We start from the raw sequence: 122,402 nt of genomic DNA on the forward strand, positions 1-122,402 counted from the left end.
TGATAGCTGTCTGTGAGCTTTTAGTGTCTTATCTATTGAATACCTTTCCTACATTTTCATAGGTTCCCCAACTTGGGAAGCCCACCTTTACAAAGTAGAATATATAGCACTTTACTTTTTAGCCTCCTGTGCAGCTGATGTAGACATACGTGTTCTGCCAGTCAGGCGTCCCTGCACCAGACTTTAGTTGGAAGGAGACAATATGGCGTAAGAGAATAAACCATAGCAAGAAAAAGTCCAAGTTTTCTGAATCTGGGTAATTTCTAGAGGGACTGACGGATGGGAGCAGCCACAATATGCTACTTACTACAGTCCAACGTAAGGTTGTCAAATGAACCAAACTACCTGAGAACTAATTATTGGATTTTTCAAGATAGTAGTATTGACGGTTTGATGAAAAACATCTCTCAGTGAAGTGAAAAATGAGCAGCTCTAGGATTAGATTTCCCTCAATTTTAAGTATCTTACCCAAGAATATAATTAATATTTATTTGTTTTCATATTTTCCTATAGAAAAGAAACATTTATCTTTTCATTTCTTTATTGTATCTTAGTGAAAAATGCCACGAAATCGTGTGTGGATAAGAGAGGAAACAAGAATGTTGGAGGTAAGAACTAAAGGCTACTTGAGTGAATAAATGACTGTAGTGTTGCAATTTCTAAATATAAAAAGGAGAAGACTTTAACCACCTCTATTATGAACTCCCCAAATTAAAGAGATGTCATTAAAGTGTCCTGAAATGGTTATGTAATAATATCTGCATTCTCTACATGCCGCCTGAAAGTATCAACTATGTATCAGGGTAAAGTTAAATAAAGCAAAAATTATCAATCTATCAGCTACATTTAAATACCCCAAAACCACTACAACCTAGTAGTACTCCCAGCAAATATACTGAGTCTGGAAATGGGTATAAAATCCCTTTTTGGCATCTATAAATGATTGTAAGCTGAGCTGGTGATGACATGGTCCCAAATGAGGCGGTCAGATTGTGGGAATTATATTCAAGAGAAGCTGCAGACCACAGAGCTTTGTGGATGATAATCATAATGGTGCCATGTTCTTGACATCATCCCCCAGACATGGCACTGTTTTCCCAGTCAACTCCCATCAAATCTAGCAGGTTATATCCTTTTGCATTAGCCACCCATATTGTTGGATGATGGAGCCAGATTAGGAATTAAACCAGCAGGAGTAAAGCTTGGTCCAGGAATATTCCCAGCATCTCAAGTCTATTATTGCCTTCCCTTATTTAAGACCTACCTGATCCTCTACAAGAATTGTACTAAGAGCCTTATATAAAGCAAGCAGTGAACCCAAAGTTTCCTCTCCTCACTCCCAATTTTATGGTGTTAGAGACTTGGATTCCTAACCCACTTCTCCACTAATCTGATCTGGGTATGGAGAAGGCATAAAGTGTTTCTGAGAATATGTCTGTTACTGGCCACATCACTGTCCTTCTAACGATATCGACCATTATCCAAGGGTTTAGGTCTCATTTCAGTCAAGAAAACATTCTACTTTGCAATTTTGGACAAGATAAGGTAGATACATTTCTCCCTATTCCTACCACTAATTACAGCTAAAACTTTGGATAAATATAAGGAAACTGAAAGGCACAGAGGAGGCAGAAGAGCTAGGGACCTTGGCATCCAAAGAATGACCTGGTGGTGAGTTTCCTGAGGTTTTTTTGTTTGTTTATTTGTTTGTTTTTCTTCAAATATCCTGAACTGGGTGCTTAAGAAGCCTATGACCCAAAAATACTATTAAGCACAGACAAAAAAATAAAAACAAAACCAAGAAAACCCTATTTTCTCAGCCATAGATCGAGGAAAACTTTCAGACAATAACTGACCCACTCTACTCAAACACCACAGGAAAATCTATGGGCCCCACCTCCATAAACAAAGGCCATGTAGGAACCTAGACTTCCACCATTAACTGGCTATAAACATGACACCCTTCCCCTTCCCCCGGTTGGTGCCAGAGACAGCCAAGTGGGAGGCTGAGACTTTCATCATCTCTCAGCAGAAATGAGCACCCTTCCCCAGCCTCCCCAGTTTCAGTATAGGCTACATGGGGGAGCAGTAATGTGGTGATCCTATCCCAAAGAGCCATGGGGGTGTCACCTAGTGGTGAACCCTAAGTAAGGTGCCCCTCTTCCTACCCCCACCCACCAGTGTCATTGGAGGCTGAGTGAGGAATCTACCCCACCCAGCCGTATCAAGGCTGCCCCCGTGCCCTTGCCAGCAGAGTATCAGAGAAGATTTGCTGAAAAAGAAGATTTAAGTAATACATATTTTTAATTGTACTAAAATACACATAACATAAAATTTACCATCAAAAATGATTTTTAAGTGTACAGTTCAGGGGCATTAAGTACATCCACATTCTTATGCTATCATCACCACCATCCATCCACAGAATTCTGTTCATCTTACAAGCTAAAACTCTATACCTATTAAACAATAACTCCCCCATCCCCCCGTCCCTGCAGCCCCTAGCAACCACCATTCTCTCTGTCTCTATAAATTTGACTTGCTCTAGTGCCTAGATAAATGGAATGGTGCAACACTTGCCCTTTTGTGATTAGCTCAGGGAACATGTCTTCCAGGTTCCACCATGTTGTAGTATATGCCAGAATGTCCTTCCTTTTCGAGGTTGAGAAATACTCCATTGTGTATATAACCACATTTTATTTATCCATTCATCCGTCAGTGGACACTTGGGTTGCTTCCACATTTGGCTATGGTAGATAATGCTGCTATGGACAGAGGTATACAAATATCTCTTCAGGTCCCTGCTTTCAATTCTTTTATACATATACCTAGGAATGGAACTGCTTGGTCGATTGGTAGTTCTATGTTTAACCTTGGAGAAGCTACCAAACTGTTTCCATAGCAGCAGTACCATTTTACAATCCCACCAACAGTGCATGAATGGTCCAATTTCTTCACGTCCTCTCTAACACTTGTTGTATTCTGCTTTTTTGATGGTAGTCATCCTAATAAAGTGTAAAGTAATATCTCATTGTGGTCTTGATAAACATTTCCCTAATGATTAGTTATGTTGAGCATCACTTCATGTACTTATTGGCCACTTGTATATCTTCATTAGACACATGTCAAGTCCTTTGCCCATTTCTTAATTGGGTTGTATGTTTTTGTTGTCGTTGAATGCTAGAAGTTCTTTATGTTTTCCGGATAGTTACTCCTTATCAGATACATGATTTGAAAATTTTTATACAGTTCTGTGGGTTGCCTTTTACTCTATGTCCTCTGATGCACAGAAGTTTTCAATTTTGATGTAGTTCAATTTATCGTCTTTTCTTTTGTTGCCTGTGTGTTTAACCTCATATGCAAAAAGGTCATTGCCAAATCTAGTATCATGAAACTTTTCTCCTATATCTTCTACGAAGAATGTTGTGTTGTCCCAGCCTATCGATAGTTATATTCTTAGCTGGGAATATCTGAGACAATTTCTGGGCCCAGATTTACTCATCGTGAGCCCCACAAACATTCCCCACCCCACCCCCACTGGGGCCCATGTTGTAGCTGGACCACCCCTTGCGGTTCTTATGATCACAGGGCACACTTCAGCAAGAAACCATCAGGGAACTTTTAAGAACAAGATTTATTACTCACAGGTCCTGGAGGTTACAGAGCAAGCCTTGGAGCCACACAGTGAAGTTGTGGGCGGAGACAGAGGAAGGGAGCCTGGACCTGGGGCTCTGCCTCATTAGAGCCCAAGGGTGGAATGTCTAGTGTTTCATGAGTTCACTACTACTGGTGAATCTAAAGCATAACACCGGGAATTAGGGCATGAGAAGGGAGAAGTGGTGTCTCTCACGCAGTCAGTTTTCTCGGTTACCCAAGGCTTTCTAAAAGGAGAATTTCATAGGTGGAGGTGGCCTGGTTCCTAATCTGGTTGTTTTGTTAGATGCTATGTCAATACAGTTGCAATATGTTTATTTGAGAGGGATGTCTTTGAAATGGATACCTGAGCAATCGAAAGCTTAATGTCAAACGTTTATATCATAATCAAAAAGCTTAATGTCAGGCATTTACACTACAGAGTTTTATAGTATTAGGTCCTACATTTAGGTCTTAGATCCATTTTGAGTTAATTTTAGCATATGATGTAAGATAAAGGTCTAACTTCATTGTTTGGTATGTGGATACTCAGTTTTCCCAGCATTATTTCTTGAAACGATTGTTTTTCCCCATTGAACGGTCTTGGCACCCTTGACAAAAACCATTTAGCCATATATGTGAGGGTTTATCTCTGACGTCTCATTCCATTCCATTGGCATATATGATCATCTTTATACCAGTACCACATTGGGCTTTTTGCTTGTTTCATTCTGTTTGTTTTTTTTTTATTAAGACTTTAATTTCTTAAAAGTAGTTTTAGGTGCACAGCAAAGTTGAAGGAAAGGTACAGATACTTCCCAAATACACCCTGCCCCCAAAATGAATAGCCTTACTCATTATCAACATTGCTCACCAGGGTGGTACATTTTTTATGATTGGTGAACCTTACATTGGCATATTATAATCACCCAAAGTCCATAGTTTATATTGCGATTTACTCTTGGTGTTGTACATTCTATAGGTTTTGACAAATGTATAAGGACATGTATCCATCTATATGATATCACACATGGTATTTTTCACTCTCCTAAAAGTCCTCTGAGCATCACCTAGTCATCCTCCACTACCACCACCGCCACCCAACCCCTGTCAATCACTGAAATTTTTATTGTCTCGATAATTTTGCCATTTCTAGAATGTTATATACTTGTAATCAAACAGTATGTAGATTTTTCACACTGGCTTCTTTCACTTAATAATATACATTTAAGTTTCCTCCATGTCTTTTCATGCCCTGATAGTTCATTTCTTTTTAGTGTTAAATAATATTCCATTGTCTGGATGTAACTTAGTTTATTTATCCATTCACCTACTGAAGGACACCTTGGTTGCTTCCAAGTTTGGGCAGTTATGAATAAAGCTGCTAAAAACATCTGTGTTTTTGTGTGGACATAAGGTTTCAACTCATTTGGATACATACGAAAGAATGCAATTGCTAGATCATATGGTAAGAGTGTGTTTCATTTTATAAGAAACCACCAAACTGTCTTCCAAAGTGCCTGTACCATTCTGCATTCCCTCCAGCGATGAATGAGAGTTCCTGTTGCTCCACATCCTCATCAGCATTTGGTATTGTCAATGTTCTGGATTTTGGCCATTCTAATAGGTGTGTAGTTGTATCTCACTGTTGTGTTAATTTTTGTTTCCTTAAGACATGTGATGTGGAGCATCTTTTCATATGCTTATATGCTTATTGACTTATCTGTTTATCTTCTTTGGTGAGATGTCTCTTCAGATCTTCTGTTCATTTTTTAATTGGGTTGTTTGTTTTCTTACTGTTGAGCTTTAAGAATTCTTTGTATACTTTGGATAACAGTCCTTTATCAGATGTGTCTTTTGCAAATGTTTACTCCTAGTCTGTGGCTTGTCTCTTCATCCTCTTGACATTGTCTTTTACAGAGCAGAAGTTTTAACTTTTAATGACGTGCCACTTATCAGTTAGTTCTTTCATGTGTCATACCTTTGGTGTTGTATCTAAAAAGTCATCACCATACCTAATTCATCTAGGTTTTTGCCTGTGTTATCTTCTAGGAGTTTTATAATTTGATGTTTTACATGTAGGTCTGTGATCCATTTTGAGTTAATTTTTATGAAGGGTGTAAGTTCTGTGACTAGATTAATTTTTTTGCATGTGCATGTCCAGTTGTTCCAGCACCATTTGCTGAAGAGACTGACTTTGCTCTATTGAGTTGTCTTTGCTCCTTTGTGAAAGATCTGTTGACCATATTTGTGTGGGTCTATTTCTGGGTTCTCTATTCTGTTCCATTGATTTATTTTCTATGCTTTGGCCAAAACCACACTGTCTTTATTACTATAGTTTTATACTAAGTCTTAAAGTCACGTGCTGCCAGTCCTCTGAATATTCTACTCCTTCAATATTGTGTTACGGACTCTGGGTTATTAGCCTCTCCGTGTAAACTTTAGAATCGGCTTGTTGATATCCACAAAATAACTTGCTGGGATTTTTATTGGAATTGCCTTGAATCTATAGATCAAGTTGTGGAGAACTGACATCTTGACAATATTGGATCTTCCTACCCATGAACATAGAATATCTCTCAGTTTATTTAGTTCTCATTTGATTTCATTTGTCCGAGTTCCGTAGTTTTCCTCATATAGATCTTGTTCATATTTTGTTAGATTTATACCTAAGTATTACATTTGTTTGAGTGCTAACGGAAGTAATATTGTGTTTTTCATTTCAAATTCCACTTGTTCATTGCCAGTGGAAAGAAATTGCCTTTCTCTTTTAACCTTGTGTCCTGCAATCTTGCTATAATCACTTATTAGCGTCCGTAGTTTTTCCGTCAATTCTTCTGGATTCTCTTATTGCATTAGCTAAAGCTTCCAGTATGATGTTGTAACGAAGTGGTGAGAAGGGACATCCTTGCCTTTTACCTGATTTCAGCGGGAAAACTTTGAGTTTCTCACAATTAAGTATGATATTAGCTGTGTTTTTTTTGGTAGGTACTCTTTATCAAGTTGAGGAAGTTCCCCTCTACTCCTAGTTTACTAAGAGTTTTTATCATGAATGGTAATTGGATTTTGTCAAATTCCTTTTCTGCATCTATTTATATGACCATGTGATTCTTCTTTTTTAGCCTATTTATGTGATGAATCTCACTGAATGACTTTAGAATATTGAACCAGCCTTCCATACCTGGGATAAATTCTACCTGGTTGTGGTGTATAATTCTTTTTACACATTTCTTATTCAATTTTATAATATTTTGTTGAGAATTTTTGCATCTGTGCTCATGGGAGATCTTGGTGCATAGTTTTCTTGTAATATCTTTCTCTGGCTTTGGTGTTAGGGTAATGCTGGTCTTGCAGAATGAGTTAGGAAGTATTCCCTCTGCTTCTGTACTCTGGAAAAGATAACAGTTGGTATAAGTTCTTCCTTAAATGTTTACTAGAATTCACCAGTGAACCCATTTGGGCCTGGTGCTTTCTGTTTTGGAAGATTATTAATTATTGATTAAAATTCTTTTATAGACATTACCTTTTCATATTTTCTGTTTCTTCCTGGGTGAGTTTGGCAAATTGTGTCTTTCAAGGAGGTGGTCTATTCAATATGAGTTATCAAATTTGTGGGCATAAATTTGTTCATAGTATTTCTTTATTATCTTTTTAATGTTAATAACGTTTTGATTGTATAGCTCTGAGGTAAGTTTTGAAATCAGGAGGTGTGGGACTGCCAACTCTGTTCTTTTTCAAGATCGTTTTGATGATTCAGAGTCACTTGAGATTTCACATGAATTTTAGGATTTATTTTACTGTTTCTGAAAGAAATTTTTTGAGATTTTGATAAGTGCTGCATTGACTTTGTAGATCACTTTGGGTAGTACTGACATCTTAACAGTGTTAAGTCTTCCAATTTATGAACATGGGCTACTTTTCCATTTACTGCTATCTTCTTTAATTTTTTTTCAGCACTGTTGTGTAGTTTTCAGTGTAAAAGTCTTTCACTTCCTTGGTTAAATTTATTCCCAAGTATTTTATCCTTTTTGATGCTGTTGTAAATGGAAATGGTTTATTAATTTCTTTTTCTGATTGGTAATTACTAGTGCAGAGAAACACAACTGATGATAGTTATATGTTGACTTTGTATCCTGCAACCTTGCTGAATTCATTTGTAAGTTCTAACATTTTTTGTGGAATCTTTAGGTTTTTCTACATACACAATCATATAATTCCTCACACAGTTACAAACTGCAAAGGTGACTTGCTGGGGGATCATAACAAATCCTTTTCCAATTATAGTGACCAGGTGTTTCCAGATGTTCTGTAGCTGTTATTCTCTCTGTAGTTTTCTTTTGCAACCAAACAGCGTTTTAGGAGACGTTTTAAAGGCTTGCAGATACGTTCTTGGTAAACAGCCCTTTGCTGTGCATTATTTGGTTTCAAAATCTGAGCTGCCTGGTATTGCCCACTCCAGGGGCTGTCAGCTGGCTGGTCTCAGGGCCAGAGAGGCCTGTAGGCACAGAATCTTGCAAGGTGCATCACAAAAAAGACCCTATGGAGGTGGGCTGGTGCTAGGGAGGAGAAATTTTTCTTCCTATTTAAGGGTATTATCTACTTAAGTACTTACCTAATTATCTACATAAGGGTATTAGGGTAAAAGGAACACTAATTTCCTTTTCCACCAGCTATGTGAGTATTTACGGATAGAAACCCAAGTTATAGGGAAGCTGATCTCTGATGACCCCTTGTGAAGTTTCAGTGTTCCTCTGAGTCAGCTGGGGAAGCTGCCCACCTGGCCAATCCCCCCTGGACCTGCCTCCTCCAGGAAGTCCTCCTAGGCATTCCCTCACCCTCAGAAGCCTCAGCAGGTAAAACCCTACAGGTTTACCACTGGGCCTAGCTTGCCTTGCTGGGCTGGTGGTCTCACAGACTTCAGTCTTACCTCTCCAGCTGGACTCAACATAACTTGAGGACAGCATCCCCACCGCACACTTATTTGTGGTTCCCCTGACACTCAGCACACACCAGGCAACAAAGATCATCTGAATCGATTCTTGTTTGATGATTGATTCTAAACCTCTTTAGAGGAGTGTCCAGGAACAAATTCCTTGAACAAACTGCTTAGCACAGACCTGAAATCCAACTGCTCATCACACATTTAATGATTCATTTTTTCCTTTATTTCAAGAAGAGGTTGGGACTCTTAACTATGAATTATTAATTCCTAACTCTTTTAACTATTCCATATTATTCTCGCCTCTTCTCTAGTCTATTCTCTACTATGATTCACAAGAAATTCCCACTACAATGTGAGCTTGCCATTATCCAAAAAATAATTTTCTATTATGATAATAACTAGAACCTGGTAATGTTAACTAAATTCTCTTTAGAAATCATTATCAAAAAGTGTGCTCACCTGATGTTTCATCTGCATTCACTCATTCATTCAAAAATTACTTACTGAGCAACTGCTAAGTACCAAGTACTAGTCTGGGCTCTAAGAATGTAGTAACATACAGGGTTCCCTGGTGGCGCAGTGGTTAAGAATCTGCCTGCCAATGCAGGGGACACGGGTTCGAGCCCTGGTCCAGGAAGATCCCACATGCCGTGAAGCAACAAAGTGCATGAGCCACAACTACTGAGCCTGTGTTCTAGAACCCATGAGCCACAACTACTGAAGCTCGCACACGTAGAGCCCGCGCTCCACAACAAGAGAAGCCACCGCAGTGTGACGCCCGCGCACTGCAACAAAGAGTAGCCCTCGCTCACCACAACTACAGAAAGCCCGCGTGCAGCAATGAAGACCCAATGCAGCCAAAAATAAATAAATAAATTTATATTTTTAAAAAAAGAGAATGTAGTAACATACAAAACAAAAAAAAAAAATCCTGTCCATGGGGAACTAACATTCTAGTCAGTGGGAGATAAACAATAGACAAGTAAACAAGTAAAATGTATTAATATACTGAGACTAAAGAACAAGGAATCTGCTTCTGCCATCAATCTGCCTCTAATAAAGTCATGGGGCTACGACTGGGTGTCGTCCTTGCCAATCACACCTGCCCCGGGAGAAGGTGCAAAAGAGGCCACCTTGAGGTAGACTCCTGATTATGAGAAAGTATCTCCTGGTTCCAGTTACTATTGCTGTGTAAGAAACACCCCAAAACTTAATGGTGTAAAAAAACCATTTCATTATGCTCACAGATTCTGTGGCACAGAACTTGGACATGGCATAGTGGAGAGAGGTTGTCTCTGCTCCATGATTTCTGGGACCTCTCCTAAGAAGACTCAAAGTTGGCAGTGACCTGACAGGTGGAAGCTAGAATCATCTGGAAGTATCTTTGCTCATGCCTGTCAGACAATGTGGGTTGTCAGCTGGGACATCAGTTGGGCTGTCAGCTGGAGCACCTTCACTGGACTCTCTGTATGGTCTCTTCACATGGGATGATTTGGGCTTCCTCACTGCATGGCAATTAAGCTCCAAGAGTGAGCACCCCATAATAGCCAGGCAGAAGCACGTGACTTATCTAGGCTTAGAAGTCCCAGAGCAACAGTTCTGCCATACTCTTTTGGCCAAGGCAATCACAAAGGTCCTACTACTCAAGGGAAACGGTGTCAAGGTCACACTGATAGAAGAACACATGTATGGGAGGCACCATTGCAGCCAACTTTTTTTTTTTTTAATATTTATTTATTTGGCTGCACCGGGTCTTAGTTGTGGCTCGAGGGATCTTTGTTGCCACGTGCAGAATCTTTAATTGCGGCATGCAGAATCTTTTAGTTGCGGCATGTGGGATCTGGTTCCCTGACAAGGGATCAAACCCGGGCCACCTGCGTTGGGAGCATGGAGTCTTAACTGCTGGACTACCAGGGAAGTCCCACAGCCAGCTTTTAAAATTGTAATCTCCTACAACTTCTGTGTCTGATTTCCAAGAACAAAAATGTGGGGTATCTAGATCTACCCACAGTCATCTCACAGGCAGAGAACTAAAACAACTCAAGCAGAGAGCGATAATATCTGAGTGTTGTGTAATATGTTATTTTGAAGAGAAAACAAAGGAGCAGCAGAATAACCAAGTAAGCAAAGTTATAATCAGTAAGTTTGATAATAAGTCCTGCTCTGTGTGGAAGGCATACAATTTCTTAACAACATGAAATTTCTGCCTCGGGACTTTTTAAAGAATCGAAAATTAGGCCTAGGCTAAAGAAAGGATTTCTTTTTTATTTAAGTCAAGTGCCTAAAACACAGAAGGCAGAGTGGTATAGGTGAAGGTATACTTGCTTTGGAGGCAGAGTCGTGGATTTGAATTCTCTCTCTGCCTGTCCCCAACTGCCCGTCCCTGAACACTTTCCTTCACCTCTAAAAACCAGGGCAGTAGGATTAATTTCCTCATAAGGTTGCCTGAGATTAAATGAGATAATACCTGCAAACGCCCTCCATGCTTGGTAGCCACTGTGGACGGAATCTCTATCATTTAAACTGCCAGTGGAATTGGTATATTTTTGTGTTTTTCTAATCCACAGCAATAAAATGTCTTCTCATCAAATTTGCTATAATTTTTATGTCCTTAAAATTTACCAGAAACACTATGCTTTTAAATCTGTAAGCATATGAAGGGGTCTTTAGGGTGAAATGATCTGTTCCTTTCTATAACGATCCTTCGGTAGAGCAAGCCTTAGGGTGTGGGGTCCAGAAGAATGAGCCTGGCTGATCCACTGGGCTCCAGGAGCATGAGGTTTTTTTGGTGTTTTTCCCTTTGCGGTACGCGGGCCTCCCACTGCCGTGGCCTCTTCCGCCGCGGAGCACAGGCTCCGGACGCGCAGGCTCAGCGGCCATGGCTCACGAGCCCGCCGCTCCGCGACATGTGGGATCCTCCCGGACCGGGGCAGGAACCCCGCGTCTCCTGCATCGGCAGGCGGGCGGACTCTCAACCACTGCGCCACCAGGGAGGCCCGGAGCATGAGGTTTTGGACGCAGTGTGAGAGGAATGGAGAAGCAAGACTACTGACTGAAGGGAAATCTCAGCTTACCAGCTCAGTCTGATACAGGGCTGGTTTTTGTTCACTGCTAGAGTTTGCAGAGGGGGAGAGAGAGCAGAGATTCCCTTGCCAAAGGGCCAGGAGATTCCCATCCTCAAATCAGGGGCCTCGTTGGTCTGTGCTTCAGAAAAGGGGCCTCATAATTTGCGCCTTGGTCACCAAGGCAAGGTCTCCAGGGGTTGCCATGGAGATGAGGCTGCCATATTGGATGGAGGAGACCACCCTCGCTGGAGCAGATATGGCACCGAGGAGGGGCCAGAGCTGCAGAGGAACCAGATGTTAGAGGAAATGAGAGGAGAGGGGTAAGTGAACAGCGAGGAAGGGTGGGGAAGCGAGTCACCGTGAAACTCTGCAGTTATCCTGTGTGTGTGGGTGTGTGGGGAGGTATGTCTGTCAAGCTCACCTTCCATCCATAAGAATGAAGCCCCCAGCTGTCACCCACGGACACGTGTCCAGGGTCTGTATCTCTGCCATCGAAATCCAGCCCCATGAAACTGAGATGTTTCACAGCCAGGGGATGGTGGCCAGATTTTGAGTTGAGAAGTCCTGAGTTCAGGCTCTACCACTTAACATTAATGTGGCTCTCAGCAAGGCACGTAACCTCTCTGTGATGCTATTTCCTCACCTGTGAGATAGGGATGATGATTCTTGCTCAGCTTCCTTCAAAGGGTCGTTCTGAGATTCAAGTGTTTAACACAAGTGCCCCAAGACAATGTAAGTGCCATCGAGGCAGGGACCACAACTGCCCTGCTCCCTGCTCTACTCCTAGTGCCTCTCAGAGTAAATATTCAATCAGTATTTGGTGAATGAGTAAACGGTAGGATGATGGGGAACTCAGCCCCAGCCCCGTCCACGAAGGTGAAACAGGAAATCTCTCACTCCCTCCAGCAGGACACAGCTCCCCTAAGTGTGGTCCACGTACCAACAGCAGCGTCACCGGGGAGCTTGTAGAAATGCAGAATCCCAGGCCCACCCCAGACCTACTGAATCATCATGTCTGGAGTTTGGGTCCAGAAATCTGGCTTTTAACATGTCTTCTGTGTGATTCCGATGCCCACCCAAGTTTGAGAAGCATTGCTATTGGGCACATTGGGGTGAGGGTGAGATGCGGCACGAGTTGCCATGCCTCCCTTCTCGGGGTATCTTCCTCCCACCTGGCACAGATGTTTATTCCCCAGCCCACCCCTGCGCTCCCTTCCTGGGCAGCGGACCAGACTGTGGAATCTGGCGAGGGCCCGGGGGTGTGGGAGGGCGGAGGGAGGTCTTGTCGCACCGGCAGTAGCACATCCACCCCTTCCTGTTTCAGCAAAACCTGCAGATGCTGCGAGGGGATCAGGAGATAAGCTTTGCGGGTTCACGAGAGCTTTGCAGAGGGGTCCCTTCCCAATCAAGTCAGCTTCTCTGCACCCTGGCAACGCCCGGGGGTCCCAGGTGCCACTCCTGCCTGTCCTTCCCCCTGGCCCCTCCGCTGAGGTCTCTGCCTCCTCCTCTTGAGGATCTGAAACTCCTCGCGAGCTGCTGGGAATGCGCAGAAAAGATGAACCTCCAAGATTAAGAAAGAACCCATGATAAGAACAGACATGATAACGTCGTCGCTTTTGTTGCAGGTTCTCAGGAAAGCCTGATCCGCGGTGCCCAGAGCAGCTGTTCACACGCCCACAGGAGGAGGGGGCAGCAAAGATCGAAGGAGGAGAACTGGGTCTCCAGAGGGGTCAAAGCAAAATGTAGCATGGCCAAATGACACATTCCGCACTTGTCTAGAAAAGCCAACACTCACGTCCAGGATCCCGGGATCAGCAGCTGGAACCAGACGGTGTTTCAATTGGCAGCTCACTGTTGAGAAAAGAGGGTGGGTGCCTGGCCATACTGAGAGGGACCATGGAGCAGGGAGGTGACAAATCCACTCGGCTCTCTGTGGGACAATCAACCCTGGGTGCCTGCAGGAGCTCTGGACACCACAGTCTGAAGGCTGTAGAGAACCAGTGTCTTCCGCAGAGACTGACCGCTGTGGGAGAGATAGCTGGAGGAGCAGATGTTCATCCAGGATAAAAGACAATTCTGGGGAAGCTACAGGAAAACTGTCTTCAAATACTTGAGAACCCTGAGTGGAACAGACAGCAGCCTGGACCCACGTGACCCAGTGAAGGGCAGGCGTGGGCAGGTCAAGTGCAGTGATGCCTCCGCCTCGTCGGGGCCTCATCGGGGCCGTGCTCTCACACCAGCCACACTCAGCGATGTCCCCGGCGCCAGATCCACCCTCCCAGACCGAGGAAGTCCTTACACATCCTCAGCCCCCGTCTCCTAGTCCTGAGCACAATGCATGTGAGAGTGAGCGCTTGGGCTTAGAGTCAGGAAGCCCCGAGTTCCAGCCCTGACCTTGCACCTTGCACCCTCTCCTTGGGTCACCCTGTGCCAGATCACAGCCTGTCCCAGCCTTGGATTTCCTCGTTGGTAAACCGCAGATGTTCCTCCCTGCCCGTTCACTTATACAGCAAACACTCATCCAGCATGTGCTGCAACCACCCTCCTGCACCGACGTCCCAGGGGATTCATGAGCACCCAGGGGAGGCCCGGCACTGAGCAAGTGCTCAAGGAGTGCGTCTGGTGTCTGCCAGGACCCATTCCCCAGCCATCTCTGATCTTGGTGCTGAGCAGAGGATACAGGGATACGGGTGCCTGACATCTCAAACCTGATATGTCAAACCCTCTCAACCACAGCACCTGTGGCTGGATGGAGGCTCAATGGCTCTGAGAAGAACACCTGATCTGTATCTCCCGTCATCTGTGGGCACACAGTTTCCTTCAGTCAGCAGATCTCAGGTTACATAAACAAGCCGGTATTGCTGATTCAGCCCACTCTGCCCCGCGCGTGCGCACACAGAGCCTCGGCAGGCCCCTGAGGCGACCTGGCACCGAGCATCTCCCAGTGCGCAGACCAAGATCAGTGTGAGGAGCGGTTGAGGGAGGCCCACGGGAGGGACAGTTGCAAGGCAACTAAGCTTGTCAGCACCGGAAATGTAGTCCTTGTTCGTCGATGTAGAGCTGTGTGACTTTAGGCAAACAGCTTAGCTTTCCTGTGCCTTGGTTTTCTTACACGGATAACAGGGAGATTTACTCTTAAGTGTTGTGGCTCTGCAGTCAGAAGCCCACATGTGGATCCCGCCTCCACCATTTCTCTGCTGTGTGACCTTTACAAGTGTCCCAGCCTCTCTGTGCCTCAGTTTTCTTTATCTGTGAAATGGGAGTAATAACAACAGCACCTGCCACACAGGGGGGTTGTGAGGATTAAGTGGGTTTGTACATATAGAGCACTTGAAAGAATTCCTGGTCCAATAATTGCTTGTCCCAGTGTTTTTGGCTGGGTTCCTCCACAGCTGACTCTGAGACAAGGATTTAAATGCAAATAGTCTATTCAGAAAATGACCCCAGCAAGGGGACTTCCCTGGCTGTCCAGTGGTTAAGACTCCTCACTCCCAATGCAGGGGGCAAGGGTTCCATTGCCTGGTCGGGGAACTAAGATCCCACACGCCACACGGCGCCGCCAAAAAAGAAAGAAAGAAAATGACCCCAGCAAGCACCTATAAGGGAGTGGGAAGCTGAGACAGGAACAGGAGAGAAGCCAAAAGGAGGTGCATGAATGACCAGGTTGCCTTCGTAGAAACTGGGGCTCAATCCTGCTGGGGCCTCTGGGAGACTGTAGAAGACCCACCCCCCTCAGCATCCTTTCCCCCGAGGGCAGGAGGCTGGGATGCCTGCAGTAGACAAAGAGCATATGAGAACAGAGTTCCAATAGCAACTGTCACACCAACCTTTTCTGAAAAATTCAGGAATGTCCCCTGGGCCCCTGCACACCATTTATAATGACAATGACAAACTGAGCCTGGGTGGAAGTGATGGTTCTGGGCCGGAGATCGCTTGATGCCTCCACTGACTAGGGGTCTCCTCACCTGATCTGAAGGATGTCTGTAAAGCATCCCCTGCTCTTACATCACCTGGCAGGGACCTGAGATCACCCTCTGAAGTATTTTAAGCGGAACCAGGATACGACCCAATTGGCATTAGAGAGTGATCCCTCCAGCTGAGGACGGGTGCTCAGGAAGCCAGGAGAGCTGAGGGGGCCCAGGGTAGGGCAGGGCAGTGAGGTGGTGTGCCGTCTCCACAGCCCTGGTAATGCATGCCAGGTGTGGATCTGAGTGGCAGGCCATTTCGGCGTCCAGGCTGGGGCAGGGGATTTAAGGAACTGAGAATTGGGGGGTTGGAAGAGCTGGCCAAGGAGGGGTCTGAGCTGCTTCTGCAGCGGGGAGCTGCACTGCTGCGCTGGGGCACTGAGACAAAGCCTCACTGCAAGGATTTCCTTGGTCCAGGAGCAAAGGGCCCAAGGCCGCTGAGCCTGCAGGTGGAGTCTCTGAGAGCGGCCAGGAAGGCAGGGACTGACACAGGATTACAGCACAAGGGTGCAACTAATTCTGACAACCTCTAAGGTTAGTGAAGAAGCCTGCCATCGCCTTACCCTTGGGGAGGTGATTTCAACAGGCTAAACTCATCGGGGTGCATTTTGGATGCTGTATGGCACCAGCCGAGGGGTGAGAGGTGTTAAGGAATCCTCAATCCACTTTTCCGTCCTCCAGGAACCTTGCCTGGGTTTTCCTCCTCCTCACCTCCTCTTGATCAGCAGTCAGGACACCCTGGGGCCCATCTGATACGCTGATACTCTCACTCCTGCTGCTGTGTCCTGTCCGCAGTGACTCAGCAGGTGGGGCTGTGCTCAGCGCTGAAGCTGAGTTAGCAGTAAAGAAGTGAGTTAGCAGCAAAGTTTCTATCCAGCCTTGTCTACAGGCTCCCTGGATCTTTTTCCAATCCTCTTCTCTCCCGAAAATGCGACCCCTTCTACCTTTTTCCGCCTGCACACTCTCTTTCCCCTCCGGAGACTGGGCTCGCAGGCAAGGTGAATACGGATCTCAAGCTGCAACTCATTCTTCAATCACAGGTAAATAAGCCAAAGCGCTTTGCGCATGCGCCTAGTAAACCCAACGCCCGCTCTCCCCGGACTCCTCCCTGAGCCTCTTCGCCCGTCACCAACATGGCCTCCGAGGCAACAGCCCCTCCTGCCCGGCGCAGACGTAGCGGGGTTATAACGTCATAGGACGGCGCCGGTAGTCCCAGAGACTGCACGTGGGCTCGCGTTTGGAAACTCTGCACGGGCCATGGATACGCCGCTGAGGCGCAGCCGGCGGCTGGAAGGACTAAAGCCTGAATCCCCCGAGAACCCCACCTCAGTTCTGCGGGCGAGACGGGCCCTTGTGGAGTTCGAGTCGAACCCAGAAGAAAGGAGAGACCCTTCGCCCGGGTCTCCTCGGAGTGTGCGGCCACCTGGCCTGGAGTCTCCCAGACGTCAGCCGGAGACAAGCCCTGAATCACCCAGTTTACGGGAGGAGGCAGGCTTGGGGTCCCCCCCGAGAGCAGCCAGAGCCGGGCCCAGGGTCGCCCCAGCGTCAGCGAGACCCAGGCCTGGAGTCGCCCCAAAGACAGCCGGAATCGAGTCCTGAATTCTCCCGACTTCAGCCACAGCCAAGTGGGGAGTCACCAAAGTTTTCCCAGGACCGAGAAGAAGCGGATTCGGAGTCGCCCAAGAGTAAGGAGGAGCCGACCCCGGGGTCCCCCCGACATCAGTTGCAGCCGAGCCCAGGGTCACTAGAGCCTTACCCCGGTCAGCAAGCGCCGGGTCCCGAGCCCTCTCAGCCACTGCAGGAGCTGACACCCCAGTCGCCCGGCTCCCCACGGGATCAGCGTGAGCCGAGCAAGCCACCGCCGGCCGGGCAGCCGGAGAGAGACGGCCTCGGGCCAAAGAAGCGAGAAGGTTCTTCAGCCCAGGCCGCAGCGTCCAAGAAACCGAAGAAGGAGGAGGTTCCTAAAATCCCGAAGGGGAAGCCCAAGTCTGGACGGGTGTGGAAGGACCGCTCAAAGAAGAGGTGAGGTGGGGGACAGCTGGGCAGGGATGGGGTTCTGTGTGGTGCTGGAGCCTGGATGCAGCCAGGAGATAGCCCGTAGGTTGGAGAGATCTCACATCACTGGGGGAGTCACACAAAGAGGTTAGTTTCAGGTGCAAAGTGATTCAGTTATACATATACATGTATCTGTTCTTTTTCAAATTCTTTTCCCATTTAGGTTGTTACATACTATTGAGCAGAGTTCCCTGTGCTCTACAGTAGGTCCTTGTTGGTTATCTGTTTTAAATATAGCAGTGTGTATGTGTCCATCCCAAACTCCCTAACTATCCCTTCTAAAGGGTAGGCGTGAGGTCTTGTCTTTCTGTGCCGCGGGCAGTAAGTGCTCAATTAAATGCTTGTTGAGTGAAGGAACAAAGAGGCGCAACTGAAGAAGGAAATGTTTAGGCTGCCAGGAAGAAGAGGTGGGGTCCAGTTAATGTTTTAGCTACTGGGAACCACTGGGCAGACAGGAATTCGTGGCTGTGAGGGCCCATAGGGGAAGGCAGTGATTTTACGGAAGAAGCGGACATTTACTAAGGGATGACTGATGCGTCAAGCTTTGTGCTAGGCCTTTTGCAGATGTCATTTTGCTGACCCCCTAAACCCCAAGGCGGTGGGCATTATTCCCCTTCCCCAAGCCCCTCCCCCCTTAAACGGAGAAGAAACTGAAACTGAGGGAGTGATTTCCTACAAGTCACCAATCAGAGACTTTGAAGATGGAGCGACTGTTGGACTTGGAGAAGTGGGTGGTGGTGCTGCCCCTCCACCTCGGTCCCAGCAGGTCCCAGAGAATGGTGGGGCCACTGATGGCCATGTGGGACCAGTTGAAGAGGTTGGTTCCGGTGGGGAGAGGATGGTGAGCAAGTTGAGTATGGGAGCCTGGAGTCCTGGTACTCGGGAGGTGGACGGCGGGGAGAGGAGCTCACTGAGCGTGAGGAGGCTGCTCCGACACACAGGCCAGGAGAAGAGAGGGTCAGCAGAGGATACCAAGAAGCAAGAGAAAGGGTATTTTGTCCCAGCTTCCTGCCCGAGCTGAAATGCTTCCCAGCTTCCTGTTGTTTGCTTGGAGCTGCGCTCCAGACGTCTTCCTCTCCCCTGCCATCTCTGCCATCACTAAGTCTCCCACACTGACCTCCCCTCTGTGTACCCCCTGTAGGTGACGCTCCCTCCCAGCTCAGGGCCTTTGCACATGCTGTTCCTTCTGTTGAAAGGCTCCTCCCGTGGCCATTCCCTGCTCCTCTTCCAGGGCTCCACTTAAACATGCACCCCCTGGGAAAAGCCCTCTTTGTGCAACCCAACCAGGGTTAAGTCCTCAAGCTATGTGTTGTCATTGTACCTTGTATCTTTTGTAACACACCCATTTGCACAAATGCTTGTTTACTTGTGTGATTCTTGTCAGCTGCCAGCTTCCCCTCTAGACCAGAGGCTCCAGGAGAGTGAGGATTTACCTACAGTGGCTAGATTCTCCCCAGCGCCCAGCACATGGTAGGCACCTCAATGCCTACCTCAAACAAGTAGATGAATGAGAACAGAAGGTAGTTCATTCGTTCAACCAGTTTATATTTCATTGAGCTAGGATCTGGGGGTAAACATGGCTATAAACAAAACATTCTAGTTGTGAGAAATGGGTAACCAACACGTAATATATACATATATCAGTAATTAGGGCAATACAGGAAAATAACAAAGCAAGAGGTGCAGGGCGTTGCCACAGTGATTACAGATGGCTTCACTGCCACAGGGATGTGAGCAGAGGCCTGAATGAACGTACTGGGAAAGAGTACCCAGGCAAGGGGAACAGAAAGTCCAGAGGCCTCGTCACTGGGCACAAGGGGAGCGGTAGGAGGTGAGTGAGGTCAGAGTGGTCACAGGGCCAGGTCACGTGGGCCCACGTGGGCCCTTGCAGGGACCTGAGTGAGCGTGAGAGCCATGGGAGGTGTTGAGCAAAAGAGTGACGCGATCTGACCTCTGCAAGGACCGGTCTGGCCTGTGGAGAACAGACCTTTAGGAGGGCAGAGGGGAGACCAGGGAGACCAGTAAGGAAGCTGCCGCAGTAGAATGAAAGCGCCTTCAGAAGCGGCGCCAGGCCTGCGGATAAGGGCTGGAGGGGCTGTTGAATGGGTGTTTGCGACCTTTGAGGAAGCAGCTTCAGCAGTTGGTGAGTGAGCCCCGAGAAGGCAGGGGCAGCACCTGCTGCACGAGGTGTCCCAGCAAAGTGGGGATGCGGGGGGGGGGGGGGGGGGGGGGGGGGGGGGGCGGAGCCGAGGCTGGGAAGCACACACCCACCCACCCACCCCCGTGCCCAGGCCTAATGCCACCTTCTGCCCAGCGCTCCCTGGGTGCACCGTCTCCCTTCTCTGAAGGGTGGATTCACTGAGCACCTACTATACGCAGAGCACTGTGCTTGCTTCTCGGCCGTGAGCCGTTAATCCTCCCACCACCCTTTGTAATGGGAATGGTTCTTGTCTCCACGTAAGGGGAGGGGGAGAAGAAGCAGTGGGGTGTGTGCTGGGGGCAGGCAGGCAGAACTGGGGAGTGGGGGCGGGGGGTAGGCAGAACCAGGCTGAGGACGGACAGGCGTGGGGTCAGGGTCCAGGCTGTATGTGCAGACTCTTGGGGAGCAAGAAAGGGGAAAGATGAACCCGAAGAGCCGTATTGACCTTCCCCAGGGGCGGGAGTGGGCTCGGCCTGGTGCCCACTGCAGCCCACTGCTGTGACCGCTTGGGGCATGGTAGAGTGGACGTGGGTAAACAGGAGCTCTTTTGGAAGTCAAGAAATTATCGAGGGAGGCGGAAAGGCCACTACGAAAGGAAGTGCTGAGGGGGAAAGAAGGCCCGTGGGACACCCGAACAGGCTTCAAATCGTTCAAGGAGAAAGCTTCCGGAAAAGGGGCGGCACGGCTGCATGAACCCCCAAGCCCTCATCACCAGTCTCGGCAGCCCTCAGCCTTTTCCTGGTCTAGTGTCCTCTTGCTCCTTGACGTTTTTCCGTCTTCCCGGAATGTTTTACAGCACGTCCTCGATTTATCGTCCACCCCTAGATCCTGGCGGTGTGCGTTCTTACAGAGGTAACCTCGCTTCTGTGACCGTGTCACTATCACTTTAGAAAATCAAGACTTCCCTGAGGTTCCCTAGCACCCACTCCATTTTCACATTTCCCCTGCTGGGACAGAGGTTCTGAATCACTGCAGGGGACCGTGACCATTTGCGCTGTTCTGAGATGACATGGGCGCCCCAGTAGGGAGTGAGCCCCCTCTCCAGAGGCGTCCACGCCCAGCCCTCTGCGCTCGGCCGGAGCAGAGGAGCTTGGCGGTGGAGGCCATGCGGCCCGGACTCTGGTCACAGACGGCTGCTCAGGAGCAAGGTGACCTTGGGCAATTCCTTAACCTCTCTGAGGCTTTGTTTGCTCCTCTATAAACTGGAGGGAACAGGAGTTCCCACCTCAGGTACGTAACCAGGGCTTAAGAAATGGCAGTGGGCGTGATCAGGGCCCTTTCCTGCTCCAAGTTTCTACAGACCCGGAGGGTCGACTGCCGGGCAAGCAGGCAGGTAGGGAAGGAGGCCCAGAGGGAGGGCACCGGGGCATCCCGCGGACTCCAAGAGCATCCAGTGTCCCCCATGCAGGTTCTCCCAGATGGTTCAGGACAAGCCCCTGCGCACATCCTGGCGGCGGAAGATGCAGGACCGGCAGGAGAGGAAGCAGGCCAAGGACTTCGCCCGGCGCCTGCAGGAGGAGAAGGAGCGGCGCCGGCAGGTGAGGGGCCGGCCACGCCGGGGTGGGAGGGGTCGGCCAGACCGGGGTGGGAGGGGCTTGGTCAAGAGCCGTTCTCCAGGACTTCCCTGGTGGTGCAGTGGTTGAGAGTCCGCCTGCCGATGCAGGGGATACGGGTTCGTGCCCCGGTCCGGGAGGATCCCACATGCTGCGGAGTGGCTGGGCCCGTGAGCCATGGCCACCGAGCCTGTGCGTCCGGAGCCTGTGCTCCGCAACGGGAGAGGCCGCAACAGTGAGAGGCCCGCGTACCGCAAAAAAAGAAAAAAAAAAAAAAAAAAAAGAGCCGTTCTCCAGCCTCGGGGCCCCGGGGAAGGGTGGGAAGGGCATACAGATTGGAGGCCTCATTGGGGTGTTGCTGGCATTCCCCAAGACACAGCTGCTACACATCAGCGGAGTGGACGGCCTGCGCGTTCCTCCAGCTCTCCCTCACGCTCATCTCAGGGCCACAGGTGCCCTGTTAGAGGTTCACGCCCAACCTCTCTTAGCCTCCAGGAAGCCCCAGCAGGCAGACAGGGAGGTGGTGGTGTAGATCCACCAGGAGCGGACTTCTCAGTGGGACGTCACTCGCCTCGTGGTCCCCAGGCCACCGGAGGAGTCAGACACCTTGCCCCCAGCCTGCAGTCCCTGCCTGGCCATGAGGGGAGGGGGTGGGTCAGCCACTTGGTCATCTGTCCCCTGCTTTGAGTTGCCCCAGCTCAGCCTACGGCCGAGACCCTGCAGACTATGTGGCCTCCACCTTGTGCTGAGGCCTTATCTAGCTTCCTGTGTGGCCGTGGCTCCCTCTTGGGCAAGAGAGAACCTTCTTGTCACCGTCCCCTCTAGAGGTGCCCCTGCCCAGCCCCGAGCCCAGACCTTCCCCTGCGCCTCCGGGAGCTCAAGTGTCACTTCTCCTTTCTCCCTCCGGGCCCAAGCCACCCCTACCCTGTGTTGCCAAAGACGAGGGAGGCCCCTGACCATGCACAGCCTTGGGGCCACCGTCCCTGCCCTGCCCCACCAGGGACAGCAGTCAGCGTAGCCATTCCCAAGGAAGACTCCGTCTACATTCATCTTCTAAGTGTTCCCAGTGGGCCAGTACTGTTCCAAGCCCTGTATGTGTGGTCATTCATTTAGTCCTCAAAACAATCTTATGTAATTATCTTCACTTTAAAGATGGGAGGTTGAGGCACAGAGCTTAAACCACTTGGCCAAGGTCACACATTTAGGAAGTAGCAGAGTCAGGATTCAAACCGGGACCAGATGCTCCGGAGCCTCTTCTCTGCAGCCTCCACCCTTCCCCGTCCTGCGCCAGGGTGAATCTAGGAGGCCAGCCCTCACCCCAGCCCTTGCATTCTAGGGGCTCGTGGGCTTCAGGGGGAGAGGGGAGACTGAGAGGACGGGAATGAGGGAAAGGGCCAGCCACCCCTTCTCCCCAGGCAGTTGATGAGGGCCGTGGTAAGAGGAACCACCGTCTACATGGGCCTGAGTTTCCAGGTGGGGTGCCACCTGTGTCTTACCCCGCCCCTCCCCCTCCAACCCCAGTGTCCTCAGCCACTTGACCAGGCGCCCCCCCTTCTCAGGTGAAGTCAGGAACTGCCCACCGGAGTGGGCCTCTGGATGCTGGTCCCAGGGGCACAGGGATGGTTCCTTGCTGCCTCTCCACCCCCCAGCACCAGGAACAACCTGGAGCCGGGATAAGTGGGCCTTTTGCACTCCTCCCTGGGAATTCTGTCAGCTCTCACTGCCTGGGAGACCAGGGCCGCCTCGGCTCCCAGACCCAATCCCCTTCCCCTGTGTGTCCAGGAGAAGAAGCAGCGCCGCGCTGAGAACCTGAAACGCCGCCTGGAGAATGAGCGGAAGGCGGAGATCGTCCAAGTGGTGAGCGTTGCCCTGCTTGCGGACGGGACGCGGCCAGGCTGAATGTCGTGTTCCAGACACCCTGGCACCCCTGCTTCACGGCCCCTGCTCGTGCCGCAGTCCCAGGCCCCCCGCGGTGGCTTCCCTTTCCCCGGGGAGCAGGGCGGGGACTCCAGCCACGCTAACGCCCTCCCTTCAACCTCCCCCAGATCCGAAACCCCGCCAAGCTCAGGCGAGCGAAGAAGCAGCAGCTGCACTCCATTGAGAAGCGCGACACGCTGGCCCAGCTGCAGGAGCAGCCGCCACGGCGGCCAGCGGCCAAGGTCTGAGCTCAGCGTGGCCGAGGCCAAGCACCGTGTCACGCATGGCGGCCACACGCCTCCGCTGACCCAGCACTCCAGCTCCATGGCTCCACCCGAGACGGGGCTCTGAGCCTTCAAAAGGGGTCACAGGCAGGTCTTTGTGGCACAGAGACCCAGAGGTAGCCTGGGACCTGGCAGAGACTGGAGGAGGGAGGAGGGTCAGCTCGCTCCTCCGCCCCTCCCCTTACCCCCCTTCCCTCTCCCCTCCCCCCCTTCCCCCTCCCCTCCCCCCCTTCCCCCTCCCCTCCCCCCTTCCCCCTCCCCTCCCCCCTCCTCTCCAAGTGCCTTCAAACCACGAAGAGTAATTTCTGGTTCCTCAGGGAGCTGGTGACTGGCAGGTGACTCCCCAAAATATGTATGTTCTGTCTCAGAGTCCTGGGTCTAACCCAGGCCAGGAGGCCGGAAGTCAGGAATCCACCTCCCCGCCTGACACAGCTCCCCAAAGGCTGCTCTGGCTCCCTCTGCATCCCACTGACCCTGCCACCCAGCAGACTGAATCCAGCTCTGCCCCACTTTTCAACACTTAAGGTTAAAATGGGGAGGTTGCAGGGGGCAGGGTCTCTCTAGCTCCCCCTTTCCTGTACCAGACTCTGCAGAAGCCCCAGAGATCTGATTAACTCATGCCACCCAGTCTACAGCAGAAATATTTATTGAAGGCCTGCTGTGTACAGGCATAATTCCAGGTGCCAGGGAATACAGACAAAAGTCCCTGCCCTCAAGGATCTTTCATTCTGGTGGAGAAAACATAATAAACAAGTAAAATGTACTGTGTGTCAGTTGGCGCCAAGTGCTCGGTGAAGCAGGGGAGCGGGTAGGAGGGAGCACGGGCGAGGTCGAGATGGGATGTCCGTCGACCGCTCCATTTGCCAAGCGCTTGCTGTGGGCCGGGCCCTGCCTGGCACTGAGAGTAAACGCTGGGAGCTCAGCTGCGAGTGGTGGCACAGGGAACACTGGACCAAGATCCCAGGAGAGTTTCTCCTCTGGCTCTTCCACTGACGTTCCATCCACCAAACGTGTACCGCACCAACTCTGCACCCGGCCCTGGGATGCTGAGCTAAACAGACATGGTAGAGTGGAGATGCTATGGTAAGTTACCCCTCGCGCCTACAAATTGGGGGTCACTGCTGCAGCCCTGTGCGGTCGGGAGGGAGGTGGGTGCTTCACAGATCTAGGGATTACCAGCATTGCTCAGAGGGCGTCCCAGGGAACTGTAGGCTGGCACATGTGTCAGATGAGCTAGGAAATATCACCGGCTGTGGTCACGGAGGTTGCGGGGCTCATCCAAACACTAAAGACCTTCAGTAAGGATGTCCATTGCACTTTGATTAGCACAGGTTTCCCAAACTTTTGACTATAGCACCCCTTGCTTTTTCCACTTCGGGCAATGCTGGGTCGGACAGGTAGAGATGGGGGCCCCCATGCAGCTGCTATCTGAAGGACCTTAGGTATGTGAGGGGTGCCCTTTCACCTACTAAATAGTAATTGAACAGGTAATGCCTAATGGTTGGTATGCAGTCCCTGCACCTTGGGCAGGTTACCTAACCTCCCTGCACCTCAGTTTGCACATGGTAAAAAGTGGGGCTAATAGAACCTGCCCCTGGAGATTGTGGGATAAAGCGTGTAGTTAAGTAAAGCGCAACTAAATGACCAAAGCGAGAAGGTTAGACTGGAAGTGCTTCCCAAACTTTTCCTCTCTTGCTTTCTACTCCAAAACTACATCACTGGTTTAATGTAAAAATCCACCCCACCCATCATCTGCTAAAAACAGCTTTAGGGAGATGCGTCCTGTGTACCTTGGGGCGTCCACTACCCTAGTTTGAGATGTCTTAGCGTTTTAACCTCGCATTACTCAGAGTGTGGTCCCATCGCCTCCTGAAAGCTTGTTAGAAATGCAGATTGTCAGCAGACCCGCCCGGCGGCCCGTTCAAGCAGACAGGATCCCTGGGTGACTACCGCATAAGAAAGTTTGAGAAGCACGGCTTTAGCTCACTTCGTTTCTGAAAAGGATACACTGAGTCACGTGGGGCGCTTTAACATGCAGATTCCTTAGCCTCCGACTAAACGTCCGGGCCCTGGGGAAGCTGCTGCAATTGCTCCCTGCTCTTGCCTCCCGGGGGCGGGGGGAGAATGGTCCGAGCCTGGCGATCCCCGGCCCGTGCCTCCTACGCCGAGGTGGTGCTCAGCGCCCGGTTCAGGGGGCCCCGCTCGTCCTGGGATCGGGCTCGGGCCCGGTCCCGCTGCGGGGGGCGCCGCGCGGCCACCCCGCAGCCAGCCGAGCAGGCTGCGGGCCTGAGCGGGGACAGGCGGCGGCCGCCCAGCGAGGAGGAGGAGGACGAGGTGTTGGTGGAGGAGGTGTGGCGGCGGCGGCGGCTGCTGCCGCCCCCCGCCGCCCAGCTCGCTGTCGTCCACCAGCACGCTCTCCAGCACGCTCCGCAGCGGAGTGCCGCAGCTTGCGCAGCACGTCGGGGCAGGTGAACACGTAGAGCAGCGGGTTGACCACGCTGTTGACGAAGGCCAGGCTGCTGACGAACGGCAGCCCGCGCCACACGAGCGGCCGCAGCGCCGGGTCCGCGTGCGCCCGCGCCTCCAGCACGCTGAACACGTGGTAGGGCCCCCAGCAGAGCGCAAAGGCCGCCACCACGGCCGCCACCAGGCGCACGAAGCGGCCGGGCCGCCGGCGGCCGCGGTGGGCGCAAATGCGCGCTCACGGCCACGTGGCTCGAGGCGATGATGGCCAGCGGTACGGCGAAGGCCAGCAGGAACTTGCTGACGGCCAGAGCCGTCTGGCGCGAGTTGCACGTGGCATCGCGGTCGGGCCCGGGATTCAGGAGCAGCACGTTGTAGTAGCACATGACGCGCCCGTCCACCCGCGGGATGGTGTCCCGGAAGATGAAGTAGGGCACGGTGTTGAGGGCGGCCAGGGCCCAGAGCGCCAGGCACACCCTGTGAGCGACGGCCACCGTGCGGTGGTTCTGTGCCCACACGGGCCGCACCACCTGCAGGCAGCGGTCCAGACTGATGGCGCTGAGCAGGAAGCCGCTGGCGAACATGTTGAGGAAGAAGATGGAGGAGTGCAGCTTGCAGAAGGTGGTGCCCAGCTCCCAGGAGTGGCCCACGGCCAGGAAGTAGGTGAAGAAAGGCAGGGAGGCAGTGGCCAGCAGGTCAGACAGTGCCAGGTGCAGCACCCAGGTGGTGACCACGGTCTGGCGCATGCAGCAGCCCACCACGAAGAGGATGAGTCCGTTCTCCACCAGGCCCAGCAGCGAGGCCAGCCCATGCAGCAGCACTGACGCGTGGTCAATGTAGCGGATGCTGGAGTTGCTGTGGCTTTGGAGGCGGCTCATCTGCTCCAGGAGGGGACAGAGGGGCTTCATCGTGACGTTGGCCGACATCGTGGGCTCTGCGGCGGAGAGAAAGAGGCACTGTGGTGAGCAGTGCCAGGAAACGGGCAACCCTGGCCAGGAGATGGGACTCTGACCCATGACAGTTATAGGTGAGGCCCCTGGGGATCAATGAAGTTGAGCAAGGGCAGTAAGGTGGGGAGGTGACATCCCAGCCCCACCACCTGCTCACTGTGCAACCTTGGGCAATACGCTTAACCTTTCTGAGCCTGTTTGCTCCTCCGTAACATGGATGGCTGTCATACAGGGCAGGGTCTAGGTCATAGGGTTGCTGGTTGTTGAATTAAATGAATTAATAATATATATAAGCATTTCAAGCAAGAGTAAGCGTGCAGGAAGCACTGCATCAATGGCGCTGCGATTATCATTAAGCAGATGGCCTAAGATCACTTGGAGAAATAGGAACCAAGGTCAGGCCACGAAGGGCTCCTTTTCCCAATCCCCAGAGCGCTGGGGTGTGAGCGAGGCCCCCCTGAAGGGCAGGAGGATTCAGCTGGGCTGGAGGATGGGAATGGAAGGCGGAGTCCGTGCATTTAAGGGATGACCCACCCACGCACCCACCCACGGCACCCCCGGACCTTGCCTCTCTGCAGATCGTCCTGTGGCCCTTCGCTCCCAGAGTGGTGGCTGGTTGGGTGTGTTGACTGCAAGCAGTGGAGCCAGCCCCTCCTTTGGTAGTTTAAGAGGAAATAAGATAAGAGCAGGGAGAGAGCTGGGCAGAAGGAACTACCAGATTTGGGCTCCGGAGGCCCAGTAGGGCCAAAAGACCTCTCCCCTGCTCAGGGGCAGCCACAGGCGCTCGGCCAGCCCCAGGAAACCCAGCCCTGTTCATACTCATTCAACAGATATTTTACTGAGGCGACTACTCAGCTAAGCGCTGGAGAAGCCAGCCCCTGGCCAGATGTGCAGACCCACAGCCTCATCAAGAACCTGAGGCTGGAACTTGCCTGGTGGCGCAGTGGTTAAGAATCTGCCTGCCAATGCAGGGGACACAGGTTCAATCCCTGAAGATCCAACATGCTGTGGAGCAACTAAGCCCATGCGCCACAGCTACTGAAGCCCGCGCACCTAGAGTCTGTGCTCCGCAACAAGAGAAGCCACCGCAATGAGAAGTCCGTGAACCGCAACGGAGAGTAGCCCCGGCTCGCCGCAATTAGAGAAAGCCCGCGTGCAGCAACGAAGACCCAAGGCAGCCCAAAATAAATAAATAATTTAGTTTTTAAAAAATAATAAATAACCTGAGACCATCTGATGTGGAGCCAGTGGAGATCAGTGAGGGCAGAGGAGGTCAGGGTGGGAGGCTGCCTGCAGGAGGTGGGGACAGACAGAGAGCAGGGGGTGGGAACTCGGATTGTCCTGGGCCCCCCATGACATGCCAGGGACTGTGGTAGATCCTTTACATAGGTACTCTCTTGCTACAGCTCTAGAAGAAAACTGTTGGTACTTCTCTCCATCCCGTTTTGCAGATGAGGAAACTGAAACTCAAGTGTTTAAAATCACCTACCCAAGACCTTCCCGAACAACACAGGCATGTGGAGGAACGACAGTTTAGCACTCAGCCTGTTCTCTTTCCTCTACCTCTGTTCTAAGCGCGAGATGATGGAGAAAGAAGAGAAGGAAAGGCGGGGGGGGGGGGGGGGGGGGGGGGGAGGTGTTCTTCAGTATTCGTCTTTCCACGGGAGGCACTGTTGGCCAGGATGAGAAAATCCACACCCTTCTCCAGGGACCACGGTCCTTCGTAGGGTGAGTGTGCCGGATATCAAACTAGAATTTCCTTGGCAGGTGAGCCGCTTGGAGCTGGGGACACGCAGGTGGGGGGAGGGGAGCTGTTGTCCCTGTGCTCCCTGAAAATGCTCGTATTTCCCAAGCTCTAGAGTCTGCAGAGTGATTACATTCACAATGACCCTGTGAGACCGCATTTTTTAGAAGAGGAAACAAAGGTTCAGAGAAGCACAGCAACTTGCCCAGTGTCCCTCAGCTGCGGTGGAAGGGAGAGAACCCCACTCCCAGCAAACACACGAGCCATCCCCACTCTGCGCTGAAACATTCCCTTTGGCCCCATCTAAGTCCCATGGGGGTGCTCAGACAGCACATCCTGCTCTCTGCTGGGGACCGAGTATGCTGCCCGCATGCCCAGCTGGGAGGTAAGCTACTTCCCCTTGCCGGCCCCCACTTGGCCGTCTGTGCCCAGAGCGACAGTGTCACCTCCCCGGCTGAGTGAGGTGTCCTCGTTCACAAAGCACCCAGTATGGGCTTCCTGGCTGACAGAGTCCGGCCTCCAGCCTCCCCGGGTTCTCAGGGAGCCCAGCAGCGAAGGTCCTGTTTTGACAGAGGGCTGGGGTCAGAGAATACCAGCTTTTGGTGTCAGAGACCTGGCTTTGAATCCCAGCTCCTCGGCTTCCTGGCTGGGTGCACTTGGGTCATTTACCTTAAGACTGCTCGTGTAACCCTCCCCCCCAGATCGCTCCTGAGTCTGGAAAGAGAAGCTTTAATGGTTGACCACTGCACCTGGCATCTAGTTATTCCCTAGGAAAATGTAGTCCTTTCCTCCTCAGAGCAGCAAGTCCCCTCCAGTCTTTGGTAAACCCAACCCTCTGCCATCCTAGCTGGTAACAGCCCTCTCCTTTGATAAAACTGTGCCTTCTCTTCTGGGTCCAGAGAGGGCACTGAGGCTGCCCAGCCCTGGGGCCACCGTCTCCTTACCTGGGCACAGAGGGAGCACAGGATTCCAGCCCCAGAGGCAGTCAGCTTCTGCAGGCAGCGGGCAGGCAGAGGCAGGGGAGGGAGGCTGAGGGAGGAAATAGATGTCAGCCCCAGAGTGTGTGTGTGTGTGTGTGTGTGTGTGTGTGTGTGTGTGTATTTACGGGTTGGGGTGGGGGGAGGCGGGGACAGCTAGAGAGTGAGTTGTCACACTGGTGTTCAAGTAACATCCATCTCCATTGATGCGGACTGGATGTAACTGCTGGCAGCCCAGCTCATCCTACCTCCCTTTACGAAGGAGATTTTGCAAAAGCCCAAGGTCAAGTACAAGTGCACGTGGGGACACAGGTGTGAGCCAGAAAGTGTGAGCCCTAGTGTGCATGGGGGGTGCTTTTGAGAGCGACAGGTGTGTAGGAGAAGTGAGGAGGAGGGCGTCCTGTCCGTCTGTCCACTGCCCTGGACTGCCCACCCCTGACCCCATCACCCTCAGGAAAGAAACTGGTGCGGCTCCTCCCATGTGCCTGGGCAGCATGGGGGGCCCGTCTGCGAGGGCCCCCAGGGGCTCTATGGCCAGGAAGGCAGGGCGGGGCCGTGGTAAGAACACAGGCCTGGCTGTCCATGCTGCCCGCATGCCCAGCTGGGAGGTAAGCCACTTCCCCTTGCCGGCCCCCACTTGTCCATCTGTGACCAGAGCGACAGTGTCACCTCCCAGGCTGGAGTGAGGTGTCCTCATTCACAAAGCATCCAGCACATAGTAGGTACTCATAAAAATCAGGTTTCTTGGGCTTCCCTGGTGGCGCAGTGGTTGAGAATCTGCCTGCCAATGCAGGGGACACGGGTTCGAGCCCTGGTCTGGGAAGATCCCACATGCCAACGGAGCAACTGCGCCCGTGAGCCACAACTACTGAGCCTGTGTGTCCTGGAGCCTGTGCTCCGCAACAAGAGGAGGCCACGACAGTGAGAGGCACCGTGCACGGCGATGAAGAGTGGCCCCCCGCTCGCCGCAACTAGAGAAAGCCCTCGCACAGAAACGAAGACCCTACAACAGCCAAAATATAAATAAATAAATGAATTAATTTTTACAAAAAAAAAAAAAAAAAAAATCAGGTTTCTTCCCTCTTGGGGAAAAATGGGTATAGGCTGCAGGGCAAAGGCAGTACAGCTTTATTTTAAATGGGGCTGCAAATTCCCTGGAAGTCCAGTGGTTAGAGCTCCACGATCTCACTGCCAAGGGCCCAGGTTTTGATCCCTGGTCAGAGAACTAAAAAACCCCACAAGCCATGTGGTGCAGGCCAATAATAATAAGTAATGGATAAAATTGGCCGGGCTCGGAGCCCATGGATGAGATGCTTGAACTGTACACGTTCGCATTGACCTGTTCCCGAAAGTCTTCACTCCTGTTCGCTGACCAAGATTCCTGGGACCTTTCCTCCAACCTCAGCATCCCAGCCACCAGGATACTCAAAACATGTTAAGAACTCAGTACCCCCAGATCAGGGCCAGGGCACCCCCATAGGATTGACTCTACAAAACTCTTCCATTTTGTACAGGCTTAATACAGGGCCTGGCACTGGATAAGTTTGCTGACACACTGCAATCCTGAGTGAAGAATGTGACGGGGAAACTATTGCTCACTGTCATCCAAGACGGAGGATCAGTAAGAGCCTTGATTAAACAAATCAGTAGCACTAGGGTAATGTCCCTTTCCTCTTAGTGACGGAGGGTCTCCGTCTTCTGAAGACAAGTGCCTACAGCCCTCCCTAGGTGGTGTTTCCGTTCCACTCGGGGGAAAGTACCTTCATCCCCATCCACCCCCCTCCACACCCAGCCTGCTGAGGCCACAGACATCCTCTAAGGCCATGCAGGCAAGTGAAGTGTGGCAGGTGACCTTGGGCAAGTAACTTCACAGCAATATGAATTTTTTAAAGGTGCTCCTTCTGCACAGTCCCTGCCCCAAAGTGGTGCACAGACTGCTCTTTGGGCTTAGAAAGAATCCCCGCTTGGGAATTCCCTGGCAGTCCAGTGGTTAAGACTCCATGTTCCCAACGCAGGGGGGCATGGGTTTGATCCCTGGTCAGGGAACAAAGATCCCGCATGCCACGTGGTGTGGCCAAAAAAGAAAAAAAAAGAATCCCTCCTTTCCTCCTATAACATATCTTAGCTCTAGGGAATCAGGCTTGGGGTGGGGTCCAGCCCTCCTCCTGGCTCTCAGCCCTCCCTCACCCCCTCCACTAGGTACCCTTGAGCACTGAACACTCTGCACAAGCCCTGATGGCGGCCCTGCTCACCTGCAAACGCTCACCAGTCCTCTGCCCTTCCCCCAACCTTGTTTCCAATCCTGTAATCACTGTGGTGACTGTCTCCCAACCATCCCCGAGGACAATTTATGAAAAGTTACTAAAACAAAGGAAGAAAGTACTCCAGATGAACAGTGCCCTAAGGCATTTTCTAAACAAGGAGGCAGGGATGTTGGGTTCCTGTAGGGCCCTTGGCTGCACTCCCACGGTGTAAACCTGCCTCCCACACAAGTCCCTCAGGCACCATATGGGAGGTGGCCTGGGCGTGAAGGAGTTGGAGTTGGGGTAGGGGGGTGGCACGGGGAGGGGTGTTCCGCACCAGAACACTTGAGAGAAGTCCCGTGAGCCTTGCGGACTCTGAGCTGGGGCTCCCTGGCTGAAAGCAGAGGACAGGCGCCTCCAGGAGAAGATGCGATCAGAGAACCCTGCGGAGCCCTTTCGCAGTGTCGGGCCAGCACTGTAGGCAGGAGGACAGCCAGGCTGCCAGATGGGCCCGTGTGGCGCTCGGGAGTCCGGAGGAGAGCGACGTGATCATGGCCTTGGCAAATAGACCAGCCAGTCCCACTTTGAATGTGCCTCAGAACCTACTGGAGGGCTTGTGACGTCCAGACTGCTGGGTGCCCCACCCTAGTGCGTGCGTCCAGCGGGTCTGGGGAGGCGGCCTGGGCATCTGCATTCCTAGCAAGTTCCCCAGAGCGTGCCGATGCTGCTGGTTTGGCTGGGATGGAGAACTCGGTTCCTTGCGTCTGGTGCACTCGGAAGCGGGGAGCGGCAGCTGGGTCCTGGTGGCACTGGTGGGGGAGGGGGGCTGTCCCAGTGACCCCCCCCCAGGACCTGGAGAAAGATGCAGCCACCCCAGAGCACAGGCCATAGGCCCTGAAGCACAGCCTTCTCCATGGCTTGGCAACTTGACGTCAAAGCCTGAAAGAGCTAAAGTCAGGTCTTTCTCCCCGTCACCACACGTACTGCCCTGGAGGAGAAGAACCAGAGCGTCACAGAGCCCTGTTGGGGGTTCTGCTGCCTGTGGGAACTGTCCAGGTTCTCAAAGCAGCCTTCAAGTCCTCTGGGGATCCAGCACACCGCCCGCCAGTCCCTGCCCCTTCCTCTCGGCTCACCTCCAAGCCTTTGCACTCCCGGCTGCTGCTGCCTGGAATGCCTCTTCCCTCCCCCACTCATCTTGCAAGACCCCTTTCTTTCTTTTTTTTTTCCTAACATCTTTAATTGGAGTAGAATTGCTTTACAATGGTGTGTTAGTTTCTGCTTTATAACAGAGTGAATCACTATACGTATACATATATCCCCCATCTTCTCCCTCTTGCATCTCCCTCCCTATCCCACCCCTCTAGGTGGTAACAGAGCACCAAGCTGACCTCCCTGTGCTATGCGGCTGCTTCCCACTAGCTAGCTATTTTAGCGTTTGCTAGTGTATATATGTCCATGCCACTCTCTCACTTCACCCCAGCTTACCCTTCCCCCGCCCAGTGTCCTCAAGTCCATTCTCTGCGGCAAGACCCCTTTCTGTGATCGTCAGTGTCTCTGGGCTCCCAAGAGCACATGATCATGGCATCAGGTGTGTTTAACGAACAGTCCAAGGGAATAGGCCAACTGCCCCCAGCCATGGGGCCAAGCCCAGAATGGCTTTCTCCCTCCGGCCCTGCCTTAGGAAGCAGGCTTTCATGTTCCTTTCTGTCCTCTTTAAAGAGTCAATAAAACAGGAACTGAGATGCACAAGAGGAAGCAGGTGAGCCATGCCCTGGACCCTCCATTCTCCCTTACTTGGGAGGCCCTGGAGGTTGGCCACACACAGCAGAGGGGCAGGACCCCACATGACACCTTGCACCGGGTGGAGCACCCTAATGCCACCGTCACCCACAGGTGGAGGCTTAGCTCCTCACATGGCCAATAAGCCCCTCAGTGATCTGGCCCTGCCTGTGCCTCCACCTTCATTTCTGCTTCTCCCTAGTCACCTCCTATCATGTCAGCATTCATCACCCTGTACATACCAGGCTGTTTCTGCCCCCTTGTGCTGTTTGCTCCCTGCTCTAGAATACCATTTCCTCCCTTGCCTCTCTGTGAACTCCTATTCATCCTTCAAAATGCTGCTCAGGGTTACCTCCTCCGGGAAGACTTTGCTGAGCCTTTCAGACCCTACCTCCACAGCCCCTGCCTCTGCACCTCTGCCCTCCATGGTAACCTTCACACAACTGTTCCCCACCCCATCCACGAGCAACTGGAGGACAGAGACAGTTCCTGTTTTATCTCCTCATCACCAAGCCAAGCAGCGGGCCTGACACGTGGGAGGGCTCTCAGTGAGCGTTTGCTGCACAGCGCGAATCTCTAGTATTGGAGATTAGGCCCGAAAGGAACCCCCAGGTCCTCACGGTGGCCAATCTGGATCCACTGTTACTCATGGCCTGATGCAATTCTCCCAGACTCTGTTTTCACCTGTGGTGGGTACAACCCTGGGGACTAGTAACTCTCTGTTATTATTAACTAATAACTTTTCTCAGACCCACATGTATGCCAGTGAATCCTCACCAAAAAATATATACAGATATAGTTTTTATATGCATTACATATATATGCTGCACCCAGATAATCCAGGATGGTAGGGACTGTTATCTTACTCACTCCCAGAGAAAAAAACAGAGAGGTTGAGTGGCCCAGCCAAGGCCACTCAGCCAGTGGGCAGAAGAGCTGGAACTCAGAAGCATGTGCTCCAGGGACTTCCCTGGCGGTCCAGTGGTTAGGACTCCATGCTTCTACTGCAGGGGGCACGGGTTTGATACCTGGTCAGGGAACTAAGATCCCGCATGCCACGTGGTACAGCCTAAACAAGTAAATAAATAAGTAAAAAATAAATAAACCAGGAAAAAAGAAAAAAAGAAGAAGGTGCTCCAGCACCAGAACCCAGCACTTCCCAGATGACTGGACTCTCTGAGGTTCATTGTCATCAGCTCTGCAGGACAAGTAGGGCTGACTTTCTGCTGTTAAACATGCTCCACAAGCTTCGGGAAGCATCTCCGCAGCCAACAGGATCCACAGGTGTTACCGAGTCCAAGTTCGTACTGTTTGCCACACTGTTTGCCAGTAAACTGAGAGACCAATTGTTGGGGCAAGGCCTAGCGACTTATTCAGAAAGCCAGGAGACCAAGAAGATGGTAGACTTGTGTCCCAAAGGATTATCTTGCCTGAGTTAGAACTCAGGCTTCTTTTATACTAAAAGGTGGGGGGGGGGGGGGGGGGGGGGGGGGGGGGGGGGGGGGGGGGGTAAAGTCAAACACTTCCCGGTTCCAGCCAGACTCCAGAGGGGATGTGTTAATTTCTTCTTTCCTACAGCCATTCACAGGTGGGCTTGGTCAGGATGTTTCCTGTGAGCTAAACAAAGGGATTTTAGCTTAACACTCATTACCTGGGTGGCAGGGTTCCCAGAGGTGCGCCATTATGTATAATTTAAGCTTATAGGCAAAATCCCTTTCGTGATTAACTTGTAGCAAAAGAAATAGAATACAGAGGTTAAAGTAAAAGAAACAGATCCAATATGGAGTCAGCTTTGTTCTTCCCCATGACACAGGGACCATGGCTAGGGCTTCCCCTGGGTCTGTCTGCAAGCCCCTGGGGTGAGGTGACCTGCTTCCTGCTGGGTCCCATACATGCTTTGGTCCCTATGATTTTGTGTGGGGTTTTTTCCCCATGACACCAGCTGGGTGGCCTGCAATTCAATTCTGACACTATCTCCACGGAGATATAACATCAGATTCCACAGGGTAAGGACTCAGTCCTATAAGACTGTCCCCTCCCCCTACTCAGACACCAATCACAAGTCCAGGTGTCACCTCTTCTTCTGATCTGAACTGGCTATCAGTCTGAGTTTCCAACGACCCTCTCCTTGGGTTTGATTAATTTGTTAGAACAGCTCACAGATCTCAGAGAAACGTTTTTCAGGAACAGCCAGATGGAAGAGATGCACAGGGTAAGGTATACGGGAGGGGCGCAGAGCCTCCGTGCTCTCTGGGTGCTACTCTCCCCATATCTCCACATGTTCACCAAAGTGGAAGCTCTTAACCTCGTCCTTTGAGGGTTTTATGGTGGCTTCGCTACATAGACATGATTGATTGAATCATTGGCTGTTGGTGAGTGACCTCAATCTCCAGCCCCTCTTCCCTCCCAAGAGGTGGGGAAGGGGGGATGTGTGCTAATCCTCTAACCATGTGGTTGGTTCCCTTGGCAGCAAGCTCCCAACGCTAGGTGCCTTCCTAAAGGAACCTCAACAACATAACAAAAGACACCTTTGTTTTGCTCTCCTCCCAGGAAATTCCCAGGGTGTTTAGGAGCTCTGCCAGGATGGGGACAAAAACCAAATATATATTTCTTATCATAAATCACAGTATCCCATTCCCCGGCAGCCTTGTCTTTCCAGCCTAGAAAGGCCCCTTCCTCCACTGGTACCCTCCCTCTGTCCCTGGCTTTTATTAGCAGAACAGATTGGGTGAGAACTTCCCTGATGGTCCAGTGGTTAAGACTCCGCACTTCCACTGCAGGGGGCACGGGCTTGATCCGTGATCCCTGGTCTGGGAATTTCCACTGCCTTGTGGTGCAACCAAAAATAAACAAAAAACAAAAAAAACAGATGGGGTGGAGAACTGACATGGAATTCTCAGCGCCTCAGTGACTTTGACCTTATTTTTTTTAATATTTATTTATTTACTTCGTTGCACTAGGTCTTAGTTGCAGCAGACGGGCTCCTTAGTTGTGGCATGTAAACACTTAGTCGCATCATGCCTGTGGGATCTATTTCCCTGACCAAGGAACAAACCTGGGCCCCCTGCATTGGGAGCGTGGAGTCTTAACCACTGTGCCACAAGGACAGACCCTTGACCTTATTTTTAATCCCACTTTACAGATTCAGAAACTCAAGTCCAATTTTCAAAAATAAAAAGGACTAAGTTTAAAAAGATGAGAAAGAGATAAACAAACTGAGGTTTAGAACGAGGCCAAGAGGGAAGCCGAGGTTCCAAGTCAAGTCACCCTGATCTGACCCTCTGTCCTCAACCATAAAAAATTACGGTGGTTTTCATCACTATCACGTTCAAATGATTACCACACGCAGATTGTTCTCAGTGCTTTACATGGGTTATTTATTTAATCCTCAGAGCAACCCTACAATTTATGTCCCCTTATTAGCCCCATTATACAGATGAGGAAATGGAGTCACCAAGCCGGTAGGTGACTTTCCCAAGGTCTCTAGTGGGTGAGCATTGGAGCTTCAGGCTTGAGGCAGGAGATAGATGGGCCCCAGGCTGAGCAGCCAGAGTCTGTTGCCTGCGGACAGATACTCCAAGATGAGGAGCAAAAGAATAGCCCTTAGCTATAGCCCTGGTGGCGCAGTGGTTGAGAGTCCGCCTGCCGATGCAGGGGACGTGGGTTCGTGCCCCGGTCCGGGAAGATCCCACGTGCCGCGGAGCGGCTGGGCCCGTGAGCCATGGCCGCTGAGCCTGCGCGTCCGGAGCCTGTGCTCCGCAACGGGAGAGGCCACAGCAGTGAGAGGCCCGCGTACCGCAAAAAAAAAAAAAAAAAAAAAAAAGAATAGCTGAGCCGTGCCCAGAAAAGACATAAAAGACCAAATATTCCTCATTCTTGAAGTCAAGGAGTCCTTCCCAACTCTACATGTGCAGAAGGGCTCCTCAGAGGTCAAAAGGGAGGGGGCATCATCTCGTAGTAAGTGATGTCAACCTACCCATAGCTCTCTTCGCTAGAATCCATCTTGGCTAAGAGATGCGTGTGCACACATGGGAGGACTCTGAGATAAACCAAATACGGCCTCAGAACCAGGCAAAGCAAGATGATTGGCCAAAGGAAACCGGGAAGGAATGCCCCATATAAGTGATTCAAACTATCACAAGGGCATGACTCTCTCTCTCTCTCTCAGCCCGCCCGTGTGTCTATCCACACGTAACCCTTTTCCTCCTAATAAACACTTTACTTGTTTCACTACTTTCCATCTCTATATGGAAATTCATCTCTACACAGCTGATGGGCCAGGGCTTTGTAACTGGCCACTTGTCCCTTGTGGTCTAGTGACTAGGATTCAGCGCTCTCACTGCCGTGACCTGACCTCAATCCCTGGCTGGGCACTGAAACCCTGCTTCAAGCCGCTGCAGGCTGAGGCCACCCAGCATCGGGCAGATGAGCTCTGGTGCCCGTGAGTCTTTGCGAGAATGTAGAGTCATGACCAAGGTCTCAGGGCCCTCTCTCTCCAGGACAGCTCAGCACCACTTTTCTCGAAGGCATCCTTCTGCCCTTGGCCATGAGGAAGCTCCCCTGCTCTTTCTCTGCCTTTCCAGGGACTTGGGAGAGATGCCTTCCTCATGAGTAAGGTCCGTGATCCGTTAGAAAACACCTCTCTGAGTATTATCTAATTCCATGCCTATTTTACAGATGGGGAAGGTCCCTTGGCTCCTGAGAGGTGAAAGCAGGATAGAATCCAGGTCTCTCAACTCCTCTGTCTGGTGTTCTCCCTGGCACCTAAAACCCCCCATCAGGGAAAGCTCTCTGTTACAACAGAATGCGAAGCAACGTATTGACAGAAGGAATGATGGATTGGAGAACCAGCACACCAGTGGGTGAATGTTTGCTGAGAGGCGGGATAATTGAGTAGTCTCAAAATATCTCCCCATAATATACTTTCTATTTCCAAAGAGAAACACGGTAGCTGTAGAGTGGAGAAACCTGGCCAACCCCATCTCACCCAGTGATCAAAGATCTATCAGCAGTAATAGGACAAGCCGTACGATGAGCCTTGGGTTTGAATGCAACTAGAAGGACACAACATCACCTCTGGGGTGTTGCTGCCTGTTATGGGTTGAACTGTGCCTCTATTCATATATTGAAGCCCTAATCCCCAGTACCTCAGAATGTGACTGTATTTGGAGATGGGGTCTTTAAGAAGTGATGAAGTTAAAATGGGGCCTTTAGGGTGGGTCCTAATCCAATCAGACTGGTGTGCTTAGAAGGAGAAGAAATTTGGACCCATAAAGAGACATCAGGAGTGTATGCGCACATGTGAGGGCTTAGCAAGAAGGCGGACACCTGCAAGTCAAGGGGAGAGAAGCCTCAGAAGAAGCCAGACTTCTGACAGCATGATCTTGGACTTCCAACTTCCAGAACTGTGAGAAAATACATTTCTATTGTTTCCGCCACCAAGCCTATGGTATTTTGTTGTGGTGGCCCTAGCAACCCATACACCACCAAAAATGCATAAACTGTGTCTAAGCAGGGGGAAACCCGAGACAAACCCAAATGAGGGCCATGCTGCAAAATAACTGGCCTGTACTCCTCAAAAATATTCACGCTATGAAAGACACAGACAGAGGGATTGTCCCAGATTGGAAGAGGCCCAAGGAACATGGTCCTGACCTTGGACTGGACCTGGCCTGGGAAAAAATCCTTCTCCTTTGCTGTAAAAGCACGAGGACAATAGGTGAATTGAATAAGGTTCATAGATTAGACAGTTGTGTCATACCAATGTTGAATCCCTGATTTTGATCTTTTAACTGTGGTTGCTTGTTTTTTAAGAAATACACACCGCAGTGTTCAGAGTCCGTCACGTCTGCAACCAGCTCTCTCACGCTATATGGAAGAAATTATGTGTGTGTGTATGTGTGTGCGCGCGTACATACAATCAGAGAGAAGGTGAGCGCTGAAACAAATGTAAAAGGAAGTTAACAGTTAACGTTTGAGCAATCTGGGTGAAGGATATATGGAACTTCTTTTCAGTAAGAATGGAAGTATTTCAAAATAAAAAGTTGAAAACCTCCCATCGTCCCGCAGGAAGGTCACCTCACCAGCCCCTGCCCCCCTCCAGCCACATCTCCTCCCCTTCCCAGCCCAGCTTAAGTCCGATGTTTCCCCACCTCTCTATGCCCTGCCCACCCCCCCCCCCAAATCCCCTCCTCTTTGGCACAATACCGCTCCCCTCGACGGCACCCCCTGTGCCCACCGGCGCCTCTGCTTCTGCTCAGGCAGCCTTCCCTCCAGAAACTGCCCTGCCTCTGGGTTCGCAGGCTCTACCTGCTCTGCTCCCAGGGCCCTTAACGCACGGAGCTTCCCCCACCTCGGCGCTAACCACAGTAAAAGCTGATCACTACCAAGTGTTCAGTCGTTGTCACAAATGACTTATCACCCCCAGTATTTGTCTCTCTCGGTCTCCCGTCACCCTGCGAGGTAAGCAATATCAACCCCAATCCACAAACGGGAAACCGAAGCTCAGAAAAATGATGTGTCCCAGGTCACAGCCAGAAAGTGACCAGGGGGCTGGACTGGAACCAGACTCTAACTACCAGGCCACATGCTCTCCCCGCTGCTATGAATTATAACGACCTGTGGGGACTAACGCTGGCTGAGCTGGGCTCCTCCAGACCCTGCGGTAAGGCTTCCGGGAGACGAGGACTGAGGACAGGGACAGCCCCTCCCTCGGAGGACGGCCCCTGATGAGCTAATACAAGCAAGGCTTGGGACCCTGCTGGGCGCGTGGGAAGCGCCCCTGTCTGTGAGCCAGGCTGGTTGTTGTTAATAGACTTTATTTCTTAGAACTGTCCCAGATTTACAGAAAACCTGAGAAGATAGCACAGAAAGTTCCCATATACCCCACACAGCTCCCCCTGTAATTAACATCTCACATTAGGATGGTACATTTATTACAATTAATGAACCAATGTTGACACATTGTTATAACTAAAGTCCATTTCCTTAGCTTTCACCTAAGGTCCTTTTCTGTTTTAGGATCCCAGCCAGGAGGCCACATTATCTAATTGTCTGTTCTCTTGTTTGTTATCGGTAACAGCCACAGTGGTATTAATGGCCTTAATCCCCCAGGAGACCTCTAGGAGGTACTTCTTCTCCTGAGTGGGGAGTCTTCTCAGCAGAGTCCAACGGCCTCTGGCTTCCCCCTTCAGCATCCGTGACTCCTTCCCTCCATCCCCATCTCCCCTCCCCCCATTCCAGATGAATTGGGAACCCGTCTGAGGTGAACAGCTGCTCCATCTGTCATCACGGGTGACCGCCGAGCCCCAGGGGCGCACGGTCTTTTTCTGCCAATTACAAAGACTGCCATGTGCTGGAGAAGGTAGGGATCTCACTGCTCTGGGGGAGACCCCATGGCTGGGAACCAGCTTGCCCTAACACAGTGTCAGGCTAGAGAGTTCCCTCAAGGACCAGGGACACATCGGAAGCCAAGGCCGCTCAACGGGCTGGTGGGCGAGGAAGGCTAAGTCCTGGGCACTGATCCTTCCTCTGCCCGGATGCTGCTCCCCTGTCGCCCTCTCTCCTGTAGGATGGGCACTCCCGCCTGAGGGTGTTCGTGGAAGCTGTGCAGCCCAGTGGTCACTCTGATCATCCGTCCCAAACCTGATCACACCTGGACTCCGGACTCCCACCTGGCACCGCCCACCACATTCTCACTTCCTGCCCCTCATCCGCACCCCCTCCGCCCTACCCCAGAGGACAGCTTAGCCCATTTAACCCCTGCCTCACTGTCCCTGGACCCACCCACCCCACCCTAGCGCGACCCCAGCGGGGCACCTTGGAACACGGTGGGGAGCCGCTGACAAGCCAGCTTACGGAGGCACGGAGGAGTCCTCCGTGCGCGCACACTCTGTCGGGAGCCTTCCTGAGGATCGGGGGGACTGACAGCCCTTTGCTGGGCTCTACGAAGCCACTGCCCTCCATTTCCCTGGAGGTCTGCAGCCCACGTGGCTCCTTTTCATGTCCTCACCACGCTTGTCCCCAGACCTAGGTACCCTCTGACTCAGGAAGAGTGCCAGGTGGCCTCCAGGCACATCCCCCGCAGAGTGAGAAGAAGTTCAAAGGAAGCCCATCAGCTGGCTGCTGTCATGACAACACCAGAGAGGGTCCCTGTTACTATGGCAACACAGGCGCCACTTTCCAGACCAAGCAAGGCCCTTGTCCCCTGAATGCTGAAGGAATAGGAGGGCTTCCTCCCCCACCCCACCCACCAGTGATGAAACTGCTCCACGCCCCGTTCCCAGGAGAGCCTGGCCCCCAGAATGGACCGCAGAAGAGATCTTTAGATGCGGTGACCACCTGCCCCAGCCTGATAACAGTTAATCTATCTTTACATGTACCCCTCCCGTAGATCTAGAACATTCCAGCGTGGATGATAAATTAAATGGTGACCCTACTTTTAGAGTGTAGTTTGCCTGTCTGTTGCCTGCATGAGAAAGTCTGGTCTGTGAAGGCTTTGCTGGAGTTACCACTGCAAGAAAGGGCAGTGAGAGAAGCCAGGTCAGCCCTCAAATGCTGACGGTCGCCCAGGCCCTCCCCACACCGTGTTTATGATGGACCCTGAACCCCAAGGCACTGACCCTCCTCTTTGATCTGCCTTCGTCCCAGTGACCGTCCAGTGCTTCAGAAACAGTCACTTCGTCCTGGTGGTGTCCCGAGAAACAGCCTTGGTGTGCAGAACACTAATCAACGTCCAACTGGTCTGCACCGCCCCCCAGCTGCTCCGAAACCAGGAGGTGGGATCCTCCGTGGTCTCCACGGCTGGCCCTCTCACCTGCTGTGACACCACAGTCCAGGTAGAGTGGGGGCCACACTGGTGCCCATGACCACCCCCTGGAAGGGCCTCGCCCAGCTGTCTCTTCCTACAGGTGGACGGCATCCAGCAGAACCAGTTGGTGTCCAACATCGGCATCTGGATGGGGCCACACGGTTCCATCATGTAGGACGGCGCCTTCCTCACACAGGCTGGGCCGCGGGCTTGGGTGTGAAGGGAGCACAGGTGAGCTTAGCACAGGCTTTGGAGCCATCTGGGGTCATGTCCAAGCTCTGCTATCACCTACTGTGTGACCTCAGATGAGCTACTTACCTCTTCCCAGCACCACCGGCCCCCCAGGCCGGCGCAACGCCTCTCAACCAGAGCTGATGTGAGCATTAGACCGGGCCTGCCCACGCCTGGCAGGCAGAAGCCACAGCAGGGCCTGAGAGGGCCGGAGTCCTCGAGAGCCCTCACCTTTATCCCTCCAGGAACTGAGCTGAGAAACGAAGCACCAAGGAGCTGAAAAGTCCCCTTCCAGGCCCCAGGAAGAAGCCAAGGCTGTGCCTGACCGTTGCCACCTCCTGATCTCAGAGGTTACAAAGCCCCAGATGAGGCAGAAGACAGCTGGGGCTGAAGCTCTGAGGGTGCGGGGTGGGGTGGGGGAGGAGCTGAGGGAGAACCCCTCACTGAAAGGGGCCACCGGCACCTGCTGACTCAGGTGGCAAAACGAGCCAGGAACCCAGGATGCCAGGGGGTAACCCCTGAGGACATCTGAGCTTGTCACACCTGTCTCAACCCCAGCCGCCAGGCGCCAACCTCAGCCTGAACTAATATGGTAACCACGGGGTGTAGGAATTCTGTGCTTGGCACTGAGTGGGTTTCCAGATGTCTTTTTTTCCCACCCTTCCTGCCATGAGGGCTGGGGCAGGCTGCTGGCATCAGGGTTCAAATGTCTTTTCCTTTAAAATGTTATGTATTCCCAGGGGGACCGGGGGACAAATCTGTCATGCTTTGGACACCAGGATTTAAAAGCTACGGGAGCTAGCCAGAACTCATCACAGAAGGGAAGCGTAAGGCGAAACAGCTGTAGGCCATCAGGAATGAGCTGGAGGGCCCCGCAGAGGAAAGGCCTTCCGGTCGGGGTGGAATCACTCGTGAGTACTGACACCTTCTTTGTGCCAGGCCCTGGTCTCCATTGGTAGGACGTCCTCCCCAAGGGCACTGGCCCAGGCCCGAACCCAGGGCTCTGCCACAAGTACAAGTGAAGGTCGAGCGCTCAGGAGCTGGGGGAGGGTGGGTCAGCTCTTCTTGCAGAACATCTCCGGGTGCCGGCGTGCCCGTACCCCCACCGGGTGTGTGCAGTGCCACGCAGGCCAGCCAGGCGCACGGGACCCAGTGGCAGACCAGCCACAACCGCAAGGACAAGGATGACCCCAGCGCGCTATCTCGTGACCTCACTTGATCCTTAAGCACAGCCTTTGGAGGGAGGGGGTCAGCGCCATTGTGCAAATGAAGAGATTGAGGGCTTAGGTTAAGCGGCCAGTGAATGCTGATAAGATTCAAACCCGGGTCCTGTGAGATGACAGAGCTTTCAGGACAGGGTTGGGCATCTGTCAGCCCCAGGGGGCTCCAGCCTCTCCATCTAGAAGATGGCCTGGCACAGCAGACTCGAACTGTCCCGAGAAGACAAGACGTGGTGGGCAGAGGACGGGGCAAAACGATGCACATTACCCAGGTGATTGCAGGTGGCATCCATCCGCCCCGCTGGACCAAGCCTCGTATGTCGCATCCACATAGTACAGTAATCTGGATGCGCTGATTCTGTGTCTTCTCTCCTCCATCCTCTCCAACTGGGACTTCAGGCTTCACATCCACTGTGTCTTCAATGCCAGTGACTTCCTGCCCCTCCAGGCGTCCCTCTTTCCTCCCCATCCAGCCACTGTGACCCAGTACAGCCCCCTGAGGCTTCAGCGGCAGATCGACAAGGGAAAAGGATACGGTGTCCCTGTGCTTTCTCTACCCACCCCCACTTCCCAGACATACAGTCGACCGAAGTTCATGAGCCCCTCTCCCTGCAGACAAGGCTTTTAGTTCCTACCACAGGGAGGGGGACCACCCCATTGTGGGGCTGCTTCAAGAGTCTGACCCCATGGAGGTCTGGCTCCTGCAGGAGGACGAGACCCCGTTCTGGTCCTGGTGCTGCACCAGCACTGGGCCGCTCCCACCGCCAACCCCTTCCAGTGGCCCATCCAGTCGGGCAAGTGGCGGTGGTGCTGGAGCTGCCCCCTCCCCCTCCCCCTCCTTGACTTCTCAACCTCCTCAGGTGTCCTTTCGGTGGACAGCTCAGGACCTGAATGATGGCCTTGGAAGGGTAGCTCTGCCCTGCCACTCTCACTACCAGTGCTTCACCGTTGCCACCTTCGGCCCCCTGGACACTGGCTCCTGGAGGGCCCGCGGGGGACCACTCAGAAGCATGTGTTCCTCCTGCCTGCTCCCCGTCTGCTAGGCAGGGATGAGCGGGTCACCAAATCCCTCCAGCCCCCTGCGAGCTAATGCGGACAAAGGTCCCCAGACGGGACTTGGTCTTCCTGAGTGCTGTGCAGGGCAGTGAGCCCCGACCTGCAAACCACTCCAGAGGGAGGAAGGAAAATGCCGGATCGCGAAGGCAATCAACCCTAACCTGAGCCGGGCATGGTGCTCCAGAGTGGCCTCACTTCTGACTCTAGAAATGATGTGTTCAGCATAATTCTGCTTTGAATTTTATTTTAATTCATTAGTTTATTTTTGGCCGCGTTGGCTCTTCATTGCTGCGTGCGGGCTTCTCACTGCGGTGGCTTCTCTTGTTGCGGAGCTCGGGCTCTAGGCACGTGGGCTTCAGTAGTTGTGGCTTGCAGGCTCTAGAGCATGGGCTCAGTAGCTGTGGCGCATGGGCTTAGTTGCTCCACGGCATGTGGGATCTACCCGGACCAGGGCTCGAACCCATGTCCCCTGCACTGGCAGGCGGATTCTCAACCACTGCGCTACCAGGGAAGTCCCTCTGCTTTGAATTTTTTTTTTTTTTAATAAATTTATTTATTTATTTATGGCTGCATTGAGTCTTCTTTGCTGTGCACAGGCTTTCTCTAGTTGTGGTGAATGGGGGCTACTCTTCGCTGCAGTGTGCGGGCTTCTCATTGTGGTGGCCTCTCTTGCTGCGGAGCACAGGCTGTAGGCACATGAGCTTCAGTAATTGTGGCACACAGGCTCAGTAGTTGTGGCACACGGGCCTAGCTGCCCCGCAGCATGTGGGATCTTCCCGGTCCAGGGCTCGAACCCATGTCCCCTGCATTGGCAGGCGGATTCCCAACCACTGCGCCACCAGGGAAGTCCCTGCTTTGAATTTTTATAACTCAACTTCTGCAGACGGTAAATATGGATACACTTAGTGTATATTTAGGATTTTCTACATAATCTATAAATGGCACCATAGGCCACACACTACTGTTTAACTTTCGTTCTACTGAACAATATAAATCTTTCACCTTAATATAGACAGATCTCTCTCTCTCTATATATATATATATTTTAAATATTTCCCAGTCTTTTTTTTTTAAATTTATTTTTATATTTATTTTTGACTGTGTTGGGTCTTCGTTTCTGTACGAGGGCTTTCTCTAGTTGCGGCAAGCAGGGGCCACTCTTCATCGCGGTGCGCGGGCCTCTCACTATCGCGGCCTCTCTTGTTGCGGAGCACAGGCTCCAGACGCGCAGGCTCAGTAGTTGTGGCTCACGGGCCCAGTTGCTCCGCAGCAAGTGGGATCTTCCCAGACCAGAGCTCGAACCTGTGTCCCCTGCATTGGCAGGCAGATTCTCAACCACTGCGCCACCAGGGAAGCCCTCTATATATTTTAAATAGATGCATGACATTCCATCAGATGTAGACAGATGTCACTGGTTAGCACCTGGGAGGGCAGCTGAATAACCAGCTCAGCTGTGTGCCTCTTCCTGAGCCAAGAGCCCCTCGCCTGCTGGATGAAGGGGTACCTGTTAGTTACGCTGCTGGGTGCCGGTTCAGGTCAGTTCCTCCTGCTTCTACTCCCTTTTTTTTTTTTTTTTAAATTTATTTATTTATTTTGGTTGCACCAGGTCTTAGTTGTGGCACGCAGGATCTTCATTGCGGCATGCATGCAGGATCTATTTCCCCGACCAGGGATCAAACCCGGCCCCCCCTGCATTGGGAGCGTGGAGTCTTACCCACTGGACCACCAGGGAAGTCCCTGCTTCTACACCTTTTGGGAGCTGCCCGTGGCTTTGTGTTTCTGGAAGCCATGGTAACCCGCCCCCCCAACCCTGCCCCCCAGTCATTGGTCATTGAGGGCCAGGAAGAGAGGGCGCTAGACATCTGCTCTCCTGCTGCCCAGTTAACACCACGTCCTCGGAATCCCCTCTCCCCATCTGTCGGGTGGCAAAGGGAGCAAGTCGGCCCTCCCAGGGGGACTCTGAAGGCCGGGGCCAGGGCTCTACACGGCAGAGCGGTTCCCTCCCGCAGGGTCCACTACTGCAGACGTGAGCCATCCAGAACGAGGGAGGCACAGATTCCAAATTGGGAAGCAGCACCTATGACTCTGTAACTCATGGGACTTGGGCTGGTCAGCATGCCCAGATCTCTTCCCTCCTGCCTGGCCGGCAGCAGTGTGGACCTGGGCTGGGTTCCAGACGCCATGTCCCTGCCTCAGTGCTTCGTGCCCAGGGCTCTAAGCCAGCCCCGTGCCTTGATCTTATCCTCATCCCGCCAGGTTTACTTCCTTTGCGGCACCTCTGCCTGCTGCCCCTCAGGGCTAAAGACTTACTCGACCACATGTAGCTCTGGGGCTGCAGGTGAGTCCAGGGTGGAGGACAAAATAGGGGGGTCCTTTGTTCTTTCATGTCTGCAGGCCTGTTCCTGGCTTCTGAGCCACGTGGGGAGCAGGACGGCAGTGAGCCTCAGGTCACCACAATGACATTGCCAGGCCCAGAGCATGGTGAGCTCTCCCGGGCCACTGGGTTTTGAGGATTCCTCCAGGTGGGAGTCTACGCTGGGGCCTGCAGGTATGAGGCTGTGGGCAGGCCCCTCAGGCCTTGGCCCTCCAGGGTGCGCTGACAAGATGGGGAAGCTCTGGCTATAGTGAGGGCAGGAGATGGTGTAACTGAATTCATTGGGGAACTAAGCTAAGCTAGCCAGGGTCCACCTCATCTGCAAAACGGCAGCTTCAGCTCTGCCCAGTGTGATTACCAAGGGCTGGGGTTTGGGGAGAGAGTTGGAGGGGCCCTTGCCCAGCCCTGCCATCCTTCAGATCCCTTTGTCTGGCAGGTTCCACCATGAGCTGCAACCAAGACCTCTCCTCTGGGTAATTCTTTTGCTGTTGGCTGTTGCCCTGGTCCGAGGGGTTGGCGTCTTTGTGGACCTGAGCCAGGCCAAGCCCAGAAGCTCCTGGAAGGCAACAGAAGGTAAACAGGCTGAATAGACCCTTGTTTCAAGCCTAGTGAAAGCAGGTGTGGAAAAGCTACTTGTGGTGACTAGACAGAATCATTCCCAGCTTAGACTTGAGCTTCAGAGTCAGCTCTGTCCTTCCAGAACTGCGGCCTCTATTATTGGGTACAGTCCAGTGCCTCCCGGGACTGAATTTAGGAGACTTTGCCTCTCCGCAAGGAAAGGCAGCATTCCAGGCAGAGAAAGCAGGATGAGAAGGTAGGGGGAGGTCAACTCACGGCAGAGTCAAAGAACAGCAGTAGCTGGGAATCGGGAGCCTGGCGGGGCTAATGGCCTGTGAGGGCTTGTCACCTTCTCACAGCCACAGGAGTTCTGACTGGGCATCCTCGAAGCATGCCACTTGGTTGCCGTCATGGATGAGGGAATCCAGAGCTCCCGGGGCCGAAAGAACTAACCTTGACTTGAACAAGCTCCTCCCAAGGCCCCCTTGAGCCTCCCAGCCTCCCATAGCGGATGCTGGCTACTCCTCCCCTTACCAGCCCCCCTTCCCACTTACTTGGCCCCTGGGACTGGTCCACACAGGGTTGGTCGGCACAGGCTGAATGGCAGCCTGTTGGCCCTGATGCTGCCTGATGCCATAGCAGGCACGGCTGCCAGACAGGTCAGTACCAGTGCTGGCTGTGCTGCCGACCGTCTGCTCATGTATGACATGGGCCTTCACCTCTGACTTGTTGGTCTGGAAAGGTCTTTGCTGCCGTGTAGAGCTTCTAGGGTGGGAAAGGTAACCCAACCTAGGTGGAATGGGTTGGGTTCAGCCGGCCGCTGGAGAATCTGGTGGGGAAGTCAAACTTGGTTTCAGATACCTCTCTGGCCTTTGGTAGGGCATGAGTTAGAGAGGTGGCGTAAAGGGAACCACAGTGCTTGAGTCAGGCCCGTGGCCTTGACACCATGGAGGCACTCTCCAGCCCTGGCCAGCTCCATCTTTTCTGTTTTCAGGATACTGGTCGAATACAAGCCAGGCTGTTTGAGTTATAACCCTGGCTCTGCCTCTTACTAGCTGTGTGATATTGAGTTATTGAACTCTTCTGGGCCTCGGTTTCCTCATCTGTAAAATGGGAATAATACCTATCCCCATAGGGGTGTTGGATAAAATGAATTAATAGACAAGAATCCTTAGAATAGTACATAACAGCCAACATTTACTGAGTACGATTAACTACCAGAATTTCTCTTCCTCCTGCCCCAAAACTAATGCTTACCTAAATTTTTTTTTTTCTTCCCCATATGAGGACAAGCTTATAGCTCAGGATGAGGAAGGGCTAGGGGAAGCAGCTGCCTTAGGCTCTTCTAGCAGAATAGAGCACTTAGGCAGGAAGATCCAGACACTTGCTATGGAAGTTAGTTAAGGAACTCCCCTTAGCTGGGACTGTTTCCCCATCTGTGACTAGGGATGACTTGTTCTGTCCAGCCTCCTGGCTTGTACAGGGCCTACGGGATATACTTTTCAGGGTTAGTGTGAAATAAGTGAGGATTCTCAGCTTGGATGTTATTTGGAGGAGCCAGGCTGACAGGCTCTGAGGGGTCAGGGATTCAGCTCCATCCAGGGCCAACTCTTCTTACCATTGCCTTCACTGCACAAGCTCATTGTGAGCGTTTAAACAGCACGGAAGGGTGGTTCTGGGAACGGCATCGATGCTGTGTTTAAACCAAGCATGAGTCTATAGATGCCAACTGGAATCACATTACGTAACCAACTTTTCTCTTTAACTTTCTTTTTCATGTGAAGGTAGACATCTTGTGTCCTTACCTATTACTTGTAACAGCTGCATTCTCCTTCGTATCACGGTTGAACTATATATTGGATCTCCTTTTTTAAAAACAATTTTTTTTAAATTAAAAACAAGTTTTAAAAAAAGTTTTGACCAGGCCACATAGCTTGCAGGATCTTAGTTCCCTGACCAGGCATTGAACCTGGGCCACGGCAGTGAAAGCAGCGAATCCTAACCACTAGACCACCAGGGAACTTCCTGACCTTCGAATACAATTATGTAAGCGTGTAATTCTTCGTCTACCATTTTCTCAGAAGAAATTCTTAGAACTGCTGGGTTGAAAGCTACATCCCTCTTGACCGTAGGGCTCTGGGAACGTACGGGTGCCTGTTCCCCACACTCTTGCCATCACAGGTCAGTAGCGTTCTACGGCTTTGCCTATCGGAGCATCATTGGGTAAACAGCATTGCTGATTTAACATGGACCTCTTTGATTAGACGCCAAGCATCTTTACAGCCGATTATATCTTATAAATCGCCTCTTTGTGTCTCTTATCTATCCTCCTGAGTTTGTTTCCTTGTCTGTAAAGAGCTTTCACAAGTCAAGGGGTGGATATCCTCATGTTTCAAGTTTCCCACTGAGTTGGCCATTGGTTTTTCTTCATGGGGTCCTTCCATCCTGCTGTTTGAAAGGATTATGTAATGATGAATATTATTTCCGTCCTATTTTTATCTTTAAATGTAGCAAAGACCTTCCCTACCCTATATACTCATAAAAGTATCCATTCACTTTTTGTAAAAAGTAAATGCAGGTGTTTTTCTCCTGCTGTTGCGTGTATACAGGCTCATGATTTTGATAGGTAACTTCGGCAAACGCTATTTCCATTGTACATAGATTTCTGTCAACAGTTCCACGTCAAAGGGTCCTGTTTACAGAAACAAATGTACAAAGTATGTGAACAATGAAGGTCCTTGCAGCGCTAAGTTCCCTGTGCTTTCCCTGGAGGGAAGCGATCTAAGTTTTGACTTTCCTGGATATCAAAATCCAGTCCAAATTTGCCCAGTTTAAAACTTCTTCCCTCACCTGAAACCACCTCCTGGTATAAGAAGGCACCTGAGCCTTGAGAACAGTTGAGTCAGACTTGATGGGGATAATTAACAAACCATTTTTGCTGACTTGCGGCAGGAAGCAGAGCTGCTCGGCGCCTGTCAGGTTTTCTCTCTTCCTGCCTTTTGGGGAGAGGGCCAGGGGCCGTGACTGCAGCTAGGGGATACCCAAGGGGGATCTCCACCCTCTCCATCTACCCCTGGCTCCCTCATCTTTACACTGAGATCATGGCGCTTTGCCTTAAATAAAAAGGAGAATACTTCACAGCCTGTTTCTTCAACTTAAGCAAAATTCAACTCTGTAAAGTGACTCCATGCCCAGACATTTCTGTAAGGGTGTTTTACATAAAAGTGCCACTCTGGGGCTTCCCTGGTGGCTCAGTGGTTAAGAATCCGCCTGCCAGTGCAGGGGACCCGGGTTCGAGCCCTGGTCCGGGAAGATCGCACATGCTGCGGAGCAACTAAGCCTGTGCGCCACAACTATGGAGCCTGCGCTCTACAGCCTGTGAGCCACAACTAGTGAGCCCATGCGCCACAACTACTGAAGCCCGTGCGCCTAGAGCCCGTGCTCTACAACAAGAGAGGCCACGGCAATGAGAAGCCCGCATACCACAATGAAGAGTAGCCCCCGCTCGCTGCAACTAGAGAAAGCCTGCACGCAGCAACGAAGACCCAACGCAGCCAAAAATAAATATAAATAAAATAAATTTTAAAAAGAAAAAGTACCACTCTGTTCCAGCAGTAGGAAGACCAGATACCCAGGTCAACTTTCAGAAGCAAACAACTAAAATCCCAGATTATTTATGTGTGTGTGTTTTTAAAAACATGTTTAAAACATTGCTGAGCTAATATTAAAAAAAAAAAAAAAAAAGGCATGCACAGAGGCCAAAAATAAAGTAAAAACAAAAATTCTGGGAAGTGAGCCCAGCTGCTATTCTGGGATTTCTGCAGAAGCCTGGAGGTCTTGACATTCTGCTTTGATGAGCACAGGGAACTACAGATCAGCCCAGAGGCTGCCAGAGATGGGGAGCCTAGTGTAGGCCTCTGTCCAAGCTGGGACTCAGGAGGCTTCATCTTCAGGCCAGAGTGAAGGAGAAACAAACCACCGCATGGAAGCGGGCAGCAAGGGATCTTGCCTATCTTGACTATGGTGCTGGATGGATGAAAAAAAAAAATCTACCCTGAGGATTAAGAGTACAATTCCCTCTTCTCTAGTCCAGATTCTTAGTCTAGGGCAGGGGTGAGGACTCTTGAAAGTTCAGTTTGGAGAAAACCTCAAGGGCTGAATTTAATTTAAAGTGATCCCAGGGTGAGAATTAAAGTGGTCTGGGCTCAAGCAGAAGCAAATGCAAACCCTGACTGAAAAAAGAAGACATGATTTCAGCCAAAGTCTCAAAGAATTCTCAAAGTCACAGATAAAATGAGCATTTCACAAACCCCAAATCACAAGACACCATAAAAAAGAGTGAAAAGGGGCTTCCCTGGTGGCGCAGTGGTTAAGAGTCCGCCTGCCGATGCAGGGAACACGGGTTCATGCCCCGGTCCGGGAGGATCCCACATGCCGCGGAGCGGCTGGGCCCATGAGCCATGGCCACTGAGCCTGCGCGTCCGGAGCCTGTGCTCCGCAATGGGAGAGGCCGCAACAGTGAGAGGCCCACGTACTGGGAAAAAAAAAAAAAAAAGAGCGAAAAGACAAGGCTCCGACTGGGAAGATAGTTGCAACACAATAAGGGATTACTATCCAAACTATATATGCTTTTTAAAATTGCCACAAATCAAAAGGAAAAAGACAACCCAAATAGGAACATAGGCAAAGGCACAAACAGGGCTTCGCAAAAGATAAACTCAAATGGCCTGTAAGTGGATAAAAAGATGCTCAACCTTATTAGTAATCATGGATGTGAAAATAAACTTCAAGATACTATAATATAACCCCCAGATGAGCAAAAATTTAAAAATCAGAAAATATTAAGGGTTGGCAAGGGTATGGAGACAGGTACACTCATCCATTGCTAATCAGAGTGTAAACTGGTACAACCATGTTGAAAAATAATTTGTCATTAGAAAACAGACTTATGGTTGCCAAGAGGGAGGGAGGGTGGGGAAGGGATGGACTGGGAGTTTGGGATTAGCAGATGCAAACTATTATATACAGGATGGATAAACAACAAGGTCCTACTGTATAGCACAGAGAGCTCTATTCAATATCCTATAATAAACCATAATGGAAAAGAATATGAAAAAGAATATATATGTATAACTGAATTATTTCGCTGTACAGAAGTTAACACATTGTAAATCAATACTTGAATAAAATACATTTTTAAAAGTTTGTCATTACCTATAATATGATCTATATAATAAATCCTCTCCTAGGTTAATATCCTAGGAAAAACCCTTGTACCAGAATGTTCACAGAAACACTGTTTATAATCGCAAAAAAATTGGAAACCCATATATCCATTACCCACAATAGGACATATACGTGCAGTGTGGGGTATTCCTATAATGGGATTCTACAGTGAATGAGAAGTAAGGGTTAACCTGTCCAAGTTTATCCCTTGCAGGCTGGCCTCCCAGAAAAGGAGGCCTCTTATAAGGCTCCATGGAATCCAGCCACTGCCAAGTGCCTAAGGCGCTGATCAATTACAAAGCTTGGACCCCAGCCCCTGAATTATGTCAGAGGAGGGGCTGGTGCTTCTCCAACCATGAATGCAATGCAGTGAGTCCTGCTGCCCACGAGCCACATCAAACAGCTGCAACGGCATCCTTTGGACCCTAGACCCAGGATCCCGTCAAGGGAAAGAGCTGGTACAAACACCCTGCCACCCACCCACCACAAAACATGGAGCTGGCAGGTTAGGGCCTGAAGCAAGGTTCTGCTACATCGTACTGTTACTGTCTCCCTTCCCCTGAGGACAACAAAGGAGAAGCTGTGCTTCCCAATCGGGCAGCTCAAAAGTACCTTAGCCTGAGGGTGGGAATCATCCGCCAGAGCGCCCTGCCCAGGATGAATGCGCCGTGTGGGACCTGCACATCTGTACAGCTGCCCCCTGTCTCTGGTGAGTGCTGTTCCAGCAACCTAGGGGGAGTTCTGTTTGGCCATTTGCCCTTGTTGGCACGACAGTGAAGAACTACAGCTACGTGTATCAACACAGCTAAGTCTCAGGAACAATGCTGAGCAAGTGAAGTCAAAGAAAGCAAGTTGAATGATTACATTTATACAAAGTCCAAAGATAAAAAGGAAGAAAAATATACAGTGGGCTTCCCTGGTGGCGCAGCGGTTGAGAGTCCGCCTGCCGATGCAGGGGACACGGGTTCGTGCCCCGGTCCGGGAAGATCCCACATGCCGCGGAGCGGTTGGGCCCGTGAGCCTTGGCCGCTGAGCCTGCGCGTCCAGAGCCTGTGCTCCGCAACGGGAGAGGCCACGACAGTGAGAGGCCCGCGTACCGCAAAAAAAAAAAAAAAAAAAAAAAAAAAGAAAAATATATAGTGACAAAATTATAGAAGCAAAGGAATAATGAACCCCTATTTCAGGGTAGCAGTTTCCTCTGCGGGGGGGAGAAAGAGGGATGCATTCCTGGAAGGGCACACAGAAGGCCCCCAGTGCTGTCTTTCCTAAGCTGAGTGGTGGATACAAGGGTGGTTATTATCCTTTAAACTGAAAAGATATGTTTTAGACACTTCTGAATGAATGTATCAAAATAAAAAACGAAAAAACTTCTAAAATGTTGGTTAAAGACCTGTTCCAAATTCTGAAAAACTTCAGATGAGATCTTAGACTTCACGCTGCTGGTTTGAAACCAGCCACCTCCCAACCTGCCTTACGACGACCTGCTGGGCGTTATTCCACCATTCTTGCCCTCCACCCTCCACGCTGTCCGTCTTCCCCTTCTGGCTCTCTCCTTCCTCCTCACTTCAGCAAGGCAGTGGGGCTGCCAGAACCTCTCCTTCCACAAGCCACGCCTACCCTAGGTCCACCTAGTGAATTTTTACTTCTCCAAAATGTGCCTATGTCGCCTCTCCCCAGATTTACCTTTCATAACAGCTGCACCCCGTCCTCTGCATTGGCACCTCTATGAGAACTCTACAGCCCCACGGTTGTATCACCTGTGTGCTCCCACCTCTCTGCCTAATCACGTTCCAGTTCGTGTTATCAGAGCCTTGTAAACGTAAGATTTATGAAGGAAGAAGGCCACGTCGGCCCTCACCTTTATAACGCAGGCGTGGAGGGTCAAGGGCCACCAGGACCCCAGCAGTGTCAGTGGATGCCACTGCAGACAGGAGCAGGGAAAAAGCAGCCAGCTATGGAGTGCTTCCCATGCTCTGCACACAACAGCCCTGTGCCGTAGGCACCATTAACTCAGTTTTACAGGTGCAGAAGCTGAGACACAAACACATAAGTCATAGAGAGCTGCAGCTCTGGGATTCAAACCTGGCTTCTGACTCCAGAGCCCACGCCTAACCATAGCACTACATCCTGGAACACCGTGGAGTTGCCCGCTCCTGTCTCAGCTGATGATGGAGGAGTCAGCTGTCTCTGTAGCCGGACAGCTTAAAATCCCAGCTCTACTACTTATGGTTTCCAGTCTGTGGAATGGGGAAAACAGGGCCCGGCCGTGGTGCTGACAGCTCGGTCCTGGGGCCAGTGTTACTGGGGAGACTAGTGTTACTACAGTGCCCCCAGGTGGCCGCCTTGGTCAGTGCTCCAAGGCCAAGCAAGCTTCAACAGTGGACGGGACAAGGGTGGGTCTGGGGACTGGGTCCTCGGGCATGAACGATCCAGGAATGGATCGTCAAAGGGGTCAAGCTCATGTAGGATGCAGTAAGTATTAATTACAAAACTTCATGAGCCTAATAACGGACCGGAATAGGTGAGCCCTTTAGAATCTACCAACTGAGCCCTACTTCCAAAAGGTTCACCTGCAAGACAGCTGAGCTGAGATCTGGGGAGACGCGGAAGGGATGACAGCTCTCCATTCCATTCTGGCTGAAATAACGAAGTCTGTCATCCATTCCCCCACCCCCACCCCTCCCCACCCCCGCCTTTTGTTTCTGCGGAGAGACAGAGCCTGGGCTCTGGTCTGAGCTCCAGGTTTGAATCTGTCTGCCCCTCAGCAGCGGTGAATTGAATGCCAGCAATGAGTACACGGTCCTGCCCTCGGGAGATTAAAACCTAGTTATGAGAGACAAATGCATAAACACCTCTAAGGTAACGTGGTTAGAACTATGCCAGAGGCATGAACCCGGGCTGAGTGAGGGCACTCACCTGGCAGGGCAGGGACCCTGGGGAGAGCAAACAGTGTCGCGGTAGAAGTAAAAGTAGCAGCAGCAGCCGTTAAAATGTGTACGGCGTTCGTCACGTCCATCACTGCCCTAAGCACTGCTCACACACTAACCTGCTTACGCCTTTCAACGTCCCTAATAAGTACACTACCCCCGTCTTCCAGATGAAGGCACTGAGCAGACGGGAGTTAAATCACCTGACCGAGGCCCCTCACTACTAGGCGCCAGAGCTGGGACTCAAAACCCAGAGTCTGTCCCCAGAGTCCCAGAGCCTATCTCCCACCCTGGACTGCAAAGGGACATGAAGCCCCGTGGGGGTGCAGGAAGCTGCCCAGTTGCTGGACAGCTAAAGGCAAGGTTGTTGCAAGCATGAAATGAGAAAATGTATGTAGTGTCTGGCACACAGCCCTTCTGCCCGTGAGTGGAAAGAGGGCAGGAGAGATGAAAGCACTTCAGAGCCTTACGATCCACATACCAGTCCTTCTAGGGCAGTGGTCTGGAACTGACTGGGGGTGGGAGCGGGACTATAGTCCCTCTGAGATATACTCTAAGCCCCGCCCCCCAGTGCACATCTGCATGGATACAACACACGCTTCACACAATCTGAGGGAGACCACGGTGCCCTTTCCAACCCACAGGTCCCCCAAGAACCTCTGTCCGTATGTCCCGCAGTTTCCAGTTTTTCTGGAAACGAAGGCAAACCTTAAGAATGCATCTTAGTATCTAGCCAGAAACCATTAGATGGTTTGGTGCTGTGCTGGCCCCAGGACACCCCCAGGGTCCTCAGCCACCCCCACCTTGAATGACGCTGCTCCACCACCTGCAAACAACAGCGGACAGCTCTACAGGTCCACCTTTCACTCAGCAGTTTCCCTTCTTTTTGGTCCTGCTTCAGAACTACATGTTGGGTCTTTTCTGAAGAACCATACTCTTTTCAAATCACAAGAAATACCCCAAATTGGCTGAGGATACATAAAATTCCTATCGTCACACACCGAGCCACACCTTCAAATTGGTACTACTTTGGTTGGCAAATGTGGGAAAACTGCCAAACGCTGCCTTACCACTCCACTCTTGGAAAGTTACCTGTAAGAACTAACCTAAGTTAGCAAAAGGCTGCATACTTCAAGATGCTCACTGCACACTGTTTAAAAACAGCTAAAACTCTGGGATGTTTTCCAAAAGGCGAGTTCCATGGACACAGGGGTTACACACACATACACAGAGGCTCTCCTTGTCAAGTATTTATGAGGAAACTGGGTCAAAAAGTTAAATGGTTTCTTTGCTGCAGGAGTTTCAAGGGTTTTACTAGCTAAGAGGCATTCTGACCCTCCTAGAAGACACGGCACGCCCGATCCGACGTGGCCACACGGCACGGACCCAGCGAAGCACACGCAGAAGGCTCTGCTGTGTCAACATGGACTGCTATGCTTTGACCCCACCGCCACCCCAAGGGGACACCCCATTTCTTGGCTCCCCTCCCTGGCACGATTCCTTACCTACAATCACTGCCTCCCACTTTCTCACTTCTCTCGCCCCAACGCTCTACTGGGACCGCTCTTCTCAAGGGTACTGATGATCTCCCGGGGCCACACCCAGTGGCGCCACACTCCGGCCACACTGGCCTCCTTCCCCTGCTCCACGCACCTTGACCATTCCATTCCAGCCTTAGGACCTCCCCTCAGTCTGCAACACTCCACCTCCCCTTTAGCTCCCGTCAATCAGGCTTCAACTTAAGTGTCATCTGCAAGAGGCCGTCCCTGACCACCCAAAGCAGCCGCACTGACCACCCTCATTTCCCTAATTAAATAGGGCATTCGCTGACCTTTTGCTTATTTATTGTTTGCTGGCTGTCTCCCTGGGACCAGTTCTATTTCAAATCTTCAAACACCAGAGTTACAGAAACCTTCTGATTCAAGCTAGTCTGGGACAGATGTTCTGTCACCTCGGACTAAACAACTGAGGAATCCCTCCAGGCGTGCCGGCAGCCCCTCAGCCCTTCCCCCTCCCTTCCAGGTTCGTGTGGGAGCCAACCTCATGAGGCAAGTGACATGAGACCCTATGAACACAAAGTCAAGGCCTGCAGGGACGGGAAGAGTCATTCCGGCAAGTGGCTTGTAGGCTTCTTTTTGTTTTCTTTTTTATTTCTGTTGTGCAATTGAAAAAAAAAAAAAGAACGACGGGCATCCTGGTGGTCAGAGTTCTACTTGGTGCCCCTCCCCTTGACTTTCCCTGCTACAGACACACAGAGGAAGGTGGCTGTGTTTGGTGTTTTCTTTTTTTAATGAAAACTAGATCGCTGCTTACAAAAACCTGCCTGAGCCCTTGGCCCAGCCCCTTCACAGTTCCCGTGGCTCAGCCTCACCCCGACTCTGCCCCACGGCTGCTCCCAGCGGGCCCGGAGGCTGCACGGATGAGGGTGGTCCATGCCACCGCGGCTCTCAGCCCGCTGCCCGGACCAGAGGGAAATGATGCGAATGTCCCGCCCCATACACCCCCCACCCCCCAGTAGTCTCTTTTCCTCTGTCCCCACCCCCCACCCCTAACACTACCCCACTACTGAGATGAGGCCCAGCTCCTGTCAGGAGGGCCGGGGCCTACAGGCTGTAGAACTTGAGGCTCCTGTCCATGCCTGTTGAAGCAATGAACTTGGCGTGGTGCCCAAAGGCCACCCCCGTGGTCAGGCCGCTATGCTCTGTGGGGAGAGACAAGAGACAACGGTGAGGAGGCTTTTCTTCCTCGGGGTCTCAGCACTGACCCCTGATGATTCGCTCCCAACCCATCCAGTCCTCCCCCGTCAGTGTTCCTCATCCTGCGGGCCTCTGCCCGTATGGACCTCCCCGTGGCCTGTCAATCTCCGAGGCCAGGTCTCTAGTCTGACCCGCACGGCACTGAGCTCCAGGGCCTCACTCGGTGCTGGCCCACGGCAGGCACTCAGGTTTCTGTGGCTGGGCCGAGTGGAACGCCAGTCTCCCCCACCTAAGCTTTAGGAGCAGCTACAATTCGGCTCTGCGCGGCTCGGTTCAAGTCCGAGAACTGACTGGGAGCTAGGCTGGTGGGTATGTATTTAGTTCTGACTCCCTGTGTGTAACTGGAATATTCTATCAGCTGGTTCTAGCTCATGGGGTTAACTTCAGGAAACTTGGGCCCCTGGCGCAGGGCAGGGCTGGGGCAGAGGCAGAAGAGGCTGGGCAACCCTCCTCGGTGGGCTCGGGCAGTTCATGGGCATCAGTGCAAATTCCTAGGATCACAGCCGGCCCACCAGCTCCCCACTACAAAGCCACCCTGTGCTTCCAGCCCTCCACTCCACCTAACTCTGCTCCAAACCAAAGCACCAGGGCCCAGTGAAGGTTAAAACTCGTGGGCCACACAGTCAGGCCTGGCCACCTCTGGGACACACACACCGAGTAGAATCTGGGGTGGGAGAAGGTGCTTGTGCCCTGCCCACAACCTGCTAATGAGGACAAGAACTTCATGAACAAAGACAACAGCAGCTGCCGTTCACTCAGCTCCTGAGGGTGCGAGAGGCACCCTGTCACCGCGCAGGCGCCTCCACAGCGCCAGCTGGCACAATCCGCAGTGTCAAAACGCCACTGAAAGATGGAGAAGCTACAGCTCCAGAAGGGCCAGCCACACACCCGGGGCCACACGACGGTGAGGCTGCCAGCCCTGCTACCCGCTGTCTCAGCATTTCATGCCCGTCTTCGCTAGTACTCAGCACCACACCTGAGTCATCACTGGTGAAGTCACTCTACATCTGCCTTCCCAAGCTGACCAGAAATTCCGTTAGTGCAAACACTGGGTCTGCCTTATTTATTGCTCTAATCCACCGTGGACTAAGACACAGTATTGAATGATACAGTAGCACATCCTTCCTACGTGCCAGACACTGTTCTAAACACATACATTTATGTGTATTGCTATTCTGTATTTATACGTTATGTACATTCGTATTTTATATGTTTATATATTTATACAAACTCATCTAAAAACATGTATGTATATATAAACTCAGCTAAACCTCACAACAACCCCACTGGGTGTGTATAGTCCTCCCTTGGTATCTGAGGGGTGCTGGTTCCAGGAACTCCTGCAGACACCAAAATCCTCAGACGCTCAAGCCCTTTATATAAATTGGTGTAGTATTTGCATATAACCTACACACATTCTCCTACATACTTTAAATCATCTCTAAATAATTTATAATTCCCAACACAACACAAATTCTATGTAAATAGCTGTAAATATAAGATAAATGTTCTGTTAACAGTTGCCAGGGTGTGGCCAATTCGAGTTTTGCTCTATTTTCGACCCACAGTTGGCTGAATCTGTGAAGGATCAGCTGTACTATTATCATTCTCCAGAGAGGTTAAGTAACTTACCCAGTGTCACACAGATTCAAGTGGTAGAGCCAGCATTTAAAGCCAAGCAGTCTGACTCTTTGAGTTCACTGTCTTAGCCATTAAACTCTATTGCCTCCGATAGCGATTAAAAGCGGCCTTAGCAAATGCAAGCCTACCCCTAGAAATTCCTAACACAGTGAGATCTTCCCACTTTCCTCTGGGCCAGGGCACCCAGAGACCTCAGCATCCCAGGGCCAGCCTCTACCTGTAAAGTGAAGAATCTCCGTCCACTGTTTGCAGATGTAGATCTGGACATCCGTGCCCCCAAGGGCCAGGTAAGTTCCGCTCTGGTCAAAGATCAGTGACTTTACCTGCCAGAATCAGGAGAGAGGTCACATGAGAGCAGCAACTATGAGCAACTGGGGATAAACAGAGGCAGTTTAGAGTAATTCAGTGAATAACCAACAAATGAGGAGGAGAGGCGACCAAGAGAGCTGGGGGGAGGGAGGGGGCGCACCTCAAAGTTGTTATCCAGCTGCAACGTCTTAAAGTTCTTAAGTTTGCGCAGATCCCAGAGCTTGACAGAGGAGTCATCAGCCGCCGTAGCCAGGTAGTAGCCGTTCTCGGAGAAGGCGATGCTGGTGATGGGGCCCGAGTGGCCAGGGAAGTTGGCCACGTTGGTGCGCTCCTACAGTTGGGGGGCAGGGAGTACAATGTCACCCACTGGTCAGGGGGAGAAAATGGAGCTCATCGAAGTCCTACTTCTGAGATGTCCTCTTCCATCCTTCAGGGAGGACAACCAGCAGGAATAGCAGGGGTGGTGCCCAGCCTGGGGCCCCCCGACCACACCTACTGTGTCTCACACACACACACACACACACACACACACACACACACACACACACAGAGCCACTGTCCACTCCTGGGACACCCCTGGGGCCAGGTGCCATAAACACTTCATCACACTGCACAGTTCCAAGAGCTCCAGCCCTGGGCCGCAGATGGCGGTCACCACGTCCTACCTTCAAGTCCCAGATCTTGATCTGAGAGTCCATGGTTCCGGTCCCGAAAATGAGTCCGTCAGGGTGGAACTGCGCACAGGTGAGGGCTGCGGAGAGGGGAGACGGCCATGCGTCAGAGCGCACCAGGGGAGACTAAGACTAAGTGCAGCCAAGGCAGGCTCCTCACTCTTCCCACTGCTCACCGGGCTGGCACCACACCTGGCACTCAGCAGGTACTGGTGGTTAAGTATGTTTTTAGAACAAATGGGCAAATGACTAAATAAAACATTAAAATACACAAAACACAGCAAATGAAGAGCCCAGCACTTCTGAGGCAACTTACAGCAGCCAGAAGTTTCATCGGTCACCTTGGTGAGCACACGTCCTGTCTGGATGTCAGAGAAGGCCCAGTACTGAAAACACAGAGACAACGGAACCAGTAAGACAGTGGGTCCCCAGGTTCTGGTGGCCCCTCAGGAAGGCAAAGACTCTAGGCCGGCAGACCCTGGCAAGGCCAGCCCCTCTTGGTAGAGGGAACATTCTCCTTGGGGTTCTGTAGAACCGGCTGTGGTTGGTAAGATGTTCCCTCCTCCCAGGATATAGGAGTTTGGGGACCAGGAGCCTCTTTGGGTCCCTGGCTGGGACCACACCTGGTCATCAGAGGAGCTCAGGAGATAGTCACCAGTGGCGTGGAGGCTGAGGCCTGTCACAGCACTCTCATGGGCCCGAACAACCTGTACACAAGAGGCGTTCGGAACAGACCAAATCCTGATAGTGGCATCTGGGGAGGCGGAAAACACCAGCTCCTAAAAGGAACGCAAGGAGACAGATGATCAGAGACAGAGAAGAGATGGACCACAACCATCTTACAAAAGAGGGCTGGGGGGCTTCCCTGGTAGCGCAGTGGTTGAGAGTCCGCCTGCCGATGCATGGGACGCGGGTTCGTGCCCCAGTCCGGGAGGATCCCACATGCCGCGGAGCGGCTGGGCCCGTGAGCCATGGCCGCTGAGCCTGTGCTCCGCAACGGGAGAGGCCACGACAGTGAGAGGCCCGCGAAGAGGGCTGGGGACAGCCACAGCCCTGCCCTGCCTGGAACCACCCATCCGCCCCTACGATGCCTAAGAGGGCCCCAGGGTAAACACTATTAGAATGGGAAATTAAGCAGCCTTTGGCCAACGGCAGGAGGCCCCGCCATCTAGTGGTAAAAAGGATAACTGCACCAGAGGGAAATTTCCCACAACCCTTTTCCAGGACCAGAGAGAAATGTGGCTAGTGCAATTGAGAAACTGAATTTTAAATTTCAGTTTACTTAAATAGTCTGGGGTGGCACAGGTCTGAACAGTGCCAGGCCCGGAAGGGGCTGCAAGGGCATGTTCCAGTGCATCCCACACTTAAGGATTCCGGGGGCAAGTTAATTCCCAGAAAAACTTACATGGTGTCACCAACCAATTATTTTGGTTAGTTAGGATGTTAAAACTATAAGGTAAAACCAGCTACCATCTTCCATCAATGCACTTGCACGAGGCAAATAACATTAACTCACAGGAAGCAGGAAAACAGTGCTTCAATTGGAACATATCTCGTTTAGTGAAAAGCTCACCATGTTATTTTTCTAATTTCCTTAAAGGTACAGAGAAAAGACTCTGGGAAGAGCTGATCCATCCAGCCACTTGTTCTACAGTCCCAAACTGTCCTAGATGTAAAAACTCAAATCCCATAATGTCATTAATCTGGTCAAATGAGCTGCTTACCCTCTAAACCAGCAGCTCTCCATCTGTTTTAACCCACACCCCTTGCAGCGGTTAACGTCAAGTTTTCACCCTCAGCCTGGAGGACCGTAGGAATACAGACCCATCTGTCCTCCTCAGATACATGAGGCAAGGTTCTGTTGAGCTTTATTTACTACAGGCTGTGTTATAAACACTGTAGGGTTTTTTCCCTTTTCCTAACATAAAACATTTCAACGAATATGCTTTTCAAACTACACAATTCCTTTCTCCCCTCCCCCGGTGTGAAGGCCACGCTTCAGGAGCTCTGACGCAGAGCAGAGGGCAACCCCACGACCCCAAGCCCAGCCCCTAACCGCCAGAGCTGGAGAGTCGGCACTCCTTCTCAGGCCCGTTTCACTTCACCAAGGAGGCAACGGGGTGGGGGTCTGGTCCTGGGCCCCTAAACCACTGAAACAGGGCTCAGGAATGAGGGCTGAGGGTGCTAGGAGAGCCCTTACCTGGGAAGGGTGAAATACCACGCTGGTGACTTTCTTGGTATGGCCTTTGAGAGTGGCCAGGATTTGCTCAGAACTCTTGTCGAAGACGACGACATTTTTATCTGCCCCACCTGAGGAGGACCAAAATGAGATCCAAAAATGCGTCAGGCCCACCCAAGTCCCTCTGCTGAAGAAGGTACTTTTGTCCCCAGGCCCGCTCTCACCAGTGAGGATCTTGTTGGTGTCGGAGGGGCAGAGGTCCAGGGCAAGGATCCCGGGAATGCTAGCACTGTGCAACCCCTGTGCAGAGAGAGCCACATCAAACCCAGTCACGGCCGAATCAAGGCAGGCCACAAAGCCACCCAACTGCCCCGGCCCCGGCCCCCAGGAACATAAGTGACTCCTGTTCCTCATCCACTGCACTTGGACTTCTGCCTGGATGCAGTCAGTCCCTCATTGGCTACTGGGAAAGCCAGAGCTGGGCAGGAAGAGAAGCCTGACAACTCAGCGGCCAAGACTAGAAATGGGGCAGAGCCAGAGGCCATGCTGACCTGCCCCACCCCAGAAACAGCCTGGGAGGGCCGTGTCTCCAAGTCTGCAGGACTCCGCCACTCACCACGTGGGATGCCACCTGCCGGTATTTGCTGAGCTCTTCCGGCTTCACCAGCTCCTCAGGCACAGTCTTCCCTCTCTGAGAGAAAGAAAAAGCCCCCCAAGAAAAGAGGCAGTGAGTGCAGGACTCGGCCATCCCCCCTCCTCCTAAGGGGCCAGCCATGTCCTCCAGGCCAGCTCCCGCCCCTGGCCCTGGGAGGACTCACCTTCTTCCGCTCTGTGGTTAGCACAGTGGCCTTGTCTTGAAGCTGGGGAAGACAGAGGGGAATAGGCTCAACGTGAGACAAATTATTTTGCCAGGAAAACAACACGGTGAATGCTGGTCACATCTATGCTTTCACGAGCATCACCAAGAACTCATCACCTGCCAAGCTCTGCGCTACAGGCTTCTGCGCATGATCTCTGTTTACTTTCATTCCAACCTTATGAAGTGGGTGCTGATGACCCTATTTCACAGAGTAGGAAACTGAGCCTCAGAGAAGTGAAGTCACTTGCCCAAGGCCACAGAGGCGATAGATGGCACGGTTCCCAGACCACGCCTGCGCCACTAAGATGAGAGCTGAGATGCATGCTGACAACCTGAACGGCTTGGAAAAGACACACACTATCAACTCGTACTAAGGAGGATCCCCTGAGTATAACAGAGCACTGGACTTGGACTCAGGGGCCAGCTCTGCCTCTTGGGAGCTGTGCCTTTGAATCTGAACCTCACATTCTTTACAGATTCTTCATTTGTAAAATGAAAGTGATCACTCCTGTCCTGTCTCCCTCAAAAGGAAAAAAATGAAAACGTGTAACAAAATGTTTTAGTATCTGCAAAGAACCCTAATGAGAGCGACAAACGGTACTTAACAGTAATCAAAACCTTTAAAATTCCCACAAGTCTATAAAGCAGGTACCAATATCCTCACTTTAGAAGGCAAATTAGACACAGGACTGGTTAAGTCAGCCCAAGGTCATAAAGCTTATAACTGGTGACATCAAAACACAAAGCCAGGCAGCCTAGTAGGAGTCTGTGCTCTGTACCACTCAACTTCATCTCCAAATGGATGGGATTTTTATTTATATTGGACTCCAGGCAGACAGTGAAAAGGGAGGACCCACCAGCCTTCCCACCAAGTGAGAGCACGACATACCTTCTGAATAATCTCGGGGGTCATTCCCACCAGCTCGCCCAAATCCATCGGCTCGCCTGCACCCTGAAGAGCAGAAAGGTGAAGGTGAGACGAGCACAGAAATGCCAGAGAGCCTTGCAGAGGAGGGCTGTGTGAGCCACCGCGCGCGTGTGCGCACACGCACACACACACACACACACACACACACACGTGCGCGCGGGCTGCTGGCGAGGCTGGGGGGACACTCACCACAACACTCGGCTGGGAGCTCGGCACAGCCTGGGGCACGATGAGACCAGCCTGCGGTTTCAGGGTAGCCAGAGCTGGGAGAGAAGACAATGTCAGAAACGGGCTATTATAAAACAGGCCCAGCCCAGAGTGGGGCATGGCAGGCGAGAGGCTCTACCTTCTCGGGCAGCAGTGACTTCCTTGGTGAGACGGGCGATGACACGGCAGGCGGCATCGTGCTGGTACAGAGCGTGGGACAGCTCTTGGCGGGTGGTCTGCAGCTGCTGGCGCAGGGTGAAGCTGTGGAGCATGACTGCGTCCTGGGAGAGGGAGACGCCACTGAGGGGGCAGGGAGGCGCGAGGAGCACCCAGCAGAAGAGTCAGCCCTTGATAAGAAGACTAGACCAGTACTGGTGACCCGAGCAAGATCTGAGTGACTCTGAACGCTTTGGGAGATGCCCCTGAGCTCCTACGCACGCCAAACCCTGGGCACACAGACAGGAGTGGGAGCCAACTCTTTCCCATCCCCATCTTCTCTAATTTATCGGCACATCTCAGATGTCGTGCCGTCACCTTGTCAAAGGAAATAAAAATGCTACAGCTGCTATTTATTGATTGCCCTCACTGTGTCAGGCACTACGCCAGACAATCCTCAAGATGTAGTCGTTCATTCACATTTTGGAGCACCTACTATGTACCTGGCGCTGCTCTCAGTGCTGGGGCTCTATTGATGAGTAAAATGAGCCCCTGACATCATGAAGTTTATACTCTAATCTTATTCTAATTCTCCCGAAACCCTGAGAGACAGGCACTAATCCATGTCATACGGTCAGGAAAAGCAGGACTTGGATACGAGCAACTTGCCCAGGGACAAGGCAAGTGGGCAATGGAACAAGCGTGGAGCCCAGATCTGTGTGAGGTCAAGAAGCAGGCTCACCCTCCCCTCAAAAGAGAAAGTAATGCTCCATCCCTCCCACCCCCACGTCCTAATCCAGTGATCCCTTCTTTTTTTTTTTTTTTTTTTTTGCGGTATGCGGGTCTCTCACTGTTGTGGCCTCTCCCGTTGCGGAGCACAGGCTCCGGACGCGCAGGCTCAGCGGCCATGGCTCACGGGCCCAGCCGCTCCGCGGCACGTGGGATCCTCCCGGACCGGGGCACGAACCCGCGTCCCCTGCGTCGGCAGGCGGACTCTCAACCACTGCGCCACCAGGGAGGCCCCAGTGATCCCTTCTTTTCAAGTGGGTAAGATACCAGTTCTCTTCCAGGGCCTTACCCATTCGTCCTGCAAGGCTTTCAGAATGGCTGGGATGCTGGTGGCTGAGGGAGGCTTGGGCCGGATTGGGTGAGCAACTGCCAAGAGAGGGAAGGTGTATGTGAAAGCCCATGACCCAGGGTGCTCTACCCCCACCCCCCGCTCTTTCCCCTTCGGCCTGCACTAACAGACCACCATCCCCTCCCTGAGTGCGCAGGCACCCCCTCCCATCCTCCCAGGCTCTGGGCTAGGACGGCCCTGGACTGAGGCCGCCAGCAGGCACCTTTGATATCAATGAGCTGCTCCTCGGACAGAGGCTGGTTGTTGATGGGATCCGTGCCATTCTCTGCAATGTACTTCTCAATGAGCCGCCGCTCGTAGACGTGATTAGAGACAGGGGACACACACGGGTGCTCTGGGACCTCACTGGAGACTGCGGAGAAAGGGCAGGCAGTGAGCCTGGGCTGGTGAAAGGGCCGCAGGGATGCTCCACCTACTGCTGGCCGCCACAAGACCACGCGTCCCTACACTCCGCTAAGAGGAATCAAGACGTGACACCAAGCCAGTTTCGGACTGTACCCAGAACATTTTCCAGCCACCTAACTAGCTTCTCCATCAGTCTCCTGACAGGCAGATAGTCAATAAATAATTATTACAGGACTACTGAAGCCAGGCACCTAGAGAGCAGTCAACAGTCCCCGCCCATCTCATTTTTGAACAATGATTAGGCACCCATTATACCGCAGGACAGAGAGATACACACGAAGCCATTCAAATCTCAAACTAGAGCCTAGATGGATTCTCAAACAAAGAAATTACGAAGCGATGTACCGAGTGCTAGGATAACAAAAAGCATTTACGTGGTGTTTACTAGGTGCCAAGGGCGACTGTAAACATTCTCCACCGATTAACTCATCCTCACAACAACCCCCAACAGAGCTATCATTTACACCCCTTGAGGATAGGGATTATAGCTGGTCTCTGCCTTCCAGAACAATGCCGATGCCCAGCGGGCACTCAGTAAACATCTAACCGATGGGCAAATGACAGGAAGGATGGAGCTGGGAAAAACAGAAAAGAGCTTTCTCAAGGTTCAAACAATGAATGTGAAAATACTTTGCACACCGTCATTTCTTTAAGGTGTAAGGTTCCTTTTTCTAGTCACATTTCCTTTCGCTCCTTCTTCCCTTTGTATTGGATTTATGGAGAGGTTCTGAGAAGAGTAAAGGGCTTGAGAGTTAGGAAGCCAAGAGAGAAAAAAATGAGAGACTAATACCCGGATGAACAATGAGAATGCAAAACATCTGCACGCCTCAATAAAACACCTAAAGGAAAGACAGGACAAGGCATTTGAAAAGAGCATGGACTCAGGGTCAGAGAACCTGGCTCCCTCATGCAGCTCTGCCACTTACTAGCTGTACTGTTCTACAAAAGCCATATTCTCCTTGAGCCGTACATCCTTATCTGTAAAACCAGATGTTTATTTCTGCCTTGGAGAATTCTTATGAGCATATAACGAGATCACAGTCTTGCAAGCGCGCTGTAAACCAACAGAGACCTGGCTTCCAGCCCTGTCACTGCCTCTAACCTACTGTGCAACTTCTGCAAATTGCAGAAGTTCTGCCTACCCAAGCGAGGCGCCTCAGACAACATCCAGTGACGAGGGCTTCATTTTGCAGATGGGGAAACTGAGGCCCGCATCCCTGCGCCAGCGGGGGCGGATCCTGCACAAGCCCTAGGGTTTCCTGTTTCCCCTGCACCTGCTCCCCTCTATCCAGGCCTCAGTTCCACTGCGCAAACGAGATGGGTGGCCTCAGTGCTGCCTGCGACAATACGCTTGAGGCGTTATGTAAACTGTGAAGCGCAGCGCAAATGCACCTCACACTTAAGAAGGAGGACCCCCGGGCTGACAGGCCGCCGCCCTGCCTCCCGGGAGCCCCATTTTCACCTCCGCCCCAACCCCGGCGTCGCAGCGGCCCGTATATCCTCCCGCTCGGCTCTCCGGCCTCCTGCAACCCGAGATCGGCCGCAGCCGATACTCACTAGAGCAGATCAGGGACATGGCGCCGTCGCTGCGTTCCAAGGCTCTTCACACCGGGCTCCGGGATCAGCTTCCGAGCCTCCGCGGGCCACTTCCGGTTCCCCGCTGCTTCCGGCACGCTCCGCTAAGAGCGGGGAGCAGCCCCGCCGAGCGACGCTCGCTTAGGGCTTCACGTGGGACCGCGACCGGCCGCGCTCCTCAGCCTCGGGCACTTAACGGAAGCTGCCCTTTCCCAGAATGCAATCGGGCAGGAAAGGGCGAGCCAGGAACTACTCGGCTATTTCCGGGCCCTCTCGGCTCGTTCCGTAAAGCGCTCCCAGGGGCTAGGAAAGGAGATCCGAAACTACATTTCCCATGATGCAGTGGGACTTTAAAGTCAATCAATTCAGCGACACCCTTTTGGGACCGGAGCTGGCGGGGACCGTGAGACCGTAGTCTTGCAAAATTTGGTGTATGCGAGAATTTCTTAACGAACTTCTTAAAATGCATCTTCCTGGGGTCTACTTTAGAGAGTATGCGTTGTCAGTGCGTGCCCCACTTGATTCTCGGGCAAGTGTTTCCGGAATACGCTTTGAAAGACCCAGTGAAGTAGGCGCAGGTGCAGATGGGTAGAGAAAGTCACACTGGCCAAGAAACTGTTCTGGTCTTGCCTCTACTACCAATTTGCTGTGTGATTTTGGGCAAGTCCTCACCTTCTGCTCATCCACACTGGCCTTTTAAGTCCTCAAACTTACCCACTCTGGCTGGTTCCAGTTATGTTTGCCCAGAACACTTTCCTCAACTCCCTCTCTTCTTTCCCTCCCCTCCCATCCGCTCCAAAGTAAACTCAATCACACCTTAAATGGTACTTCCTCTGGAGCGTCTTTCTTGACCCCTGACTGAATTTTAGTCACGGTGCCCTGTAATTCTCCCCTGAGCCACTCTGGATAGCTATAATCATTTAATTATTTAATTATGTACAAGTATCTGTTTGCTGTCTGGGTTCTCCGCTAGGCCATAAAGTCCGTGATGGCAGAAACCATGATTGTTCCGGTCACTGTTGTTTCTCAGAGTCTAACACGGTGCCCAACACAGAGCAGGAACGTCATAACTATTGTTGGTTGAATAACAGGCTGCGTGACAGGCCAGGCATCTTAAGTACTTGGATGTGGTAGGAAATAAAATGGATCCGTTTAGAGGGGACCTTGAACCTGAGGTGGTTAGACTTGATTGGGTTCACAGCCGGACAGCAGATCAGCTATGGAGTGATAACCACATTTCCAGAAGATTCCTCTGGAAGACATTAACTGGATGGGTTGGAGGGGGAGAGAGAAAGACCCAATAATTCATTTGTTGGACAAATCTATTGAGTATCCACTATGTGCTAGTCAGGCTCTGTACTTGATACTGGGGATAGCACTCTGAGCAAAACCAGAGGTGTCCCTGTGCTGGGGAGCTTATGGCTGTGACAGAAGATGGAGGAAATGGGGAGTCATTTCAAAGCTCTGAGTTTCAAAACAAGCCCCTCAGGGAATAGAAAGGATTCGGGGCAATTGATTTTGGAGTAACTATTACAGGCGAGAACATGATCTCAGGTTCCTCCCCACTGCCCCCAGTCTCAATCTCCCCACAAAGGAGATAAAGATTACCTAAGGCTGGGAAGGAAAGAGGTGGGGGAATGGGATATATGCATAGCTGTCAGTGGGTTCTTGAGACTGGAACTCTATGCCCTGCTCCCCCAGGCCAAGGCTGCTGCTTCTTGGGAAGCAAAGGTACACATTGGTCAAAAACCCAGAAGCTCCATTTCTCAGGAAGATTTAGTTGCAACCTGTGTGGACAACTGACAGAGGATTAACCGGGACAATGCAGCTCAAACAACTAAGAGGATTAGGTGAATTCTTCCCCTCCACCCTTTGGCCCTATGTTAATTTTCCAAAAGGTGTGTACAACCTGTAAAACAAGGGTGGGAAGAACCCTGAACTGTCTAAGAGTGTTCCTACCACTCAGATGGAAAAGAGAGTTGAAAAGAAATTAACTTGTCATAAGAAAAAAAAAAGTTATATTTCCTGCACAGGAAAATCCAAGTGACATGAGATTGGTAGTCCTACAAATCAAAAACGATCTCAAAAGCAAATGTGAAGTTGCAACTGTGAGAAAGGCTGGAAGGTGTTGCCCAGGATGCTACCAGAACCTGTTCTGGAAGAAAGAGACCCTTAGCCAAGGCAGGAAGTGATGAAGGTCCAGAGGAAGATGGATGTGTCTGAGAAACATCTGAAGGAAAGAAACAATCTGACATGGGGACAGACTGATTGCTACTCATGTGTAGTCTGTGTGCAACAAAGAATGTCACTTATCATCCAGTCCTATAAGGATTAAATCATTAGCCACTATAATCACAGCCCTACAGTACACCCTGAAAGGAATTCAGGACAAAGAACAGGATGAGGCACGCTGTGCTTTGGAAAAATGCACAAAACAGGCCCTTAGATGTAACAGGAGAATTTTTATGACCCCAATTCTTGCATCTTCCTATACTTTAGAAAAGCACTAAAATCGTGAACTGAAACGGACTTCCCTGGTGGTCCAGTGGTTAAGACTCCACGCTCCCAATGCAGGGGGCCTGGGTTCAATCCCTGGTCGGGGAACTAGATCCCGCATGCCGCAACTAAAGATCCCGCATGCCACAACAAAGATCCTGCACACGGCATCCCCTGTGCTGCAACTAAGACCCAGTGCAGCCAAATTAATTAATTAAAATGAAATCCCAAACATTAAAAAAAAAAATCATGAACAGAGATATCTGTTCCTCGTGACTAGCAGTAACCTTCTACTGAGATGTTGGATTGTACATACTCCTTGGCCAAAATCACACATATACTGGCCTCTCTTCCTACCTCTTTGGAGCAGTTCCTCAGAGCTATTGGAGAGGCTGTCTCCCGGGCTCTAGTCCTCAGTAAGACAATGCATAAAACTCAACTCACAGCTCGTATGTTGTGCACTTTTTTGTCAGTTGAGTTTTGGTGACCATGAGGGGAGAAACCCAGAGCAGACTTCTCTCCTTTGTGTAAACTCTAGGATCCAGACCCTTGGTACCAGCAAGGGCCCCTTGCGCCCGTCCGCCTCCTTGGTGTGTCCAGATGAATTTATCTGAGTCTCTCCTAAGCTCAGATCTCTCATCTTGGTTGACAATCCCGAGTTTAATTCAGAGGTTGTTAAACTTGGTATGAGGAGCGGGTTATCCTTCAACTTAGGTTCAAGAAGAGGTGCCTTATTCCCCAGTTGAGAGACACTGGGAAGATTTTGCTCAGTTGCTGAAAGACACCGGCTGAGGAGTCTTTCAGTGCGATTGGACTGGGTGACTGGGTGGGAGGCTGACCTGATGTCTTTCCTCAAATCAGCTTCATAAACTTTAACAGGGTTTGTCAGAATAAAAGTGAAGATAGCATATGAGAGCTTTCAGCTCCAAAGATAAGAGACATAGCTCTTCCCAGCTGGTTTCAGCTTTCTCAGGCAACTGAGAAATTTATGGGAGAGGGGGAGGTGAGTCCTCATACTGTACTGCAGCCCCATAGGGAAACCCACTCATTAATTTATGTTATTTTTTTTTTCTTATAGGTTTTTGGGGTCTTTTTTGTTCTCTGTTGTTCTTGTTGTTTTTATTTTTTTTCTAATTTTGGCCGCACTTTCTAGCATGCGGGATCTTAGTTCCTTGACCAGGGATCGAACCCGTGGCCCCTTCAGTGGAAGCACGGAGTCTTAACCACTGGACCGCCAGGGAAGTCTCCCACTCATTAATTTAAAAAGTCACTCATCCAGGGATGCACACATAAGGACTGGCCGTCCTGTGCTCCGAGCACCTGCGGGGGTTTTAGATCTCTAGAAGGAGAAACGGAGACAGGTAAAAGAGCTGAAATGACCCTAAGGTGACACCTTAGAGGAATTAAGCTTACAAACAGCACCTGGGCTCACCATACAGTTTTCAGTAGTAATTTTATCCTGACAAACCAACTTTAAAATGTGGGATAGAGTTTCCCAAAAGAAGAAAAGAGAAGCATCAAACAGCCAACCTCCAACTAACACCCCAGTCAGGTTCATGTATTCACAGAACTTACACTTTTGCAAATACTTACTTAATTGGGACCTAAAGGAAATCCCACCCTGAAATGGCCAAGATGGGGCTCTTTTAACATTCCAAAACTGGTTTTTGCATTGTTAGAGAAATCGGTTTGATAAAACATCTTTTCAAAATTCTGAACCTAACGGAACAAAAGTCCTTCTAGGAGGAGCTTGCATTTCTCTCCCTGTGCCTTTGAGATGTAAATGTTCTACCAGGGCTCTCAGGAACTCTCACCTATCTAGACCATCTCCAATTCCTGAGACTGGAGACGAAAAAATGGAAAAGAGGCCTTTTTAAACTCAAGCAAGTAAACAACTTATTCTGTTATATAAACAAATGAGCTTTATATTGTAATATCCAATTCATGACTAAATTTTAAGTGAAGCTTTGAGATCTCTGTTTGTGTTGTCTACATGTTTGTGTGTATGTTATAGATATGATATGTTTCTACCTGCAGGTGATATTGCCAACATTAATTTGTAAATGAGTTCTATTTAATTGGCTTAAGTGAAATTAAGCACTTATATAAATTCTCAGAAATATAAATTAACCCAAATGGATTTCAGGTTCATGTGATCTGGGAAATATTCAGTATTAAATTAATATTTGGTATTAAGTTAGTTTAAGTTTGTTGGTTTAATTAATACTGGTAACTTGGTAACTTGAGATGTCTTTAAAGTAATCAGCATTAAGTGTAATATTTTTATTGTAGGTAGGTTTACTAAAAGTCAAATAAGATCTTATTATCTCTATTACAAAATTTGTCAGCAAGAAAAATAACTTGCCGTAGTAAGATTTTTACAAGTCAATTAAATGTAAATGAGGTAAGAATTTTTAGATGAACTCTTTAGGAAAAATTACGTTTTATCGTATGTCTTCTTAAAAATAGTTTCTCCAGGTTTTTGGTAACTTGAAACTTTAGAGTTTTGCTAAGTTAAGTTAAAGTTTATTGAGTATCTAGAAGTTTATTGACTATCTAGATCCTTTACAAATAAAATAAGATACTGAAACAGTAACATAGGCTTCCCTCTACAGAGAAACTAATAATATTTAGAACTATTAATTGAGACTTTTTAAAATAAGAAAGCACATGTTTTTAGAAATTATAAATAGAGTTAATAAGTTTGCCATTCTACAGAATGCTAATTAAGAGACAGTTCATAATTGCTTACCTCTTAGCTTTTACTAGAAATTAAGGTTTTTAAAGGTTAAAGAACATAATTAAAATATATAATTAAAACTTCCAAAAATTAATAAGGAAAATATATTTGTGTGTAAAGGAAAAAGAAGGTTTAGGGAATGGAAATGAATTTTGTTAAGGGAAAAGGAAGTAATTTTGTCCTAAAAAGAAGTTAGAGAGAGAGAGAGAGAGAGAGAGAGAAAGGTAAAGCATAGGACAAAATCTGAAGGTATAAAAGAAAGTTATAGAAGGTTATCTAGGAAAAGAGTTTTGTATGTGATAAGGACTGGTGAACACTGGAATGAATTTAATTGGTTGAATGAGTTTTAATATTAAAAATAAGCTGGTACAAAATTAGAATTTGGTTTTCTCTGTTAAGAGGGGCAAAGTTTTCTTGGAATATTGATCTGCTTTCGATAGCAGAATGTAAAGTTTCTCTACCTTTTAAACAATCTGTCAACCTTCTTAGGTTATAGTTTATGGGTAATTGTTATTAACATAAATGTTCTAGAAATTATATGAAATTTCTAAAATTTGAATGTAGATATAATGTTACATTATAACATTAATAATTTTATCAGTCATAATATGTTATCAGTCATAATTCTAGTTATTATTTCAATATTCTATGTCACAAAAATAACTAAATTTCTCTGACAATTGCATCATAATCAGGTCTTTAACTATGCCTTTTAAAGTCTCTTGTCATTTATAGATAATTACTGTTTTGCTCTGATGCTTTTGCAAAAATGCTTCATTTTCAAGAAGATTCATAGAAAGGACTTTCTGATAAGTACAGGGTTCTGATAACTTTTAGATTATACTGCTGAATTGGGTAAGAAAGTAAAGAATTCGAATGGAAAACCTCATGGCTTCATAAAACTATGAAGTATCAAGATCAACAAGTGTGACTTTTTGTCTGAAATATTATTGACTTTTAATCTTTGTTTTCCAGATATACGCAAACCTTTCCCCTCAAGCTGTGACTTACAGCAATTTGGTAAATTATACCTTTGTAAGCAGAACTGAAACATTTATCTTTTCTCTCTACCTGATCCCTCCAGAATTTGGAAACTCTTAGTATTCTTATTTTCATGGCAATATGGTTATTTGCATAAGTTCAATAAGAATCTACTCTCCTTATAACAGCACACAATTGGAAACATTCATTATCCTATCAAGGCTTTGATTGGAATGTCATAATAGAGAGAGATGTGCATAGGCTCAGATATGACCAGACAGTTTTAAGGAACTAAGATTGACTTTATGGAGCCATAAATCCCTTGAAAAAACAGTCTGGTATCTTGTATACAGGGTCCCCAACAGCCTTATCAGGTGAATAAAGAAAGCCACTTCCTGGCAGACGCAAGATATTTTGTACCTCAAGAAGAAAGAGCTTCACCCAAATTTATAGGTATTCCAAACAGAATCTGATGGCAAGTCCTTGGCATGTCTTTCCTGGCCTTGAGGGGACTTTTAAAGTTCAAATCTGAGATTCCTTATGAAAAGTTCCAACAAAGCCAATTTAAAAGAGCATATATGATCAATTATACTTATGTATAAGTTTATTGAAACCAGACTCATTTTGCAAGCAAATTAGTCTTAATTTGGCTATATTTGGTAGAGATGAAGGTGGTTTTGGAGATAAGAATTATGTTTCAGTAATACCTTTGTGGATATTAAGTTCTAGTGCTGTTAGTGGTCTTTGAGTTTCGGTATTTACTGCCGAAGACTCACTTCCTAGATGGCTCCTTTTTACTAAGTTGCATTATTGTAAGGTTTAATTGAACTTTTAAAAGGTTGCATGACCTGCAACCAGGAGATTGTGCATACTGGAAAAGACATCATTTAAAGAATTCTCTCCAACCTAGATGAAAGGATCCTTATCAGGTACTCTTAACTAGCTTATGTGCAGTGAAACTGAAGGGAATTGACTCTTGGATTCATTATCTCCCACTTTAAAAAGGGCCTCTGGGGGGCTTCCCTGGTGGCGCAGTGGTTGAGGGTCCGCCTGCCGATGCAGGGGACACGGGTTCGTGCCCCGGTCCGGGAAGATCCCACATGTCGTGGAGCGGCTGGGCCCGTGAGCCATGGCCGCTGAGCCTGTGCGTCCGGAGCCTGTGCTCCGCAATGGGAGAGGCCACAACGGTGAGAGGCCCGCGTACCAGGAAAAAAAAAAAAAAAAAAAAGGGCCTCTGTACCAGACTGGTCTATAGAGAGGACTGCTGACCTCAACATCAACTTAAAATGACACTCAGAGGAGAAACTACACCTGCACCAGGAAAAAAAGACAACACCAGAAGTAGACAGCTATTCCAAGATGATGGGCCTGATCAGTTACAATGTTTTCTTGGTTTCTACAACCGGTACATAACTCCTATGCAGAGTTTAAAAATCAATCCAATTGTTGGGTTTATGGTCAATTACCTGTGTCCAGTACTTCTGGTTTACCTTGGTGGATTTCTCCACTCCAAGGCTCTGATTGAATGGCCCTTAGGAAATTTTTTCTAGAAGAAAGAAGTTATAGTTCCATTCAGGCCACTATTGATATTACTAGATGAGACCCCCTCACTTGGCCAATCAATCATACCTGCTCTGACCCTGGCCATCAAATACAAATTTTTTTTTAAAGGTTACTCACTCAAGCTCAATTGGAACAATGAGCTAAATTTCAGTCAAAAACCATAACCTCCTGCTTATTGGGAGAGACTGTCCCTCAGTTATGGGATGGATTTTTATGGTTAACACCAGGCTACAGTCGTTTAAATTTAAAAGCCCCCTTATGTTGGGAACAACTAAATTATACTAAGGATAATAAGATTAATAACATTGGGAAATTGGGCTGAGTACCTTATGAACAATGCCAATTTATCATTACCCTTAAATATAGTGACTGGTATGGAACAGACTGGGTCAGATGACCAGGGGCTGCACCTAATGAAAGTTTTTAGTTTAAATTCCTACTTCAGACTTTATTAATGCTGCTAGCTATACTACTTGTACTCTGCTTATTCTACCAGATTGTTATTTCTTGTATTACCCAATGTGTAATTGAGCCTCCAACAAAAATAATGACTAAGCAACTTGAAACAGTTGACCAAATATATAGTTGTATAAATGATGGTAACAGTGTAACTCTAGATATGGGAAGAAGCAAGAAGAGAGAATCATTTCCTGAACCATAACAGACTAGTAATACAGGTGGTTCAGATACTTCTACGGCTACAATTAACAGGGTCTAGTCCAGTAATTTCACATTAGGCGGCATATCCACGAAATCCTCGCCTGACCTAGAAATAAGCCTTACTGGCCCCATGGGACAAATTGGTTATGAAATGCCTCCCAAACCTTGGTTAAATTTATGACCACAGGGAGGCACTGTAAAACAAGGAATGCCACTCACCATCCCGTTCCACAAGGCTACTAGGGACTAGTCCACTACTGGTCCTTAGCCGCTATACTTGCTGACCTACAGTACACCCTGAAAGGAATTCAGGGTGAAGGACAGGATGCGCCACTCTGTGCTTTGAGAAAACAGGCCCTTAGGTAGTTAAATATGACAGGAAAATTTTTTATGAACCCAAACTCTTGCATCTTCCCATACTTAGAAAAGCCCTAAAATCTTGAACTGAGATACCTGTTCCTCATGGCTAGCAGTAACCTTCTGCTGAGACATATGCTGGACTGCACATACCATTTAGCCAAAGTCACAGATATACTGGCCTCTCCCACTACCTCTTGGGGTCAGTTCCTCAGAGCTATCGAAGGCTGAATTAGACAGCTGATTCAGGGAGGGAGGGGGAAAAACGCTCTATTTTAGAGTGTTGAGTTTCAGGAACTGTTTTAACATCAAAGGGGAGCCTACCTATGGCAACCAATGTGATAGAAGCATTTGGACAGCTACTTGGATGTTTTTAAAAACATGTTCACCCCCCTTACTTCATTGAATCGCCACACCTACTGTGCATTGAAGAGGTATTTTTAGGACCTTCTAGTACTTTATACAGTTAAAAAACAAAATTCAACCCAGTAAATTTCAAAGATCTAATTAGCTATAAAAGGTTCATGAATCAGGCAGCATTCCACCTCTCCAAAGGGCTACAGTAAGGGAAGGGTATTTAAAGGCAGGACATGGAAGTCATAAACAGTGAAAAGGAGATTATTTTAGGCATAGGTAACCTACCCATGGGGAATGAAAGGCGTCTATATAGCAGATTATCTCATCTTCCTTTGGGGGCAAGAGAGAGCCCATGTGACAGATTGCCTCATTGGTGCTGACCAAAAAATTCCTGACCGACTAGTTAAGACTACATTTCTGGGGGAGGTTGAAAGTTCAGCTAGGTCAGGTATTAATCCCCGGTTTGGGGGCTTGTCCTAGCAATGTGACTCCATTTCGAGCCTATAGTTTTCTAACAATAGCAAAGTTGAAACAAGGAGATCCAGAGAGATGAAGTGACCTGCTAGAATCACAAAGCAGACCAAAGATCACTTCATTCCAAATCCCCTGGCGTTCCCCCTCATAATGCTGCCTTTATATATAGAGAGAGAGAGAAATGGGTCTGGGAGTAGGTTCCCTTCCCTTTCTAAAATTCGGAGAACATTTAGGAGCCATCTGCAGAGTTTGGGGGTGGAAATGCTCTCAGAACGAAAGGATGCATTTTCCCGGTTGTGCCTCTCTTACTGCTCCTCTAACACCCTTTCCCTTTGTGCTTTTTTAGCGCGAAAAGTTTCTCAAAAGACCAGGTGCTCTGAGGCGCCTTTAGAACTACATTTCCCACAATGCCCCAGGAGGCACCACGTAGCTGGAGAACTACATTCCCCGAAATGCCAAGGGGCTTTTTAGAGGCGGATAAGCTTCCACTCCAAATCCAAAGATCCAGTTTACCCACGCTATACCCCAGATATAGTCACCTCTTTCCCCTTTCCTGCCAGAGACTTCCGTTCCCAGCTCGAACTTCCGACCCCATTCTTCTCTCCGTGGGAATGCTTGGGAAAAAAAGGTAATCAGAGGGTAGGGCGCATGCGCTGACCGGCACCAGGTTTGGGTTGTGAGGGAGGCCTGCCGGTCCGTGGGCGCATCCCACCTCGCGCGTGCGCAGACGATAAACCAACGCCCCAATATTGAGGCGCGGCTTTAGTGGCGCGTTTTAGTGAAGTTGCACGTGAAGAACAGCTGTGGCCGGAGCCCGGTGAGTGCGACCCGAGACCGGGGCTCCGGGGCTGTACCCGGGACTGGGTTGCGGCGGCGGCCGCTACAGGCGGGACCAGGGCGGAGCCGCGAGGCCTGGCGAGCACCAGTAGAGAGGGCTCCGACGTCGCGCGGCGGGGAGATTAACTGGGGACTCGGATCCTCGTTGCTATGCAACAGGGGGCGTCGTTAGTAGGTAACAGGGGAGGCGCGCGTTTCCGGGGAGAAGAGTTCCCAGCGCTGCCCCGAGGTCCGGTCAAGGCCGGGTGGTTGTCAGGCCGGGGGACGAGGCCAGCGCTGAGCCCCTCGCCTCCGACTCCCGCCCACGGCCCAGCCTCCCGCGGCCCCGCTCCGAGCCCTTTGGGGTACCCCGAATCCCTGGGCCGCGCCGCATCCCTTGCCGGTGACGCCACCCAGCAAGCTTGGCAGCGGACACGCGGTTCGAAATAGCACATGCACGCTACTGACACCCTGTCTCGGGAAGGCTGGGTTCTGGGGAAGGCGTCGTGCTCCTGGGAGGCTGCCCCTTTGCCCGTCGCCCGGCCCCCAAACAGTTGCTGGGCAGCAGCAGCTGTCAGGGGTTTAGCGGGGGGCTGCCCCCACCTGCTGGGACGCTGACTTCATTCTTCTCAGGGGCAGCTTCACCCGGTCTAGCAGCTTCCTTTCCACGCACGTGTGCTTTTCGGGTGGCCGCTGCATATTTGGATCAACTTTAAAATAGCCTCCTCTCCGCACCTCTCCATGGCTCTCCATTGCCACCCTCACCGCTTCTTGGCGGGCTTCTAATACTCATTTAACAAGCATTTATTAGTCATTGTTCTGTGCTAGGCGCTGGCGATTCCAAGAAAAGCTAAGTCTGACGAGGAGGTGCTCGAAGTCTAATGGGGGAGCCAGGCATAGAAACTGGTAAATGATGCTACAATGCAGTGAGTGGTATATTGGCAATTTGTGTACTGCAACGTTCCTATAGATGTTTACAGTTTACAAAGTTCTTGCAGAAACATGTTAACTCCTTGCAGTAACTCTTAACCTTGCTTAACCCCATTTTACATTTGAGGAGACTGAAACTCAGACAGGTTAAGTGATAAGACAGAAGGTAGTGGCTTTTAGTGTGTGGCAGAATTGAGCTTGGGACAGAAGGAAGTCTAGAGTCCTCTGCCCAATGCTGCACTCTGGGGGCTTTGCCCAAAGTAGACTTTTCCTTGTGCTGCTGACCATTTGTGGCAGCTGTCCCGTTATGCATCAGAAATCCCCGGGGAGCTCTAAAAACAAAAGCCTGAGCCCCTCTCTGGGGAGGGTCGGAGTAAGGAAGCCCTGGGGTGGGGTGGGGCAGACCCTCTACCTTAAACCGGCTCAGGCCCTTCTGATGGGCAACCAGAGTCGAGAACCGCTGCTCCAAAGGGGCAAGTCCCTCAATGATGGGGAAATCAGAGCCGGCAGAGGGTACTTACTAAGTCAGCTGCTCCTCCTGCCACGTTGTGATTCATAGCGCAAGAGGAAGCTACCGGGAGGAAGGAGCCTTGGCAGGGGGTGTGGGGACCGCCCCCCACCCCACCCTCTTAGCAAACCACAGCTAAACATATGTGGCTCCTCACTACCACAGTTCAGTTTCCCCGGCTCAGCCCGTCCCTTCCTGAGTCCCGTTGCAAAAGTGGCCGGTCTAGTCCCAATTTTTTGCTGTCCTCATACGTCTCGCTGTAGAGCCATGACGTGTGAGCCCAGCAGGTGGGTCATCTTCTGGTGGGTGGCCTCCTCGTGGGAGTCTGGATAGTTAGTCCTCTAACTTTGTGATTGTTGATTTGGGGGCAGGACTTTAAGCACCTTGAGGGCAGGGACCATGTCTTACTGAGGCAGAGTGGAGGTGTGGAAGGAGCGAAAGGGCAAGGTTTAGATCCTGGGTTCTGGAGTCAAGTCCCAGTCCCGATGCGTGTACTTTAACAAGTCACTTGATCTCTCCAAGCCATTGTTTTCTGAGTAAAACGTGGAGAGTAGCAGTATCTTATACGATTCTTATAAGAGTTAAATGAGATGGTGAAAGAACAAGCACTTTGTAAATTATAAAGCAACACACACACTATACACACCACACACTGTACACACCACACACACACAGTTTGTTGTGGTTGTTGAGTGCCTGCTATTTTTCTGAGGTCAGGCATTGCAGGGGGTGAAGACGTTTAAGACATCCTTCCTCTCAGAGCTCAAGACTGCTTCGGCTCCTGACTACCATGGCTTCTCTTTGTTAAAAGTATTTGATCAGGGCTTCCCTGGTGGCGCAGTGGTTGAGAGTCCGCCTGCCGATGCAGGGGACACGGGTTCGTGCCCCGGTCCGGGAAGATCCCACATGCCGCGGAGCGGCTGGGCCCGTGAGCCATGGCTGCTGAGCCTGCACGTCCGGAGCCTGTGCTCCGCAACGAGAGAGCCACAACAGTGAGAGGCCCGCGTATCGCAAAAAAAAAAAAAAAAAAGTATTTGATCGGGCTGAAGTGAGGAGGCGTAATGGTGGTGGGTTAGACTCCACCACCTCATACGTCTCGCTGTAGAGCCATGACGTATGAACCCAGCAGGTGGGTCATCTTCTGGTGGGTGGCCTCCTTGTGGGAGGAGGGCTGAAGAATGAGAAGGATGTTGTAAAGCAGAAACTAACATACCATTGTAAAGCAATTATACTCCAATAAAAATGTTAAAAAAAAAAAAGAAATGAGAAAGAATCCTGTTAAAGAAAACAATTGGATGAAAGGGACGAGCCAGTAATCTGCTCTCTTATCTGCAAAGGGCACACTCCAGAATCCTGTTAGATTTGGTTTCCGGTGCCCTTTGGAAGGTCAGCTGGCATTGCAATGCCAGCCTCCCCGTGGAGAGTTTATTTCAAGGTCCCCCAGCTCCCCTCGCCTGGAGCAAATGGCCGCCTGAAAGTCGAGGCTGGCAAAGGATGCAGACGTCTGCCAAGGGGGCAGCAGCTCATGTCACCCTGACCTTCCAGAAAGGAGGACACGACATCTGATCCCTCCTGGTGGAGGTCCTCGGATATAGAATCCAACCCAATATAGCAACCCTGCTCTTTATGTCCCCAGTGTGGTCGTGACCCAGATAGACCAGGAACTGACCTATGCTTTCCTCATCTCTGACCACTGGCAGGCAGGAACCATCTGGTTCTCGATTTGTGCCAAAAAGAGTAGAAGGCTTCCCAGCCTGAGGTCGTTCCCTATGAACTGCATGTTTTGCGGCCCTGCTTTACCTACAGGCCTCAGGAGGGACTTAGAGCAGCTGTTTCTGGGCCAGAAAGTGCCCCGAGTGATATTTTTATAACCCCTTCTTGGACCCTGCTCCTTCCCACTAAACAAGAATGGGAATATCTTCTCTTCGCTCTCCTCCATCCTGATGGCTCCAGATTTCTGGCCGACTCCCGTAGTGCCCTGGTAACTACAAAAACTTCAAACACCTGGCTGCTCCTACCTCAGCGACATGGCTTCGCCTCTCTGCTCATCAGGTCTGAATCACAGAAACACCCTGGAACTGCAGGTTCATTTCTGAGCCTGGAAGAGAATGGGATTTGCTGGTGCCATTTGACTTTTCTCAAGCGTGGTGGCAAATAAGAAGTTGGGAACTGAAAACGTTTTTCTTGGCCGAATCCAGCGTACTTCAGTGAGTTGATACTTGTTGGATCTTAATTTGCCTACAGTATCACATTACAGATGAGATCAGAGCACGGAGTGGTTAGGTGAATTGTCACCAGTAATTCATGGAGTGGATTGGTAGATGTCAAGCTCATGAATAATCTATTGTAGGACTTTCCAAGTCGCTTCTGAGACTGAAGTTGGAGAGGATACAACGCAGTGCTGTGTGTGAGCGGGTCTGATGTCAGATGCACCTGGATTCAAATTCTGGCTCTCCCGCTTACTACTTATCCTCCCTCAGTTTCTTCATCAGGAAAATGGGGGATACGAACAATACCTAACTGATGGGTTGTTGTGAGGGTTACACGAGATAGGTGGCGCGTGGTTAAATTGCTGTTAATGATAATAATATCTTTCCGGGGCTTCCCTGGTGGCGCAGTGGTTGGGAGTCCGCCTGCCAATGTAGGGGGAGCAGGTTCGTGCCCCGGTCCGGGAGGATCCCGTGTGCCGCAGAGCGGCTGGGCCTGTGGGCCGTGGCTGCTGGGCCTGCGCGTCCGGGGCCTGTGCTGCGCACCGGGAGAGGCCGCAGCGGTGAGATGCCCACATACCGCAGAAAAAAAAAAAAAAAAAAAAAAAAAAAAATATCTTTCCGTAAAAGTTGTGCTTTAACTTCTTGCCTATGTTGGGGCTGGGGAGTTGAGGTCACCTCTGTATCAGTGGGTCTCAACTTTGCACAGTGGAATCCCCTGGGGCGCTTTTGCAGGTCGAAGCCCAGGCCACACCCAGATGGTGACATCAGAAGCTCGGGGCTTGGGGCAGAGGTATCAGAAGCTTCCAGGTGATTCCAATGAGCAGCCGCCTTCACTTCTGCGTTTTGGAAGCAGAAGCTTGGGTTTAACTCCTGGCCTTTGTCCTTGGGCAAATGCTTAATTCCTAAGTCTCAGTTTCTTCTCCTCTCTCCCCTTAGCGGCGAGGAGGATAACGCCCACCTCACGTGATGGTCCTGCAGAGCGAATGGCCTATGTGCAGTGGGTTCTTATTTGAGCACCTAACTGAGCCCTTTTCTTTACATCGTTACATAGCGGTAATCCTATTCGAGTGCTATTTTTTAAGGTTTTTTAAAATATAAATATCATTTTTATCTTAAGTAGATTATAACCTCCTTGAGGACGAAGCTGTATAGTCTTTTTCTTTTTAATAAATTTATTTATTTATTTGTTTGTTTTAATTTTGGCTGCGTTTGGGTCTTCGTTGCTGCGCGTGGGCTTTCGCTAGTTACGGCGAGCGGGGGCTACTCTGTTGCGGTGCCAGGGCGTCTCGTTGTCGTGGCTTCTCTTGTTGCAGAGCACGGGCTCTAGGCGCACGGGCTTCAGTGGTTGTGGCTCGTGGGCTCTAGAGCGCAGGCTCAGTACTCGTGGCACACGGGCTTAGTTGCTCCGCGGCATGTGGGATCTTCCCGGACCAGGGCTCGAACCTGTGTCCCCTGCATCGGCAGGTGGATTCTTAACCACTGCGCCGCCAGGGAAGCCCAAAACCATATAGTCTTATAATTTTTTTTTCTTATGCCCAAAGCACCTAAGACACAAAGGCAGGCCTTCAGGGTTTTAGAACTGGAATAAGCCTTAGAGAGATCTTCTCATCCACCTTAGGCATTGACTGATACTTGCTGGCTAGTTAATACGCAAGTGGTAAAGAACGTGAGAGAGGAACCCGTGAATGAGATGGTTGTGCCCGTCTGAGTTCTGCCTTTGTCGGCTAACAGGGAGGGGCGGAGGGGGGCGCTGGGGCCCGTCATGCTCGGGACAGTGGGTTTCTCGGCCGGTTCGGGCCCTCCGCTCACCCCGTGCTTCTTCTCTGGCAGACCCAGCCATGGCAGGCTCAGGCAGCGCCTCACCACGGGGCAAACGTGTGTTCACAGCCATCCTGATGTTCCTAGCGGCCCTCGTCCTCCTCCACTCAGCGTCATCCCAGTCCCATCGAGACTTCATGCCACCAGGCCAGCAGAAGAGGGAGGCCCCAGTTGATCTCCTGAGCCAGATAGGTCGATCTGTGCGGGGAACCTTGGATGCCTGGATTGGGCCAGAAACCACGCACCTAGTTTCTGAGGTAAGGAAGGTGTTCCCTGCTGTGGCTACACGCATTGAGGACAGAGGAGCCGTTGTTCATGGAGAGAGCCCCCGGTTCCACAGAATGAAGCCAGACAGCCCCGGCCTTTTGCACTCTCATTGTTTCATTCCTACCCCGGGGCCTTTAGCTCCACCCGCATCTTTGCCTTATTCCTGCCCTTTCTTGCCAGAAAGGTTGGGAAATGAGCCATCTTTATCAACCTACGTCACCGGTGACTATAGAGTCTGGCTTTGGTCTAAATCTGACCTAGAGGCTTAAATTGGCAAAATATCAAGACCTGAGTTCATTCTTTCACCTTCAGAGGTGGCGGTGAGGATGACTCAGGGCTCTTAGGCAGGGCTGTCCCTTCTGCCTAATGGCATCCCAAGCCTCCTGGTGCGTACTTTAGATAGGTTGTCCTAAACGGCTGAAACAATCATTTATAAAATGCATAATATAGAAGAGCTGACTGACTTCTTTTTCACTGAAACATCCTAGCCCTCCACCGCTGTTACTTCACACACCTTCATGATCGCCTGGGAGGCTAGGAGGACCCCAGTTTTACAGAGTGACTACTCCAGGGATTGGATGGTCACCCCCACATGCCCACGTTCATACTACCGCCAAAGTATTTCAGCATATCAGTTGAATTAGGGCCCAAGTGTCCTGGGTTCCAGTTCAGACAGGAAGGAGAAATGGCCCGCCGTCCATCCCCATGCACTGGAAGGTGGCTGTGGAAGGGACCCCTCCGCCAGGCTGAGAGGCAGGTGGAGATGTTCGTGGGCAGCGGTGGTGAGACTCAGAAGAGAAGAGCGTCAGTAATCACGGACTCAACCCATGCTCTGCTCTTCCCACAGACCTTGGCTCAGGTGATGTGGGCAGTCTCATCGGCCATCTCTGTGGCCTTCTTCACTCTGTCTGGGGTTGCCGCACAGCTGCTGAATGCCTTGGGGCTAGAAGGTGAGTGGCAGAGAATGGTTAGGTCAGCTGGAGCTTAGCCTGTCCCTTCCTGTTTGTGGGCATTTATCTTTTCAGGGTCTAGACTTTTCCCCGGCTGCTCAGCGTCTCCCAGGTCTCCCCAGAGACGAGCATAAGAGCAGGCTGCTAACTGCCGCCTCGTGCTAAGCCATAACATCTCATCTAACTGTCACCCACAGCCCAGAGAGTTACTCCCATTTCATAGATGCAGGAAGGGAACCAAGGGAACCAACCTCCTTCCTGACTACTTCCCTCAACCAAGGGAAGTAGTCTACCCACAGTCAGCTGGGACCGGAGCTGAGATTTAAGCTCCATGACCCCGTGGGAAAGGAGTTTTCCTTGGCGAGGGGGTGTGGCTCCTCCCGCTTTTGGTTCTTGACCAAACCTCTCCTTCCACGGCACCAGGTTGGCTGATTCTGTGACTCTCTCCCCTTCCAGGAGATCACCTCACCCAGGGCCTGAAGCTCAGCCCCGGCCAAGTCCAGACCTTCCTGCTGTGGGGAGCGGGGGCCCTGGTTGCCTATTGGCTGCTGTCCCTGCTCCTCGGCTTGGTCTTGGCCTTGCTGGGGCGGATCCTGTGGGGCCTGAAGCTTGCCCTCTTCCTGGCCGCTTTTGTGGCCCTGGTGAGGTCGGTGCCCGACCCTTCCACCCGGGCCTTGCTCCTCCTGGCCTTGCTGACGCTCTACGCCCTGCTGAGCCGGCTCACTGGCACCCGGGCCTCGGGGGCCCAGCTGGAGGCCAAGGTGCGGGGGCTGGAGCGCCAGGTGGAAGAGCTGCGCTGGCGGCAGAGGCGAGCGGCCAAGGGGCCCCGGAGTGTGGAGGAGGAGTGAGAAGGACGCCGGACGCTGCCACCTTCGTCATACCAAAGAGCCGAGCTGCTTCTGGGTCGCACAGCCCTCCTCCCAGCCCCCTGCCCCTTTCTTGCTCTGTCTCTGAACGCTGTCTCTGCACCAGCCCCCTTAGCGGAGAGAGAGAGAAAGACCACCCCCCCACTGGTCCTCAGGGGCCCTGTCCTCTGTGGTTCTCTGTCTGGGGTTGGTTCTCCTCACCCTTTCTCTGCTCCCCCCTGTCTCAGCCAGGAGAAAGTGGGGGGCCTCCCGCCAGCTTCTGCACCTCCTCTCGGGCAGACACCTCTGATCACTGCCAGGGGCCTCCCGTGACTCAGCGGCTGCCTTGCCTTCCTCCGACGCTCTTGCTCTCCTGTCCTTCTCTAGCTCCTCCCCTGCCAAGTCCCCAGCTTCCTTCCTGCTTGTTTTCTCCTTCTAGCCCTGTACTCCAACCAAACCACAGTCCCTCAGGGCATGCTCCTTTCCCCTTCATTGCCCAGCGTGGGGAAGAGGCAGGGCATTTGGGGCCTGAGGGGAAGGGAAGTGGGCCGGGATGTACATTGAATCTGTTACAAGTGCCTTAATCCGAGCCAGTGGGGCCCTCTGCCTGCTGCCGTACTGTATGTACGAAGCTGCCCTGTAGCTGCTTTGTGTCAAGAGGAAAGTGGTTCCTCTCAGAATCTGGATTTCCCTTCAGCCAGAGCAAAAGATGACTGCTTCGTAGGCTTGTGCCTGCAAGTAGGACCCTGCAGTGGCCATGAGATCCCCTGTGGGGATTTCAGAGACCCTGAAGGAGGAAGGAGGGTTCATCTTCCTGTCTGCGCAGCTCGGGCGGTTCTCCATCCCTCTCTCCATCGCTGCCACCAGGGAGTTCGCTGACCAGTCGCCTAGGAGGAGCGCAGAGCAGACAGCAGAGATGCACCTCACAGCCCCTTCCCTTCTCGTGCTCTGGGGCTGCACCCTCCCCACCAGGGCGGTCATGCTTCCTTCGAGGCTTTGGTGGAGGTGGGTGGCCTCCTCTGCCAGGCCCCACATGTGGTGTGAAGAGTCGGGAAATGCCCAGTTCTTACTGTTGACGTTGGATATGGAATCACAGCTGCAGTGAAATATATTTTTATCAGCGCTTGGTTGGTTTCAAATAAAGTGCACGCTATTTTATTATCTAGTTCCGGATCAGATGTATTTGCTCAAAGTCTGGCTTGCTTTGATTGTTCCCTCTCTCCAGCTAAACCCATTTCTGTGGAGCTGCTCAGTTTTCACGACTTCTCCCTGCAGGTGTCAGGTAGTGCGAAGCCGGGAGAAAGGAAGGGAGTGCGAAAGAAGGCTGGTACCAGTCACCCTTCCCTCCAGGGGTGTGAGGGATGAGGAGGGCACGCGCCCCCATTACCAAACTTGCAGGACTGACCAGCTCTGTGGCAATAGTGTGCTTGTGGGGGAGGGGGAGGAGGGTACCCCGTGCAGCCCTGTGTGCAGAAGTGGCGAAGGCTGGCCCCCAGCCAGAGAGACGCTTGCCTGCCCTCCTTGCTTCCCCGCCAGACAGGAGTTCTGCGCCGCGGTTCTCAACCTGGGGCATAGATTGGATCAGGCATTTCGGGGAGGGGCCTGGGTGTGGTTTTTCCTTTTTAAGCCGCCCAGGAAAGGCTAACGTGCAGCCAGGTTCCCCGCTCTGGACCTCTCCCAACGCTGCCTGGCGGGCAAGGCTGCGCCCAGAGGCCGGACCTGGGAGGCAGGCCTTCCCTCGGCAAAGAGAGCAGCCCTCCCTCTTCATAGACCCACAGGTTTCTCCCAGGGATGGGGCTGCCTGCATCTGGGGCTCTTCCTCTGTCAGAGCAGTTGTCACCTGGCCCTCCTGGCCCCTCTCATCCCCTCTCCACCCCCGAGCTCGGTTCTCTACGTCCCGCCCCCCCCCCCCCCCCCCAATTCTGGTTCTGGTTCAAGAGTCAGATGCCTTTATAGGAGAGCTGCTTGTGGGGTGGGGGTGAGGCAGAGGAGGTGCTTTTTCCTCATTGGTCAGGAGCTTCCGAAAGGGAGCGAACCGAACACATCGTCGTGTCCCTTTTGGCAGAGGCAAATCAGTCCCCGGGGAAGTGGCCTTCTGCCCGACCTCTAGCACAGGGGCGCTTGGGGCTTCGGCATCCGTAGGGCACTAGGACCCGGCAGGGCTGAGGGGCAGCCCGTGAGCCGCGTTCGCTCCCTCCCACCCTCCTGCTCCAGCTCTAGCTCCCGCTCCATTGTCTGGGAACTGCAGCCGCGGGGCGGGCGGGCCCGCGGATTGGGGGGCGGCGGGGACCCAGCCGGCCCGGTCGGGCCGGGAGATGCCGGGAGGACCGCGGCCACCTGAACCGCCCGCCTAGTCCCGCCCTTGAGTGGGAAGGATGAACGTCTGGATGGCGGGGCGCGTGGCAGCGGCTCCCCGGGGGCCCTGCGGCCCCTGTCTCTGCCTGCTGGTGGCCCTCGTCCTGGACGTCGTGAGAGGTCAGCGGGAGGGGAGGGGCGGGGCGGGGCGAGGGGCAGCCGGGCCCGAGCAGAGGCCGAGCGCGAGGGATGCTCGGGAGCCGGGAACCCGCGAGTTCTGGGACTAAACCCCTAGCCGGGTCGCCCCGCAGCGTGCCCTGAGGGTTGGAGAGGTCTTTCCCCTGGGATCTGGCCCCCAGCCTCGCGCCTCTGGCTTTCCTCACTTGCGTAACCTGGCAACTTCTTCCTGACCCAAGGCCAGCGGGGTCCCCGGGCTCTCACCGTCTTCCCCCCATCCTCGCCGTGTCCCCGCACCTTCCACGAGTTTCCCCTCCAGTCGCGACGTCTAACCTGGCTGCCCCGTGTCCCGCACGCACCAGCTCCCTAATCTGCGGTACAGAGAGCTCCTGGCCTCCTCCCCGCAACCATCAACCCAGCCCCCACGGAACGGGGAGCAGCCCCTTTGCCCAGGACCTGCGAGATCCGCAGCCGCCTTCCCCCTGCCCCAAGGAGCTCTTTGACCTTGGAATTACTTCATCGGTGCCTTCCTGAGTATGGGGATCACTGGAGGAAGGGGCAGCGCCTCCCCTGTGCCCCTGCGTGGGAGGCCGACTGCCCTTGTCGTGGGCTGAGGCTGCTAGGTGGAGGATGATGCCACAGAGAGCGAGGCATTCTCTGCCCCCTCCCCCCACCAGAGAGCTGAGCTCTCAGTGATGCGAGTCCGTGGGAGTCAGGCCACAGAGCATCTTGTAATTATCCAGGCAGTGGAGTATGGAGTAGGAGAAGGACCAGAAGCCAGGGTCTGCCCCCAGGGAGCCATAGTCACTCACCTGTTACACTTGGGGGCGGGGGTCGCGGGGAGTGGAGCTTCTCAGCCACATGTTCCTTGCTGGGGAGGGCCCGGAAGGAGGTTGAAACCATCAAGTCCCCCAGCCCAGCAGTGGGGCTGAGAGTGAACTGGCTCTAGGGCTGCTTTCAGCCACCTGCTCCCCTCCCCAGGGGACCCAGCAGGAGCCCTAATAACCCCTCACACAGAGAAGAGGAAAGCCTTGTCGCATCTATTATGCAGCAGCAATAATCCCTCCTCCGGACAGCGCACCGCAGTTTACAAAGCCCTCCCCCCTGTCCACCGTGTCACTAAATGCTCGCTCGTTCTACAGGTGAGGAAACTGAGGCTCCAGGATGTTAAATGACTGACCCAAGGCTAATCGAGGAAGAGTTAGGACTTAAACACAGGTCTCCAGACTCCCAGAACATCCTCTCCAGGGATGGGGGATGCTGGGATGAGTAAGACAAGGCCCCCAGCCGACAGACAGGAAGATAACTAATTCAGGGGTGCAGAAGACTGAGGGGACTGGTGGGAGGGCAAGCAATCAAGGGGGGCTTCCTTAAGAAGGTGACAATGACTCTTGACCCTGGAGGGAGGCGCTGCCCAGCAGAGGAGGAGAGACCCACAGTCTAGGGAATGAAGCCCACAGGGTGCACGGTGGGAAAGCAGCCCAGGGTGGAGAGAGGTGGAGGGTGGAGAGGCAGGGTGTGTAATGGTTGGTGCCTGGGCTCTGACTTCCAGCTCCATCACGTTCCTGCTGTGGGACCCCAGGCAAGTCCCCGAACCTCTCAGCTTCATTTTCTACAACCATAAAATGGGATTAATATTAATAGAACCTAGTTCTCAGAGCTATTACAAAACCCGAAAGAGTTAATACGTGTAAAGTATTTAAAATAGTAGCCAACATATAGCTTTCTGTCAAAAAATGTTAACTATTATTTTTAGGGCTAATAGTCAGTTGATACAAACCAAATATGGTCTTAGGGGTCCTTTGCCCTTCTGCCTGTTGGTTGAATACTTTGACTCTCTCCCCAGGCTTATGGTTCCCGCCTCCCTCCCCCATTGTAGACTTGCACTCCAATACCCAGTTGGGATGGGGTAGAAGGCAGCAAGTTCGGGAAACCAGTGCAAGGTTGCCGTGGTGATGATGCAGAGGGAGGGGGAGTAGATGCCCAGCCAAGTCTGGCCGAGGACCCAGGGGCTGAGAAAGGGTCTCTACTTCTACAAAGCTCACCTCATCACCATCTTTTACTACATAGACCCTGTCTGGGGAGGTCTGTACCCCACAAATGCCTTGGTGTCAGAGGCAGGTAGGTAAGGGGCAGGAATGGGGGAGGAGGACACATTGGGAAGGTTCTACTGGCGTGAGGAAGGCCTGGGTCTGTGGAAGGCAGAAGAAGGAATGACTCAGAAGCTGGCAGTCAGTCCTGGGTGTAGATTCAAATCCTGGTCCCAGTTACCTCATCTGTGAAATGGGGAGACTCCCCCCGACACCCTGGGAGGATGGGACATTTACAACCCTTTTCTTCCTCCATCGCCCACCACTGCTGTGCCCCGGGACAAAGCTGAGTTCAGCCCCTGCCTGCCTTAAAGCTGTCACCATCCCTCCCCCTTCTCCCTCTTCAGTGGACTGTGACCAGGACCCCCTGGACCCAGTCTACCTGCCGGCGGCCCTGGAGCTCCTGGATGCCCCCGAGCACTTCCGTGTGCAGCAGGTGGGCCACTATCCACCTGCCAACTCCTCTCTGGGCTCCCGATCTGAGACCTTTCTGCTCCTGCAGCCCTGGCCCAGGGCCCAGCCACTTCTCCGGGCCTCCTACCCACCCTTCGCCACTCAGCAGGTAAGGAGGGGCCACCAGAGTCCCCTGGGCTAACCGGACTCAGAGCCAAGGTCTGCTGTGTGTCGCTCAGCCCTAGCTGAGCTCCCCATTTTCCAGAGGGGGGGAAAAGGAGGCCCATAAAGGCTCTCTCCTGCCAGCCTGAGTTTTTGCTTCTCCCCACCCCTTGCTTTGTTGAGCACCCCCGTTTTTCCTCCAGGTGGTCCCCCCTCGGGTCACTGAGCCACACCAACGACCAGTCCCGTGGGACGTGCGGGCCGTGTCAGTGGAAGCGGCTGTGACTCCAGCGGAGCCCCACGCCCGCGTCCTCTTCCACCTCAAAGGGCAGGATTGGCCCCCGGGGCCTGGCAGCCTGCCTTGTGCCCGGCTCCACGCCACACACCCTGCAGGCACTGCTCACCAAGCCTGCCGCTTCCAGGTGAGTGTGAGGGCCGCACCTGGGCTGGCCCTGCTGCTGTGTCCACCAGAGGGTGGTCCCGGAGTAGGGAAGAGAGGGCTCACCACTCCTGGGAGGTTTGGAGGTCATGGACCACCAGACTCCATTCCTGCTCTGCTGGCTTTCGCGGGTCCCTCTTATTTAGGCCCCCTTAAGGAGTTCAGTCCATTGTACGTGACTTTGGGCAAGTAACGTAACCTCTCTGAGGCTCAGTTTCCTCATCAGTAAAATGGGATGATAACAATTTTTACCTCATATTGAGTTGGAATGGAGAATAAATGAGATGGGTGCAAGAATAGCTTTTGGCCCAGTGCCTGGCACGAGAGCAATCCCTCAGTGAGTGTTGTATTATTGTCCGCATTTCTTTTATTATTGGAATTTCTGCTCTTCCGCAGTCTAGCACAGGATTCCACTGGAGAGAGGTGTTCTGTGGGCTGTGGGATTCTGAGAAGCCTGAGGATTCTGAGTGCTCGTCAGGGCCGTCCTGGAGCATGATTAGGGGCAGGCGTTGGGGTTGGTTCCCCGTGGAATGAGACTGCTCCCAAAGGTGGAAGAACGGCCAGTGGACGCGTTCTGAGACCTAGCCTCAGTCGCGTTGCCAGTTGGCTGTGTCACGTGGCATGCGCCTGTGGCCCGCGCTGGCCCTGCTCTCAGGGACCCCTGCAGCTCTGGGTTTCCCGCCCTGGGTGCTGGGACTCCCCTCCCCCACCACGCTGACCATGGCCGTTGTGTCTTTGCAGCCGTCCCTGGGCGCCTGTGTGGTGGAGCTGGAGTTCCCCTCCCACTGGTTCTCCCAGGGTTCGGCCACGCGGGCCGAGCTGGCCTACACACTGGAGCCGGCAGCCGAGGGCCCTGGGGGCTGTGGCCCCGGCAGGGAGGAGGACCCTGGAGAGCAGGCCCTCCCAGTGGGCGACGTGGAGCTGCGCCCCGTGGACCCCCCACAGTACCAAGAGGTGCCCCTGGATGAGGCAGTGACTCTGCGGGTGCCTGACATGCCCGTGCGGCCCGGCCAGCTCTTCAGTGCCACCCTCCTGCTTCAACACAATTTCACAGCCAGCGTCCTGACCCTGCGGTGAGCACCGGGCCCCTGGGGGCGGGTCAGAGGCCGGAACCTCTGCAGGATGACTGCGCAGGTACCTCTTCCTCTTGGAGTCTTCAGTGGAATCCTTGACCTCTGCAAAACATGGGTCCGCCATACCCACTCCAGGCCAAGCACTGTGATTGCCCTGGCAGCAGGCAGGACCCGGCGACTGGGCACGGCCCTGTACTTGGAATCAGAAGGAGGAAGCTCCCCTCCCCTGGTGCTTCCCTGAGACTCCTTTGTCCAGTGGGCTAACGTTACCCACAGGGCAGTTGCGGCTCCAGGGAGGGGAAACTGGAGAGGGCTTAAAAACTGGAAAGTGCAGTGCCTGGGAGTGGTTAATGCTCGGATGCCCCGCAGAGGTATTTGCCCTAGTCCCATTCATCTGCGTCTTTTCCCTCTTACCACCCTCACCATGGGTCCTTAGCCTTTGGACAGAGCTGGCTCCTCCCCATAGGAAGGCCCTCCTTTTGTGTCCGTTTCTTCAGGAAGTGCCCCACCCCCAGCCATCCCCCACCCCAATCTTTTTTTTTTTTTAAATTTAATTAATTAATTTTTGGCAGCGTTGGGTCCTTGTTGCTGTGTGCGGGCTTTCTCTAGTTGTGGCGAGCGGGGGCTACTCTTCGTTGCGGTGCGCGGGCTTCTCGTTGAGGTGGCTTCTCTTGTTGCGGAGCACGGGCTCTAGGCGTGCGGGCTTCAGTAGTTGTGGTGCGCAGGCTCAGTAGTTGTGGCTCATGGGGCTCTAGAGAGCAGGCTCAGTAGTTGTGACACACGGGCTTAGTTGCTCCGCGGCATGCGGGATCTTCCCGGACCAGGGCTCGAACCCGTGTCCCTGCATCGGCAGGCAGATTCTTAACCACTGCGCCACCAGGGAAGCCCCCCCACCCCAATCTTACTACTGCCAAGGTTTTGCAGAGCGTGACTTGCCTACCCCATAATCGGGTCTGTGTGTGTCCCATCCCTGTGTCTCACAGGTGCCCGTCGCATCTCCCTGTCTCTCACGCCCTCCTCTCTCACTCGTATCATCGTTAGATCTTCCTAGACACTTGAAATATGCCCTGTGTCTCCACTCTGGACCTTCAGAAAAGAGCAAGGCCCCATCCCCCTCTGGCACTAAGGGACCCCTAGTGGTAGGGAAGGGGAGTGGATGGGCAGGGACTGGATTATATGCTCTGATGAAGGTACAAAGTGCTGCAGGGGCTGGGCTTAGGGGGATGGAGGCAGGGGAAATTCATCCTGCCACAGGGAGAGCTTTCTAAAGGAAATGGTATCTGTGTTGCTGGACACTTGAAGAATGAGCAGGTGAAGGAAGGAAGGGCAGACCAGGCTGAAGGTACAGCCTGAGCAAAGGCGTAGAGGCGTGAAGGGCATCGTGCTCGTGTACTTTGGGTGCAGCTAAAGCTAAGAGTGCGTGGAGAGATGTCACAGCCAAAGAAGAAGCTGGACCGGAACCTGGAGGGCCTCGGATGCCAGGCTAAGACTTGACCTTGTGGGCAGTGGGGAGTCATAAGTGGTCTTTGAATGGGGGAGAGCTGTGTGGCAGGACCTGCAATGAGATGAGGTCCTTCTGGGTCAGAGGATGGCGAGGAGGAGATTCACACTGGAGTCCCTTATCTTCCCGCTCTGATCCAGTCCACACTTCAGCACCCCCCTGACAAACTGGACCTGTGTCCCCTTCCCCAGGATCAAGGTAAAGAAGGGGCTGCATGTGACAGCTGCCCGCCCAGCCCAGCCAGCCCTCTGGACTGCCAAGCTGGACCGCTTCAAGGGCTCCAAGCACCACACCACGCTCATCACCTGCCACCAGGACAGGCCCACGGGGCCAGACTCCAGGTGGGTACTTCCCTCCCACGAAGGGTAGAGCGGGGAGGGACGGTACTAGAGTGCTAGTGGGCAGATCTAGGGGGCCCGAGGGGAGGGGGCTGCCGGCCCCCATATTCCCATGTAGGCAGGCACAAGAGCAGACTCCTTCGAGAAAGCAGCACAACGCAGATATATCTTTCGTTCATTCAGCTACTATTTCCCCATCCCCAGGTACGTGCCAGGTACAGTGAGTGTCTGTGAGTCTTAATCCAGGTGATGACAATCTATCCTGGCCGCCCAGTCACAACCCTCACTGCCGCTACCCTGCCTCCCACTACCAGCAGATGGGTCCCTTTTCTCCCGGCCATTAATGTTCCCCCAAAAGCCCAGTTGCAGTTCTTAACATTTATGAACTCTTCTTATTCATGCCCTGAGTCTGGGTCAAGGCCATGTGCTTTGTAGCCCCTGTTTGAATCCTAGTTCTGACACTTTTTGGATAAATAACTTGGGCAAGCCAGTTAAGCACGCCCCCGCCCTACCCCACCAGAGCCTCTGTTTCCTCACTTGTGAAATGGGAATAATGATGCATCCCTTAGGGTTTGTGAAAATAAGGTACCACCCAGCAAGCGTCTAGGCTGGTTCCGTGAGGTAATTTATTATTCAGGGTGTCAAGTGGCAGTTCTGGGACTGGGAAGTGAATCTTCCTACTTGGTCGAAATTGACATTGGTGCTTCATGCCACCCCAATGGCTGTGGAAGACAGAGGCCTGAGTGCAGGGGGCCCAGGAAGGCAGGAGAGCCAGCAAGCATTCTAGGGGTTGGTAAAGTGGCTCCATGGATCTTGAGTGGATAAGAACTTGGGCTCTGGAGCCAGGATGCTTGGGTTTAATCCCAGCCCTACCACTTTTTGCTGTGTGACCTTGGGCGAGTTACATAACCTCCAGACCTCAGTTTCCTCATCTGTAAAATGGGGATAATCGTAGGACCTACCTCATGAATACAGGAAGTGCTCACAACAGTGCCTGGCCGCTCTCAAGCACTCAGATTCTCTCTCTTCTGGCCAGCAGCCCCCTTGAACTGTCCGAGTTCCTGTGGGTGGACTTTTTGGTGGAGAATGGCACTAGTGGGGGCGTGGCAGTCACTCGCCCTGTCACATGGCAGCTGGAGTACCCAGGCCAGGCCCCCGAAGCGGAGAAGGACAAAATGGTGTGGGAGATCCTGGTGTCGGAGCGGGACATAAGAGCCCTCGTCCCACTGGCCAAGGTAAGGGGTCCCCAGCTCTTCCCAGCCAGGCTGGGGGCCAAGTGAGGTGAAGAGCTTGGGGCTGAGCTCCTCCTGCACCCCCAGGCTGAGGAGCTGGTGAACACGGCGCCGTTGACTGGAGTGCCGCGGCACGTCCCTGTGCGCCTTGTCACCGTGGACAGTGGCGGAGCTCTGGTGGAGGTGACAGAGCACATCGGCTGCGAGTCAGCCAACACACAGGTCCTGCAGGTGAGTGGCACGTATGCGTTTGTGTACACGTGGCGCACACAGCGTTCCTCCTTCCCCACTCAGGTCCCGAAGAGAACAGCTTCTTCTTGACACCAGTAACCTCATGAGGGGAACCACAGCTTTGGTCCCACCAACTCTCTCCAGAGTCAAGTGGGAGCTGTGCAACCCCCAAACCCCCAACTTAGGCACTTTCATGTTCTTACTGCACTGGCAAATGAACTGACGTGGGAGAGTTAAGAGCATGTACTTTATGGTGGGAAAGTTTTCATTTGAAACCCATCTTTGTTTATCAGCTAGCTGTGTGATTGTGGACACGTCTCAACCTCTCTGAGCCTCCGTTTCCCAAGCTTTAAAATGGGAATCTATTTTAGGGATGTTGTAAGAATTAAAAGCACCCTGAGACAGTATCCAGCAGAGAGCAGGGGCTGCTGTCATAATCCTAATACAATATAATCATTATCGAATGGTACAAGTAAAGACAACTATTATTATTGGAGCCTTTCATAATGACCCATGAGGTTAAAAAAAAAAGGCAGGGCAACATTCCCCATTTTGAATTCCCCTAAGAGGGGCAGCCCAGGGCCTGCATTTCCTAAATTCTGGCTGCCTGAGTGGAGGTGTCTTTGGCTACCTGTGCCAGCACTTTGCCTCTGTGTCAGTGGTTCCTACCTGAGGGTTCACGGAGGGATAGGTCTGCCTTGCCCTCAGCCTCTGCCTACCCACTCGTACCTGGTGGCTCCGGCACCAAAGCCAGGGGCCAGCACTAACGAGGAGCCAGAGTTGTGGATTCAAACCCTCTGCCAGGAGAAAGATTTTGTCCTGTGCAAATAGCCAGTTCCCCCAACTGAGCCCCAGGTGAACGCAGGGAAGGGCCGTTCCTGCCAGGGGAATGGATCTTGACCGCATGGGGAAATCTTAATCTGAGGACACGCATTACAGAAAGATACAGAATGAATTTCAACCGTACCCCTTTCTTACGGTATGGGGGTCAAGAGATGCCCCCCGGTCCACACCTGTCCCGGGTGGCTGAGCCCACCCCCCCCCGTCTTCTGCCCTCCCACAGGTGTCCGAGGCCTGTGACACTGTGTTTGTGGCTGGCAAGGAGAGCCGGGGTGCTCGGGGGGTGCGGGTGGACTTCTGGTGGCGCCGGCTGCGGGCCTCGCTGCGGCTGACCGTGTGGGCCCCGCTTCTGCCCCTGCACATCGAACTCACCGACACCACCCTCGAGCAGGTCCGAGGCTGGAGGGTGCCTGGCCCAGCGGAAGGGTAGGTGGAGCCCTGGGGAAGCTGGCAGGCCTTGGCGAAGTCGCTCTGGGACTGAGGGTTCAGGGGACACAGCCATAAGCCCGAGCTGGGGTCTGAAAAACTGCCCCATTGCCTGCGGTTGCTTCTCCCCCTGCCCGCCCATCATCACCCAGCTTCTGACCGCTGTTTGCGATTGCCGACCTCCACTCCTCTCCTCCTTCCCTGCCTTATTTCTCTATAGTACGTATCACTTTCTAACATACCACGTGATCTGATTGATCTTGTTTGTGGTCTGACTACCCTCCACACTCCTCCCCTAGAATGTAAGCCCTTGAAGGAGGGGATTTTGTCTGTTTTGTTCCCTGCTGTGTCCTCAGAGCCTAAGATGGCACTTAGTAAATATTGAGGGGATCCCACCAGAGCGCAAGGACGAGGTGGCCTCAGGCCTCTGGAATCTGAGCTCCCAGGTCCTCCAGAGAGTGAGCACCGTGGGTCTCCCCCATAAGAGAGGGTCTCGTCACGCATAACCAGAGTTCCAATTAGGAGTAAGAGGAGGGCGAGAGCGGCTCGATGCATAGGCAAAGGCACCAGTCAGGAATGGGACTGGGGCGCGGCGCCTGCGGGTGGAAGGACCTGACCACGGAGGTGCGGCTGCGAGCGGGGCTTGGGGAACGCGCGCCCACTAGGAGCCGGGGGCCTCCCTTGGGCGGGGCCCTCGGCCGGCTAGGGGCGGGGCCCGCGCTGACGCCCCGCCCCCGGGCCGCCGCTCCCCGCAGGGTGCTGGAGCCCGAGGAGGCAAGGGCGGAGGAGGCCGAGCGGCGCGTCCGCGGCTGCCGCCTGCAGTACCAGCGCGCCGGCGTGCGCTTCCTCGTCCCTTTCGCGGCCCACCCGCTGGACGGCGGCCGCCGCCTCACCCACCTGCTCGGCCCCGACTGGCTGCTGGACGTGTCCCACCTCGTGGCGCCGCACGCCCGCGTGCAGGACCCGAGTGTCGCCTCGCTGGAGGGAGGCCGCGTCCTGGTGGGCCGGGAGCCCGGCGTCACCTCCATCGAGGTGAGCAGACGGCCTGAAAAGGGTGTAGGTGACTCCCATAATGTTAATGGGCAGGTGTGAAGAGTGTCGGAAGGCCCAGGGTGTACCTGGGGAGGTATGAACCCAGGGGGGTTGGGGATTGGGTCAGAATAGGGCGGCCCGTGTAACGGAGGAAGTCCTCAAAGTATGAAGGGCTGAGGTTGGGTATGTGGGAGCCAGGTCTTGAGGTGCTACGGGTGGGAAAGCCTGTGCAGATGCTGGGAGCACAAACCAGATCCCTTTGTAAGGGTGCTGGGTTCTCAGAGGGCGGAGGCTGTCTGTGTACGAGGGCCCCGCCACACACTTCCAACTCCCTCTCACCCTCAGGTGCGCTCCCCGCTGTCTGACTCCATCCTGGGGGAGCAGGTACTGGCTGTGACGGATGACAAGGTCTCGGTGCTGGAGCTGGGGGTGCAGCCAGTGATGGGCATCTCACTGGCCCTAAGCCGGGGCACTGCCCACCCCGGGGAGGTCACAGCCACGTGCTGGGCACAGTCAGCCCTTCCTGCCCCAAAGCAGGTGACAGCTGGGGGGTCAGGGGGATGAGATCAACATCTCCAGCTGGGGGTTGATAACAGGGGGATGGGAGGTACCTCCACCCTTCACCTTAGGGTTTTCGGGATGAGGACTGACTCCCTGTAAGGTAGTGAGCTCTCTGCGGCTGGAGGTGATCAAGCAGTGACTGGCTGGAGTGTGGCAGTGGGAGGTTATTAGATGGCTCTAACTGAGGACCCTCCCGATGACTCAGACCCCGGGGCTGAGTGGAAGACAGGTGATTGACACATGTCCCCTCTCTCCCCGTGTTTTGTCCCTCTGCCTGTGTCTGTTTTCTCTCTGGTCTCTCCTCCTCCGTGTGGCCTGTCTCTGTGGGAGTGGTCTCTGTGTGCATGCGTGCGTGCCCTGGCGTGTCTCTGCCTGTGTCTGTGTGCCCGACAGGAGGTGGCCCTCTCCCTATGGCTGTCCTTCTCTGACCACACCCTGGCCCCCGCTGAGCTCTACAACCACCGTGACCTGGGACTGTCCGTCTCGGCCGAGGAGCCCGGCGCTGTGCTACCAGCCTATGAGCGGGGCGCCCAACTCGGGGTGGTGGTGAGTGGGGCGGGCGTCAAGGGGCTGCCCCTGCATGTGGCTCTGCACCCGCCTGAGCCCTGCCGCCGGGGCCGCCACCGTGTGCCCCTGGCCTCTGGCACCGCCTGGCTAGGGCTGTCCCCCGCTCCCACCCCAGCCCCTGCCCTCCCATCCAGCCCCGCTCAGAGCTCAGCTGCCCCAGAGGCCAGCGTGGGTGGAGAACGGCGGGCGGCAGGCAGTGTGGGGGGCGGCGGGGATGTGAGGCGCAAGTTTGAGCAGGCAGCAGAGGAGGCCGGGAAGGAGAAGGCAGAAGCTAGGGAGGAGGCGGAAGACGACGAGGAGATGGTCCCCGCCCCGCAGCGGGTCACCGAACTAGAGCTGGGCATGTACGCCCTGCTGGGCATCTTCTGTCTGGCCATCCTCATCTTCCTGGTCAACGGTGTGGTCTTCATGCTGCGCTACCAGCGCAAGGAGCCCCCTGACAGTGCTGCCGCCCCTGCCACCCCCCAGCCCCACAACTGGGTCTGGCTGGGCACTGACCAGGAGGACCTGAGCCGCCAGCTGGATCGGCAGTCCTCTGGCCTGCCCAAGGGGGAGGGGGGCTGCCCCTGCGAGAGTGGGGGAGGAGGGGAGGCCCTGACCCTGGCCCAGGCCCCTGCCAGGGGCACCCCCAGCTCCTCGAGCACCCTGGCCAGGAAGGAAGCGGGGGGGCGGCGGAAGCGAGTAGAGTTTGTGACGTTTGCGCCAGCACCCCCAGCCCAGCTGCCCGAGGAGTCCGGGGGGGCCCCTGCCGTGCAGTCCATCCTGGTGGCAGGCGAGGAGGACATCCGTTGGGTGTGTGAGGACATGGGGCTGAAGGACCCCGAGGAGCTGCGCAGCTACATGGAACGGATCCGGGGCAGCTCCTGACCCTTCCCGGCCTGCCTGGCCCGGCGCCGTCGGCCTCTAGCCTGGGCAGCCTCCTGTTCATCCTCTGGTGCTTGTTGATGCGAGTCCCCTGCCTGGTCCCTCGCAAGGACTCCCACCCAGGCCCCCTCTGCCCTGCCCCTTGTCATGGACCATGGTCGTGAGGAAGGGCTCATGGCCCATATTTATGAGAACCATTTCATCCTAACGTTGGGTACAGAATAAACTGAGAAGGAAACCCCATCTGGGCCTGCGGCTGTCTGTTGGGGGAGAGAGGCAAGCGGGGAGTGGCGGCCGTGTTCATCCACTGTCCCTCCTGGGACAGCTTTGGGAGGCTGGGCCCTGGGCCACCCTCTCATAGCGACCAGCGATCCCGATATACAGCAAGGCTGTGGCAGCCTGAATGCCGGCCAGCAGGAAGAAATAGAGGTCCATCCGACATTTGTTGATGTTCCCTGGGGAAAGGAGGGGTTGGCATTCAGGTCAGGGCGGGGCTCCCCCAGCGATGGCAGCTGAAGCCAAAGTGGGCAGCGGGTGGGGTCTGAAAACACAGGGCAGATAGCCCACTAGCATCGGGCTGCCCTGGGTGTCTCCTGTGGCGTCTACAATGCCCTGGTAGCTTGCTGTTCTTTCAGGGGCTTAAAACATAAGTACCACAGAGAGAGGTGACCCTTAGCCAGAATGGCAGAGTTCCGGAAGCAGGAAGGTGCCTTGGAGGTCTCCTGAGTTCACTGATTACTTTTGGACGGTTAGGGTACCTGAGGCTCAGGACAGGACCACGCTGTGGGCGCTGGGCCAGGTTTGGGCGAGTGCCCCGTACTGAGTCTAGCGTGCCATTTCCATCTGCCTGGGGTCAAAGCACTTGGCAGTTGGCATCACCTTTCCAAGTCGCTCTCCACCCATGTCCCATTCCCGGGGAGGCCCCCCACACTCACCAGAATCCTCCGGGCAGTGCAGCCAGCCCCCCGGCAGTGACAGTAGTGCCACCAGGCTGGAGCCTAACAGCGAGCCCACCCCAGACAGGCAGAAGAAGATGCCCATCATGGCGCCCTGCATGGAACGCGGGGCCTCTGAGTATGCAAACTCCAGGCCTGCAGAGAGGGAGGAAGGACGACCCAAGGGGCTGGTGGAGGCGCAGAGCCTGCTGGGCCACAGCCCTCCCCTCCCCCAGCCAAGCCTCCCTCCTGGCTTCCCCTGGGTGACCCCTTGCCTCTGCCCTGCTCATCCCCCCTGAACACCTCCACCTGGATGCTCCCACACTGCTCTGTCACCCCTCTTCCCCTTCCTCCTGGGCCTCCCATTTCAGTGACAGAAGCCCCGTCCTCATCCTCTCTCTTGCCCACCCTCTCTGCCCACCTTCAGCATCATCATCAAATCTTTTTTTTTTTTTTTTTTTTTTGGCGGTACGCGGGCCTCTCACTGTCGTGGCCTCTCCCGTTGTGGAGCACCGGCTCCAGACGCGCAGGCTCAGCGGCCATGGCTCACGGGCCCAGCCGCTCCGCGGCATGTGGGATCTTCCCGGACCGGGGCACGAATCCGCGTCCCCTGCATCGGCAGGCGGACTCTCAACCACTGCGCCACCAGGGAAGCCCCATCATCAAATCATTTTGATTCAACCTCAGAAATCTCCCAGTGTCTCCCCCGCCCCATTCCCTCTGCCCCGGGCCACATGGACAAAGGGAAGACAGAGAGGAACCCCTTTGCCCAGAGGCCTTGGAGAGGGCCTCATGGAGGAGAGGGCAGTTAGACTGGGAATTGAAGGGGAAATGGGAGTTCACTTCCAATCTGGGAAATGGGAAGGCAGAGGGAACAGCAACCGCAAAGTCACAGAGGGTGGGGAACATGGCACCAGGGGGACTGTGGGGACAGGTGGTATGGGGAATGTCTTTTTCACCTCTAATCCCCACTGCCTGTCGCAGTGCCTTCCACAAACCAGTGCTGATAAGTCCCCACGGGGTGATTGCAGCCCCGCTCAGAAAACCCTGCCTTCCTCCATGCAGACAAGCTCCAGAGGCTGTGCCCGTGAGACCTCTGACTTCGAGGCACCACCAGGCAGAGCCCATCACCCATGCGAGAGCAGGGGAGGGGTCCAGGATACCTGGGATGCTGGCAAAAATCTCACTGATCCCGATGAGCAGGTACTGAGGGGTCTGCCACCAGATGGACAGTGGTGCTGCATAATATGTGTTCTGCCCAATCTGCTGGGACACCGTCTGGTTGTGACTGATGTACTCTAAGCGCTCCATCTCCAGGACTCCTGGTGGTGGGGAGAGGGGCTACAGTCAGGCCCACTGTAGGCAGCTTAGCCCCATGACAGAGCTTGGCATGTAGTGGGTATTCACTAAGTAGCCAGTCATTGACTAGGCAGCATGTAAGGAAAAGAACACTGGCCCTCCATCCCTTCCCTTTTTGCCTTGGCTGCTAGGAAGCTCAGAACTAGGTTTTGCACTCAATAACTGTAACAGCTCTCGTTAACCGAGAGCCTGTTATAGGCGAGGCATTTAATATGCATTCTTATAAGTAAGAAAGAGAAGTTTAGGTTAAGCAATCAGCCCTGAGTCACACAGCTGATAAGTAACTGGGGCTGTATTTGCGCCCCAGCGTGTCTAGTTTCAAAGCCAGCCCCGTTCCCATGATATCATATGCCTCCTCTACTGCAGCGTCAAGTATTACAATAGCGTTTCTAACCTGGCTTTCAAGTTTAGTTTATCTCCTTCCCCTTCATTGCTTAGGAGACAGCTGTGCTCTAGTGGAATGAACACCAGATATGGAATTAGGTGACTTGGGTTCCAATCCTGGTCCTGCCACTGGCTAGCTGTGTGATCTTGGGCCGATCACTTAACCTCTCTGAGACCCAGTTCCCTTATGCAAGAAGTAGGAATCAAAACCCCAGGATTATTGTGAGGATGAAATAGGACAAAATGCACGAAAGCATGTAGCTGAAAAAGAATCTAGTATGGTTTTCATACTTGCAACACAATACTGCTTATTGAGTTTTAATTCCTCTGGCTCCTACTTGTGTTCCAGGCATGGTGCTGGGTGCTTTACTGACTTCATCTTGTTTAATCCTCACAACACTCCTGCTAGACCACATTCCATGAGGGTGGAGCCTGGCCTCTGCACAGGGTCTGAATGAATTACTCTCCCCATTTTAAAGATGAAGCTCAAAGACACTAAGTAACTTCAGGATCATTAAGTCGCAAAGTGAAAAGGGCTGAGGTTTGTGCAGTAGCATGCAAGGCTTCTTTACCAGAGCTTCTTTCTTATGAGAGGCTTCAGATCCTTTTGAAATGGAAGAGGGAAGAGAATAAATAATAGATACTTTTGGAAAAATGTCCCCCAACTGCTAAATGGCTGTGTGTCTTTGGAAAATGCATTCAACACATTTTTTGAGCACCCATGTGCATTATTCACAGCAGTGAATAAAAAAGAAAAAAAATCCCCTGCCTTCAGAAAGCTTACATCCCACCGGGGAAAATCTTTTTTTCCTCTCTTGGCCCGAGTTCCCTCATCTGTCAAAACGAGGGGAGGCTGGACTCAAGGAGGAGGGTCTCTTTCAGCTCACACCTTCCAGAAGCCAAGACTGGCACCCACGGGTGGAGGGTGTACTTGGCCCAGGCCCACAGCTTCAGCATCGGCCCCTGGTGGAGCCAGCCTCCCCCCAGCCCCAGACAAAGGCCAGCCCCCTCCCCAAGGCCCTCCACTCAGGCCGACATACCTGCCACAACGACCGAGGTGAAACCAAAGAACATCCCCAGCGCCATCTTCTGCAGAGCCGAGGGAAGCAGCTTGCAGCGCAGCAGTAAAGGATCGAGCAGGTGGTCCTTCACAGGCACCAGGATCAGCAACACCACGACGTTGGCCAGGAGGAGCCAGGCTTCAGGGATCTGGGAAAGAAGGAACCAAGAGAGGCAGGCTAGCAGAGCAGAAGGAGCTCTGGGCTGGAGTCCGGAGACCTGGACTCCATCCAGACTGTCCCTGGGTGACCCAGAGTCAGTCCTTTCCCCTCCCCTGAATACACGCTCCTCGGCTGTGTAACTAGGGGATGGATTAGATCAGGGATGGCAAATAGGTTCCTTCAACTTCTGTCGGTTGGTAGTGGCTGCCTGGAATGTTCATGGGCTCAGCATGAAAGAATGCCATGATAGATTAGTGATGCCTGCCACGGGCAAGGAAGGGAGGTCTAGTAGCAGGTATGTCATTTATCTGCCAGCTCTGAAGGTCTTTGATTTTAAGAGTCTCTGAAATGCCAAGGAACTGGTTTGGTAAGTCCTGGTGAAAGGCAGAGATCTGAGCATCCAGGAGTCCCACAGAGGGAGGGAGCACGGTAGAGCTGGGAATGCCCCGAATGTGCCTGACTGAGGGCCTGGTGCAAACTGGGCCGTGAGGCCGCTTCAGAGCAGCAGTGGGTGGGAGTGAAGCTGACCTGAAGTCTTGTATGCACCCGAGCCTTTTGGCAGGATGTCTGGGCCTCCAGGTGCGTTTCCTGTATCCCGAGGATGCTGTGCTGCTGGGGGACGGGAGTGTGGTGACAGCTTCATCTCCTCCTTTTCTTAGAGGAAGCCCCCAGCCCGGCCTGAAGTGGGGGCTGATCACATGTGTGTCTTTTACCTTGTAGCCACTGCCCTGGGCCCTCAGAGCCGCGGATCTGTTGGCAGGGTTGTCTGGGAAGATGTCCGGGATTTGGAGGTGAAGACCTTGCAGGACATAGGTGGACTGCATCTGCCGAGAGAGCTGGAGGTGAGGCTGGAACAGAGATGGCCGCCTCATTTCCATCCCAGGATGCTCCCAGCTCCAAGGCAGGCATTCCTCCGCAGTAGCACAGGGCAGCCGGGCGGTTGTCCCCTCGCCCCGCTTCAGGGGGAAAGTGACCTTCCCACCCCCCTCCCTCCCCGGGAGTTTCCTTTGCTCTGTTCCCAGGCCTGAGGGCTGTGCGTGCAGCTTTGCTCCAGAGCCCAGGCCCAGCTGGTCTGGCTCACATTCTTGTCTCCAGGGCCTGGCACGGAGTAAGTGTGGATAAATATTTGTTGACATGGGGAAGATAATGCATGGCTGTCCCCGCAGGGAGCGCTCATCTGACACTGAGGCCAAGCTGAGCCCCACAGGTTGACACGACCGGGGACTGCGTAGGCACTGACCTGCCAGAATGGCCCTGGACAGCAGCAGAGGCAGGCTCCAGGGCTCCCCGCCATGCCGGCCGTTATCCCATTAGCTGCTGTGTGAGGGAGGGGGCTCTGGGAGAATCCTGCAGGAGGGCCTGGGGCCAGAGGAGGGCACTTGGGTTGCTCAGGGCAGCAGCTGTTTGCTGACTGGTATGGAAGGATGTCAGTATTCTGACAACTGGTACGACTAGGGATCAACCATGGGCACACACGTCCCATCATAGACACCTTCTGCCTTTGTGCCACCCCCAAGCAGCAGGCTGGCCCTGCATGACCCTCACCCTCTGCAGCTCGCAACAAGGTTCCTGCAGAGCGTGTGTGGGAGGCAGTGACCTTGTGGACTGGGGATTAGAGGCCGGGGTTAGGCTGCTGCCCACCCTCCACACACCGCACACACATTCACTACAGTAACCTTCCCCTTGGGGAGTGGGCGGGAAGCAGCGGTTTTCAGACCTGGCTAAGGGTCAGCATCACCTGAGAAGTTTATTACACTGGAGACTCCTCCAGCAATTCTCTTTCAGTGGTCTGCGGTGGGACCTGGGAATATGTATTTTTTAAAAGCGCTGCAGGGGATTCTGAGGCGCGGCCAGGGTGGGGAGCCACTGTTGCAAAGCACTCGGGGGACGAAGCTTGCCCCTAACTTGCTGTGGGGCCTCGGGCAACCAACACACCTTCTCTGGGCCTCCGTTGCCAAGTCGGAGAGTCTGAATGCTGCAGAACTGTTAGAGCCTCTAGTCTAACAGGAAACTGAGGCCCGGAGAGATGGGGTGACTTATTCAGTCACTGGGCCTCAGACCCGTCTCCAGAGTTCCTTGTGCTCTACCACCCGGAGTGTAATTATTGGGACGGCTTAGCGCCAGGCGCCACCCCAGCTGCTACGTGGTAGCAGTTCACTTTGTGAGCCCGTCCCCCTTTCCACATACCCTGAGCATCTACCATGAGAGATGAGACCAGTGAGGGGCCTGGGGAGCGAGTCCCCACAGAGCGAAAGGGCGGGGGTGCTGACCTGGAAGTATACCATCCAGTAGGGCACCAAGGTCACCATGACGGGCAAGATCTTCACCAGCACCCGGAAGTTGGCGATGTCCTCTTGCGGGGAAGGGCCAGCCTGGGGAGACCTCTGATCAGGCAGCAGCTGGGCGCCTGGAGGGTCTCTGAGGGGCCTTAGAGGCAGCAGATAAAATGGCTGCTACCATCACCCGTCACCACCACCGTGGCCGCCTTCCCACCTCCCCCATCATCCGCTACTTTAATCCCACTCCCCTATCACCACCTATCACAGACATCATCTCAGAAATCGCCACCCTCATGTCCTCCGCTCCACCATCGGCATCCCTTTTGCCGTCATCACCATCACCAAAGCCATCCCCTCCGTGGGGTTCTCATTCTATCACCATTATTTTTCTGCCACTGTCAATACTATCACTGTCATCCGTGTGGCAGAGTTGGCGATCAAGGCCATCCTAAGCTGTGGCCTCGGGTCCTGGGGTAAGGAAGAGCAGAGGCTATGGCGAGCAGAGTCTTGGGGGAGTTTTTGGCTTGTAGTGTTGGTGTGCCATGGGAGCCAGGGAAGCCCCAGTCCGCGCCTGACTCAGAGAGAGAGGCTGTCACAATTTGAGACACTCCAGTCCCCCCAGTGCGCTCTCCAAGTCCATCCTCCTCAACAGGCAACATGGGAGCCCTCTCCCTACAGAACAAGGGATAGAGCAGTAGGGGTGGAGGGAACATTATCAGGAGACAGGAAAGATCAACCTTTACCCTTTGCCCTTTGTCCTGAGAGGCTTCTAATCCCTACTTGCCCAAGAGCCTTGCCTCATCCTTTGAGATTCCGAAAGGGACGATACCGGTGTGGTGTGACAGCCACCGTCAGCTTCTCCCCACCCAGTCTGCGACGTTGTTCTTCCACTAACAGGTGGATTTTAGCTGCCCTGCCCTTGAATCTGAGCTGGGCTCTGACTGCACTGACCAACAGAAGGAGGAGGAAGTGATGCTTTGGGACTCCAAACCTCCAAAAGGCCTTCAAGGGACCGACAGCTTCCACTTCTTGCCCTCCGGAACATTCCCTCTTGGAATGCTCCCTCCTCTTGCAGCCCAGATACCTTGCCAGGAGAGGCTCCGGCCACCTGGGGGGCAAGGCCACACGAAGGGGAGCCGAGAGCCGAGGTGTCCTCGTCAACAGACAACGTCGACTGCCGGCCGGGAAAGTGAGCCGTCTTGGATGTTCTAGCCCTTTCAAGTCCTCAGTGACCGCAGCCCGCCGTGATATCATAAGAAGCAGAACTGTCCGGCTGAGCCGTTACCCACAAGATTTTGAGGGGTAACAAAAGGTGGTTGCTTAAGCCATTAAGTTCTGGGGTAGTCAGTTAGGCAGCAATGGACCATTCAAACAAAACCTTACAGCAATGCACCAGGTTGGGGGAAAGCATGTTCTATACCTTTTCCGTCTAGATCCCACTGACAGGAGCTGTAACTGGGTCCAAGGTCTGGAGACAGGTTTGCTTAGCATAAGTAGGCAATTAACTCAGGGAAGAGAGGGGCAAAAGGAAGCCATTGTGCACATGCAAGGCCATTCAGAACCTTCCTCCCTTGAATGCCAGCTAATGGGAAAGGGAGCCAGTTTGGCTGACATCTTAGCCTTTCTTATACGTAATACCCAGGTAGCGTAGACTGCTAGCCCAACAACCTTCACTGGTAGATCGTCTTCATAAACACCACTCTACTGCCATGGTTATCACCATTGCCAGCATTTATCTTCATTGTCGCTAGTAACACCACCATCCCTATCTGTATCGCCACCGTCACTGTCAAGACCATAGCATCCTCATGCTTTCTACAGTTAGTGCACTGCCAATACCACCACCGTCACCCTGACCTCTGTCAGCAGCCTCAGTCATGGCGGGCAGCTCTAACCCACTGGGGAGCTGGTCCTCATAAAGGGCTACCACTGGAGCTGATCCAGAACGTCTTTAAACTGGATCACGTGGCCCCTTCACCCAGAGCCCTCCCCTTACCTGGCAGAGTGTCGGCGCCACCGCCTGGGACAGCAGTTTTGGAGAGCGAGTTTGAGCATGGAGGACACTTGGCTGCCTGTGGGGGGCTTGGTAATGAAGCTGGGGGTGGCGAAGAGGAAGACGAAGAAGGCCAGGCCCACGCAGCCCACGATGATGCTGTAGCCCAGCAGGAAGCTGATGTTCTGTTGGATAAAGGCCAGCACCAGCAACGACAGCACGGCACCCACGTTAATGCTCCAATAAAACCAGTTGAAGAAGCGGCGGTTGGCATGGCGGCCAAGATCCATCACCTGCCGGGCAAGGGTGAGAGTGAGGCCCAAGGAGGTGTGAGGGCACCCTGCCACGTGCCTGCACCCCCTTTCCCACAGAGACACTTCTTGCATCAGTGGGTGGGTGTTCTGGCACTCTCCTCACCCTGATCACTAAATAGATGCTCAATAATATTTGTTGAATGAATGAATAAACCCTTCTCTTGGGAGTCACCTGTTCATGATCAGGACATTTTGACACAGCTGTTTCTTCCTGCCCTTGACACACATTGCTTTTTTCTTTTTCTTTTTCTTTTTGCGGTATGCGGGCCTCTCACTGTTGCGGCCTCTCCCGTTGCGGAGCACAGGCTCCGGACGCGCAGGCTCAGCGGCCATGGTACGGGCCCAGCCGCTCCGCGGCATGTGGGATCTTCCCGGACCGGGGCACGAGCCCGCGTCCCCTGCATCGGCAGGCGGACTCTCAACCACTGTGCCACCAGGGAAGCCCACACATTGCTTTTATATTGTCACTAGCCGGTACACACAACAGATGTCTCTGGTGCCACTTTGTTCATTTCTAGCTGATTTATCCCTTTGTCTTTGAGCAATCCAGACTGGGTGTCACCTTCATAGTCAGAAAAACGCCAGTCAAGGTCTCAGGTCTGGTCCACATTATTAAATATGATTTGTGCATATTACTGAAAGAACAGTTAAAGTCTAATTGAAAATTTCCTCTGCAGTTTGAAGATGCAAATGGAGTTTTCCATTGTGCTCCCACCACAACTTGCCTCCCAGTCAGACAAAGTTGGCATAATCAGGGAAAGCAGAAGTGGTCCCAGACACGGCCCCAGGAGCGGGTTCTGGCCTGATGGAAAAAAAAAAATTTGGGCCCCCCAGCAAGGGCAGTAGGGCTGAAAATCTTTACCCAGGATTTGGATCAATCTGCAACAGCCAGGCCCCAGGCCCCCTTCCGGTCTGCTGGCTTGGATCAACTGCACTGGCTGCCGGTACCTCTCCTAGACCCTGGTCCCAGATTCTGACTCAGCAGATCTGGGGCAGGGCCCGGGCATCTGTACTTTTTGAAAGCAGTGATGTCTGGAGGTCACCTTTTTAGATAAATGATTCTGTACCCCATCACCGTTTCAATAACTCCCCAGGTCTCAGAATCCATTATTCTCCTTCCACCCAGAGATACACATATCCATTAGTTAAGATTTTATCAAGCTTTAATTTCTGTAGTTGCATTAGGAAAAAAGTAACTAGGTATTTTGTTCATTTTCCAAATGTAAACTTTTAGTCCACACAGGTGCGCTTAAAACTGCATCCCCTTGGAGATTCTGAGGGGTCCTCTTGGGGATGAGGAGGGAGGGGCCTGTCCACTCACTGAGAATTCTCACCCACTGAAAATCCTTGCTGTAGACTTTCAAGCATAAAATTGAATAAGTCCCATTATGAGCAGGCACTCCATTTATTAATTGGATATAAATGAATATGACAATTGCAACTCTAAGGGGAGGACCAGGCAGCCCGTTCAGGATATAAATGAGCTCTCCCAAAATAAACAGCCATTTTGTCCAGAATGATGGATGGCCCTTTCTGAAATCAGCAAGTGTGTTAAACACTCAGTTCCTGGGTATGGCTGTCCGCCAGATGGTGCCACCCCCTCCCACCTGCACTCCCCATCTGACTGCCCCCCCCCCGAATTCTGCAGCATCCCCCTCGCTGCTCTGGTGTGCCCACTCGTGTTACCCCCATCCACTGCCTACCCTGTAACCAGAGCCATTTTAAAGAACTCAAATCTAATCTAATGGGGCTTCCCTGGTGGCTCAGTGGTTGAGAATCTGCCTGCTAATGCAGGGGACACGGGTTCGAGCCCTGGTCTGGGAAGATCCCACATGCCGCGGAGCAACTAGGCCCGTGAGCCATAACTACTGAGCCTGCGCGTCTGGAGCCTGTGCTCCGCAACAAGAGAGGCCGCGATAGTGAGAGGCCCGCGCACCGCGATGAAGAGTGGCCCCCGCTTGCCACAACTAGAGAAAGCCCTCGCACAGAAACGAAGACCCAACACAGCCAAAAAATAAAAATAAATAAACAAATTTGGGGTTTAAAAAAAAAGAAAAGAATTTAAAAAAATCTAATCTAATGATTCCATCCCTGTCTCAAATCATTTTAGTGTTTCTGAACTGTCCTAGGGATCAGGCCAGACCCCCAGGCAGCCTTCCAGCCTGGCCTGGCCCCACCCAGAGTCCATGCTACCCAGTGGCCGAGCCTCTGAGAGACCAGTTCTGCCACAAGAGGAGGGACAGACAGGAGGCAGTAGATGGCTGAGGCCCTCTGGAGGTCAGTGAAGTCAAGGGCACCTGGGGGCGGAGTGGGATGTCAATGAAAGAGCAGAATTAAGGGAAGCTGAGAGATCCCCACTGGCAGATATTGGGGGTCTCCTGGTCTGCAGGAAGGTCAGTGGTGGCTGAGAAATGGACGGGGCTGTCCTGGGGGCACTGAATCCCCCATCATCAAAGGAATCCGAACAGGCTGGATGAGTCACTCCTTGGTAAGGACTCCGGAGATTGTGTTGGATGCCGCATCGTGGATGCCAGCTGGATGCAATATTCCTTCCAAAATGTCCCCTTTCTGATTGCAATACATGCAATTAAAGAACATTTTAAAGCAATTAGGGAAAAAGTACTAGTCCAGTGGCACCTGGTCACACTACTGTCACAATTTTTTCCAGTTCCCCCTTCTGTTGACACCTGCTCTTTTCACGCGGCTGCACTCATACTCTGGAGGCAATTTCGCATTGCTTTTGCTCACTAACACTGTATGTGGTTTTGTTCAAGTCACGTTACATATTTTTAAAAATTACTGTCTAATAGCCCACTGAGTAGAGCTATCAAAATATAGCCATGTTATTACACAGTATTTACTCATTCATTTAACAAATATCTATTGAATTTCTCCTATGTGCCATGTTCTGTCCAAAAGTGTACAGAAAAAGGCACAGAAGTTAAGGTATTGGCCCAGGTGCCTCTGGCTGGTGAGTGGCAGAGCTGGGATCTGAACACGTGGGCCTGACTCAACCTCCGGCACAGCTGGCAGGAAGAGGCTCCCGCCTGCCTCTAGATCCCTACAACACACAAAGATGGGGCCCAAGGTGTGGGGCCTGATGTGCAGCTACCCTAACCTGCTCTTCGACCTGCTGTCTATGAGACCTCAGCCAGGCCGATAAACATCCTGAAACTCCAGTGTCCTACTCCATAAAATGGACATAAAAATACTACCTACCTTCTAAGTAGTTAAGAGGACGAAATGAGTTAAAACACTGAAAGTGGCACATAGTCAAAGGCCAACTATGGCTATCACTATTGTGCCATCGTTTTTGTTGTAGGGGTCCGCACCCCCAACCCCACAGCGTCTTTCAAATAAAGAAACTGGGCCCAGAGAGGGGTCACGCTGGCTGGCAGCCAGGGCCTCTTGACTCCCGGGTCCATCGCTTTCCCTCCGCACGCCCCGGGCCTCCCGACGGGGCGGGCCCCCTTGTCACTCACCTGGTCGGCACCGAAAGAGGTGAGGTTGCTCCTGACGGAGCTGGCGGCCAGGGCGAGCAGCAGCAACACCGCGTAGAGGGTGGGGGCGCAGTAGGGGGTGGGCGAGGTGTGCAGGCAGCCGTGCGAGGGGCAGGCGGGCCCCAGCGGCAGGGAGAGCATCTCGCCGCAGAAGGACCTGCGGCCGTCGAGGAAGGCGGTGGCGGCCAGCAGGCCGGAGGCGGCCAGGTAGAGCAGGAGGCTGAGCGCGATGGCGCGGTGGCGGCCCAGGTATACGTCGGCCAGCCAGCCGCCCACGGGCGCCAGCAGGTAGGAGGCGCCCAGGAAGACCAGCGCGGCGCGGGACGCCTGCTCGCCCGTCCAGTGGAAGTCGGCGCTGTTCAGGTAGAGCACCAGGTTGCCCGCGACGCCGAAGAAGGCGGCGCGCTCCAGCATCTCCACGAGCAGCACTGCGGCCACCGCCGCCCGCCACCACCGTCGGGGCTCCCGCGGCCTGCGCTCCAGCAGCGGCCGGCGCTCCCCAGACTCTCGGGGCTCCACTGGGGCGCGCAGCCCGGGCATCCTGGGCCCCCGCTGCGCTTCTCAGACCCCCACCCTGTCCGCAGCCCTCCGGCCCTCCCCCGCGGCCTCCCTCTTCTCTTCTGCTCCCTTCTCTCCTTTCTCACCCCTTTTGGTCCCCCCTTCCTCTCCCTTTTCCCCTCTGCTCCCCTGTCCCCTCTCCCTGTCTTTCTCTACCCCTGGGGCCTCTGGGGCTACCCAGATTCTACTTCCCGCTCCCTAATTCTCTCCTCTCCCCTCCTCCCACCCCTAACTCTTCTTCCTTCCTCCACCCTTCCTCACTGCCGACCCTTCTCTTTCCTCGTCTCTGCCCCTCCCCCTCCTTTCCTGCGGGTCTCTCCGGTTGGTCGTCTTTTCTTAACCGTTGTCCCCTCCCCTGGTGACACCTGGCCCACACTCCGGAGACAACGGTCCTCCCACAGGGGCTCCCTGTGCCCCCACCGCCCCGCTGTCTCCTCCACTCCTCGCCTTCCCGAGACTGCCTCCCCTGCCGCCCCTCCCAGGCCCTCTCCCTTCGGGCTCAGCCTCTGACCAGCTCTCTGCTCCTTGAGAAACCCTGGGAGCCCCTAGCTTCCCCCTTCGCTGCTTCTGTGGCCAGGCTGCGTCACATGGTGTTCTGGGGTGTTTAGGAGAAGCGAAAGTCTGGGTCACAGGGACCTTGCCAGGCCAGCTTTCTAAAAACCTCCCTCCCCCACCCATTACCCTCCCCCCACCCCCAGCTCTGCCTACTTTCCTGGAGGCTGGAGGAATGTTTTCCATCTTTCACTTTCGTTTCTCTCCTGGATCCCACTTCTGCTGCATCCTCTTCCAATCACAAACCAAAGTTAGAGTGATGGGACCGGAAATGCCATATGCATCATTTGGTTCTACCCGCCCACTTCGTGGATGCGGAGACTGAGGCCCAGTGGAGGCGGGGAAGGGAGGTCCGGGGATGACTGGTTCATGGTGGCTGAACTAGGGGTAAACCACTGCTCGGGCTCCTGAGAGACACAGGAAGCTCTCAAATGCAATTCAGATTATGTAAATGCTATCATGAGGAAGGAAGTGGGGGCACCTTCAAGAAGCTTGTGGCACCATAGAGGGCCCACGAGTAAGTTGAGATTGACAGAGACTGACCTCAGACTAAATCAAAATCAGGCCTCAGCCCTCCCCTCCACAGAGCCCTGTGGTGCGCTTGGATTAAGGGCCAGCCTTCACCCTGACCTAAAAGCCCCATGGCATCTGGCTCCTACCCTCCTCCAACATCACGCAGCCCCACGTCCACTCAGGTCCAGCCACACTGACCTACTTTCTCTGTTCCTCTCACATGCTGAGCCCCTTCCTGCTTCAGGACCTTGGTCTCTGCTGTTACCTCTGCCAGACAGCTTTTCCTCCACATCTTGGCATGGGTGGCCTTTTCTCTTTATATAGATTTCAGCTGGAATGTCTCCTCTTCATGGAGACCTTCCCTAGTATTCTATCTAAGCAGTTGCCTACTGGATTCTCAGCATCCTCTCTCTGTTTTAATGTCTCCGGAGCACATAATACTTGTTCAATTACCAGTTATCACCTCCAGTGGAATAAAAGTGTCATTGGATCAAGGAACTTGTTGAACTTTTTTTTAAGACTTAATTTTTTTAGAGCAGTTTTAGGTTTATAAGAATATCAGGAGGATGGTACAGAGATTTCTCAACCCCCCCTGCCCCGCCCCACACATGCATAGCCTCCCCCATTATCAACATCAGTCACCAGAATTTTTTTTTTTTAACCAAGGGTGAGCCTACATTGACACAACATAATCACCCAAAGTCCATAGCTACCTTAGTGTTCATTCTTGGTGTTGTATGTGTAAGGTCAGATCTTAACAAAAACGGCACCGCGAAACAAAGGAAAGCTTCAAGTGAGCTTTATTAGGGAGCGCTCCCGGGCGAGGTTCACTGGTCCAAGAGAAAGGGGCCAGAGAAATCGCGTCCAGTACTGGATGAGGGGAATTTTTATTGGGGTAAAAGCAGAAGGCGGCTTGCAAGGGGAGGGGGCGGTTTGCTATATAGGGTAATTCCTTATTTGGTGAGGATACAGCCGGGCCAGGTGTTGGTTGGTCTGTTGTGGGGCGTAAGCCCACTTTCCCTTCCCGTCAGCCCCATTGTTTTCTGGGCAGGAAGTTAGAGTCTCTTGTTGATTCCCAGAACAGGTGAGGTCGTTATGTCCCAATGCCTCTCCTACCTCATACTGGTCGATGTTTTCTCTTACCTCCCGGGCCTCCTTTCACCCGGGCCAACGGACCTTACATCCCGACATCTTTGATGGATTGGGGTGACGTTTTGTCTCTGGCTACTTCCTGCATGAGTGGGGACGTCGTTGGGGGTCGGGGGCACGGATTTAAGGAGAGCCAGTGGGGGGTTCTGTAGGAAGCAGGGTGTAAGGGCCGAGAAGCATCTGGTTTGTGGCTACTCGAGAGACTTCTTCCATGCGCCTGCGAAGGAACCTAAGAAAACAGGGAGCAAACATAAACAGGATACAAATCAGAAGTAGGGGGCCCAAGATTGGTGTTAGCCAGGTAAAAAGGGGGGATTGCCACCAATCGGGAATTGGGGAGGTGGACTGTTGGTGTTTGCGTTGGAGTTCACGGATAATCTGGGTGCGGTCGGTTGTTAGACTTTTTGTGGTAGGGGTAAGGTGGAGCCCCAGGTAGGTTACAGAAGATACAGATAACTGAGCCTTGGCTGGGGAGACCCGATAACCGCGAGAGCCAAGGTAATTGAGGAGATCTGCAGTATGTTGTCTAGAGAGGTTAAGAGATGGGCTGCAAAGGAAGAGGTCATCTACATATGGGAGGAGTATGCTGGGAGTAAGGGAGCAGGCAGTGAGGTCCCGTGCCAGCGCCTGATCAAAGAGATGAGAGCTGTCGCGGAAGCCCTGGGCAAGAACTGTCCAGGTGAGCTGGCTGGAAGTATGAGTATCCGGATCCGTCCAGGTAAAGGCGAAGAGGAAATAGGAGTCGGGATGTAGGGGGATAATGAAGAAGGCATCCTCGAGATCCAAAACCGTAAAGTGGGTTGTGGATGGGGGAATATGGGAGAGCAAGGTGTATGGGTTCGGTACTGCCGGGTGGAGAGGAATTATGGCCTCATTGATTATTCGGAGGTCCTGGACCAGGCGATAATCTCCAGAGGCTTTGCGGACAGGCAGGATGGGGGTGTTGCAGGGAGAGTCAGTGGGGATAAGAAGTCCCTGATTTAGGAGTCTGGTGATAATAGGTTGTAGGCCCCTAAGGTGAGTCTCGGAGATGGGAAATTCGGGCCTTGACGGAAACTTGGAGGGGTCCTTTAGGCGGATGAGAACAGGGGAATGGTGTGTTGCTATTATGGGCTTAGAAGTATCCCAAATTTGGGGATTGATTGGGTATGGTGTGGTTGAAAAAGGAGGGCAGGAGGGAGAGGGTTCTATAGATAGACCGAGAAGAGGAAGCAGGAGCTGGGAGGAGGGGACTTTAGGGTCAAGTCTGACCAGCTGGAGGGAGGCCCCTAAGTAAGAGAGGATATCTTGGCCTAAGAGGGGAACCGGGCAGAATGGCATGATTAAAAAGGAATGAGTAAATGGCATCCCGTCAAGATTACATGGGAGTAAACCAGTTTGAAATGGGGAGAAGGATTTGCCGTCAATACCCATAACCGAGATCTGGGAAGGAGAAACTGGCCCGGAATAGGTAGGCAGAACCGATTAGGTGGCCCCCGTGTCCACCAAAAATGAGATGGACTTGCCCGCCACCTGTAGCGTTACCCTGGGCTCAGCGAGGGTGATGGGGTTCTTCGAGTCCGGGCGCCGTCAGTCGTCAGCCAATCCCAGCAGTTCGAGTGGCAATGCCGCAGGGTTGGCCTGCCCCCAGCATGGAGACGCTGAGGGAGGGCCAGTCGTAGGGCAGTCACTCTTCCAGTGGCCCGTTAGCCCGCAGCTGGGACAGGGCTTAGAAGGAGGTTGGGGATTGGGACATTGGCGAGCCCAGTGGCCTTCTTTTCCGCATTTGAAGCAGGCCCCTGGCGGGGTTGCCTTCTGCAGACCCCGTGGATGCTGTGATCCATGGGAGATGGCCGGCCTTAGGGCGGCCACAAGAGCTTGGGTTTGGAGAACCACCTTCTGGTGCATCCGAGCCTGTCGGCTGGATTCTGCCAAATCCTTACGGCCATTTTAGACTTTAAAGGCCATTTTTACCAGGTCTCGAATAGGGGTTTGAGGGCCATCCTCTGCCCGTTTTAATTTTTTCCGAATGTCTGGGGCTGATTGGGTAATAAAATGGGTGACTAGGACCATTGCCCCTGCCGGTGTGTCGGGATCCAGCCGGGTGTAGAGAGTTAAGGCCTCTGTAAGGCGATTGAGAAAGATAGCTGGATTTTCGTTAGGTTCTTAGGTTATCTCTTTTAGTTTTTCAAAATTGACTACCTTATGGGCAGCAGCCGGCATGCCAGCTAGGAGGCATTGAATCATGAGATCACGTTTACGGCGGCCATCTTGGCCGTCCTGATAAGTCCAGCCTGGGTCGGTGCCCGGTACAGCGGTTACACCGACTGGCATAGAATTATCAGTAAGGTGGACCTGATCTGCATGGTTTCGGGCAGCAGTGTGAATTCTTTCCCTTTCGTCTGGGGTTAAGGTAGAGGACAGAACCACGAAGATATCATGCCAGGTTAAATCATAAGCTTGAGAGAGAGAGCGGAACTCCTTAATGTAGCGGGAAGAGTCAGCAGAGGAGGAACCCAATCGTTTTTCTATTTGAGAGAGATCTTGGAGGGAGAAGGGGACGTGGACTCGGACCAGTCCTTCTGCCCCTGCTACCTCCCTCAGTGGACAGAGGAGGTTAGGATCCTGGGAATCATGCGAACGCGTGTGTGCGCTAATTGGTGAGGGGAGGGATATGGGCAAAGGAGCTGACAGCGGTGGCGGGGGGGCAGTGGGAGGAGCGGCTTCAGGGGAAGGGGGAACAGCTTCAGGGTAGGGTGGGGGAGGTGTAAAAGGGGGACAGCAAGAGATTCGGGGCGGGGGGGGGGGGTCGGTTAAAGGAGAGGAGGAGTTTTCGTCGGAGGGAGTTGGAGAAGTTTGTTTTGCGAGGAGAATCTGGGAGGTAGAGCAATTAAGACATAGGGGTGGAAGCGCAAGTACCAGAAGGCCTGAACATAGGGCACCTCGGACCATTTGCCCGTCCTGTGGCAGTAATTATTTAAATCACGGAGGATGTTAAAATCGAAAGTCCCTTCAGAATTGATTGTCCAGAGGATATTGTGGCCAGGCCACAGTGGAATAGAAAATAAGCCGTCTGACAGCGGTGATCTTGGGAGAAATCGAGGGCTGTAAAATTGGCTAAGAGACACCCCAGGGGCGTCTTAGGATCTGGTTTCGATTGTGAGGTTCCCATGACCCCAGTCTGTCCTTGAGTGAATGCAGAGGGAGAGAGGCGTCCCTGGTCTCATTCTCCAATTCACGGCAGGTCGGAGGGCGGTCAGGCGATTGGGACGTCTCCACAGTTGCCCGAGGCCCGGAGAGAGGACGGAGGAGTCCCTGACGCGGCCGCGATTAAGGACAGAAAGTCCGGTGGGCAGGGACTCTGAGGGTCGGAGGGAACAAGGGAGGGGACTTACCCCGTTTTCTGCCGGATCGGGTGGCTGAGTAGAGGTTCCCTGGTTGTCTCCTGGGGGAGGGGAGGAGCGGTCCGTGCGGCAGCCCGCGGGGCTTGGTACCCCTCCCGGGTTTCGGCACCAAATGTAAGGTCGGATCTTAACAAAAACGGCACCGCGAAACAAAGGAAAGCTTCAAGTGAGCTTTATTAGGGAGCGCTCCCGGGCGAGAAAAGGGCCAGAGAAGTCGCGTCCAGTACTGGATGAGGGGAATTTTTATTGGAGTAAAAGCAGAAGGCGGCTTGCAAGGGGAGGGGGTGGTTTGCTATACAGGGTAATTCCTTATTTGGTGAGGATACAGCAGGGCCAGGTGTTGGTTGGTCTGTTGTGGGGCGTAAGCCCACTTTCCCTTCCCGTCAGCCCCATTGTTTTCTGGGCAGGAAGTTAGAGTCTCTTGTTGATTCCCAGAACAGGTGAGGTCGTTATGTCCCAATGCCTCTCCTACCTCATACTGGTCGATGTTTTCTCTTACCCCCCCCCCCCCCCGGGCCTCCTTGCACCCGGGCCAACGGACCTTACAGTATGTTCTGTGGGTTCGGACGAATGTATAATGACATGTATCCATCATTACAGTATCATACAGAGTATTTTCACTGCCTTAAATTTCCTCTGTGCTTTGCCTATTCATTCCCCCACCCTCCCTTCCCCCGGCAACCACTGATCTTTTTATTGTCTCCATAGTTTTGCCTTTGCCAGAATGTCATAGAGTTGGAATCATAAAGTATGTAGCCTTCTCAGATTGGCTTCTTTCACTTAGGATTATACATTCAAGATGCCTCTATGCCTTTTCATGGCTTGATATCTCATTTATTTTTAGCGCTGAATAATACTCCGTTGTCTGATGGACCACAGTTTATTTATCCATTCACCTACTGAAGGATACCTTGGTTGATCCCAAGTTTTGGCAATTATGAATAAAGCTGCTGTAAACCTCCGTGTGCAGGTTTTTGTGTGGACGTGCGTTTTCAAATCCTTTGGGTAAATATCAAGGAGTGTGATTGCTGGATCAGATGTCCAGCTGTTCCAGCACTATTTGTAGAAGAGGCTTCTGTAACTTTTCACTGTTTTAACTTAATGACTGCCCAGTGCTTGGCAAATAGTAGTTGCTCAATAAACTTTTGGTTGAATAAATAAATGAAAGACTGTCCCAAGCCAGGATTTGTAAGAATAGCCTCAGGAAGGCTAAAAGCTAAAATAAATGGAGTCTTGCAAAAGCTGTAGATGCCACCAAAATCTGGGTTGTTAAAATTTTCTATCGGGTAAGAAGCCAAGCGGTGATGGATGGGACGAGCCCATGCGAGGGCAGGGGTAACACAGGGTGATGGAGAGAAGGCAGAGCTCTCCAGCCTGGATTCTGTTTCGGTCACGTCAGTCAGGGACAGTGCTGTGGATGAGGTGGGCAGAGACTGGAGTCTCCCAGTCCCTCCCAGATACTTGAACTAATCTGCCTCTACCTCTAATTGGTAGAAGCTCAGGATCACCAGGGTGTGGTGACGAACTGCACATCTCATTCAGACTCCACTCTGTCCTCTCTTGACAAGGTCACTAAGGTGGCAGAGGTGACAAATGCCATCCCAGAGACCTGAGCCTTGCCAATGAGAGTGGTGACCTGCCACCAGTGACCTTCATGGGGTGGTGAACGAAAGGAGAGGTCCTAATAACAATGTAGCCAGCGGAGAAAAACCAGGAGAGGAAAGCAGCCAAGAAAAAATAAGTGCAGTTTCCTCCTTGCTGACCGGTCTCCGTCCCCGGAGCTGTGTGGTGACCAGGAACTAAGGCGGGGTGACTGGGGAAAGTCCTGGAGACCTGCTTTGCTGGGTAGGGGTGATTTGTGTCCTGCAGACAGCAGAAGTCATGTTCTGGAGATACTTGTGACTACCACCCAGGCACGAGTTGACATCGATTAGCCACGTAATGGGCTAGAGAGCAGAATTTTGGTCAAAGGAGATGCAGAGCCGGTGGCCCATGACCGTGACCCATAAACATATGTGGTTTGGCCCAAACAGCCTTTGGCCCCATGGTGTGTAATTTTAGTTCTTGTTTCCTTTTTTAATTTAAAAATATGTTTAAATTATGTCCTTAAAAATTCAGAAATGTTCACATGAAAATCAGGCTTTCTGGCTGCTCCGGAAATTGGGGATGGTCTGCAACTCTACCCCGGTCTAGAGAGGCCATCACTGAATCACTGAAGTGGCTCTGCAGATGTCTCAGTCGGAGGCTGGTGAAGGAGCCTTTGCACATTCACACCGAGCGGCAGCTACTGGTGAACGTGAGAAAGGCAAGGACAGTACTGTCTGCAAGCTGGGGATGTTTGGTGGAAGTGGCTTCACCTAGGTCCTCCTGACAGCCTCTGCCAGGCCAGGTGAGAGGCGCCAGGTTGTGGGAAGTCCCAAAGTGGGGTTTGCCTTACGTCTTAGCCCTCCAGCCCCACCTTCTAAAACCCAGCACAGTTACTTTATGTGGTTGAGAAAAGGAAACGGTGGCACCTAGATCTAACTTCTAGCTTGCAGGTACCGTTTCTTAGCAACACCCCCAGTGCTGTCCTGCTACATCACCCGCAGGTGATACAGACCCTGGTAAGCATCATCTATGCACAGACTCACTGCAACTCTGTAAGGATGACCAGGATGCAGCCCCTGAAGTGGAGCCAAGTTTGTCTCCCAGGCCCACCCAAGGCCTGCCACACACGTGCAGGACAATTTGGATTTTTCTTATACCGGGCCAACCTATTCTCTGTACCTGTAGGGGATCCTGGGTTAGAGGATAGGTAGGAATCAAAAACAGAGCTGGAGGGCTTCCCTGGTGGCGCAGTGGTTGAGAGTCCGCCTGCCGATGCAGGGGACACGGGTTCGTGTCCCGGTCCGGCAGAATCCCACATGCCGCGGAACGGCTGGGTCCGTGAGCCATGGCCGCTGAGCCTGCGCGTCTGGAGCCTGTGCTTCGCAACGGGAGAGGCCACAACAGTGAGAGGCCCGCGTACTGCAAAAAACAAAAAACAGAGCTGGCTGAAAGCATAGCAGCGGTGGAGTGAGGAGGGGCAGAGTGGAG

At 52.4% G+C, this 122,402-nt stretch overlaps 7 protein-coding genes across 18 annotated transcripts; 4 read left to right on the plus strand and 3 right to left on the minus strand.

The window, feature by feature from the left end:
- The first annotated feature begins 16,469 nt into the window (after window positions 1-16,469).
- CCDC86 (coiled-coil domain containing 86) lies at window positions 16,470-23,815 on the plus strand. The gene is given in 5 exon segments (XM_032640851.1): window positions 16,470-17,108; window positions 17,110-17,627; window positions 21,269-21,398; window positions 23,196-23,270; window positions 23,459-23,815. Coding segments are annotated over 5 exon segments (1,089 nt in total). The 5' UTR covers window positions 16,470-16,862; the 3' UTR covers window positions 23,579-23,815.
- Window positions 23,816-23,873: 58 nt separating this feature from the next.
- On the minus strand, window positions 23,874-27,032 carry PTGDR2 (prostaglandin D2 receptor 2). Its single transcript, XM_032640850.1, is given in 6 exon segments — window positions 23,874-24,665; window positions 24,791-25,893; window positions 25,896-25,983; window positions 25,985-26,047; window positions 26,049-26,300; window positions 26,302-27,032. Coding segments are annotated over 5 exon segments (1,341 nt in total). The 5' UTR covers window positions 27,004-27,032; the 3' UTR covers window positions 23,874-24,665; window positions 24,791-25,657.
- Window positions 27,033-40,179: 13,147 nt separating this feature from the next.
- On the plus strand, window positions 40,180-45,073 carry ZP1 (zona pellucida glycoprotein 1). Its single transcript, XM_032641213.1, is given in 10 exon segments — window positions 40,180-40,232; window positions 41,797-41,879; window positions 41,882-41,941; window positions 42,420-42,607; window positions 42,680-42,762; window positions 44,424-44,566; window positions 44,646-44,740; window positions 44,743-44,828; window positions 44,891-44,931; window positions 44,934-45,073. Coding segments are annotated over 10 exon segments (972 nt in total).
- A 13,364-nt stretch (window positions 45,074-58,437) lies between these two features.
- Window positions 58,438-69,214, minus strand: PRPF19 (pre-mRNA processing factor 19). The gene is made up of 16 exons (XM_032641697.1): window positions 68,978-69,214; window positions 67,218-67,367; window positions 66,956-67,032; window positions 65,861-66,002; window positions 65,704-65,777; window positions 65,476-65,538; window positions 64,546-64,587; window positions 64,344-64,418; window positions 63,952-64,027; window positions 63,749-63,858; window positions 62,172-62,327; window positions 61,865-61,934; window positions 61,543-61,628; window positions 61,038-61,208; window positions 60,786-60,891; window positions 58,438-58,872 (listed from the first exon to the last, which is right to left on the minus strand). The coding sequence occupies exons 1-16, from the start codon at window positions 68,994-68,996 to the stop codon at window positions 58,775-58,777; spliced, it is 1,515 nt and encodes a 504-aa protein (XP_032497588.1). The 5' UTR covers window positions 68,997-69,214; the 3' UTR covers window positions 58,438-58,774.
- A 9,930-nt stretch (window positions 69,215-79,144) lies between these two features.
- Window positions 79,145-88,140, plus strand: TMEM109 (transmembrane protein 109). Of its 9 annotated transcripts, none has more exons than XM_032641455.1 (5): window positions 79,292-79,440; window positions 80,268-80,345; window positions 84,918-85,162; window positions 86,020-86,122; window positions 86,579-88,140. In XM_032641455.1, exons 2-5 carry the CDS (start codon window positions 80,321-80,323, stop codon window positions 86,968-86,970), a joined length of 765 nt encoding a protein of 254 aa, XP_032497346.1. In that variant the 5' UTR covers window positions 79,292-79,440; window positions 80,268-80,320; the 3' UTR covers window positions 86,971-88,140. The 9 variants fall into 9 exon arrangements, with proteins under 9 accessions (XP_032497351.1, XP_032497350.1, XP_032497346.1 ...); XM_032641458.1 differs by having other exon boundaries at window positions 79,299-79,440; window positions 80,268-80,365; XM_032641462.1 differs by lacking the exon at window positions 80,268-80,345 and adding an exon at window positions 82,930-83,084 and having other exon boundaries at window positions 79,299-79,440.
- Window positions 88,141-89,040: 900 nt separating this feature from the next.
- Window positions 89,041-104,352, plus strand: TMEM132A (transmembrane protein 132A). 3 transcript variants are annotated; one of them, XM_032640145.1, is made up of 13 exons: window positions 89,041-89,442; window positions 91,877-92,091; window positions 92,288-92,506; window positions 93,265-93,596; window positions 95,289-95,438; window positions 96,472-96,670; window positions 96,755-96,898; window positions 97,962-98,164; window positions 98,920-99,196; window positions 99,542-99,733; window positions 100,151-100,303; window positions 103,189-103,326; window positions 104,216-104,352. In XM_032640145.1, exons 1-13 carry the CDS (start codon window positions 89,343-89,345, stop codon window positions 104,237-104,239), a joined length of 2,346 nt encoding a protein of 781 aa, XP_032496036.1. In that variant the 5' UTR covers window positions 89,041-89,342; the 3' UTR covers window positions 104,240-104,352. The 3 variants fall into 3 exon arrangements, with proteins under 3 accessions (XP_032496036.1, XP_032496034.1, XP_032496035.1); XM_032640143.1 differs by lacking the exons at window positions 103,189-103,326; window positions 104,216-104,352 and having other exon boundaries at window positions 89,045-89,442; window positions 100,151-101,431; XM_032640144.1 differs by lacking the exons at window positions 103,189-103,326; window positions 104,216-104,352 and having other exon boundaries at window positions 89,045-89,442; window positions 96,475-96,670; window positions 100,151-101,431.
- On the minus strand, window positions 101,349-114,375 carry SLC15A3 (solute carrier family 15 member 3). Of its 2 annotated transcripts, XM_032640146.1 has the most exons (8): window positions 113,155-114,375; window positions 109,362-109,651; window positions 107,357-107,513; window positions 105,800-105,910; window positions 104,907-105,075; window positions 103,287-103,445; window positions 102,124-102,279; window positions 101,349-101,643 (listed from the first exon to the last, which is right to left on the minus strand). In XM_032640146.1, exons 1-8 carry the CDS (start codon window positions 113,710-113,712, stop codon window positions 101,489-101,491), a joined length of 1,755 nt encoding a protein of 584 aa, XP_032496037.1. In that variant the 5' UTR covers window positions 113,713-114,375; the 3' UTR covers window positions 101,349-101,488. The 2 variants fall into 2 exon arrangements, with proteins under 2 accessions (XP_032496037.1, XP_032496038.1); XM_032640147.1 differs by lacking the exons at window positions 101,349-101,643; window positions 102,124-102,279; window positions 103,287-103,445 and adding an exon at window positions 104,303-104,470.
- Window positions 114,376-122,402: the final 8,027 nt, after the last annotated feature.

Source organism: Phocoena sinus, chromosome 8 (genome assembly GCF_008692025.1).
Source record: "Phocoena sinus isolate mPhoSin1 chromosome 8, mPhoSin1.pri, whole genome shotgun sequence".
Classification (NCBI taxonomy): domain Eukaryota; kingdom Metazoa; phylum Chordata; class Mammalia; order Artiodactyla; family Phocoenidae; genus Phocoena; species Phocoena sinus.

Bases quoted from the DNA above. Each gene is read 5' to 3' on its own strand.
- PRPF19 (XM_032641697.1), bottom strand. The intron at 61,935-62,171 runs GTGTGGTCCCAG...CTGTGTTTTCAG, and splicing joins TGAGCTCCTCTGATGACCAG to TACTGGGCCTTCTCTGACAT. The intron at 60,892-61,037 runs GTGCGCCCCCTC...TGATTCTGGCAG, and splicing joins AGCTGGATAACAACTTTGAG to GTAAAGTCACTGATCTTTGA.
- SLC15A3 (XM_032640146.1), bottom strand. From the start codon at position 113,712: ATGCCCGGGCTGCGCGCCCCAGTGGAGCCCCGAGAGTCTGGGGAGCGC. The intron at 105,076-105,799 runs GTAAAAGACACA...CTTCTTTCCCAG, and splicing joins CCCAGGGCAGTGGCTACAAG to ATCCCTGAAGCCTGGCTCCT. The intron at 102,280-103,286 runs GTATCCTGGACC...CCCTCTCTGCAG, and splicing joins GATTTTTGCCAGCATCCCAG to GCCTGGAGTTTGCATACTCA.
- TMEM109 (XM_032641455.1), top strand. From the start codon at position 80,321: ATGGGGGAGCCAGGCATAGAAACTG. The intron at 80,346-84,917 runs GTAAATGATGCT...CTTCTCTGGCAG, and splicing joins GGAGCCAGGCATAGAAACTG to ACCCAGCCATGGCAGGCTCA. The intron at 86,123-86,578 runs GTGAGTGGCAGA...CTCCCCTTCCAG, and splicing joins GAATGCCTTGGGGCTAGAAG to GAGATCACCTCACCCAGGGC.
- TMEM132A (XM_032640143.1), top strand. From the start codon at position 89,343: ATGAACGTCTGGATGGCGGGGCGCGTGGCAGCGGCTCCCCGGGGGCCC. The intron at 95,439-96,471 runs GTGGGTACTTCC...TCTTCTGGCCAG, and splicing joins CCCACGGGGCCAGACTCCAG to CAGCCCCCTTGAACTGTCCG. The intron at 98,165-98,919 runs GTAGGTGGAGCC...CGCTCCCCGCAG, and splicing joins GTGCCTGGCCCAGCGGAAGG to GGTGCTGGAGCCCGAGGAGG.